Source organism: Cetorhinus maximus, chromosome 15 (genome assembly GCF_964194155.1).
Source record: "Cetorhinus maximus chromosome 15, sCetMax3.hap1.1, whole genome shotgun sequence".
In the NCBI taxonomy this organism is placed as follows: domain Eukaryota; kingdom Metazoa; phylum Chordata; class Chondrichthyes; order Lamniformes; family Cetorhinidae; genus Cetorhinus; species Cetorhinus maximus.
In genome coordinates, this window is record NC_135893.1 from 99375633 (window position 1) to 99497528 (window position 121896).

The window sequence follows — 121896 nt, forward strand, 5'->3', positions numbered from 1 at the left end:
AAAGGTGGGGGTTGAAAAAGGGTTAAAACAATTAAGAAAACAATGAGGATAAAACAAGGCCTGCGTATTGCTTCATACAACGTGAGCTAATAGCCTGCGATAAATTTAATCTGTTTCAAATGTTGTCTTCACCAGCCTTTGTGTGGTTTTCACACGTTCGTTTAGCGAATCCTTCAGCAGCAAGGCAGTGAAACTGAAAGATGAGACAGCTCCCAGGACAGAAACTATCAGCGGTGTGAAGTCAAACTTCACCTCGGCTATGGTACAGGCAATAGCAGTGATGCAGAGCAGTATTCGGACTAGCGCTCGGGATATTTTGCCTGGTGACTGAATTTCAGTCCGCAGAACTGTCAAGGGCTTACCGGCTGTGGCAGCCAGCACTTGCAAACACTTCTCCCGCGGATCCAAGTGATGCCAGAGGTACACCAGCCCTGCAACGAGCAGCCCAGTGCCAGTGGCAAAGGACAAGCCGGGAACGGGTACTGCTCCGACCGCCCCGGCAAGTGCCGCCGTCAGCCAAATCCTTCTCTCCAACATCTTCTTTTTCTCTTCTATAACCCGGGAGGTGATGTTCGGGAGGGAGAGCAGGAAGGCGATCTTCTTTATATGTCGCAGGCCGTTGGCGAGGGTGACCTTTAGAGCAGGGAAATCAAACTTGTCTTGGTGGAAACCTGAAATGAGGAAAACAGAGGGGCCTGTTATCCCCCTCTCCTCTAAGTTTGTGACACAGTCCACCCTGAGCTTTTGCAATTCTTCGTTGAAAGCCGCACTCTCCATTCCCCCGGCGGGGAGCTGTCTGTCAGTTTTAGACTGGACCAACAAGAACGGCTTGCCCTCCTGTTGAATCGCTTCAGCAAGCCCCCCGTCATCTCCTTTGAACCGACAGTCTGACACAACGATAAACATGTCGTACCCTTCAGCGTCTGCCATTTTTAGGTAATCGCTTAGTCGCAGGTCAGAAGAGTCCATCCCTGGAAGTTCCCAGAATTTAACATTGGGCAGAATAGGGTGCGGATATACCGTCGCCTCTCTATTGGCTTCATCACCACTGACTCTTCCCTCCTCACTTACCTCCAGGCCTAGCAGAGCGGTGATAAAGGTAGATTTCCCTGAGCCCACTTCCCCTGTAACGGCAATGTTAACTGGAGCACTATCCAGGTCATCTAATTTATGCTTTATCACTGGGATAACTGCTTCCAGTCCCCCAGTGTTGTAACTGGTCTTAAGTTGTTCAATTTCTTCCACGTTGAAGAAGGTAGAGGACACAATCATTGGATCTCTAAGGAGAAAAGAAACATTTATATAACACATGGCGCATCAAATTGCACAAGCTGTCTTACTGACTCTTCAGTAAATCTCGTTGAAGATGGCATAAACATAAATGGAACATATCCCACTATGTAACATGCAGGGAATGAACGCCCAGCAAAGGTCTATTAACATGGCCAAGTCTGCGCAGATGGATAAGTTCCCTGTCTTACCAATCAACATTGTAGTACATGCAATACTAACTCGGATGGAGGGGACATGCAATACTAACTCAGATGGAGGGGACATGCAATACTAACTCAGATGGAGGGGACATGCAATACTAACTCAGATGGAGGGGACTAGCTTTATGGGCAGGCGTCTAACAGGTACGGGGAGTGGCTCAGGAGTCCTGGGTGCTGAGTGAAAAGATGTTCAACTGGCACAGAAAATGGGATGAAGTGGAAGAACGTGAGGCGTTCCAGTTTCTTTCTGCCCTGCAATTCATAGAATCTTACAGCACAGAAGGAGGCCATTTGGCCCATCATACCTGTGCTGGACCTTTGAAAAAGTTGTCCAATTTAGCCCCACATCTCTTTTTTCCCCCACAGCCCTGCAAATTGGTCCTCTTCACACACATGAGAGAGGATCTCATAGAAGCCTATAAAATTCTAACAGGACTGGACAGGGTAGATGCAGGAAGGATGTTCCCGATGGTGGGGGAGACCAGAACCAGGGGTCACAGTCTGAGGATATGGGGTAGACCATTTAGGACTGAGGTGAGGAGAAATTTCTTCACCCAGAGAGTAGTGAGCCTGTGGAATTCACCACCACAGAAAGTAGTTGAGCCCAGAACATTGTATGTTTTCAAGAAGGAGTTAGATATAGCTCTTGGGGCGAAAGGGATCAAAGGATATGGGAAGAAAGTGGGAGCAGGCTACTGAGTTGGATGATCAGCCATGATCATAATGAATGGCGGAGCAGGCTTGAAGGGCCGAATGGCCTACTCCTGCTACTATTTTCTATGTTTCTTTGTCCGATTGCCTTTTAAAAGTTCCTATGGAATCTGCTTCCATCACTCTTTCAGAGTGTACCAGACCCTAACAACCCTCTGTGTGAAGACAATTCTCCTCACTTTCCCATTCTTATGCCAATTATTTTAAATCTATCTGGTTACCAACCCATTTACTAGAGAGAATAGTTTCTCCTTGTTTGCTAGCTATCCCCCTTAATTTTGAATATTTCTGTGAGGTCTCTCCTTAACTTTCTCTGCTCTAATGAGAACAATCTCAACTTCTCCAATCTTTCCACACAACAACAGAAATCCCTGTTCCTGGGATCATCCTGATAAAGTTCCTCTGTGCCTTCTCCAGGCCCTTGATATCCTTCCTGCAGTGTGCTACCCAGAATTGTAAACAGTATTCCAGGTGAGGCCTATATGGGATTTATAAAGGTCTAGCATAATTCCTTGTTTTGTATTCAGTTTGCCTCAATTTACAAAGTTAAACATCCCATATACTTGCTTAACGGCCTCCTCGACTTGTCCTGCCACCTTCATAGCTTTGTGAACATGTGTCTCTTTGTTCTTGCACCATTTAGATTATCCCGCCTCTCCATGTTGTTTCTCCCAATGTTTTTCAAACTTTAGTGAGCTAATGTGCCCGCTCCCATTTTATGCATGAAGGATGCCAGATTTAATGCACAAGTATAAATGAACACTTTGCACAATTCTACTGTATTTCAAAATAAAAACAGAAACAGAAATACCTGGAAAAACTCAGCAGGTCTGGCAGCATCGGTGGAGAAGAGCACAGTTGACGTTTCAAGTCCTCATGACCCTTCAATAGAACTAAGTAAAAACTTCTCCACCGATGCTGCCAGACCTGCTGAGTTTTTCCAGGTATTTCTGTTTCTGTTTTTGTTTTGGATTTCCAGCATCCGCAGTTTTTTGCTTTTATCTACTGTATTTCAGTTGAGTTTGCCTCCACCCCACTCTGTGCTAATGTGCAATGGAAGCCAGGAAACTTCTTTGGGTGCATGAGCCCTTCCTTAACATTCTTTTGACAAAGTTTACAGTTCAGTTTTAGTACAATACGAACATACAAACACACAAATTAGGAGCAGGAGTAGGCCACTCGGCCCCTCGAACCTGTCCCGCCATTCAATAAGATCACGGCTGATCCGATTGTAACCTCAACACCACATTCCTTCCTGCCCCCGATAACCTTTCACCCCCTTGCTTACCGAGAATCTATTTAGCCCCACCTTATAAATATTCAAAGTCTCTGCTTCCACCGCCTTTTGAGGAAGAGAGTTCCAAAAGACTCGCGACCCTCTGAGAGAAAAAAATTCTCCTCACTTCTGTCTTAAACGGACGACCCCTTATTTTTAAACATTATTTAACACAAACTTGAGTTTTGGGAAGCCGTTTTAACTCTTTAAACTTGGTTTTTAAAGTACCTCAAATATATTATTACATGAGGTACTGCACGGTGGGACAAGGCATGTCAGGGAGATTAGCGTACTCCAGGCCACTCTGTGGAAGGTGTCACAGCTACCTCCCAAGAATTGGGGAATACTCACCCACAAGACAGCAGTGCACCAACCATTCGAATGAGGAGAACTTTCTTCACACAGAGGGTTGTTAGGATCTGGAACGCACTGTCTGAAAGGCTAACGGAAGCAGATATTCCATAGGAGCTTTTAAAAGACAATTGGACATGTACGTGAAGAGGACCAGTTTGCAGGGTTATGAGGGAAAAAAAAAGAGGTGTGGGACTAAATTGGACAACTCTTTCAAAAGTCCAGCAGAGGTGTGATGGGCCAAATGGCCTCCCTCTGTGTTCAGTCTACTGCATGTCAGCAGGATGAAAATTTCCCATCTGCTGCAAGTTCACCTGCAGCCCACTTGTAACATAGGGACAGCAGCACCTTTGATCAGCACAGTCACCACTGCCTTGTATTGTTATATCTATAGCTCAACCCCAGCAGCACTTCAATATCTGTTCTTATATGGACCGGAAAGGTAACTGCTGCGTTGGTGAGAATGGTCAGTGTGTCCTTCATCATTTTCACTAAACCGTGTGACTTGGCTGTCCAATATTAACGCGCTCATGTGCTTCCCAAAGTACAGGAGATCACTATTGACTGCAAAACACCCAACTTCAAGCACTTAAAAGGTGCAAATGTGGTAATGTTTTGCATCTTGACATTGTGATCTGCCAAGATGTCCCTTACACATGAGATGCAATAAGGGAGGTGTAAAGATGCATGATGGCTTGGCACGGGTGAGCAGTAAGTATAGAACAAATCGCCAGGTTACGCTTTACAGCATGCACCATGGTAACATTGGACAATGTTTCCTTTCCAGATTTGCAATTCCCTCTCACAACTGTTTCCATGTTCTGCAGTGTTCAGATTGACCCTCACCCCGCCCACCTCCTTCTGATGCTGCTGTCTTATGGGGAGTGGGCCACTGAATTCCAAATATGGCAGTCCTCCTCACCTCCACAGCAGAATGTCCATTTCGCCAGCCAAAGACAGATTCTACTAATGCCACAGTCACGGGATCGATTCCCATCAGAAGTTTATTCCCCAATGCTCCTATCTAGCACTAGTGGGCGTTGTCTAAAAATAGATTCAGACCTTTCAGCAGTGAAATTAGGGAAAACTCCTACACACAAAGGGTGGCTTAGAAGTTTAGAATTCTCTTCTGCAAATGGCAATTGATGCAACATCAATTGTTAATTTAAAATCTGAGGTTCCTAGTTTTTTGTTAACCAAAGATATAAAAGGATATGGGTCAAAGGTGGTTTTACGGAATTAGGTCACAGATCTGCCATGATCTCAATGAATAGCTGAATAGGCCTGAAGGTTAACTGGCCTCCTCCTGTTCCTATGTTTCACTTTCCTTTTGCCTTAATTGGTCATTTCCACACCCCAACCCCACCTCACCATATAGGATCACGGCAAAGATTGAAAACATGAGTGAACCATCTCTAAACCTCTAAAAAGAAGCCAATAGTTTTATTCTCATACATGAGACTACTTACCTTTAAGCAGGGGGAGGGCAGCATTCTCCTGATATTTTGTTAGTAACCATGACAATGCACATGAAATGGAAGTGATGGGGAACCCAGCAGGAGATCTGTGAGGCACCATCAATAATTACGACAGGTTTATGACACCGGAAGGTACCAGTACATTGGAACCAGGCTAATGTGGTGCCCATGTTCAAAAAGGGGGATGAAACATATAGAGGCAACAGCATGACCAACAGTCTTACATCCATTCCATGTAAAATAATTGGAATCAATTATCAGGAGTAAATCTGACAGTCATCTGTCCAAAAATAACCAAGTTAAAGCATTCAGCATCAATTCACAAAAGCCTCCCTACCAAACTCCATAATGTAATTGTGGACTTGGTGTTGTAGGACCTCCACAGGATTTTAGAAAGGCTATTAAGTAAACTCAGAAATGTGGGGATTCAGGGCAAACGTTGGGAATGGGTAAGAAGTTGTGCGAGGGGTAGAAAACAATGAATACTCCTTCGAGGAGTCATGTCAGAGTAGGGAAGGGAAGCAAGAACTTACTGGGGTTCCTCAGGGTTGGAACTGTGACGATTTCATCTTTACTCAAATGATCTGGATTGAGATTTGTAGGTGAAAGCAAACTAGGAGCGGCAGGACGATCAGAAGAGGCAGTTGACAGGCCACACTCTATGAAAGCTGCATTAATCAAAATGGGGTGCTTGCTGTATTAATGCAGCAATACATGCCTAATTAATCCAGGTATTATGTGTTATACTATAGTTCACTCGAATCAGTGATGAGGGCCAGTGTTACAAAGTTGCTCACTGAATCACAGAATTGTTACAGCGCAGGAGGCCATTCAGCCCATTTTGTCTGCACCAGCTCTCCGAATGAGCAACTCACTTAGTGCCATTCTCTCAGCTTTTCCCTGTAACCCTGAACATTCTTCCTTTTCAGATAAGTCTAAATCCCTTTTGAATGCTTCAATTGAACCTGCCTCCACCACACTCTCAGGCAGTGCATCCCAGACCTTAACCACTCGCTGCATGGCAAATTGCATGTTGGCTTTTATTGCCATGGGACTGGAGTACAAGAATAAATAAGTCTTGCTACAGTTGTACAGGGCTTTGATGAGACTGCATCTGGAAGACTGTGTGCATTTTTGGTCTCCACATTTGAGGAAGGATATACTTGCATTTGAGGCGGTACAGTGAAGGTTCACTAATTTGGTCCCTGGGATGAGGGGGTTGTCCTATGATGAGAGACTGAGTAAATTGGGTCTATTTTCTCTGGAGTTTAGAAGACTGAGAGGCGATCTCATTGAAACCTACAGTGTTCTGAAGGGGCTTGATAGGGTGGACACAGAGATTGTTTCTATTGGTTGGGGGAATCTAAAACATGGGAGCACAGTCTCAAGATAAGGGAGTGATCATTTAGGACTGAGATGAAGAGAAGTTACTTCATTCAAAGGGTTGTGAATCTTTGGAATTCTCTACCTCAGAGGGTTGTGGATGCCCCATCGTTGAATACATTTAAGGCTGGGATAGTCAGGTTTTTGATCCCTCAGGGAATCATGGGATTTGGGGAGCGGGTGGAAAAATAGAGTTAAAGACCAAGATCAGCCATGATTATGTTGAATGGTGGAGCAGCCTTGATGGGCCATGTGCTCTACCCCTGCTCCTATTTCTTATGTTTTTATGCATGACAATTTGTTTCCTCGTATCACTTTTGCTCTTTTTGCCAATTACTTTAAATCTGTGTCGTTCTCTAACCTCGAACCTTTCACTAGTGGGAACACTTTCTCTCTAACTACTCTGTCCAGACCCCTCATGATTTTGAATACCTTTATCAGATCTCCTCTCAACCTTCTTTTCTCCAAGGAAAACAGTCCTAACTTCTCCAATCTACCTTCACAGAATCACACAGTGCAGAAGAGGCCCTTCGGCCCATCGAGTCTGCACCAACACGTGAGAAACACCTGGCCTACCTACCTAATCCCATTTACCAGCACTTGGCCCATAGTCTTGAATGTTATGACAGAACCGAACTGAAGTTCCTCGTCCTAGGAACCTCTGGAATCTTCTGCACTCTCTCCAATGCCTTCACATCTTTCCCAAAGTGCCGCACCCAGAACTCTACACAATACTCCAGTTGAGGCCAAACTAGTGTCTTATACAAGTTGAACATAACCTCCTTGCTCATGTACTCTATGTCCCTATTAATAAAGTCTAGGATACTGCAGCATTTATTAACTGCGTTCTCAACCTGTCCTGCCGTCTTCAAAGGCTTATGCACAGATACACCCAGGTCCCCTCTGCTCCTGCACCTCCGTTAGAATTGTGCCCTGTATTTCATATCGTCTCTCCATGTTCTTCCCACCAAAATGAGCGTATTATAGAACATTGATCAAAATGAATTGACTGCAGAACATGAATTTGCCGCAAACATGCTCATCTGTGCCAGCGCTTTAACTGAGATCTAATAACCAACTGGTTTCAAATACATTGCATTTCCCCAATGTTGTCCCTCTCCTCCCCCCCCACCCCCTTTCAAACCACATAGTTTATTTTAAAGATTCACGATTAATTCCCATCCTCACCCCGATTGCCTAAGACGACATTGCAGCATTCTGACTTGCTTCTGTTAACCCGCAGTGTCGAGTCTCAGCTCCAGACTGCGGCTGTTGCAACGGCTCCAGAATCAACGTGGAAACTGGTGTGCAAAACACTAACAATGGGAGAAAAACCCCATTCGCAGGTTTGCTGATAACACTGAAAGCTGCACGTGTTGTTATATTAATTCTAGTTCCAAGTCCTGAGCGACCCGGACCATTGCCTACCCGCCTGCTCACCAGCCCGCAGAGAGAGTGGGGAGAGGGGTGATAACAACTCGTGTTCAACATACGACAAATGCCCATTATGAGAACTCGCAAGGGCAGCCTTGAAGGAGAGACAAAGGCAATTACACCCCTTAGCTGCACAATCCCTCTCTCCTGACTCTAAATGCTTTGGTGCACACAACTCTTTCTAAAGAGACAGGGCTCTGGGAAACAAGGCTGACAGAAATTGGGTTCAGAGCTAAAGCAACTCTCAAGCAAGCATAAACTGGACAGGTCTTGCGTTTAAGATGGGAAATTGCCCACTGTACCATTGTTAGACGCAGGAGGGGGGTCGGGTGCATGTCCAGCACAGACTGAGGATGAAAAATGTAATTATCGACATTAAAGCGTTGGAAGACAGACTATGTAATAACAACAGGAATGTTATACAGTCAGTTAACACATTTTGATGAAGGGAAACTCTCTTCACAGATGCTGCCATGACCCGCTCTCTCCAGCATTTTCCGGCACCATTCTGCCACAATGAGCTGTTGTTCACTTTAAAAGGGACCAGCCGCTTTAAAGGGCAAAAAAAAGTTGGCTGTAAATTTTGTGACAAAGGAAAGGTGGATTGCTGCTGGTGGAAGGGATTTGCAGGTTGGCGTGTGCATCTGTATTTCTGTCTCCAGATCAGAACAAACACGCTTTTTTACTTCACAAAAACAGAAAATGCTGGGGAAACCTCAGCAGGTCTAACAGCACATGTGGAGAGAAAGACAAGAGTTTTTCTTTTCTGTTTTTCTCTCTCCACAGATGCTGTCAGACCTGCTGAGTTTTTCCAGGTATTTCTGTTTTTGTTCCAGCATCCGCAGTATTTGGCTTTCACGCTTTCTTGTTCTATACTTTTGACACTTAAATGCCATTCCTTAATTGTGATGAGAATGTTAACTGAAAGACCGAGGGGGGGTAATGCTGACTTTGTTTGACAACGTCCCAGTCTTAAAATCTTCATTCTTGCTTGCAAATCGCACCATGGTTTTGTCCATCTATATCTCCATCACCTTCTCTAGACCCACAAGCCTTCAGAATATCTGCCCTCCTCCAATTCCCGTCCCAAATTTTAATCACTCCACTATTTATTTGGTGGTGTGCTTTCAACTGACTTGGTCCAAAGCTCTGAAATTTCTCACACCTCTACCTCATTATTCTGTTAATACACTGCTTAAACAACTCCACTTTGACCAAGCTTCTAGAGGTGTTAGCTGTGGCTCAGTTCATAGCACCCTCGTCTTTGAATCAGAGGGTTGTGGGTTCATGTCCCACTCCCGGAAACCAAGAACTGTGATTGTACTCGAAAGAGTTGCAGTCTGTGACTGTTGATAACTCGAAAGAGTTTGACCAAGCTTCTGACCATCTGTCCTGATATCTCTACCTGTGGCACAGTGTCAAATCTTGTTGGATAACACTCTAGTTAAGCAACTTGGGGTGTTTTGTTATGTTAAAGGTGCTGTATAAATGCAAGTTGTTGTTGTTTGTGCAATGATGTAAAATGGGTGATAGCACCATTAAAATCACCCCCATTTACACCAACCAAAGATCAGATAGGCATTCTATTAGGTCAAGCATGCTATAAGGCATATTTTGTAACACTGTTAATTGAAGCTGCATATTATGAAGCCATGCTTTATAAAAAAAACAACTCTATGACCATACTGTCCGGAAACAACAAATTGAACATTCAAAAAGACTTAAACCATATTCCAGTGATTTGGAATCACAGTCAAAGATGGCTGAACATTTGCATCACTGTACCTTCTACATTCCAAAGCCATTGAAATGGAGACAACATGTTAGTAAAGCCTCATCAGGAACAATTGCCTTGAAGGAATATGAATGGGGGCCATCTCCTACCCCATTAGCAAAGCATGTAGGCAATCACTTGGTGAAAGGGTTAAAAGATTTTAGTTAGAAGTGTCTTTTGTAAAAATAAAATATGAGCAGAAAACAGCAGAACTGAAGATTAGCAGATGTACTCTAAACAGGTTAAAAAAAAGAGGGAGAAAATAAACTTTGAGGGTAAACTAGCAAGAAGTATAAAATGGACAGTAAGAGCTTCTTTAAATATATAAAAAGGAAGAGAGAGGCCAAAGTCAATATAGGCCCCTTAGAGAATGAGGCTGGGGGAATAATAATGGGGAACTAGGAAATGGCAGAGTTGAATAAATACTTTGTATCAGTCATCACGGTAGAAAACACTAATAGCATTCCAAAAATACTAAATAATCATGGGGCACAAGTGGGGGAGGAAATAAATACAATAACTATCAGTAGAGAAAAAGTACTAGGGAAACTAATGGGGCTAAAAGCTGATAAGTCACATGTACCTGATGGATTGTATCCTAGGATGTTAAAGGAAATCGCTGCAGAGATAGTGGATGCACTGGTAGTAATCTTCCAAGAATCCTTAGATTCTGGAAAACTCCCTGAGGATTGGAAAATTGCCAATGTAACGCCCTTATTCAAAAAGAGAGGGAGGCAAAAACCAGGTAACTATTGGCCAGTTAGCTTAACAACTGTCATTAGGAAAATGTTGGAGTCTATTATAAAGGATGTAATAGCAGAACACTTAGAAATGCATAATCTAATCAAGCAGAATCAGCATGGCTTCATGAAGGGGAAATCATGCCTGATAACTTTATTAGAATTCTTTGTGGGGGTAACAAGTAGGATGTATAAAGGGGAACCAGTAGATGTAATATATTTGGATTTCCAAAAGGCATTCAATAAGGTACCACATATAAGCTACTTAATAAGATAAATGCCCATGGTGTTGGGGATAGTATAGTAGCATGGATAGAGGACTGGCTAACTAATAGAAGACAGAGAGTTGGGATATGCGGGGAATTTTCAGGATGGCAACCTGTAACTAGTGGAGTGCCACAGGGATCAGTGCTGGGGCCACAATTATTTACAATATAGGTTAATGACTTGGATGAGGAAAATGAGTGTACTATTGCCAAGTTTGTGGATGACACAAAAATAGGTGGGAAGGCAAGCGGTGAGGATGACACAAAGAGTCTATAGCTGGATATAGACAGGTTAAGTGAATGGGCAAAAACATGGCAGATGGAATATAATGTGGGAAACTGTGAGGTTATGCACTTTGGCAGGAAGAATAGAGGAGCTGAATGTTACTTAAATGGGGAAAGACTGCAGAAAGCTGCAGCACAGAGGGATTTGAGGGCCCTCATGCATGAATCCCAAAAAGCTAACATACAAGGTCAGCAGATAATAGGTAAGGCAAATGGAATGTTGGCCTTTATTTCAAAAGCAATGGAATATAAAAATAGTGAAGTCTTGCTAAAACTATACAAGGCGCTAGTTAGGCCACATTTAGAATACTGTGAATAGTTTTGGTCCCCTTATCTAAGGAAAGATATACTGGCATTGGAGGCTGTCCAGAGAAGGTTCACTAGGTTGATCCCGGGTATGGAGGAATTTCCTTATGAGGAGAGGTTGAGTAGGTTGGGCCTGTACTCATTGGAGTTTAGAAGAATGAGAGGCGACCTTATTGAAACATATAAGATTCTTAGGGGGTATTCGGGGGAAATTAAAAATGCAAAAAGAGAATACAGTAAAAATTTACTGAAAAACCCCTAAAATCTCTAGACAGACATGGCTGCTAAACATATTAAGAGTTGAAGATTACCAGATGAACATTGCATGTCAGACTGGAAACTAAAGTATGACATAGATTAGATTAAGTGCACTCCCCTTTCATATAAGGAAGGAGCAGATGGTTTTAGCTTAGATATGGGAAGATGAACAATGGACAAAGAGGGGGGTTTGATGAAACACAAACAGTCTTGAGTTGTGAGAACCAAGGTCTTTGCATACGTGTTTTAATTTTGATTGGATAATATAATTATGTATACATCCTTTAGAATAATTGGTTCGTAAAATCACATGTTTATGTACTCATTAGGATTGAGATAATGGAACTGGTGTGTCGGTTACCGATTGGATGTATTCAAATGTACTCAAATGTGTTATGATAAGAAAAAGTACAAAAGTAGTGAAATGTAATCAATCAGGGAGCTAGGACTTCACTCTTAGAAATGATTGCGGCTCCCTTGCATATGCTTGAATAAAACCAGTTAAAAGGAAGCCTGAGTCTCGTGTGGTCGTTGCGGGATCGGAGAGTGTAACATCTCCTCTTCAGGGGGCTTGACAGGGTAGATGCTGAGCAGTTGTTTCCCCTTGTGGGAGAGTCTAGGGCCAGAGGGCATAATCTCAGAGTAAGGGGTCACCACTTAAAACAGAGATGGGGAGGAACTTCTTCTCTCAGAGGGTAGTCAATCTGTGGAATTCTCTAATGCAGAGGGCTGTAGAGGCTGGGTCGTTAAGTATATTCAAGGCTGAGATAGACAGATTTTTAATCAGTAAGGGAACCAAGGATTATGGGGAAATGGCAGGAAAGTGGAGTTGAGGATTATTGGATCAGCCATGATCTCATTGAATGGCGGAGCAGACTCGATGAGCCGATTGGCCTACTTCTGCTCCTATGTCTTATGGTCTTATGTATAAGGAATGAACAAACAAGCTACTAGGACAAAGGGTAAGGCCAGGGAGTGGGTGTTGAGTCCGGGATGTGACCCTAGACTGCACAATCAGCAAGATATGGGAGGCCTTGCATGGATGAGAACAATGCCTAGTATATGTACGCACAGGAAAGGGACATCTGTTTAGCATGTGATTGTATGTATACATGATTAACTGTGTATAAAAAAGGTGATTTCGCTGTAATCTGTAGAGTTCAGCCTTGGACTGCCCAAGACTGACACTCCCTGTGTACGCTTGAATAAACGATCAAAGCCTGTTCCTGAGTCTCCTTGCGTTTATTGAGTAGCATCACAACAACTGGGCACTCAACTGGGTGGTGTAAACCATTAGACACAATCACTTAGACAATGGGACTCTGGCTATGAAAGGAATATGCCTTTCATAGATACAATCTAATCATGTAAGACGGACAACTGGAATTCACTAGCCGTGACCATATTTGGGTCACTGGGCAGTTGGAGAGAGGGTCATGTGAGGAGCCGACTAACCCTTTATGTGTTTAAGCACCTGTTTTCTCTCCAGACAAGAACACAAGCAAATGAGATGTTGAGGAAGCAAGACCCTAAGTGGGCTCCCTCTCTTTGTCGCCATCTAACTTGCAAGTTTTGAACCCTGTCTGTTGATTTTGATTATCCATGCACCACAGGTAGAGATCTTATGAAAGAACTCAACCCAACAGCTGCTGTCTCAAGAAGAACAGATAAATTGTCCATCTACATCTTTAAACTGCCTCAATGCTAAACCCGGAAGGACCACTGAGTTCAGCCTGAAACAAGCCAGGTCACCAACCTTCAAGAGCCATATACCCTTTAACTTTACTCGACTTTAAATTGCTTAATTTATCTTCCTATTCTGTGATCTATTTGTGTGTGTGTGTGTGTGAAAGTTGGAGCATTTTTATTATTTTTCTCAGACTGGGTTAAGTACAATAAAAACAATTCTCCTTCTTTTAAAACATTCTCAAGGAAACCTGTCAGTTTGTTTCCTTTCTTGTCACAGAATGTAAACAGTTTCCTCATCGAATTGACAAGCACATCCTTTTTAACAAAAAAACCTGTTGCGGTCAAACAAGGAGTGGGACGTCTTTATTGTCCCTTCAGAGCAAATTGGTCTAATATTTACAATTCATTAATCAAACAGCATGTCCGTTTGGCTGTTCGCATTAGGTGGAACGCTGACCGTACTCAACCAGGTTATGCTGGCAAAACTCAGAACATATTGTGATGAAGAGTCATACGGATTCGAAACATTAACTGTGTTCCTCTCTGCAGATGCTGTCAGACCTGCTGAGATTTTCCAGGTATTTATATTTTTATTTTTGTTTTTGTTTCAGATATCCAGCATCCGCCGTATTTTGCTTTCATCAAAACATATTGTCTCCTGTTAGATGTGATTCCACAAGTGGACAGCATTTGTTGAAAAATCCCAAGTGTTCTAAGAATTACACTAACAGCCAATTTAAGATTATTAGTCAAGCTCGCAATGTGGCTCACTTGTACTTGCCAGAAGCTACTTATATTCACACGGACTGTCCTTTCCCGTCATTGCGCCTTTTTTGAATTAAACTAAAGTCTGAGGGACAATAGTTCCCTGGTGCATGCTCCATGGCAACACCTCAACCAATCAGAGTCAACTTGCCAACCAAGCATCAGCTTTTTCTCGTGCTGTATAAATTACTGTTCCCTCTGAAATTTGATATTCTTGCATCTGTCCTGATGAGTGCAAGAGGAAAGCCTCGATAGTACGTCATCTTTCTCAGCAATTTCATTCATGGTTTAGGTGTAGGCAAAGTTATCTGCAAGTGGAGGGTGCTACCAAGATGTATTAGAACTGTAGAGGATGCACAACTACTGCAAACAAATCTTTACTTGTTGGCAGAAAAGGCCAATAATGCTTAATTTAGAAATGTGTAGCACAGTGCAAGTGGGCAGATCAAAGGCTGAATAATCCTACATCCTACATAGACTCAAATTAAAGCCAGTGACGAATGAAAGAAACCTGGGTCTTTTATTGAATAACTAAAGGTTCATGACTAATGCTGTGAAGCGACAGTTAAAGCAAACAGAGTTCAAAGTTGCATTCACCAGGCAATTCACCATAAAACACAACAAGCCATTTTGCCCTTGGTAAGGCCTCAGTTAGAATACAGTGAGTTTTGGTCTTGTCACATATTGAGGCTCTGAAAAGAGTTCAGAGGAGAGCTACAAGATTAATTAAATGTTGAAAACATCACAATAACCCACAGAGTCTTAAAGAACTGGAGCTGTATTCTTTAGAGGATCATAGATTCTAAGGTGATTTGATCAAGTTTTATACAATTGTGAAGTGAGCAGGTTACATTCATGTGGGCCAATAATTTCAACTGAACAGGAGGAACAACATAGCACAGAAGGAGACCATTCAAAGGAGCAGTGAACAGGCTTAAAAGTTATATCTAGGTAGAACTAAGTTGGGTGTCAAGCTGTGAATGTAGATTTGCTGCATTCTTTCAAGCAGGAGCTGGTCATCTTTCAGGCCGGGGGCAGAGATCAGCTCATACCTGTAATAGAAATCCCGGGTCTGGACTGCTTCTGATTGCCTTAAGGGGTGAGAGCAGAACTTTTCAGATTTTATTCCCCTGGGCCACAATTTTTATCTGGTTTATTGCCTCTCCCGGGAGATCATAGCTCTAGGCAGGTGGGAAGTGGTTATATCGTGGAACTGTACAGAACAGTCTGACAATTTTGTATGCATGTGGATTCCAGCTCTTCAGCCGGCATTAAAATTCACCAGTAACTCTGGGACAGAGGCTTGTAGGCGGCTGCCAGCTCGGCAATCACACCGCACAGGACTTGATTAAAAAATATCAGTATATTAATGGCTATTTCTAGCTAAGGAGAGATTATCAGGAATAGAAGTGAACTGATAAAGATTTGCAAACATTCACTTCCTCCACCACCGACGCATAGTGGTAGCAGTGTGTACCATCAACAAGGCTCCTTGGACAGCACCTTCCAATCCCACACTGTTACCACCTAGAAGGTCAGGGGCGGCACATGTGCGGGCACACCGCCACCTGGAAGTTCCCCTCCACGCCACTCACCACCCTGACTTGGAATATATCACTGTTCCTTCGCTGTTGCTGGGTCAAAACCATGGAACTCCCTCCCTAACAGCACCTACACCACATGGACTGCAGCATTTCAAGAAGGCGGCTCACCACTACCTTCTCAAGGGCAATTAGGGGTAAGCAATAAATGCTGGCCTAGCCAGCAACGCCCACATCCCATGAATGAAGAAAAAGAGCAACAGAGAAATATGAATCTACGTAAAATAAATGGTCATATGGTACTGCAATTCACAAGAAATATCAATGTCAGGGGAAACAATATATTTATACTACATAAGAAGACATTGTTGATTGGTTGGCAAGTGAACTTTGATTGGTAGAGGCATTGCATGGAGAATGCACCAGTGGACAGTGACTGACAGTTAACTGCCAAGCATTGTTTGAAATTTAAATCAGGCAGCTTGACTCTGATTGGGCAAGACATTGCCCTGGGGAATGAACCAGTGAGCGGTTGTCACTTGTTTTGTTTAGCTGAAACCGGCACAATGTGTGTCCAGGCAGATGAATTGAGGGGGCGTTGATTAACACATGGGAATATGATATTGTTGCTATCACAGAGACATGGTTGAGGGAAGGGCAAGGCTGGCAGCTCAATATTCCAGGGTATAGAATCTTCAGGTGTGGCAGGGGGGTGTGTGAAAGAGGTGGCATTGCACTATTGATCAAGGAGTCAATTATTGCAATAAGGAGGGATGGAATCTTAGAAGGTTCCTCAAATGAAGCCATATGGGTAGAACATAAAAACAAAAAGGGGGCAATCACTTTATTGGGCGTGTACTACAGACCGCCAAATAGTCAGGGGGAAATAGAGGAGCAGATATGTAGGCAAATCTCAGAAAAGTGTAAAAATAATAGGGTGATAATAGTAGGGGATTTCAACTTCCCCAATATTAACTGGGATAGTCTTAGTGTGAAAGGCTTAGAGGGGGCAGAATTCTTAAAGTGCACCCAGGAGAGCTTTTTGAGCCAGCACGTAGAAAGTCCTACAGGAGAAGGGGCAGTACTGGACTTAATCTTTGGGAATGAAGCCAGGCAAGTGGTAGAAGTGTCAGTGGGGGGAGCAAATTGGGGATAGTGACCATAACTCTGTGAGATTTAAGGTAGTTATGGAAAAGGATAACGATGGACCGGAAATATAGGTCCTGAACTGGGGGAAGGCCGATTTCAATATGATAAGACAGGATCTGGCCAAAGTGGACTGGGAGCAGCTACTTTGGTAAAGTCTATATCAGAGCAGTGGGTGTCATTCAAAAAGGAAATAGTGAGAGTTCAGGGCCAACGTGTTCCCAAACAGGTGAAGGGTAAGACCAACAAGTCCAGGAAACCCTGGATGTCAAGGGGTACAGAGGATTGGATAAGCAAAAAAAAGGAGGCTTATGGCAGATACAGAGGGCTGAAAACAGTGGAAGCCCTAGAGGAGTATAGAGTGGTACGTAAAGAAGTAATTAGGAGAGTGAAGAAGAGGCATGAAAAGTCACTGGCGGGCAAGATAAAGGAAATTTTTAAGGCATTTTATAAATATATTAAGGGCAAGAGGATAACCAGGGAAAAAGTGGGGCCCATTAGGAACCAAAGTGGCAATCTGTGCGTGGAGCCGGAGGATGTAGGTGAGGTTTTAAATGATTACTTTTCATCTGTGTTCACTTTGGAGAAGGACACTGTAGGTATAGAAATCAGGGAGGGGGACTGTGATATACTTGAACAAATTAGCATTGAAAGGGAGGAGGTATTAGTGGTTTTAGTGGGCTTAAAAGTGGATAAATCCCCAGGCCCAGATGAGATGTATTCCAGGCTGCTCTGTGAGGTAAGGGAGGAAATTGCAGGGACTCTGACACTAATTTTCAAATCTTCTCTGGCCACAGGAGAGGTGCCAGAGGACTGGAGGACAACGGATGTGGTACCATTATTCAAGATGGGTTGTAGGGATAAATCAGGTAATTTACAGGCCAGTGAGTCTAACATTAGTGGTAGGGAAACTATTGGAAAAAATTCTGAGGGACAGGATTAATCTCCACTTAGAGAGGCAGGGATAGTCAGCATGGCTTTATAAGGGGGAGATCATGACTAACAAATTTGATTGAATTTTTCAAGGAGGTGACTAGTTGTGTAGATGAGGGTAGTGCAGTTGATGTAGTCCACATGGACGTCAGTAAGGCTTTTGACAAGGTCCCATATTGGGAGAATGGTCAAGAAGGTAAGAGATTGGTGCTGGGACCCCTGCTGTTTGTAGTGTACATTAATGATTTTGACATGAATATAGGAGGTATTATACAGTAAGTTCACAGATAACATGAAAATTGGTGGTGTCGTAAATAGTGAGAGGAAAGCCTTAGATTACAGGACAATATAGATGGGCTGGTAAGATGGGCAGAACAGCGGCAAATGGAATTTCATCCTGAGAAGTGTGAGGTGATGCATTTTGGGAGGACTAACATGGCAAGGGAATACACAACGAATGGTAGGACCCTAGGAAGTACAGAGAATCAGAGGAACCTTGGTGTACATGTCCACAGATCCCTGAAGGTAGCGGCACAGGTAGATAAGGTGCTTAAGAAGGCACATGGGATACTTGCCTTTATTAGCTGAGGCATTGAATATAAGAGCAGGGAGGTTATGTTGGAACTGTGTAAAATGCTAGTTAGGCCACAGCTGGAGCTGTGTGCAGTTCTGGTCGCCACACTATAGGAAGGATGTGATTTTACTGGAGAGGGTGCAGAGGAGATTCACCAGGATGTTGCCTGGGCTGGAACATTTCAGCTATGAAGAGAGACTGGTTAGGCTAGGGTTGTATTCCTTGGAGCAGAGAAGGCTGAGGGGGGGACCTGATAGAGGTATACAAAATTATGAAAGGCATAGATATAGGGTAGATAGGAAGAAACTTTTCCCCTTAGCGGAGGTGTCAATAAGCAGAGGTCATCGATTTAAGGTAAGGAGCAGGAGGTTTAGAGGGGATTTGAGGAAACATTTTTTTCACCCAGAGGGTGGTTGGAATCTGGAACACACTGTCTGAGGGCGTGGTAGAGGCAGGAGCCCTCACAATATTTAAGAAGTATTTAGATGAGCACTTGAAACACCATAGCATACAGGGCTACGGGCCAAGTGCTGGAAAATGGGATTAGAACAGATAGGTGCTTGATGTCTGGCATGGACATGATGGACCGAAGGGCCTGTTTCTTTATGTATAACTTTATGACTCTATGACTCTATGTTCCTTCTGTCTGCAAAGATAGGGCCCTGTGTATTAATAGATGTAGCTTCCAGTACATGCAAATGCTTCACACTGTGAGCCTGACTGACAATCTTAAATTGGTTGTCAGCTTAATTCTTAGCACACTAAGGATTATTTAGCAAATGTCCAATCGCAGAATCACATCGAATGTTGGACACTGTGTTTAAGTTTTGCAAGCACAGGCTGGTCAGGTACGGTCTGTACCTTGCCCATTGCGAACAGAGGAAGGGATGTACTGTTTGATATGATCCGCCAGTCTTTGGGACGTAGAAATGATGTGGCCAACACATTTTCTTAGAGCTCTCAAAATTTGGCACTACAACCCTGGATAAAACAAACCTTTTGTCAATAGAAACAAAACACAACCTTTTGTCAATAGATTTCGTTTCTTAAAGCTTCAAAGGGTCTGGATTATATTCTGTGAGGAAGTTGCTTAGATATCAATCACTTGCCAGATGATCAGTTTGCTGATTACAGGCAGTTTTTAGCTACTCAGCAGCTAGTAGCCAGATGCAGTCAGTTCAAGACTTGCAGCCAACAACTATAGAACTGTATGTTTTTAAATTCATTGCCAATCCACAACAGCTTGCATTTATATTGCTTCAATGTCCCAAGGCATTTGACAGGATTATTATCAAACAAAATTTGGCACTGAGCCCTGTAAGGAAATATTAGGACAGGTAATCAAAAGCTTGGTCAAAGAGGTAGGCTTTAATTAACCTTTTAAAGGAGGAGAAATAGAGATGAAGAGAAGTTATGGGAGGGAATTGAAGGGCTTAGGGCCTAGGCATGGCTGACAATGGTGCAGCAACAAAATAGTGGATGCTCAAGAATGTACATCCATGCACAAGAGACCAGAATTGGAGCAGAGATCTCAGGGGGCTGGAAAAAGTTGCAGAGGGTGGGGTAAAATCATGTAGAGATTTGAAAACAAGAATGAGTATTTTAAAATGGAGGCATGGCCAATATAGGTCAATAAGCGCAGGGGAGATGGGTGAACAGAACTTGGTGCAAATGAGCGAGAGAAACTCGACTGGATTGAAACTGTGGCAAGTAAACCTCTGTTTATAAGGATAGTGAGTGACTTTTTTTTTGTATTGATGGCAGTGACATATATTTGATTGTGGTTATAGTGTTTGCTGTTAATTCATGTGACTTCCTGTAAGCGATATTCCAGTGTATCACACAAGGGTTTTTTGTTAAACGATCCCCATGTTTGCTACCATTCACCTAGATGCTGAACAGGAAATGGTGCACTTCAGATTATAGAGGATGCAAGTTCTGTTTATGTGAGTGTTTGATGCTGAACCTGCAAATATATCTAATGTCAAATTACGTTCTTGTGTTCTGAAGTACATTTGTCTCCTAATACAACAGTAGATGATTCCTCTCTTGAACATTTTCTGTTCATTATTTTCTACCGTACATTCAGCCTGTGACCTTTGATTTACTATTTCCTACATTATAACAAGGGGCACTTTGATCGTGGGACCAGGTGAGGGCTACTCATGACCAATTTAGCAAAGAGGGGTGAGTGGGTGTTTGCTTGTGGGGGGGCGGGGGTGTTAAACAACCAAAACTTATCTCTCAGCTGGCCCAACTCACAGACTTACAGTCTCACTCAAATCACAACTGAGAATCCTAGGCTCCCACTAACTGTCCTAGAAAGTACAGGACAAAAGGCATCCTTTAAGGGATGGAGGGCAGTCAAAAAAGGGACAATCCCTTAAAACAGGGGACTGTGAGTCACACTGAGATGACTTGGAGGGCTACAGATCTGCAGAAAGGTGGGATTAGGCTGTCTCGTTCTTCATCGACCAGCAGGGACACAATAAACCCAATGGCCACTTTGTGTTGCAACCTTTTGCTATGATTTTAGTAACTAGATGAATGAGTGAGCTTCCTGCAACCATAATAAGCTGGATATTGCAACCTCTTGCTTTCTGTAAACTCATTACTTTGAGTAAAACGTGTTATTCCCAACATTGTCTCCACCACCAACCTATACCTAAAGCCCATTGTAACTAGCTGCAACTCTAACGCATGCGCACTCCCCCACCCCGCCCATTGTCGACGTCACGGACCATGGAACACAGTGCTGGGCGCGGATTGGCTGCGCCATTTCCATAGTTACCGAAGCCGGGGCTTCGGGGGGGGAGGGGGCTGTTCATGTGACCCGTGTTTATATCACGTGGGCAAACCTGCCGCGGGGCATCGCGGGAGTTGTAGTTTCGACTGAAGCCGAAGCGGTTTTACCCTTGGGGTGAGGTGAATCTTTCTTCTTCTCGCACAGAGCGCGAATCGCCGGGATTTTGCGGCTTGAGCCTCCCGACCTGGGTGAGGGAAGCCCGGCGGAGGAAGACGTCTTTTACCGGGGCGGCGGCGTTAGGCTGGGAACGATCTCACCTCAGGGCGGAACGTTTGTGCGGGTCGTTGGCGGCCGGGGGGGGGGGGTCGGAAGCGGTAAGGTGACGGTTTCCGGTGCATGGCGGCGGGGAGAAGGTGAGGGGTTTTGTTCTTTCTGGAGTTTGGGTTTTGGGGCTGAAAGAGGAAAGTTTTTCGGATAAAGAGTGAGGGGATGGGCGAAGGGGGGTTTGAAACAGCCCCGTGGCGTTGTAGGATTGTGAGTTTTTATTTTCTCTCTGTGGTAATTTTGGGGCTTGAAGCTGTTGCCAGGGAGGGAGAGGCAGTGAGATCTGCTCCTCGTGCTATTGTAATGTTCTGTTGGAGTTCAAAAGGACACTTGGAGCTGGTTCTGGACCCGGCAACAAACCTGCTTTGACCTGGCTGGGTGGGGGAGGATACTTGGCACGAAAGGTCACACAAACACTTCTTTCCTGGGCTTACCTCCCCCCCACCACCCCCATCCCCATAGGCTTGCAAGAGAACTAATCCAGTTCTGAAGAAGAGTCATATGCGAAACGTTAACTCTGTTTAGACCTGCTGAGCTTTTCCAGCGCTTTTGTTTCCACAGAATCTCAGAATCTTTACAGCCCAGAAGGAGGTCATTCGACCCATCATGTCTGCAGCAGCTCCCTGAATGATTAATTCATCCAGTGTGATTCTCCTGGCTTCTCCACGTCACCCTGCACATTCTTCCTTTTCACATAGCATCCAATCTCGTTTTGAATGCTTCGATTGAACCTGCTTCCACCACACTCCCAGGCAGTGCATTCCCGACCTTAACCGCTCGCTGCATGAAAAAGCTTTTCCTCATGTTGCCTTTGCTGCTTTTGTCAGTTACTTTAAACTTGTGCCCTCTCGTTCTTGATCCTTTCACAAGTGGGAACTATTTCTCTCTGTCCAGACCCGTATAATTTTGAATACCTCTATCAAATCCCCCCTCATCCTTATCTTCTCCAAGGAAAACAGTTTTTATTTCAGATTTCCAACATCTGCAGCGTTTTGCATTTATTTCAGATAACTAATGTACTAAATGAGGCATTAAATGGGCCCCATTTTAACTCTCTGTGAATGAACTTTAGATGGGATTAAATATCAGCTGTTACACTGTACAATTACAGAATTAATCTTGGCTATGCTTTTGAAACATAATTAATATTGTCTTACACCATTTTTTTGAAATATTTTAAAACCAAGATTTTAAAGCAAAACAAATCTTGTAAAAATATTCAAGGTTGTTTGTCCTCAATTCAACTAATCTTACTTTCCCACTGATTTCACAGTACTGAGGTGTAAAAATAAAGTTGTTTTCCCAGTATATATTCCGATCAGAATTTTTCTGTCTCCTGCTTTGGTGCCTTGTGTTATGATCCCCGAAGAGCTCAATAACTTTTAAAAAGAAATTCAATTTCCAGTTAATAGCTGAAAGAATGACGCAACAAGATTTTGTATTTTAAGACTTTTACTGTAACCATCAGACTAAAAACACTATTAGCTAAAAAATATTGTTTTAAGCAAATCATACTTTAAACTTCAGAACAGAACTTTTCCCTTTCAGTTTTAACACAGCTAAAGAAGTCACTTCACAGATATACTTACACTGTCCCTTAAGTAGTCGTTTGATTTTCTAGGATCTACTTCAAAGGTATTCTTAGCTCCCAAGTGTTTACTTCCGATCTTTTCCTTTCTCAGTCTGGTGACTTTTAACCCCAGAACTGTCTTTCATGGTGAGAATTTTTTCTTGCGATTCTCCCTGTAGCGCAAGCTAGAGGAATCTTCTGGCCTTTTTTCAAATCCTCATGAATTTGGTCATTTTATCTGAACGCGACTCCCATCTGCATTCCTGTGTGGTGAACCCCTTCCTGAATCCTGGCAGACTAACTTGTCTGAGAGTTTTTGGGATATCTTAGAAACTCTTCCCCACTCGTAGTCCATCTCCATGACAACATGAATCACATGGGCCTTATATCCAGGTACAAATGCTGATTAGCAATTCTTTAGACTCCAATTCTATTCTATCTTGGAATTAAATGGCCAATTTAAAGCATAACTGTTTGCAACCTGACATTCTCAACACCCTCCTGGGACTTTGGAGACTACCAATCCAGCAATGTAAACACAGATGCTACTGCCATTATCTGCATGAGTGAACACTTTGTACGTTCTTCCTAACAAAATAATCTGGGCCTCCCTTAAATCTTTAATAGCCCCCACCCCCACCCAGGGGTCAAGCAGACTTCAGAATAGTCACATGCCTCCCTTCATTTTACCCTCAATTAAAGAGACAGTCCCAAAGCATAACAGTTTTCTGAACCTCATAATTGTAACGCATGTTGTTGCGACCAATAACTAACTTTTAAATTTTGGATTTACCATGAAGTGATAGTATTCGCTTTTATAATTGCAGTTATAGTCTGGACAATTCTTAATGTAAAATTGCCTCAATTCTTCTCACTAGATTCAGTGTAAATTTCTCTACATCAATACCCATCCATTTCAGCTCTTTCCCTTTCTGCATTTGAATCGCTAACAAAGATCTGAGTAGTTTGGAAAGTGCAGTCATATTTCTTTCATCAAACTTGTGTAATTTTTGTTTACAGGGTCCCTGTTTTTTCATGTGTTGAAGTTATTATCACAGGATTTCCACAATTACTTGATCTTTGATGTGACCCCAGTCCTGTGGGAGGAAGCATGACCTGCGAACGTACATTGTTTAACCGTGTTTGTTCCAAGTTTTTGTGGATCGGAAAAGGGTTGTGTAATTGTGAATTGGCTGATTTTTATGCCATGTGATGGCAAAATAAAATTGTGGCTTATTGTATAAGAAATTATGATCTCAAATTAGTGTTGTGTATCTCTGCACAATAACCATCAGTATATCTTACATTATACAGTGTGTCTTATTTTTCAATGTACATCTGTCTATTCGGGAGAGGTGGTGCTGCAGGTGCATAATTAGTATATAATAGTAATAAAACATTGTTAACTACACGTGTCAAAATAATAGGTAGCAGTATTGTTGCCTTTTTAAAAGGAAATTTTCAGTTATGACGAACTAAATCATATTGGCGTTGTAAACGTGGATAGATTTTCACTTTCTGTATGGCTGCTCTTTCAGCCTAATTGACAATTGCTCTAATAAAGATTTTTCACCAAGTGGCGAGATAAGATTATATAGCGTTAAAATGTATCTAAAGAATATTTTGAATTTTGTTTTAGATTATGTGCATTTTTATAAGAATGACAGAAAATAAATAATATAGCCTTGTGACATTATCCATCTACCCACCCAAGAAAATTTGGAAGCCTGCAACATGTCTTTAGGTGATTAAAGAGGTCAAATTATTTTTATTTCCAAGCGGATTTACTAATTGATGATTAAATCTTAATTCCTGTCCTCTTTAATTTCAGGTTTTTAACCAAACTGATGTGAATTTTGGGTTTTGCCAGTCCTGGACTCTGGCACTATCACGCATTTCATACATTCCATTGACGGGTGATGAATAAAATCTGTATTTGAGTGAAATGCCTTAAATTTAAGGAGTATAGTCCAATGTGACTGTTCGTATCACGAGAACAATGCCAGTTCGCATTCTTCAAGATCTGTCATCATCTGCACTGATGTAAATTACCAGATAAGCTGACTTGTGAAAAAAGGACCAGTTGGAAACTGTTTAAAACGTGAAACTACAATATTCTTTTCAGACTGGCAAGACTGAAGTAATTGATAACGGCTGCTCTCATTTCCTAACTGGCAGCTTTGCCAGAAATTCCTTGTGTTGACGATGGAGAAGATGGCACGAGTGACTACAGCCCTGAGTGGCACAACCATCACAGGGCGAACCATGTTCTGCCACCTTGACGCACCTGCCAACGCCATTAGCGTATGTAGGGATGCTGCCCAGGTGGCAGTGGTTGGTCGCAACATCTTTAAAATCTACTCCATAGAGGAGGAACAGTTTGTGGAAAAGTTAAACCTGCGGGTAGGGCGCAAGATCTCTCTGAACTTAAGCTGTGCTGACGTGGTGTGGCATCAGATTGATGATAACCTGATGGCGACAGCAGCCACAAACGGAGCCGTGATTACGTGGAATCTCGGCAAACCATCTCGGAATAAACAGGATCAGCTTTTCACCGAGCACAAACGCACAGTCAATAAGGTGTGCTTCCATCCCAACGAAGTGCACATGTTGCTGAGTGGCTCCCAGGATGGCTACATGAAGTGCTTTGATCTGCGGAAAAGACAATCTGTGAGCACCTTCTCTGGTAAAGGATATTTTTATTTTATGTTCCTGTAAAGTCAAAGTGATTGGTTCATTTGTGAAACTGTATTCCTTTATTAGCAATTCATATTAAAATTTTTGTTGCACAGTTTCTCACGCACGGTTACTCGTGTTTTAGAAAACCTTCCGCTAAAATGAAAATATTTTACAAATGAATTTCCTGTCTGTTAGTGAGTTTTAGAAATATTAGCAGTGATGGCTAACAGGTTAAAAGCTTCCCCAGTGTTTACTTCATTAATGGCATGTCTCTCTGAAATATTATAGCTAATATGGATAAGCCTAAAGTTGGCCCATTCTCTGTTTGAATACTACCTGCTTCACCATCTAAATGGTGAAGAACAGCATTAGTTGTCTGATGAAGTAGTAACATTAAGGCCTGAGTTTCCTCAGCTTGAGGCAGCCGCCATCCTGTGGGCAGTGTCAAAGTTAATTAAAGCAGCCGCTACCATTTATGGTAACTGTTTATGAGCTAATTATGTGTGAAGGAGGTGATTCAAAGCATTGTGCTTATCCATTCAGAAAGGCTTCCACTGTTCTATCCAGGAGTCCATGCCACGCATCGATCACTTTTACATGAAGAGATCTCCTGATATCAGTCCATATTTGCCTTTTGTCGGTTAGGAATTGTCCGACTGTTTCGTTTGAGACTTTAAAATATTTAATTTTTACTGTTGATGAATTTGGGACTTTGGAAGTCACGATGGTTGTGTGGGAAGGAGTGGAGCTTTAATTGACTAGAAGGTTGGTTTCTGTTAAGTGTTACCTAGTTAACTGCTCTGTGGATTAGATGCCTCCTGACCCCCTCACACTGCTCCAACAGTGAGCCTTAACCCACTCTAAAAAGCATTAAATTGGTACTTTCTGTATCTTGCACCAGCTGTCCTCATGATGTTTCTGACTAAGATTGATACTTAACTGCAGGTAGCTCTAGGTCGTTGGGCTAGCAGTAGGAACTGTTCAAATTTATGTAATGCAGGATACTTAGATGTCATACAGAGAAGATATTCATCTCATTAACTTAAGATTTGTGTTCCGATACATCCTGCCTGATGTTAACTGCCATTACTATTTTGGTAATCTTGCAAGTGGAACTTTATCTTCTGTAGGTCAGTCAGAAAGTGTCCGGGATGTCCAGTTCAGTGTAAGAGACTATTTCACATTTGCTGCTTCTTTTGAAAATGGTAATGTTCAGCTCTGGGACATAAGACGGCCAGATAGATATGAGCGCATGTTTACAGCACATAATGGACCTGTCTTCTGCTGTGATTGGCACCCAGATGATAGGTGAGTACAGTGAGGCTCTTGCAACCTTCAGTAATTACATTTAGAGTCTTGATAAGACTTTTTTTTCACTACTTTTGCCAAACTGAAGTATGTTAAGATCTTTGGGTGAGCTTCAGTATAACTTGGCTCATGCAAAATGGTAAACAGACATCAATGGGTATTTAGTAATCTACATACTAGAGGGAGCATCACGCTCAAAGGTCCAGTTACTAGTCTGAACACTCACATTTAATTCAAGGGCATTGAGCCATTCCTCGTGAAGACTTGATGCCAAATTATTGCCTCGCCAAACTTAACCAATGTCATTTTTGCATCAGACAAAAATTGGGATATAGCAATTCACTGTCAAAATTTTACAAAAGCTGCAATATTAAGTAATAAATTTTATTTTTGAAAACTGCCAGCTAATTGTGGAATATTTTTAACTTGAGCCCTGATTTCAGTCAAATTTCCAACAAATAAATAAAACCCAAGGTACCTCCAAGCTTTTTTTTGTTGGAACTGACATGAATAACCCACACTGTTGAAATTATTTTCCACTTTTTCCTCACCGTTTTCTTCTGTCTTATGCAGTGCTCTGCCTTGGCTGAGCTTCTGGCCAGGCAGCCTGCTCCAGCTTTTGACAAGGTTACTGCGGTGTGTCTGATCGCTTCCTGCCTTCATTCATATTTGCTTTCTGTGGAAAGTTGCCCAGCCTATACTCAACACCTGCTTAACTTGCAGTTAAGGTTGAGAACTCACCATATGGGGAATCACAGGCAACAGCCAGCGGGACAGCTTCATACCCAGTTGCTGCCTGTCTAATCTGTTAGGACCTAAAGGGAAGGTGAGAAGAAGCTGCATCCCTAAAGAGACGGTGGGGAAATTGGCACACACCCGACACTTCAATGGGGTCTGGCAGCAATTTGCAGCTTCTCACAAAACAGGGGGGGTCTCTGAGGCGAGGAAAGTTTTTAAAGAAGATTGGGGCTATCGGACGGAATAAATAAATGGGCAAAAGGAGGAGAAATTGTGATAATACTTAGCTGCAACATTGTGACAGTGCCCTACTAGGTAGCAGCATATTGGAGCTTCAACACTCTGTGCCAGCTTGTAGTACACAACTTTTAGAGCTGAACTAACAGACTGTAGAGGATCCACAGAAATCAAACTGGTGCTCTGCAGATGGGCTGAATTAGATGCTACACCAGAGTTCAATGCTCTTGAACTGCACCATTAAAGTTTAGTGAAATATACTTATTTATAACTAAGGCTTAGGTGATAGCTCAAGCTGTTTTGAATGAGCATTTTATATTGTTTTTGCACCTAATTTGACTGCAAATCACGATGCAGTTTTTTAATTTTAGTTTTTGTTGTTTACCTTGAGCTTTTTCAAAAAATTAGGAAACAATTTGTATGTGTACTTTAAATAGTTGTTTATAAAGGAACAGAAATGAGAGCTCAGCAGGCTATTTGTTCCATCTTACTAGTACTGGTGTCTGTTCTCTAGCTGGAGAGACTATTCCAAATCCTATTTCCCTGTCCTTTCTCCATTTGCCTTTTTATCTAATTTCAAAAACATATCCAGCTCCTTTATAAATTGTTATTGTCTCTGCCTCAGTAGCCATTGTGGTAAGGCATTCCATGTTATAACCTCTGTGTCAAAACCTCATCTTAAGCGTAAACAGAATTAGATCAGAGGTCTAATGCACAGAAAAAGGCCTTTCGGCCCATCGAGTCTACGCCAGTCAAACAAGTACCTAACTATTCTAATCCCATTTTCCAGCACTAGGCCCATAGCCTTGTATGCCATGGCATCACAAGTGCACATCCAAATACTTCTTAAATGTTATGAGGGTTTCCGCCTCTACCACCCTTTCAGGCAGTGAGTTCCAGATTCCCACCACCCTCTGGGTGAAAAAATTCATTCTCGCATCCCCTCTAAACCTCCTGCCCTTTACCTTAAATCTATGCCCCCTGGTTATTGATCCCTTTACCAAGGGGAAAAGTTCCTTCCTGTCTACCCTATCTATGCTCCTCATAATTTTATACACCTCAATCATGTCCCCTCTCAATCTCCTCTGCTCCAGGGAAAATAGCCTTAGTCTATCCAATCTCTTCTCATAACTAAAACGCTCCAGCCCAGGCAACGTCCTGGTAAATCTCCTCTGCACTCTCTCTAGTGCAATCACATCCTTCCTATAATGCGGATTCCAGAACTGCATACAATACTCTAGCTGCGGCCTAACCAGTGTTTTATACAGTTCCAGCATAACCTCCCTGCTCTTATATTCTATGCCTCAGCTAATAAAAGCAAGTATCCCATATGCCTTCTTAACCACCTTATCTACCTGTCCCGCTACCTTAAGGGACCGGTGGACATGCACACCAAGGTCCCTCTGATCCTCGGTACTTCCGAGGGTCCTACCATTCATCATGTATCCACGTGCCTTGTTTGTCCTGCCCAAGTGCATCACCTCTCACTTATCTGGATTAAATTGTATTTGCCACTAATCAGCCCATCTGACCAGCCCGTCTATATCCTCCTGTAATCTAAGGCTATCGTCCTCACTATTTACCACCTCATCAATTATCATGTCATCCGCAAACTTACTGATCAACCCTCCTACATTCAAGTCTAAATCGTTTATATATACCACAAACAGCAAGGGGCCCAACACCGATCCCTGTGAAACCCCACTGTACACAGGCAACCAGTCTCAAAAACACCCCTCGACCATCACCCTCTGCTTCCTGCCACTCAGCCAATTCTGGATCCAATTTGCCAAATTGCCTTGGATCCCATGGGCTCTTACGTCCGTTACCAGTCTCCCATGCGGAACCTTATCAAAAGCTTTGCTGAAGTCCAAGTAGACTACGTCAAATGCATTGCCCTCATCTACACACCTGGTCACCTCTTCGAAAAATTCAATCAAATTGGTCAGACATGACCTCCCATTAACAAAACCATGCTGACTGTCCTTGATTAATCCCTGCCTCTCCAAGTGTAGATTAATTCTGTCCCTCCGAATTGCTTCCAACAGTTACCCCTGGTTGCTGGTATTTCTAAGCAGTGGAATAAATTTTTACCAACTATTCTCTCAAAATCTTTTATGATTTTGAGCACCTCTTGAATTCTGGGGGAATCCACCCACTGTAAACAGCACCAATCGTTCAAGCCTATCCTTATAATTATCATCAGTGGCAACTGTAATGAACCATTTTTGTATCCTTTATCCCTTTTATATAACTGGGTGTTCAGAACTGCACGCACTACAGTGTGGCACACGCAGTGTCTATACAAATTTAACATTATCTCAGTGACGCTGTATATAAAAATCATCCCATTTAGCTTTTTTTCATGCTTTTTCAACTATATGCCCTCTTTTATTATCACTTTGTTCTTCAACTCTAGTAAGGTATTCTGCTGTTCGCTTTTCTAACTCTTTTACATCTGCCAGCTATCCACCCAACTTGCTAACCTGTCCATAATCCTCCTCAAATCCCCAGAATTGTTCCTCATAATTGTCCGTTCCCTCCTAGCATAAGTGGCATAAGTAAACTTCATCATCCCTCTTGTGCCTCTGTGCGAAACGTTCACCTAAGTTGAAGAAGAGATTCTAGCACAGCTCCTTCTACTCTGCTTTCTGTTTGCCAGTCACCTTGTCCTTTGAATCTTTGCATTCCCTTTGATGTAATGTCCCTTGATTTAAAAAAAGGGTCATGTAACACACTGCTCACATGGACTGTGCATCACTCCAGCCTTTTTGTTGAACTAATCTGGTCTGTGCATTTGATTTGATTTTGTTTTTTTTTGTAGAGGAAATTTCCTCGCAGGTTGAACAGTGGTGTGTAGATCTTAAAGTCACCAAGAGTAAGTAATAAATGCAATATAATGCGTGCTTTTTTTTTGTTCCTTTTTCAGAGGATGGTTAGCGACTGGAGGACGGGATAAAATGGTGAAAGTATGGGACATTTCGGCAACCAGGACCAAGGAGATCTATTGTGTCCAGAATATTGCCTCGGTAGCACGTGTGAAGTGGCGGCCAGAAATGAAGTACCATCTAGCAACCTGCTCCATGATGGTAGACCACAACATTTATGTCTGGGACATTCGGCGCCCATACATTCCATTTGGAATATTTGAGGAGCACAAGGACGTTGCCACGGGAATTGCGTGGCGTCATATTCATGATCCTTATTACCTCCTTTCTGGATCAAAAGACAGCACTTTGTACCAGCACATGTTTAAAGATGCCAGCCGGCCTGTCGACCGTGCCAATCCTGAAGGATTGTGCTACGGGCTATTTGGAGACTTGGCTTTTGCAGGAAAAGATAGCATGTTTGCTGCTGACTCAAATCGGAAAACCTATGGCGGAGAGAGGCGTTACCCCATTTTTTTCTTCAAGAAGCCGGATTTATCGGAGCAATTTTCAAACGTATCCAGCGCTCTTAATGTGTTTGAAACTGAGCTGGGCAGCAACTCCATGGACTGGTTTGTCAACATGGCACAACAGTACGTTCTGACTGGCCGGTCGCTGGCTGAGCTCTGTGATCACAATGCCAAAATTGCTAAAGAATTATATCGTTATCAGGTACTGTGATTACTTGGGTCAAAAATGGAAAAAGTAGCTCTTCACACTCCTCCCATCAATCGACAGAAATGTAAGGGAAAGGTGTTTCCTCTGTTCTCTCGCCATGACTTCAGCAGGAATCTAGGAGAATTGGTGTAAACAGTAGTTTAATGACCCCTAACTAGAAAGTACATGTGCCACCAGTTGAGGCAAGAGTGGGGTCAGCTGTGGTTTCCACCACAGTAAATTCGCCCGCTGGTCCGTCATTAGTTACCCCTGAAGAATAATCCCTTGGGCACCATATCAGGGAGCTGCTGGCAGATATAAAATTACACCCCAAAATAAATGCTCATTTTCAGAGGGGATAGGGAGAAAGTTTTGTTCACCTGATAATGTGTAGATTTTGCAGCTTTCTGGAAAGTAAGTGTGCCCCGATTGCAGGTCATGACTGAAAGATGCCATGTGACACATGAATGGTAAATATGACTTGTTATCCCCTCCCTAGGTGGTGCTTTGATAACTAATGAATGACAAGGCTCAAGTGAATTGTTGTCAGCCCATAGGAATGGGTTTAATAAATGGTTTTATAACAGCTCCTAGTCATGTATTCTAATCTTATAAACATCAAGCACAAATATTGAAATTTGTTCTCTATTTATATGCAGTGACTAAGGAACAGATAACATTATTGCGGACCTTGTTTTCACTGCTTGATAGAGTCCGTCCTTTAATTACATTTTACATTCACTGTTGTAAACATTGGGTTGGAAAAATGTAGCTGAAATTGGGGGTGGATTGAATCTGTGGATTGAATGCTTTCAGCATCCCTGATGCACTACACCACTGGTATAATCAAGATTTAACTTTGCTCCACTCTGTCTGTAGGTGGCTCAGACATGGACAATGCTGAGGATTGTCTACTGCAACCCAGGTGCTATTTCATCTGTGAACTTGAATCAAAGTATTGGCAAGAGTGGAGGCTTGCCTCTTATGAACAGGTAAGAGAAGCAGAGGCAGCTTAACTTTTTAAAAAAAAAGTCTTAAAATACTGTGGTAAGACTACATTTATGGCTTAGAACTTATAAGTTGGCCTATCAGCAGTAAACCATTTGGTCTTGGCTTTCTATCCTTTTGTTTTGTACTTGTTTGGCATAACTCACTTGTACTTAGGTTGAAAATATGTTAGCTTACCTACTGTATGTATGGGCTTTTCTTAATTTATTACAGTTTCCATGTTCAAAACTCCCCTCCCTTCAATTTTTGTCTGATTTGGTGAACTTTTTAAGGAGTGCAGTTTCTTTCCATTTAATACAGTGGGTAATGTAATGGATTCATGTTTAATTTTTCTTCCCAGTCTCAAGGAGCTCTCTGCAGCACTAGGCAATGAGACTAGGTTGGAGCGAGGAAAGGCTGAAAATCGGCCGGAGATTAATCATTTAGATTCCTCAAATCCTTTGATCTCTGCAAATGAAGGTACAGTATTTGATTTTTGGCATGTTACTGTATCAGTATTTTTGTACATGTACTGGGAACTCCAGTTAAACTGCTTAAAGTTTATCCAATTAAAGTTATTAATGAGACATGATACTACAGTGTCAATGCTAGTGCAACATGGCTAATGATTTATCAGAGTGGTAAAGGTTCTGACACTGTTAATCATTTTTAAAAATCAATGCTGTAAGTGGATTATACACTTATAAAAGAACAAAGCGTATCCATCAGTACACCACCCATTTTTCAACGATTGTGGTAGATAACGAAATAATTTAAGGAAGTTGTCTGTCTTTGTCACCAACCTCCACTGTTACAAAAATGTTATTTTTCAGTAGTAGTTTTCTTTCTCCTTGTACAGTGTGTTAGTGCTACGATAATTGTGAATTTTTTTAAGCGATGGTTTAAATGATTTCATTGTGAGTAAAATGCTCATCTGTTAGTGTACAATCTAATCTGACTGATATTTTTCTCTGCCCTGTCACAGAGAACGAGGAAACAGAAGGTAGTGACGTGCCTGCTGAATATTTATTTGGGGATGTGGAAGGAGATGAAGACGACCTTTACATGGTGGACCATGAAAATGCTCCGGGTGAGCATTTTATTCATATTATTGTTAAGAGAAATTGCTGCTGTCGTCAGTTGCGTAGTGAAAACTGACTGTGTTCAAGTCTCCTAACCACACGGGAGCTCTTCTGGTGTAGATGGAAATCCATCATTCAACAACTGTGCAAACAATGTTTCGGCGCATTCAAGATGCTCTAAGGCGATTGAAGAAAACTGATCGTAGCTAAAACTAGGCGCTGATGAGGGACTTGAACTAAGTCTCTGACTTGACCTAAGTTTTATTTATCTTGGGAATCTTGAGACAGATGTTCAGAAAATGGTATTTTTCTTGACCTGTTACAGTGAGCATTATCTACTGGATTTGTCAGGAGCTGTTCTCTGCCAAGGAGACGTGACACATCTGATCCTCAGTAGCAACATAATACTGACCAGTGTTAAACCTAATGCTTTTTCTCATTGATGTAGGATTTTATTTTAAGCTGGGTGTGGAGTGTATACTACCCTTGAAGCGCTCCCACACCAACCCCCACTATCTCCCTTCTGATAATTTCTGATAAAATTAATGATGGAAATAGTGACTCATGGAATTTGCATATTGCGATGCTTTTGCATAGTCCCCCACATTAGTTATTTGCATAAAAAACTCTTTAAGAGTTTGTGTATGACCTTGTATCCAAGCCAATAATGCTGTGTATGTAAACTTGTGCATTGAGCTTCCAGCTCATACTGTACACTGGTCAGAATGATAGACTGTACCCATGTTCCAAATGCCATTGAATAGCCTCCTATAGGTGCATCTGAGTAAGCATGGCCATTATTTGATCTCTATGCATGAGATTACATGTAGCCAACTTTTGAAAACTATTCTGAAAATCCTTTCCCTCTTAACATTACTGCTACATGTTTGAGACCTTTTTTAATTGACAGTTCTCACCCCTGACATCCTTTCTTGAAGGTGTTTACTGCTTACTGGAGTAAGGTTCCAGTCAGTCTCAAGTGATGGTGAATGTTCGGGGACTATCAAATCATGTAAATATCACAACCATGTCTAATTCTGTCCTTTGCAGTTTACACAAAAAAACTTCCATCAGGGATTGTTGCGCAGCAATCAGGAATGAGAATCTCATAGTTACCCTAAGGCCCTGAGGCCAATTGCACTACCTCTATCACCATGTCACCCTACTGCCATCCTCTTGTTCCCTGCTGGTGGGCATCAGAATTTGGGGTGCCATTTTCAGACTGTTAAAATGAACGGTCATAAAATCACAACAAGTAATATATGATTTGTGCTGCTGGTGAGTCGGTGTGGAATCATGTAATTACTGATAGTATGTCTGTACATGTAAAAGTACTGTTCTAGAACAGGATCCATGTTCAATTGTCTTGTTTCTTTTAAGTGGCAAAGTCACTAAATTCCTTTACATATATATTGCCTTCCTATTTGTTAGCAGAGGAACATGAATACATTTTGCCTCAAGAAGCGTTTCAACTGCGTCACGAAATTGTAGATAACCCTTCTGCTCCTGACCATCTTCAGGACAAAATGGAATCTCCACACGTCAGTGGAAATGAAGCGGAGACTGTATGTTTGACTCCAATTGAATCCTTCTCCCTCATGTCGATCTCTCAGCCTCTCTATGATGCCTACCTGCCTGCTGATTACTTCAATTCCCTTGTTAAAGACATGCTCCACTACTATGCAGAGCAGGGAGATGTGCAGATGGCCGTATCAGTCCTCATTGTACTGGGGGACCGTATACGGAAAGAAATAGATGAACAAACACAGGTTAGAGTATGTTCTAATAAACTGTATTTTCTGCCAATTTCAAAGTTAAGCAACAAGGGAGGATGAAGGGAAAATGGTCTCGGACCATGGGGGTGTCTGAGTTTGTACTTAAATATGTTAAGATTTGGAAAAAGACTCCACGTTAGTCACTTCATTTCTGATGGGCCTGGGACAGCCATCAGGGAGTATATTTGTCTCATTTTATCAAGAGTATTGAAACTAGATTTGTGCTGCCCCTGTCAAATAAAAAAATTGGATTTGCTTCAATGGAGTGATTTCCATTTCCTCCTCCTCTTAACATTTCATACAAAAACATTTGTATGCAATTGTTTTGCTCTTTGTTTTGAAATCTGTGGATTTCTGAAGAATATCCAAATTCCTGAAAGTATAATTACTGAACTTTTAAAGGGCAGGTTAAATCTTCTTTCTTTAACTAAGATTACACAAATAGTGTGAATCTATTGGGAGGATGTTTCATTTGCATTCTTAATTAAATCAAGTCCAGAAGATAAAGTAATAAAATATTGGTTTCCACTGTTCAAATATTGGATAATTTTATTTCTTCAGTGATGATCTTTACCATGGGGACAACTTATAATTTAAAATATCCAACATCCTAAATTGCCCTTTGTGCCATCTCTCTCTGCCATTGGTCATTCAAGGATTTTTAAGATGAACAGTAGACCATTTGGCTCTGCCATTCGATTATCATCCACTTTCCTGCCTGTCTCCCATAATCCTTGACTCCCTTGTCAATCAAAAATCTGCCTAACTCAGCTTCCACTGCTCACTCGAAGAGAATTTCAAAGACGAACGACCCTCTGAGGAGAAATCCCTCTTCATCTTCAGATGGGAGATCCACCCTACATAAACTCCATTCATCCCAAAATCTGCCACTTGCACACTACAATCTTATCCTCCCTGGCTCCATATCCTATGATGCATTCAGTTCAGAAACTTTACTTTAGCTCATATAACTGTGGCCTTACCACACCCTACTATCATCTCCTCTAGCTCATTGGAAGAACATTGTCTTAAGACAATCGTCCAACTCTGACCTTATCACATTCTTGTCCCTACTTTGGTGACAGCCTTTAGCCATATTGACCGTACTCTTTGAAACTCCTTCCTGAACCTTTGTCGTCAACTTTTAAAAATACTCAACCTATCCTTTCTACCATGCTTTTGATTCTCTCTCCAAACTGTCATTGTTTAGTGTTGCTCTATTCGATGTAGTATTTTTTGGAGGGATTTTTTTTTTTAAATAAAAAGATATTGACTAAACCTCTCTAGGAAATATTTGACCATTACATTGAATATTTGAAGTTTTACTTTTATCCTTTGTTGTCAGGAGCACTGGTACACGTCGTACATTGACCTGCTGCAGCGTTTCAAACTGTGGAATGTCTCTAATGAGGTGATCAAGCTGAGCACGTGCAGCTCCATCAATTGCTCTAACCAGGCATCAACTACGCTTCACATCAACTGCACCGAATGTAAACGACCAATGTGCAGCAAGGGCTGGATCTGTGAAAGGTGGGCTGTGTCTGTAATAACTGCTATTGGAGGGAAAGCTAGAAGAGTGCAGTATCTCTCTCTGTCAGTTATATGGATAAAACCCTAATGGTTAAATTCTAGTGGGGGCAAGCTGAAAATATTTGAACTTAATACTTATACAGAATTCCTTTTTGACTGAAACTTATTTCTGTTGCTGAAACGGAAAAGTTACTTTTTGTCCATTCTTCAACTTTGCTATTCTTTGTCCTGTTCCAGCATCTTGAGGCCTACTGCAGTTCATTTTACGAGATGCAAGTCACTGATGCAGCTTTACAGTTTATTGAGAAGCCTCGATTAAAGGTTCAGACTGTGAAACACCAGTAACCTTGGTCGGGGGTGGGTGGGAAGAAAATAGGCGAGAACGAGAAAAGTTGAGCACCTTCAACAGGGCTGAAAGTAGTGTTCTTATTTATGATTTGTTCTAATAGTACAGCGCAGGCAACCAGTGACTGTCCTAATATACCAAAAATCACTCGAGACTAACTCTTTGCATGCCACCTTGCAGGGAGGGCCTGATCACGTGATCCCTCTCCCTTCACTTTGGGCAACTAGGAAAAGTTGGAATATACCATGTAACAAGATCCCAAGTCCATAATTGATGAGGTAGCAGCAGGACAACAACAATGGCTTCTAGATCATCATTTGAAAATCCAACTCATTCCCTGCTCAATCTGGTCTCCGTGACTCCAGTCTCACGCTATATGGGGATTAATTTCCTCTGAAATGATCCAGTAAGTTGTAAGCAACTGTTACGAAGTGGCCCACCTCCTTGGGGTAACTAGCAATTGCCCATAAATGCAATTTTGCTGCTGTCACCCATGTCCTGAGCAATGATTAAAATAATAGCCCTTAAAGGTAAATTATTCCTTGACCCTAAATTACATGAACTAGGTACATACAGACTGAAATATTAGAAGCAGGAGCTGGATCCACACATTACCTATCTTTAGCACAAGGAGCTTAATTGGGCAGAGATCTATCTTAGGTGAGAATAGAGCCCTGCAAACAGGAGGTCACGTGGATCTATTTAAGATGACATTGCTTTTGCTTGAATGAACAAGATGCATTTGATTTTACTTTTTCGGGCTGCATATCAACCTTTTCTAATGTGGAGTTAAGTACATTCCATTAAATAGTAAAAGAAATACATTTAAGATCTGGAAACATTGTTGTTACAGTAAACATTGGCCTTGAAATTCTTTATGCATCTTTTGGAGTTCCACTGCTATCTTGCCAGTTACAGTGGGAGAATGGGACCATATCTGAAATTTCGTGGAAAAGTAATGTATTTAATGTAACTGCCAGTATTATTTACTCTCTAACCTGTTGCATGTTTTTGTGTTTCAGATGCCACCAGAGTCCTAGCCTGTGTGCTGTGTGCCACCAAGTTGTTAAAGGGCTGTTTGTTTGGTGCCAGGGATGTAGTCACGGTGGGCACTTGCAGCACATCATGAACTGGCTAAGGACTAGTTCGCATTGCCCAGCTGGATGTGGCCACCTCTGTGAATATACCTGAGAAAGCAGTGCTGAAAAACTCAATGCGGCCTCCAGTTTGCAACAGCTGACTTTCTAATTAACTGTAGTTCATTCGGCTGTGGACACCACTAACTTCTTAAAACCATTTTAGAATGTATGCTGCAGATACAAAGAAATCGACTCATTCACCATGAAAAGCTCTAGCTGAATTCAAACCGGGAAAAATGTTAACTGAAGTAATTAGCTGTGAAGTTTTTTTTTTCATGTTACGCTTATTTTTTTTGAAGTGGTACTGGCAAGAACAAATTTCCAAATGGGATTTGCTGTGAATACATCTTATTGCGTAAAGCATGCAGTGTTGGCTTGCTTTCCAGTTAAGTACTGAAATGTGTCTCGCAAAGCAACAAACTAATGTAGAAAGATGCTTTGTAAAGCAATTGGAACAGTTCCCATATTGGTATCAGTTAAGCGGGTGTGATACCAAATTATCACAGGAAAACATTTTTGTACTTCATGACTAACACATATTCAGGATCTGGATATTTGCGCACACATGGATTATTAGCACAACTGAAGCTGTTCCAAACTTACACCAAAGCTTAAACAAAATGCCTACTTTTTTGGTAGGTGTTTGGATAGTCAGTATCATTGACGAAAGAATACCCATTTAGATACCAGTCAGGAATGGGTTATTCACTGCCTTCTGTATAGCATGTTAATCTGTCAGTAGGTTAACACTTTGGAATTTTTTTTGGTCAAAGGGGCAAGAGCAGCTAGGAAATTTATTTAGGATGACTCTAATTCATATTGAGATGTTTAGGACCTAGGGTGGATCACGTGATAAGGTAATAGATAATCAATCACCACTCTGGAAGCTTGCAAAGAATGCTGTGAATTTAAGAATGCTCTGCTCTCCAGTTAATATACAATGTGAAGATCAGACATACAGTACACTATGGAGTTGTAAAGCACCCATCAGTTAATTTTCTGAAAGGTGCATTCCAGTAACCCACTTCAACCAATGGAATATCCTAGACCTAATGTGGGGGTAAATATGCAAAATGAATTCAGCAATATTGTATCCATCCTCAAATGAGACATTTGCAGTATACCTCCCCAAACTGCCTCATTTATTTTTGAGTTTATTGCATTCAAGATAAGTTTGCAGTGTAGATAAAGTACGTCTCATTTTTGTTCATTATCTGCTATTGAACTGGGATGAAATGGATTTTTTTCACAAAAGGAAACTCATTTCTGGCCACATTGACATTTAGCAGAAAAAATATTCTAACCTCAGTTACATAAAACCTTGTTGGTTTTCCACTAATTTTGTTTTAAGTTTTGTTAAGAATGTTTCATAGAACATTGCTGTGTTTGAGTTACATTCCACATGTAAGGAAGATCCTCATGATCCATGGCTGGATGTACATTTTTTGATATTGTAATAAAGACCTTATTTAACGTTAAACTCTCCTGCATGTTATTGGATAGAGTTTGAAATATTAACTGACTAAAGGTTCATAAAATGAATTTAGTCTTCCTTACACTTGTATTATAAACATTTATATTTGTTATATATCTTAAGACTAGAGTACTTTTAAAACTGAGTTTATTTTACATTAAATTCTGAATCCTTCTATAAGTAACTATTAGTATACTGCTGCAAAAATGCTTTAAATAAATAGTGGTTGCTGTAATTTCTCATTGCATTTAATTCATTCTCCAGCAAATCAAAAGCTGATTTTCCTCTAATATATTGCAATAGCTGAGAATTTTGTTATCGCCCTCTCGGCTGCAGATTTGTAAATAAAATTGTTCAATAATGGTTGCCTGCTGACAGTCCACATGCTAATCTCTGTAATATAGAACAGAAAGATGACTAGGCTAGGGTAGAATTTTTTTTTTTACATTTAATTTGAGAAATTGAGGACTGAAGAACATTGTGACATCTTTGGAACTTGATTGAGGAAGTTTGAGCGATTCGAAATGTGTGCGCGCGCGCATTATATTCGGGTACATGGGGTCATTTTTTTCAATTACATGTTACGCTTGACTCAAAGTAAGACTTCAGTGCCAATGGGTGAATTCGACCCTAACACAGGTGTAGGGGAATTACAAGTGAAGATTATGCATTTAGCTGAAAGCAAATTTGGAGATGCAGATAAAATAAATGTTTTCTCCATCATGATGGGGTGTCTCACCAGTGTTGCCTGTGACATCCAGCATTATGTACTATTTTTAAATTACTGAGATTCTGGACTCATTATGACACATCTAAGAATGAGAGTTGCATTCTGTGAAGGGAAGCAGTTGCCAAGTGAGATTATTGCAGATTACATTACCAAATAAAAGAAACTCTCACCACTGTGGGTATGGCATGAACTTAGAAATCAACCTTGGAGACATGTTCATGGTAGACTGAAAGAACAATAAAAGCTTTTGAACAAAAGCAATAAGCTGATGTGGAAGGAGGCCTGACATAAGGCCACAGCCATGGAAATGGCAGGGATAGTTGCAGATTGCAAGGGAGGTCTCCTGACCATGGCACCAAGATCATAGGCAACAGTAGCATCTAAATTTCTGACTTGAGAATGAGACTCCAGACCCACAGCAATGTGGTTGACTCTTAATTGTCCTCTGACATGACATTCAATTGCCAACAGTTTCTCTAAGGAAATTAGGGATGGTCAAATGCTGACCTTATCTCATCAGGCCAAACTACCAGCATCCACTTTAGAGTTGGCTGCATCAGGTTGGGTATGTTGTAATCTTAACACAAGTGTAAAGATTAGCCCCTGATAGATACATGTCTACCTTTCTCCATTTTCAAGTTTTCTCCACATGCGTTAGCTCAACCTTACAAATGGCAAACAGCTCTAACCAACTGCAGCTCAACAATGATCTATCCACGATGACAGCAGCACAGGGACTGTTACACTGCTCTATCATAACATGGCCCTTCTTCACCCATTACTGCTCTGTATTTCAGTCACTTCAAAAGGAACGAGTACATTTCCACTTGGTCCAAAATTGGCCCAACTTTGAGATCACTTTTAAGGTCACTGGCAAATCAATTCGGCTGCATACAACATTACTCTTGGGCACCTTGCAACCTCCTAAGACCTCAAAATGGTAGGGGTTGCACACATCCGCCACACTGGGTAAGGGCACAAAAAAAGAGGTGGCTTTTATCCAGGCCTGAAGTAGGCGTTCGACAATATCTGTATGCAAACATGGGGCCAATATCTTTCTCTGGTCCCCACTGCAACACTAGGTAGTAATGCCAGCTGCCTCAAGAGAAAACCAACGCAAAAATTGCATAAATAAATAAAAAGAAACATTACTTGCCACAATCACCATTCCATTCACACCTCCGATTTCCCCAGACCCTGGATCTCACCCCATCCCAATCTCTGATTTCAGCCTTCTGACCCGATGACTTCCTTTAAGGCCCCCAATGTCTGTCAAACCCCTGATCATTACCTCTCCTAATCACCGGATCCCTCCGCCTGACAGCCAGTTGCCTGTGAACTGCTGTTTCGAATTGGAGCACTTACCAGTGTGGCCTCCACCAGCAGTGCCATCTTTGTTGTAATCAGGTCTGAGGCCAAACATATGGGACTCCTTGGGACTCGTCATTTGTACGCAGGGTATTGATTGTGTGTGGGGGAAGTGGGAGCCCAAAATAGGTGTTCCTGAATTCAACCCCCAATATACCTACTTCCCATATGGAAAAACAGATGGAACAATATCACTTTTGCTGTATTTAAAATGTGTTTATCAGCAAGAATAAAAAAACAGCTCTACAGGTTAAACAAAGAACCCAACATGGAAGTTTAACAGCTTTGCATATTAAATAACCACAAAAACTCTTAAAATCATACAGAATAAATAGTCAAAAATAATTTACACATTTGGTACAAAGATCAGGGAAGGGCAGTTTATGATCTGTTTTTAAAAGTTTTCACATCTCAAAAGGGGATGAAAACCTTTACAACTGATATGGCTTTTTATCGAAACAACTCTATGAACAATCTTTTTCTGCTTCTGTACAACATTTACATCATAAAAGCCATTCAGAACCTGCTCCAAAGCCAAAGAAAAACCTTCTGTTGTAGTGCATCAATCAGAACTTCATAGAGTCTCCCCATCAGCACCTTTTCTAAAACCATTATACAGAATTAGGATGTGTTTTCTTCTGTACTTCTGCTTTTGTTTAAACAATGGATGCTAATGACATAATCTAACCATCCATAAGTGCAGAGGATTGCTGTAGGTTGGGTTGGAATTACTGAGCTCAATAATGCAAGGAGAGTGAATATACATGACTTAAACACAATTGTGGATGCACACACGGTCTGTCTGCTAACGTTAATTCAGTTCTGTCATGTTGCCACGTTCAGTAATTCCTTCTAGTCAGTTCCTCGAATTAGGTCTCAGCACCCAATGTTTAAAAAAAAATCTCCCAACAAGGATTTTAAAGATGTTAAGGATTAATGATAATTTTTAATTTATCCACTTCTTTTTGAAAAGCTCTGATGGGGAATTCTCTCTCTAATACATAACACTCACCCAACATTTTCAAAATGATCTGAAACAAAAAAAGATGTCAAGATTCAAAGCTTCAGTCACAAAGCAGACTCTCTCCAGAGGCATAGGTTGAGGACTGGTCACTTATACTGGGACAGCAGGATGACAGCTGCACCTAGCTGTAAAAGTACAACAACTGAATGGCCTACTCCTGTTCCTATGAATACAAAGTAATACTGCTAGATGTATACTGTAAAGAATTTAACTGCAATTGATTGCACTTTTGAACTGTTGAGCGACAGTAAATATCAATTACTCACTAAGCACAGCCCAGGACAACATGCAAACTTAACAGCACTTTCAGAACAGAAAGAATGCCACAATATTGTGATGAGTTACCAATGTGCTTTTAGTTGTGAGAAATGCTTTTGCAGTTCATTATAAGTCTGTCATATGCATAAAAGAACATTGGTAACATATGATAGTGTGAGTCAAATATCCAGCCTCACTGGTGGCATTAGTCAGTTAAGGGACTATGGAATCATTGGAGGAAGAATTTTAAAAATGCTAATTTGTTATAGTTGCATGAATAACATACAAGTTTAAGTTCATATTTGAAATATATATATATATATACACCTTTCAATGCAAGTTTAATAAAAACTGTTGAAAGGCAATTAAATTAGAACTATTGCATGTAAAATGAAAACGTTACCCTGTGCAAAAATTTTTTTTAAATTGTTGCAAATTAAATTTAATAGATACATACTATCAATAATTCACACAATCACACAAATACAAACTACTCTAAAAGACTGAAGGAGCTGTAAACCAAAACCAGTGCCTGAAATAATTGGCTCAAATATAAAAAGGCCATCTGGCATCGTGGGGTCTTCAGATTCGGTGTCTAAAAACTCAGCACAGCTCCTAACAAGGCTATTACAAATTAGGAAGCTTTCTCAGTGAAGGCTGTCAATCCACCCACTTCACTAATGCAGTGTATGTTTAACACAATTACTGCAAGGGTTATGTCAAGCTTAATTGGTGGGAATTTGGATATGTACATTAATTTAGGATGAACACAGCTGTACATACATATGAGCACTGATGCTAAACCCCAACTTTGGGACCAAATCACAATATTTTCAGAGCTGTCAGGATTATGTCATGCAATGGAATGAATGCCACAACTATGGCACACTATATATACTTTCTTTTTTGGACAACAAATAAATTGCCGTTCTTTAAGAGGTACTCACCCCACTGATGGGATTTTAGCTATAGTTCACTCGCTACCAAATTAAAGGCAGTCTGATCTATGTTCGGCCACTGCGTTGTCTAACTGAATGCTAACCACACTGGTCTTCTGAGAGCTGAATTCAGTTTTGGTCCGGTCAGGTTTTACATGTCAGATTTGGTTTCTATTTGGAACAACCTATTTGAATGTTGAAGGAGCAGCCACTTACCAGTTAGCTGACTATAGGGTTGTGTAAAGGCACCACGTGGTTGTGCAACACTAAATTCTAACAGCAATAAAGACATATTCACACTTATCCCAACTGGGCTAGTTGATTTGGTAGGAGGCAAGTTAAGATGGAGATTGAATCCCAACTTCATCCACTGTTAACATTTGCAATCAGCCACGTTACCACAGATAGCTTATAGAATGTGAAAATATCAAATCATACACCTTTCACGGTCCTATGAACTCTAGATTCTTCAATTATAACAATGATTTTATTAGAAAAATGGAAGAGATATCTTCCTTGCAGCCACTAACTGTTAAAACACTCCCTTACACCTGCAACACTTAACAGCCATCAGTGAAGAAACTGTACCTTTAGTTTCATAATCTTGGATGAGAACCAAAACTCAACCGAAGGGAATTAATGAAAAAAGGAAATATAAAAACTGCAGCTGTACACACAGCAGCAGAAAGAGGAGGAAAGGTTACACTTGGGTACATGCTGAAATAGCAATGAATTTAAAACCAGAAAATCTGGAGTGATTTCTGGGACTAGCCAATAACAAGCACTGAAGCTTTGAATTCTGACAAACATTTCACTCTGCATTCAGAACTTTCCCAATGCGAGTTTCGAATCTGGAGGAACAAGAAGTGGAGTCTTGAGTTTGGACTTGTTTGAAAAATAATCTAACTTTGTTTTACAAAAAAAAACGCAGTAAGTTCTTCCTTTTTAATTGATGCAGAGAATAGACTTAAGAATTGTACAAACCAGTAGGTAGACACTATAACACACCCAATGAACAGTCCCTAATTCCCTAGCACTGGGCACTGTTTGGGGCCAACGAACACAAATCACAACCATTCACAACATTAATTGAATCAAATATAAATAGAAAAATCAAAGAAAGACAGATGGAATATTGTTAACAAAAGGAACAGAGTTCCCATAAATCGACTGGTCTTTTACGCAAATTGTTTTTGCAATTATGTTGGAACAATGCGGAAAAACTAGAGAAAACTACCAAATGAGCACTATTCCCAGCTGGAAAAAAGCTGCTGAGTGTACAATTACTGTCGTCTCTTTACTGCAGCACAAACTAGGTACACCAAACTAAAAATATAAAAAGTAGATATTTTCTTCATTACTCAACAAATGTACAAATTACTTCTCCAATTCCAAATGTCGCTCTAATTCAAAATTACAGGAATTGTTAAAATCATATTTAAGATGCTTGCATTTTAAGCAAATTTCTTTAATAAAACACTGAAAATTTGCTGAATCTTGATGTCTCACACCAAATTAATGGGATAAAATGCTGCCAGATGCCGACATTTTATGTGTGAATTTGCTTTGGTCTGAACTAAAGTAGAAAATACAAAAAAACGTGGATGCAAAATGTAGACTGGTAGCAGATTCACAGAAGAGTTTTACAGTTTTAAAAAAATAATTCAAGATAAGAGTACTATAGATTGTGAACTGCCTGTGTCAGAAGCAGTTTATTTTTCCATAATCCTCAAATCAATCTGCATATCTGGGTATACCATTGGCTACACTCCTTAAGCTATCATTTCTGATGTGTTGAATAAACCTGGGGCACAAGTACTGCACTGTAACATGCACTGGTGGTCCAAGTATAATGGCCCATTGTTGTGCGATTCAGCTTTCCTCACTCCTGGGGGACCTAAGGATGCAATCATTGGTCCACAGCTAACGGGTAACAATTGTAAACAGTTGGACAGTACAGTGTTGCAAGATAATCTTTCAATCTACTCCGGGGTCAGTACTGTTCGCTGGTCTAATTGTTTTAACAGTTGTTTGGATTAGAAATAAAGTGCCAGTCTTCTTCTGCGGTACATAACAATGCTTACAGATACAGACTGTGCATCTGTAGAAGTCGGGTTAGATTTTTTTTTTTAAAAAACACAAAATCCTTCTGAAAATCTTACCTGTACATTGTAATGCTCAACCAGCAGACCAGAGTTACACTGCTAACTGCTCCTTGCACTAAGCTCACTGGCAGCAGTTCTGTACACATGTGCTTGGATACAGAGCTCCGCTCCTAAAGTTCTGAGGGAGCAGAAGGAGCTTCTATAATAACGTTAAAAAGTCAAGAGCGTGTTTGTAATGTTCAACAGTGGCTCAGTGGATCCCAAGGACCTGGGATCAAGTCCAAGCACTGTTCTTAAAGGTAAGGCATACAACTGTTGTTTTAGTGCGCTAGGGTGTCAGCATCTGTAATTGTTTCATGCTAACAGGAAATGCTACCATATCCCAAACCTAAAGCACAACCGGTTGGACATAATCTAAAAGACAACTAAAACCAGGAGAGTTACACTTAGGATGGAAAATCTTTAAACTTTATACGTAATTAGAGTGCTATACATCTAAAGGGGTAAAAATAAGTCCTGCCCCATGTGCCCAAAGATCTGTGGGTTGAGAATCAGTCTGTTCAGTCGCATGAAGACCCATGGCAGAAGCTCACGACATTGAGTAACGTCATCCTCGAATCGATGGACAGCTGCCATCGAGGTCAGTGGGTCATACACAAAAAACAAAATGATTTTTAAAATCAACAGCACGAAGGCAAATTGAGGTGCATCTAGGATCTTGATTTTGGGTGAAGTGATTACATAATACTATACTAAGCATCAATCTTCAGGTTTGTTTCTGACAGATACGAAAGAAAAAGGACAAGAGGCTGCAATCCAGTAACGGGCTTAGTCAGACCAAACAACTTGTTTCCATGTTATAAAATGTGGATCATCCAAGCATTTAGGGAGAACACCAAAATGGCATCATAGGTCACAGTCCAACACATACTAGAAGGGGCCATTCAAGCTGATTTAGCAGCTCAGGACAAAAAACAGAAGATGGGGCTGCTGGGGGGGGAATGAGAGGTCCACTGATGCCATAATTATAGAACCACAAACTAGAAATACGGAAAGGGCCAGAGTGAATAGGAAATCTAGTATGGCGTGTGAACAAAGGAGGCAATATCATTTCACCAAGAAAATGAAAATCCCAATGAACATATAGCCATTACAAATAAACTAGCACCTAAAAGCACATGTGCAGATTAAGAAATGGATTTAATTCTTAGTGACCATCTGAGACTTGATTTTAACTGTCTAGTTCTTCAGTTCATAAGTGCACATTATGTGTACACTTTCTAAGCATGCTCTGCATCAGCACCATGCAGCTCAAATAGAATTCTCAAAAGTACCCACCTGTACGTTAGGCAGACTTTTAAGGGCATACTGCTACAATGGGGACCAAATGCACTAAGCGTAAGCTACCGTTAGCATAAGTTATCATTTTAATGATCTCCTTGTACCATAATCAGTCTCACACCAACAGAATAATCACATCAACCATGTGAGCCATGTATCTTAACACATTCGTCCAGATTGAATACAGTCTCTAATGTTTTACATCCCCAATAGGATTACTACTGCTTTGCTTTTAGTGGAAAGCACAAATGGGTGTGTTATATATAACAAAAGGTTTGTATAACTCTCTCAGAACATTCTTTATCAATCCAGCAATAATTTGGTACAAACCATAAGAACATCACCAGATCTGCAACAAAACCCCAAGTTCTTGCAAATGGTTTTGTTTCCGTGCCTAACTCAAGCACTGCATTTCAGTTTCAGACATTGGAAGAGAATTTCCCTCTAGTGTTCAGTCCCATCGCAGGATCCTTTTGGCCTCTTCTGTTTTGTAGCTTCACACAATGTCACTGACTGCCAGTTTAATGTTATCATAAATCTAATACTGATTCACGGGAAGTACTGTGAAGCTTATTGCACATTTTTCAAAACTCTCAGTGTCATTTACAAATGGATCCTCCAGTAGTCAATGCCCGTTATGGGCAGCTTAATTGGCAAGGTGCTGAGAAATAGGGGGCTCTAAATGTACCCCTTTGTTCGGTTCATGACCTTACTGTGAGAGGTCACCAATTGGAGGGCCACTGTCAAAAAGCATCTCCTTCCTTGAAGCTTCAGACCCCGAGAGCTCTTGGGCGAGGTCATTAAAACGGGCAATGTAATCCACACTGCTTTCATTCATCATGCACACCAGCTGAGAGTCGACCTGGACAATAAAGACAACAAGCCTGAAAATGAGTTCATGATCTAACATAAAGCACAGATTCTTTAAATGAAAATTTAAGTTCTCCTTTCTTTTCTGCCTTTTTGATCCAGTTGTTCTCTGTTACTGCCTGCCTGGCGCATATGGTCATTTTTTTTGTTTTACTTCCTTTGTTTTTTGATGGTGGGGATAATAGGGTGAGGGAGGAATGAAATAGATATGCTTTCCTCAGATGAACACTGTGGCGCCAATATGCCAGCTATGAAATAAAAATGCTTCAAAGTGGCTTCACAGTTCAGCAGGCCAACAACATAGGTGTCATTCCATATTTTTTTTTCCCAAAGGGATTCTAAATCTTCCCTTGAATTAGCCTTTGACTGAAAGTTTAGTTACATATTTGAAATGCTGCATCACTGCTTTTTTGATATGTAGGGGTGACTTGAATATTGGAATACAGAGTAAAATTTTAAAATTTGCCAATTATCCCAAACATGGAGCTGTGGCAAACAATGAGGATGATACCAATGGACAGCAACAGGGCATAATAAGCTAGCAGAGTGAGCAGAATAGTGGCAGATGGAATTTAATAGAGAGAAGTATGAGGTGATTTGTTTTGGCAGAAGGGATAGGGAGAGGCAATATAGATTTAATGACACAGTTCTAGAGTGAGATTGGGATTCATGTGCATAGATCTTTGAAGGTAACAGAGCATATTGAGAGAGGAGTTAGTAAAGCACATGGGATCGTGGGCTTCATAAATAGAGGAATCGAGTACAAAAGCAAGGAAGTTAAATTGAATTTTTATAAAGCTCTGGTTAGGCCACAACTAGAGTATTGCGTCCAGTTCTGGTCAACACACTTTAGGAAGAATGTGATGATCCTCGAGAGGGTGCAGAGGAGATTTACCAGAATGGTTCCAGGGATGAGGGATTTTAGCTCCAAGGCAAGGTTGGAGAAGCTGGGGTTGCTCTCCTTGGAGCAAAGGAGTTTGAGGGGAAATTTGATAGAGGTGTACAAGATTGTGACACGTTTAGATAAGGCAGACAAAGAAAAGCTGTTTCCATTAGCTCATGGTACAAGGACTAGTACAAGTGCATGAGTTGTAGGGGTGACATGAAGAACAGCTTTTTTACGCAGCTGGTGGTAATGTTCTCAAACTTGCAGCCCATGCGAGTGTTGGAAGCAGAGGTGGGCACTCGAGGGAAATAAACACGCAGGGCTATGGGGGTTGAGTAGGGCTGATTGGATTGCTGTACAGAGAGCTGGCAGGGATTCGGCAGACTAAGTGGCCCACTTTTGAGCTGTTAGGACTATGACTCACGGCCAATTCAGAATTAAAGCTATATTATACTAATGCATACTGAAGAGTACATTTTTGTAAACTTAGAAGTAGGCCGCAGAAAGAATGGGAATGTTGGATAATAGGAGCTTCACACACTTTTGGAGCGATTAGACTTACCAGTGTTTAGAAACTTAAAAAGGTACCAGGTTGTTGAAATTATTTTTGTACAAGAACAATATTATCATTTCCCAGCAGGACCTTTGATCTCTGAATAAAAATGGTAATAAAAGCTGCAAAGTTCCACGCCACTTGATTATAGAGAATTCTGCTGACTGCTCTATTAAATTTAGCAGCTGGGAAAATATTAATGATCACTCGACAACAACTTACACCAAATATTTCAGACCAATATTAATTAGGGACTCATCCACTAAAATATGTAATTAGCTAAAGCTGCTGATCACAAAGCATATTTTTCTCCCTGTACACCACCAAGATTGAAATTGTAAGGTACTGAAATATGTTGGAATATTTAAGGTCAAATGGGTGTCAACTAAGTTTAATTCCACTGATGAATTCTGCCAACTGAAAGATCAATAGTTGCAGCATTCACTCAATATGTTCCCATAGCAACTAAGTTAGTTTTACAAGGACCTCAATGTCTTGAAATCTGTGGGTAAATCATCTTCTGTTACTTTGCCAAGAATATTCAACTTGGAAAGCTCTATTAGCCAATTGCGGAACTTAATATTCATACACTAAAAAAAAACCGTGGTAGCTTAGACTTGAGCCGTAAATACTCGATCACATGCTCGATTTTTTTTTAAAAAGGTACTTTGAATTTTCTTATTAAAGCATTGCTTAGGTCACTTGTCAAATGGAGGCCATCTTCCTACCTCCGAGACGTCTACTAGTGAGCGGGACACAAAAGAATCCCTGGAGTTTCCATCCAATAGGCTTGTTCCAAGCAGAGAGTTGCTATTGCTATTGCAGTTGCCAGTTGTTAGCATCTTCCGCCCTTTTTCAGGTGATATTAGGCTTGCTGCAAACAACCCAAAACATCCTGAATGAATACACTGCATTTCTTTTAAAGAGTACATATGCCATAAGCACTAAATAGTAACACAGATCCCTTCAAGGTCAGGATTCAACCTCATCACTTTTTTAGTGTCAGCTTGGCTCAGATGATAGAACACCTTTCTCCAAGTTGGAAGGTTCTGGGTTATAGGCCAACTCCAGGACTGGAGCACATAAGTTACATTAACGCTTTTGTAGTACTCTGAAGGAGTACTACATTGCGGAGATTTCATCCTTTGGATGAGATGATGATGAAGTAGAAGAACTTGTGCCAAGGATCCGTCTTGGCACTAGCTACTTTAATTCTATCAAAATACATAGGGAGGAAACGAAGTTCCACTCTCAGCTCAGCTTTAGTTGATAAATTGTCACAATGACTATTCAACTAGTTTCTAGGCGGTAGGCTTGAGGGAAGGAGACAAGTCACTTCATTTTAAATATAAACATGTGATTTGTTTATCCATTTCCAATTTGCAGCCATTAACAATTAATGAGCAATTCATTAAATTTGCAAAGCATCCCCACCCAAGTTTTGAGATATTTATCAGCCCACACTTTGAGTTTCATCTGGGACTTTCAAACAGGGGCTTACAAGAATTGAAGGGAATTAGATAAACCAGATTAACTTCTGTAGTTAGTGAAAAAAGGATTAAAGAGGACCGCTACATTAAAAACTAATTGCAAGTTAGTTTGGGGCAAACTATTATTTTCTAACATATGAGAAGCTTAAACAAAGTTTAAGTACTGAAAAAATTTTGCTACAGAATTCATCTGTTCTATTTTTAAAATTGCCACATAAGACCTAAACAAAGTCTAGTGTAATGTTATTCTACTGCCTTCTAAACACAAGCAGAATCCTGTGGAGGCATTGGATACATTTAATGGCTGAAGGGTTCAATGTGCTGAACACATCAGAACATTTTAACGAGCCATCAGGACAATTAAAAATATTATTCGGGATGTGGGAGGTTACAACTCACCAACAGTAATTTGAAATACAGAAGCTAAAATATCTAGAGTAAGCAGTATAAAAATTCAAAAAACAGACATTAAATCGAGGCCCTATTTGCTTGTTCAGATGGGCATTAAATATCCCATAACCCTTGCTGAAGAAAAGCAGCAAGTGCTTCCAGAACCCTTGCCAACATTCCACTCTGAACTAACATCAAAAACAGGTTACCTGCTTTCACCTCACTGTTGTTTTTGGAATTTTGCCTTGCACCAAATGACTACCAGGTTTTCCTCTATAACAGCCAATATAATTCAAAGTCATTCATTGAAACGCTCTGGGATGTTTCTGAGATACAGAAGATAAATAAAAGCTTTTCTTTCTAGAACTTGGAGTCACTGTTTCAAAATAAAGGGTCACCCATTTAGGGCAGAGATGAGGAAAACATTTTTTCCGAGGGTTGAGACACTTTGGAATTCTTGTACTCAAAAGGTGGGTGAGGCAGAGTCCTTGAACATCTTTAAGACAGAGGTAGATAAATTCTTGAGGAGCGGGGGGTGAAAGGTTATCGGGGGTAGGCAGGAATGTGAAGTTGAGGTTAAAAATCAGACCAGTCATGGTCTTGTTGAATGGCAGAACAGGCTAGAGTGGTCTACTCCTGCTCCTAATTCGTATGTTCTTAAAATTTTGCCTGCAATATAAAAATCTTTTAACCTGGATGGTAATGATGGTGACACATAGTTATGGCTCATATCCAATCCCAATATTACTAACCAACAAAAACAGTGGATGAAGAACATGACATGTAATAATATCAGATTTGGAATTAGTGGGATGTGTCAAACAAAATATAGATTATACCAAACTTCCTAGCACTCCTCATGGGATTAATTTAATAGATCTCCCCCATTCTCCAAATAAACATTACTTCAAATCAACATTAGATGCTTCTTTACCCTTTTTCTCTGTACTAAACATCCTTTAACTTCTGGTGTGGAACTCATGGTGGTGTGTCGTCCTGGCTCATGACAGAGCGCTGTCCTGAGGTCCTTGCTGATGCTACCTTCTGACCAGCCAGTAATGGGATTATTATTATTGTATTTCACACTATATGTGCATTTCCACAGACACACACACCTTAAAAAAGCTTCACTCGTGAGAAAAGTTTAAGTGACAAAAGACATGGGATGGGTAAGATAGATATGTTGTGTATTTATGATATCCAGAGAACCACAATACAAAAACATTTTTAAAATGTACAGCATTAAGCTTTTGACGAGTTAGTCACATTGAATCTCTCACTGACTGTGGAAATGGGAAGAGGCTGAATGGGAACAGAGAAACAAGTCACTGTCTCATGATGAATCTAGAGATTTAAAATGGGATTGAGACTTTGCAAGGTATGTTGGTATGCTTAAGGAATGTAAGCCATGATGGGGTGTAACACACCTCCTGGAGGATAATAAATTATAAAACACTTACACAGCAGACTACCCAATGACGAGTCACCAGAATCATTTGGATACCACTGTGGATCGTGCGTGGGAGAAGGAATCCAGTTACGTTGAGGACTGGCTGAGGGAGATGGGAGACTCTTTGAGCTGTCACTACCATTCAACTTTGTCGGAGAAAGAGAAGCACCATCACCTGTTAAAACAGAAGAAGTGATATAGGTCAGAAGCTGGTGCTGTGAGTAAATTACATTATACCAGTGACTACACTTCAAAATACTTCATTAGCTATAAAGCACTTTGGGACATCCTGGAGTTTTTTGAAGAGGTAACAGAGATGGTTGATGAAGGCAAGGCTGTTGATGTGGTGTATTTGGGCTTTCAAAAGGCATTCGATATAATGCCACACAACAGACTTGCGCGGAAAGTTATAGCTCATGGAATGAAAGGGGCAGTAGCAACATGGATACAAAATTGGCTGAGGGATAGGAAACTGAGAGTAAAATGGTTAATGGGTATTTTTCGGGCTGGAAGGTGGTTTGTAGTGGAATGCCCCAGAGGTCGGTGTTGGGACCCTTGTTTTTCCTGATATACATATAAATGATCTAGATCTTACTGTGCAGGGGGACAATTACAAAGTTTGCAGATGACACCAAACTTGGGAAAATTGTAAACTGCGTAGGACAGTGTAGAACTTCAAAAGGGCATTGACACATTGGTGGAGTGGGTAGATAAAGTTCAATGTGGAGAAGTGTGAGGTGATATACTTTGATACAAAGAACAAGGGGAGACAGCATAAAGTAAAGGATACTATTCTAAAGGGCGTGCAGGAGCAGAGATACCTGGGTGTATATGTACATAAGTCATTAAAGGTGGCGGGACAGGTAGAGAGAGCTGTATCTAAAGCATACAGTATTCTAGGCTTCATTAATAAGGGCATAGAGTACAAGCAGGGAGGTTATGAACTTACATAAGACACTGGTTAGACCTCAGCTGGAGTACTGTGTACAGTTCTGTGCACCGCACTATTGGAAGGATATGAACGCAATGGAGGGAGTGCAGAAGAAGTTTACGAGAATGGTTCCAGAATGAGACACTTCACTTATGAGGAAAGATTAGAGAGGTTACGACTGTTTTCCTTGGAGAGGAGACTTGATAGAAGTTTTCAAAATCATGAGGGGCCTGGGCAGAGTAGATAGGGAGAAACTGTTCCCGCTCATAAATGGATCGAGAACCAGAGGGCACAGTTTTAACGTGTTTTGCAAAAGAAGCAAATGCGAGGTGAGAAAAAACTTTTTCACACGCGAGTAGTTAGGGTTTGGAATGCGCTGCCTGGAAGTGTGGTGGAGGCAGGTTCAATTGAGGCATTCAAGAAGGCATTGGATGATTATTTAAATATAAACAATGTGCAGAGTTACGGGGAAAAGGCAGGAGATCGGCACTAAGTTAAAATGCTCAGAGCCGATGCAGACACGATGGGCCGAATGACCTCCTTCTACACTAACAATTCTGTGATCCTGAGTTCATAAGAATCAATACATAAATGCAAGATTTTTCTTTAAGAGCAGGTTACACACCTAATTGTCCTGTGACAAGTCACAGGCTATCAAATGAGGAACGACAATACAATGGTACAAATCAATATTCATGTGGAAATAAAACATACATGTGTAAAAATAAGTGACTCCCAGCCATAGAGTGCTGTAAACACAGCTAACTTCTCCACTTATTATTCTAATGTTAACTTTGAAGACATGTTTCAACACAGATTATTACTACTTTAAACTATTAGTTTTCTCAACAGATGAGTTTCCTACTTTTATTCTACCATTGACATTGCTATAACAGTGCTTTATCAGAGACACCTTTACTATTTCCTATTTTTCAAATTAGCCAATAGTGCAAGCTACGGTACACCACACACCAGTCGAAAATAAATTCTTCCACTTACCACCAACATACTGAGTAGAGTTAATAGCAAGCTCAATGATGGAGTCGCTGATTTGACTGTGGGGTCCACCCTGGGACAATGTATCCTCTGGAGGTCCTGGCAATGATATATCCAGGAGCGCTGAGACATTTGGAGGAGAAGTGAACAATGTGTTGGGAGTTTCGCTTGATGGAGAAGGCAGGCCATTCTGAAGTGTATGTTTTTCGAGATCCCTCTGTGCAGAAAACAAATACACATTAGAGGTTAAAGTTGAGTCATTTAACCCACAGAGAACATAGCTAAAAGCTGCAGGAAGAACCCCCTCAGTCAAGACAATCAAATTCATTCTCCAGGCGAAGCAAGTGTATAAAAGCAGGGTTTAAAAAAAGCAACATATCCCATGGAAAGGAACATTTTCAAGAAAAGTTCTGATGGATTTCACAGCTGCATGTGACCGTTTAAATGCCATTTGTACTTTCAATTTTTATATATTTTTATACACAGGTTAATATATTTTGTATAAATTGGATATACACTAACGTACAGTAGAACACTTAAGTGCTTTCCACCACTTTCCACTAAAGTCACAAGATAGCTGAGTTTGCTGTATATCAACTTGCTATAGTGAGGGTATCTTTCAATCGTCCAATAAACTTGTATTCAATTATTCTTTGTGAAATGACCTCTCAAGACTAATATTATTTCTGATAGCTCATCAACTGAAGAAATTGAGCTGTACAAATTAGACCTCTAACTAATAGTGTAGCCGGGTGCCGTGGACATCTTTGGGACCCAATGTGCATATTTAAAGAATCATAGAATCAAAGACTGTTTATGGCACACAAAGAGACCACTTGGCCCTTCATAGAAGGGCTCTCTTTTGTTCCTGTGGGCCTCCCATTCACCTGCTCAAAAGAACAGGTTAATATCAAGACAGTGGATAGGCAACAGGATCAGAGGGGGCAAGTGGCTGCCTCATATTAATTGCCTTTTTATTTTTATGCACAATAGTATTAAGAAAATGAGGGCCACCAACCCTAGATCGTGACTAGATGACAACAGTGAGCATATTTAAATCCATCCTGCATCTTTCCCTCTAGTCCAGCCTCTTAAAAAGAATTTCTATTTTCTTTAAAATTTAAGTATATGAAATAAGAATATTTCTACAATTTAACATGATGGTTTTTAGGCCCTTTGAACCTTTACAATGTTACATTTAGCACTGCAGGCTGAGGCTGCAGGGCACCATAGACACAGGGCAGAATTTTCCCCCCGTCTGGTGGGGTAGGGGGGGTGATTTCCTGAGCCGAGGGTGTGGTCTTTCACGCATGCGTACGAGACACCGCACTCATCTCCCTGAGGCTAAGTGCTGTCTCAGGGAGATTACTGACAGTGCTAAAGACTTTAAAAATAGAAAAATTTAAATATTATTAACATGTCCCCCTCATGTGACAATGTCACACGAGATGGGACATGTTAATAAAAAGGACATAAATGTTATTATACTTTTTAAAAATGGACATGAAACTTCACCCCGCCAGTGGATGAGGTTTCATGTTTTATCAGAAGCCCGCTGGGGCTCCGGGCCTGCCCGCCAGCCTTAAGGTTGGACGGGCAGGTCCATTAATTAGTTTAATGACTTTGTCAATGGCCTCAATTGGTCATTGACAGGTCGGCGGGCACATAGCTGATTCCGCAGAGCCCCCGTCTACTTGAAAATTGAAATGGGGCAAGGTGACGTCGGGAGTTCCGCGAGTGGGCACCACCCCCACCCCCGGAAATCCTGGCCATAAGCTAGTGACTCCCACCTTGCAGCTATGGTTCTCAATTACAAGAAAGCTTGATACAATGAAAGTGCTACCCTTTCTGAGCATTTTTACAGCATAGGAGAACAGAATTGCTCACTTAGGACTGTGGGTGCTAAGGAGTCCCCCCCACCGCCACCAGCCCACCCCTTCCAATCATAATCAGTAACTCAATAGAGTAACATATGTACAATACCATGATTGTGTTTTAGCTGCTTGGATCAACAATGGTGAAACGCATAATAATCACACGCTAGGCCCAAGCAATTAGTGAGCAAAATTATTCGAGGTAACTACATTAAATAGAGGCATGCAGTAGACTTAGAATTTAACTCAGATAAACACCAGAGCTTGGAGTACCACATTCAGAAGGAATGACACAAAGACACAGCTTACCGAACAGTAAGTGCTAATGGCCAATGACACTCACCCCTGTCGAGGCTGCTGCTGTACAGCTGCCATTCTGATGGACTGAGGATAACTCTTGGTCTGAGGTCACTATAGAAACTCCTTCTGTTGACAAAGAGGTCAAATCTTGCGATCCTTCTGCATCAAGGGTCTGGACTGGGCTGCCTGGAATTATGCCTGCTGATTTAGCTGCCATGTCGATTGCACCTGGTGGAAAAGAAACTGTTTGACCAATTTACCCCACTTACATCACATTTGTTTCAGGAACATATTTAAAAAAAGCCTCTGCTGCAATTTGGAAATCGACAAGTACATCTTAGCATGATAAGACACCACAGTAGTGAAATGAGCAGAATGTTCCTCTAAACAGGTCTGCTTAGGTAAAGTTTATGAGAGAAAGCTTTCGCAAAGTATTGTTAACAGATAATGATGTATCATAAGAAAATGATAACTCAAATAAACAGGAACAGAATTATTTAACAACAGTGAATTAACCATATAAAAAGAAATCTGATTGGAATACCACAAAATATGCTCTAACAACAGGATGGGATCTGAAACTCAGAAGTAATTGACCAATGGAGCTATAACAAGAGTAGAGTTTTTACAATGAGGGTGAGATGTATAATCAAGGTAGTGTTACAACTAATAGCTGGGAATATAAGAGCCATGGTTACTTGTAAAACAAAAGCAGAATTGCTGTTTGCTATCACAAAACCCAGAGGAATAATGTTAAATTTTTCTACCATAAAGTATCTGCAAGTTATGTTCTGTAAATTACTGAGGCAATAGCAGGTAATTGAGCATGATATTCCTTGAAAAATGACAGCTTTTGGCATAACTTTTAGAACGTAGCTGCAACAGATGATTATGCACCTAGATGTGCTTTCTTGGCTAGTTCCTAGATCTTCTCAATAAAGATAGATTGCTTACAGCTCTTCGCAGTCTACAAATCAAGAGGGCCAAAAAGTAAAGCGGAAAACGGAAAAAAGTGAAAGGCACACAAAATTTAAAGCAACACATTTGCAGTTCTTTAAAACAGATAACTTTTGAAACATTTGCAACTTACTGGAGAGCTGGCTGGTAGATGATGGAATGGCTTTTGGAACAATAGGACGAGCTAAAGATGCTTTGGAAAGTGATGATTGAAGAGGACGGAACGAGCCTGTACCTAAAACATAGAAAAGCATAAGAGTTCACAACAGAGTCAATGGGGGCTGGGCAGGGGGGCGGTGGGGAAAGAGGGGAATTGGGGGAGTTGTCAGTGCTTTTACTGGACAGTAACTATAGCATTGCTACAAAGAAGAGCAACATTGTCAAAGATGGATTTTCAGCAGGGTTTTACAGGAAAGAGGGAGAAGGGCAGGAGTGGGAATTCCAGCGTGTTTGGCCCTGACTGCTGAAGGCATAGTCACCAACTGTAGGGTGAAAGGAGAGGTGGATGCACAAGGCCAAAGTCAGAGGAACAAAGCATTCTGGAGTAGTTGAGGTTGCGGGGCTGGAATAGGTTATAGCAACAGAAGTGTGAGAATTTAAAATTTGAGGCATTGGGGACCGGGAACAAATAATGGTTAGAAGAGTTAGACTTATGGGTGAGAAAGATTTGGTGTGCGATAGGATATGGGCAGGTTTTTGAATAAGCTGAAGTTAACAGAGGGTGAAGGATGAGATGTCAGCCAGGATAGCATTGAAATAGCTGAGGCTGGAGGTGACAAGGGCATGGATGCAGCAGATGGACTGAAGCAAGAGCAGAGGGAGACTTGATAGGCCGTACTCTGCTGCATTAATCTATGATCCTAGGCAGAAGGAGGCAGCCTTAGAAACTTGACTCAGGGTTGAATAAGTTTGCAAACAGTCTGGTTCAGCCTGAGACAGCAGGGGGACGGGGATGAAATCGATGGCAAAGGCAGAGATTTGTGGCAGGGGCCCAAATCATTGGGCTTTCCCTCCACAACATTTAAGTGGAGGAAATTATAGCTTATCCATGGCTGATATTCGACAAGTGGTCCAAAACACAGGGGCAAGGGAGGGATCAAGGCATATTGTAGGCAGGTATTGTTAGGTATACTGGTGCCAGTAGAGCACTTGAATTTGTCCTCGATGTCCCTGGATTAACGCGGTTGCTGCCATTAATCAAAACCTTCAGTTCAAATTTGAAACTTAAGGAACATTCCAAAATGACATGTTATTATGCTTATTCTGTATTCGTGTTTAATTCACTGACACTTCTCTTCTAGGGATGCCCAGCTTGAAGATGTTCTGCTCATCTCTCTAACTGGAGTTCCATTTGCCTTGTTCACCTTCATTTTTGTCCCGTCTAATCAATCAGTCTCTTTACTTGTCCTATTATCACCCCAATTTGTTTTGTACCCACCAAACCACTCATCATTCAGTCTCGCCTGCCTTCTACCTCATCATGGATCTTCGTTTTTGTTCTTAACTCCCCTCTCTCCTTGCCCTGCCCCTGCACTTGCTCAATATCTGTCGTATCTCTAACTTTTTCCAGTTCAGATGAAATGCTGGACAGGATGTGCTCGCAAGCTTCAGGGTTAAATGGGGACCCGAGCCAGCACTTAATGGCAGCATGACTGGCACAGCGATATTCCTAACTGGCATACTAAGGAAGGTGTGCGGGCTTCCCATGCTAAGGCAGGTAGGAGACCTCGAGAGTACCTCAAAATGGAGGCACTACTGAAGGGGTTAAATTAAATATATTAGTCATAGAGGCCTACAGCACAGAAAAAGGCCCTTCGTTCCATCAAGTCTGCACCGGTCAAACAAGTACCTAACTATTCTAATCCCATTTTCCAGCACTAGGCCCATAGCCTTGTATGCCATGGCATCGCAAGTGCACATCCAAATACTTCTTAAATGTTATGAAGGTTTCCGCCTCTCCCACCCTTTCAGGCAGTGAGTTCCAGATTCTCACCACCCTCTGGGTGAAAAAATTCATCCTCACATCCCCTCTAAACCTCCTGCCCCTTACCTTAAATCTATGCCCCTTCGTTATCGATCCCTCCACCAAGGGGAAAAGTCTCTTCCTGTCTACCCTATCCATGCCCCTCATAATTTTATACACCTCAATCATGTCCCCCGTCAATCTCCTCTGCTCCAAGGAAAATAACCCCAGTCTCCTCATAACGAAAACTCTCAAGGAGTCAGAAGGAGGGAGCAGACAAACTCCTCAGATTAGGGGCAAAACCCCTCTTCTTGGTGGTTTCCTGGGGTCCCTTTGGGGAATAGAGCTTCTGGCTCTGAAGGCCCTCCTGGACTGCCGCAGAGAGGTCACCGCTGGTAGCCTCCATGAGGTGGGGGCTGCTCTGCCACCAGCAAAATGCTGGCCAGCCAGTGAAATCACCCTAATTGGAGGCTTAATTATACAAACTAGTCGACTGCCTCTGTGGTGCAAGCACCAATCCGCTTGCCTGCTTGCCCCTGGGTACATTGCCTCTGGGAATGTTCCCCAGTGGCTGGAATACATCAGGGAGCCACCCTGATGCGACACACAACTACTTTCTTGCCCTCCTCTGCCAGTCTCAAAGCCCCATCTCTAAACCTGCCACCCCAGGGTCATGGAAGTTCAGCCCGTTAGCTCTGGTTTTCTCTCCACAGATGCTGCCTAACCTGCCGAGTATGTCCAACATTTTCTGTTTATATTATTCTGCTGATCTGTTTGAGTGATTATAGATACCTGTGGCAGAATTGGACAAGATAGAAAAGGAACAAACATGTTGAGAGGAATTTCCAGTTGGTCGTGGTAACAGAGTTCTCTGTAAAAAGATTAGAAAAACAAGAATGTTTTACTCAGCAAGAAGCAAAACAGAAACTTCAGTTTAAACAGAATATGGTTTATTATTAACCAAATGAATATTTTGCTCTTTATGATGAGAAGAATTTATACATATTTAGCTGAGAAATGTTAGTTGATAAACTACTATTTGGCAACATTCAAATGAACTTTAAATGTGTCCATTCTTTGAGATGGGAGTTAATATTTTTGCCCATTTGAATGTTTCCCAAGTAAAACGTACCAAAATATGACAGGAGTAGAAATATAAATCCAACTAATGCAATTCTTTGTATGATAGTTACCCCTCTAATTTTTCTCTAGTTTCCTTTCAACCTATTTCCCATATTCTCTCTGCTTGCTTGCCTTGCCCACAGACCTACTGCAACCAAAGGCCAGACGAACTGGTCTCACGTCTCCATCTAGCTGATCAAGCTAGCCTGCGGCACGATGCGGTTCTGTGATTCTTCCTCTCCATGAGGAAGCACACAACTTCTATTTTGCAACTCCTCGCTGTAACCATGTTGAGAACAAGATCTCAATGGAATGAGCATGGAGCCAATATTCCATTAGTTCCACAGATAGCAATGAGATAAATGACCAGATAATCTGTACATTTGGTATAATCTGTAAATTTGGTAGTACTGGCTAAGGGGGTAAAATTGGTCAGCACACTGGTAAAAACTCAATATTATTCAAAGAATAGAGCTATGGGTTCTTTTACATCTGCTTGAACCACTAAACAGTTATGCCTCTCGTTTGATGGTCAGTACATCCAATGATGCAGCACTCCCTCATTACTGCATTGGAAGGTTAAACACACAATTTATTTGACCTAGAAGCAAGAGTGCTACCAGCTGAGTCAAAGTGACACAAATCATTGTTTGTCAAGCCTATTTATATTGCAGCTAGAAATACAAATACATGCCTCTATTTACTATAATATACGTAATGGGGTGGAAACAATACACATTTACACTCAATACGTCAATCAATTTGGACAAAATTGAGCAATTATGTATGCAGAATGTGAAATTATCACATTCATCGGACAGATTTTGTGGTGAAAAGAACATCAAGGGCTCAAAACTTTACTTCTCAAACATGTAAACAATTTTTTACCTGAACCACCAGTGGCTTGCGTGGACGATTATTTCGTAACTTCCTTTGCTTGGGTAAGTAAATGTCTGGTGGTCTCTGAAATAGCAACAGTGTTATCAAAAAAAGCACAGATACTCAAGCCCACTGATGAACATCACGATCACTAATAAGTACTCTCCTTTTAAGTTTTCTAGAAGCCTTTAGCTGGTTCTCAATGCAAAGTGGGTCATGGATGTAATAGCAGAGCATTTAGAAATACATAATCTAAATCAAGCAGAGTCAGCATGGCTTCATGAAGAGGAAATCATGCCTGACAAATTTATTAGAATTCCTTGTGGTAACAAGCAGGATAGATAAAGGGGAACCAGTGGATGTAACATATTTGGATTTCCAAAAGGCGTTCAATAACGTACCACACATAAGGCTCCTTAATAAGATGGTGTTGGGTGTAGTATATTAGCTTCGATAGAGGATTGGCTAACCAATAGAAGACAGAGATTTGGGATAAGGGGGCCATTTTCGGGATAGAGTGCCACAGGGATCAGTGATGGGGCCTCAATTATTTACAATATATATCAATGACTTTGATGAGGGAACTGAATGTACTATTGCCAAGTTTGCGGATGACACAAAAATAGGTGAGAAGGCAAGTGGTGAGGATGATACAAGGATACAGACAGGTTAAGTGAGTGGGCAAAAACAAGGCAGGTGGAATATAATGTGGGAAAATGTGAGGTTTTGCACATTGGCAGGAAGAATAGAGGAGCTGAATATTATTTAAATGGAGAAAGACTGCAGAAGGCTGCAGCACAGAGGGATTTGGGAGTCTTTGTGCATGAATCCCAAAAAGCTAACATACAAGTTCAACAGGTAATAGGGAAGGCAAATCAAATGTTGGCCTTTTTTTCAAAGAGAATGGAGTATAAAAGTAGGGAAGTCTTGCTAAAACTACATAAGGCACTAGTTAGACCACACCCAGAATACTGCGAACAATTTTGGTCCCCTTATCTAGGGAAAGATATACTGGCATTGGAGGCAGTCCAGAGAAGGTTCACTAGGTTGATCCCGGGTATGGAAGGATTTTCTTATGAGGAGAGGTTGAGTAGGTTGGGCCTGTACTCAGCGGAGTTTAGAAGAATGAGAGGCGACCTTATTGAAACATATAAGATTCCTCAGGGGCTTGACAGGGTAGATGCTGAGAGGTTGTTTCCCCTTGTGGGAGAGTCTAGGACCAGAGGGCATAATCTCAGAGTAAGGGGGCACCCATTTAAAACAGAGATGAGGAGGAATGTTTTCTCTCAGAGGGTAGTCATTCTGTGGAATTCTTTACCGCAGAAAGCTGTAGAGGCTGGTTTGTTAAGTATATTCAAGTCTGAGACAGACAGATTGTTAATCTGTAAGGGAATCAAGGGTTATGGGGAAAAGGCAGGAAAGTGGAGTTGAGGATTATCAGATCAGCCATGATCTCATTGAATGGCAGAGCAGATGCGATGGTCCTAATGGCCTATTTCTGCTCCTATGTCTTATGGGTCATTGTTAGAGCTAGGATTGTCAAAATGTAATCTCATTCAGACTCTTAAATCAGTTTTACAGTTAGTGAAAGGAGCAATAGTTGACACAGGAATGATTTCCTGCTTCTCGTGCTTTAGCAATGTTGAGAGATTGACATAATACAGAAAAAAACCTGCATCTATAATAGTACCTTTCTTCTGGTCAGGATGTGTCAAAACACTTCATAATCAATGAATTACTTTGTAAATGTAGTCACAGTAGTTATGTAGGTGAGTATAGCAAATGTCAATTTGTACAGAACATGGTCTCACAAACACCAATGAAATAAATGACCAGCTAATCTGTTTGGTGACAAGAGTTGAATGGTGTACACAGAATTAACTGCCAGTTGTTTCTAATCATAGCCTACCACCAAGAGGAAGATTAACATAAATAACCTATAAAACAAGATTTATCTCCAACATCAATCTCACTGTTAAACACTGCACGGAGAACCAACACACACCAATGCAAAACTCTTGCAATCCACAAGGTCTGTGAAAATATATAGTGGAATGCACCCACTAGTGCAGAATTGAGAGGAGGAGGAATCTAAATGAAGTAGTATCCAGTTTTTGACAGAGTTTGAGAAGGATAAGTAATGAAAAACTCAATCAATTACTTTGAATATTTCTTGACAGAGCCAATCTCGATCTTTGAAATGGAATTAAATAAACAGAGAAAAAAATATTAAAAGGTTACAGAGAAAGAGCAGGAAAATGGGATAAGTAGTTTATTGTGCCAAATGGCTTCCCTTTAGGTTGAAACTACACTGATTCTAAACCATAAACTCTGGTGCACTACACCAAAAAGAAAATTGTATCCCCACTAATCTCAGGTCATACTATTCAGAATAATGATGTATTCAATTGTCATCGAGGCAATATTCACAGATCAAACTTCAGCAGTTTGTAACTGTAAATTGAATACTGAATTAAGCTTGTTCTTGTCTAATTTCTATCTTTTATTAATTTTCTGTTATACAGAGAAGGTGAAATTGAGCTCAAAGTGATGCATATCAGTGCTAGGGAAAGGGATCATTTCATACTTTTGGCACCAAATCAGCAAACATGCTGCAGTAAAATATTAATACGGACAAACAGAGGATAAAGCTCTCTTCTTTAATTCCAGCATCAGGAAGGATAATTAACATTCCTGATCTGTAATCAGATCCACATTTAACGGTTACTAAAGTAATTATTCAATCATTACACGTTTAACACAATAATTAATATCTTTGTGCACACAAAGTACTAAATTGTACTAAAATTATTGAGTCACCAGAAAAAGAACAAAACTCCTTAAGTAGTCTTGCTGTTATTGTGCTGCCATTAAATGCAGGCACTACCAAAAAGTTCAATCACCAACTGGCTCAATAGCAATACAATTAAATCAGATCTGTTGATGAGAAGAGAAAGGATAAAATAATCAGCACAGTCCAACTTAACTCATCAATGAAAGCAATTCTTTGGATTCCAGAAGAATCAGAACCAGCAAAAAAGGTGCTGCTGTTTGTAGTCTCAAATGTAGTAATTTTAAAAATTCATTCACGGGATGTGGGCTTCGCTGGCTGGGCCAGCATTTATTGCCCATCCCTAGTTTCCCTTGAGGTGGTGGTGGTGAGCTGCCTTCTTGAACCCCTGCAGTCCATGTGGTGTAGGTACACACACAGTGCTGTTAGGAAGGGAGTTTCAGGGTTTTGACCCAGTGACAGTGAAGGAATCTGTAGAATAATGTGTCTTTTCTTTAGTTGTTCTTGGGGGTGTGGGAATTGCTAGCAAAGCCGCCATTTTTTGCCAATCCCCAATTGTCCTTGAAAAGTTAGTGGTGAGCCACCTTCTTGAACCAGACCCAGCCTGACTGGTGAACTATTGCAATCCCATCTATTAATACATTCCCCCATAATTAACCAACCACAGTAAAAAGCACACTTGCTCTGTTCCCTAGTCTCATTCACAGGAGAATGTTCAACTCACACTGAAAGAATCCAGTCGTTGCCTGAATGCCAGATCAGTCTCCTTGTTGGGTGAATATATCTTGTTATGCCTACTGTTGGGCGGCAGAATTGTAGGAACAGCAAATACCCCACTGTCTGCATCACTGCTTGAATTTCCTGAGCTACCAGATGAGCATGGCACCACCAATGTCTTCTGTACATTACGCATGCCTGAAAATAATACAATCACTAATTAAATATTCAATAAATAAATATTTTTTATTCTCATTTATGACATCCAAACATATTTTCCAATTGGGTACTAGACAAGCACTGCAGTTTCAGCACTCACTAAGCTGTAATACTCAGCAGGTCAGATAGCATCTATGAAGAGAAACAGAGCTAACATTTCAGGCTGAGATGACCTTTTATTAGGGCCCTTCAGGTCATTTCACTATCTTTGAATTCTGCTGGTCTTCAAAATCACTGTTTTACACATCATGGTTTAACTCTTTTATTGCAGAAGCAATAAAACCCAAACTGAGTAGAACAGATCACAGTATACGTCTAGTTTCTCAGATAAATCACCATTCCTTAGACTTGCTGGTCAGTGCACTAACCTGAAGCAGTGGTGGGAGTAACTGTTTTGTTAGATCGAACAGCTGCAGTATTTCGGACACAGCCAGGACTACGTGCAAGGGTGATCACCTTCCCTGGAGGTGTGTGCATCTGATCTTCATGGTTTGACTTCATTGGAGATGTCGCCACAGAGCTAGATTCTGGACTCTATACGTTATAAAAGAGCTGCATGAGAGAGTAGCACTGAAGTCCTCTATGCATTCCTCAAGTCTCCAAATCTCTACTGGTCTTCTAAGGCACATTTAATAAGATGCCAGTGGTAGCGTGATTGGTCCAATACCATTGGAATGCTTTCACTGAGCAATCTTTGCTCCTTGCTCCATGTTCTAACATGGAGTTTCACACATAGGCTTTTACAAACTGCCATTAACACATATTTAGTCATAAGATTTATTTTTTATTATGCTGTTAATCACTGCTATAGTAGCTAACGATTTCTATTAATTTCAAGCCTAGTGTCTAATGCCTAATGAATTTTAGTAAGGGAGCATGAATCAATACATGTTAACATTTTGGAATCTCTTCCATACACACAAAAATGTAGCTTAACCCCAATGGTTTCCAATCTTAAAATGAGCATTGCCCATTGTAGATCCTAACAAGTTGTAGGATTCTTTAGAAGAGAACAAATCACAGAGTAAAATGCAAGTTTAAACCCTAAAAAACCCACAAATGTTGAAATAACAAACATATTAAGTGCTAATTTCTTCATTGCAGAGGCCCAGAAATAAATAAAAGATTTTTTTTATGTGCAAAATTAATCCTAACCTTCTAGGCCCTGCTGACACAACACGAACTTTACCACTGCCTGCACTCTGTGAAAATAGCATTTGTATTCTCTCAGATTGCTGGAATGAGAAGCATATTCATACACGCCATTAGCAATGTTTTCAAAATATCAGAATTAACATTTTATGAAGCAACTTTTTTATAAGCTGTCATCCATTTGGACCATTTATCAAGGCTCTCTACTGGCAGAGGAGCCCAATAATTTCTGCTCTGATAAATCATGCAGGGACCTGGTGATATAACTTTGGGTCATGATGTCTTACAAATCAACCCTTTTAACTGCTGAGAGACTTGGAAAAACTCTATTCAAACACCAATTAGTGATCCCAAATTTCCTCTGTACACTTTGAATTTATTTCCAAAGTGCAGGAAATAACCAGGGAAAATATTTTCACAAGGATAAAGTCGTCAGCTGCAATGAAGTAATTGGTATTGTCCATTTTAAGAACGAGGGAAGTCTACCGTTGAGTACAATACTAAACTATCATGTGTACGTACCAATAAATCAATTCCTTTGGTTTTCTTCTACTTTGCTTTTTAATAAGTTTTGATCTTTCTTTATTCTTTCATAGGATGTAGGCATCACTGGCTAGGCCAGTATTTGTATTGCCCATCCTTAATTGTCCTTGAGAAGGTGGTGGTGAGCCATCTTGTTGAACCACCGCAGTCTATGTGGGGTAGGTACAGCTACAGTGCTGTTTGGGAAGGAGTTCCAAGATTATGACCCAGCAACACTGAAGGAATGGCAATATAGTTCCAAGTCAGAATGGTGTATGGCTTGGAGGGGAACATGCAAGTGGTGGCAATCCATGAATCTGTTGCCCTTGTCCTTCTAAGTGGTAGAGATTACAGGTTTGGAAGGTGCTGTCTAAGGAGCCTTGGTGAGTTGCTGCAGTGCATATTGCAGACGGTACACATAGTTGCTACTATGCGTTGGTGGTGGAGAGAGTGGATGTTGGAGGTGATGGATGGGGTGCCAATCAAGTGGGCTGCTTTTCCCTAGATGGAGTCGAGCTTCTTGAGTGTTGATGGAGCTGCACTCATCCAAGCAAGTGTAGAGTATTCCATCACATTCCTGACTTGTGCCTTGTAGATGTGGACAGGCTTTCAGGAGTCAGGATGTGAGTTACCCATCCTAGAATTTCCAGCCTCTGACCTGCTCTTGTAGCCACAGTATTTAAATGGCTGGTTGATTCAGTTTCTGATTTGTTGCCCAACCCTAATTGCCCTTAAACCAAGTGGCTTGCTAGACCATTTCAGAAGGCAGTTAAGAGTTAAGCACATTGTTGTGGGCCTGGAGTCACACTAGGCTAGACTGGGTAAGGACAGCAGATATACTTCCCTGAAGTCTAGTAAACAGTAGTAAACAAATGGGTCTTTACAACAATCGATGATACAGTAGTTATCATGGTCACCATTACTGAGACTGGCTTTATATTCCAGATTAATTAATTGGATTTAAATTCCACCAGTTATTATGGTGGGATTTGAACCTATGTCCCCAGAGCATTAACTCTGGGCCTCTAGATTAATAGTCCAGTGACATTACCCCTACACCATCATCTGCCCTAAAAGAAAGGGCTTCAAGAAAATGACACAAGATGGTAGTCGCCTTAAGTGTTGACTTGTGACTGGTGTCCAGAGATGTTGAATGCATGAATATAAGTGATCATGAACAGACACGTTGCAATCAGAGCTGCCCAGTTTAAGCCCCTCCAGTGCTTTGCAGCAGCATGTGCTACCTGCAATGGAATGACAGCATGTTTTTCTGTGCTGTGCCGTAAATGGTAATATTTTAGAAACAAACTTCTTGCCCTTTAAAGTAAACAAGAGTAAAACTGGTCTGTAGACAGGTACTGACCACAGTTATCTTCTAACATTCTTTAGTTTCTGGGGGTTTTTTTTTTACAGTACAAACCAAAATATAAAATGATATTAAAAGTTTCTTTATTCTCCATGCCTTTAAAATACCATTTGCGTTTAAGCCATTTTAGCAGAAACTCACTGTTATTCTCACCCATCGATCCAGTATACTCACAGGTTTAGGATTCACTTCAGTGGTGATAATTTGCAGCAAGCACTTCAGTAACCTCTGACTTGCACCCCTTGTTCTCTCAGTCTCCTCTGCGTTATTCCGCTGGGTCTGTACCCAGTCATACTCAAGCTGTAGTTTGCTGGGTTTCCCCAGCATGAGGTACAATTCAGCCAACGTCAGATTCTCAGAGGTACTCGGGCTCCAGCCATCCTCCTGCATCTGCTGGGTAAAGTGGGTAGTATCCTCTTTTGGTGGCTTTGGAACAATGCTGGCACTATTAGGTTGTCCCTGAGGGGGCGAAGCAATTATCAAGGCCTGCCTCATAAGGCAGTCAGTATCAGACACCTCTTGGGTACATGACACTGACTGTTCACGAGTGCAAATAGAAGGTAGGGTCCTATTATCACCATCATCTAATGTAGTTGAACTGGATGACTTTAAAGTAATATCATTGGCCAACTGTGGCCCTGAAACTGCAAGTTGTTCAGTGTTGAGTTCCAGCATTTCTACATTTCCCGAATGCACAGCACTGGGATCAACAGAAAATCCATTTATGCCTGAAGCAGAAACATCTTTTTCGGAGGATTTGTCCTTACACATACACCTTTCTGGAACTACTAAGTTCTGACAAGACTTCATGTAACGAGGGAATGGGTCCAAGAGGGATGCCTCATCAGCGTTCATAGTCCCCCCACAAACACAGAGTTCAGCAGTGGTAGCTGCTTCCGGGGACTCCATTAGAGCTGCTTCATTACCATTGCATTCTTCAGTGGAAACATCGGAATTAGCTTTGGGGGAATTAAATAGATTTTCTCCATTTTCCCCTGACTCTTGTTGTGCCACATCAAAAAACTCCTCTGCTTTTGGACTCTCCTGGTGGGCAGCTGTCTCTTCAGCAGCGATACCTTCCAAAGAAGGAATTCCCTCTTCAGTGCTTTGTGGTCCTTCTCCAGTCAACAACCCAGTCATTTTGCTACCAGTTCTCCCGTCTGTTGTGGCCCGTATTTGTTTAATATGTCCCTTCATTGGGCCCTGTGCTCCCTGGTTGACAGGAACAGTCGGATCCTTTGTAATAGAGGCCCTAGCTAGGATTTGTGCTGGTGGGAGCAAATGAGTGTCCTTTACGTTCTGTCTGCACCTCCCTGTTTCCTGCCAGTGCACTGTACAGCAGGCTTTTGAGTGAACCACCTTTGCCACTCCAGGCAGTGCAGTTAAGGTACAGTTCTCTGCAGGATAGAGATGGAGTTCTGTCTTTTCTTCAAGTCCCACAACCCTCGATTCATTATCTCCAGAGTCCTGCTGGCGTTCTTCTAATGATTTACGCTGAAGAACAAAGTCAAGGCAAAACTTGAGGCAAGACATTTGTAGAATCCTGCTTTCATGAATTAAAATTAGTGTACAGTATCTAAGGTCAGCTTAGTTTAATTGTGGCGCTCTAACTACCTTCAGACAGTATCGGACTTACTGCTAGTAGCGAAAGAGGAAAAGAAAGCAAAGAGGAAAAAGAAAAGAAAGAAGTTGCAGTCACAGTGCACCTTTCATAACCTCAGGATGTTGTGAAGTTATTCACAGCCCATACTTGCTTTTGAAGTGTATTCACTGTTGTATTGTAGGGAAGCACAGCAGCCAATTTTGCGCACAAGGAACCCAACCAACCACGCGATAAATTTCCAAATAATCTGTTTTAGCTGCATTGGTTGAGGGTTAGCCGTTAGCTATGACACCAGAAGTTCCCTGCTTCTTTTCCAATAACACCTTGGGATCTTTTTAACCTATCTTAGAATGCAGGCAGGGCCTGCAGTTTAATGGCACCTCCTACAGTGCAACACTTTCTCAGGACTGCACCAGTGTCAGTTCAAGTCTTTGGACTGAACCTTGAGCCTACCATCCTTCTGTTTCAGGTGAGAGTGTGACCACTGAGTCACAGCTGGCATTTATTACAACAAACTAAGCTGCAGCACGAGGGTTTAATGCCTTCCGCATGTAGTTTGGTCAAACCTACAGAAGTTAATGCGCATTAAACACTAACAGGTAACTGGTGTGGTAAAGGTTAGAAATGTAGCCATTCAAACTGAGGCAGGCTGCAATTAACAGACATGGGTAAGGGGTATACATTTTTATTTATTTATAATGCCATTCAGACATGTACAAAATAAATTTATTTATATTAAGTCATGGTAGCTATTCTACCTTTTTTTAAGCAGTTATAGACAAAATGGTGGATTTAAAAAAAAAATTGTTTTGCGCAACTCACAGAATCATGCATTAATATATATTTTATGGCACTGGCAAAGACTGTGGCAAAGGTCTCCATCTGCCTTCAACAGAATAGCACAAGTTATACAGGAGGGCAAGCTACAGTGGAGAGACAAATAAAAGTAGAGGAACAAAAGAGAAAAGTATATCCAAGTATTAGGGGCTGACTTTCACTGTTGCACACGGGGGGGGGGGGGGGGGTGCGCAAATAGGGCAGCAAGACTCTGAAAACTATGATGTGAATTTCCTCCCTCCTCTTCCCATAGCTGTCCTGCAAATGGGTAGACCCCTCATTAAGGCACGCAGATAATGTCCAATGACATTTTCCCCCCCAGGTACCAGTGAGCAGAGTATAGTTCGTCCACTGGTACTACATGTAAAGTAGCCTAACCAGTGTCATGTCCAGTACAGGCATGTCATTAAGAACTCTCAGTCAATACTTTTAAAAATTGGACACAAACAAGCTGTTAAGAGGGCTACAGCAAATAATGTGACTTTTGGCATTCGGACTACAGGCGGTATCAAGTCTCCTGTGAATACCTAATTAAATATGGACATAGGTGATGGCACCTCAAAGCCATTTGTGAATTTCACACATTCATTGCTTAAGGATAGGCCAATGCCCAAAGAGTATGGAATTTCCAGACTGCCTGTCTCCATGTTTCATCTGGACAAAAGAGAGGATCGAAACTCAATGGCCACTATCAACTTCCCATTCTATCACAATGGCCTCCCCCATCCAAATTAGATTGGGTGGCCCTCGGAAGTGTTAATCTAGTGGTCATGTGATTGAAATTGGTTTCCGGGACTGCACCATTACTACCCCAGGATCCAGCAGAGCCGTCAATCATCAGCCAGTCTGAGGACCAGACTTTGAAACGAGCTGCAAATTATCAAGCAGCCAAAGCGCTTAACCTGCTCCAGTTTCAAGGTTCACCTGAGAACCGACCTCCTCAATATCTGACTACAATAAACCTCGCAACCTGCTGTGAATCTTTCGTTTTAACTTTAAATTATTGAATCCATTCAGGAGACCACAGGCCTGCTATATGAGAGACCGGAAATCATAAATCAGAAACTGAATGAACTGTAATCTGTAAAAGTGAACTAACTTTATCTGTATTTAATTTGTGTCTGTGTGCCTGTCTGTCTCTGCGCACAAGCATGTGTATACATGCACATGTGTGTGTTTGTGTGTGTGCATGGGTGAGGGTGTGCATGTGCGTGAGACTGAGTATATAACTTTGTTTATTCGGGGAGTGTGAGAGAATAAATAACTTTAGTTTAAACTCATAACAGCTTGCTGCTGAATTACTTAATTGGAATACACACTCTAAGGGTAAGGAAAGACACACCTCTTTCCACACAAAACATACCGATTACGGGCAGTTAGAATGCAGACGCATTGTGTCTGTGATACCAGCGATTTTTAAAGGGATTCCTGCAGGCCACTTCCTAAAGCAGCAACAGTAAGGCATTTTGTGAACAGGAAGAATGTGAGGGTTCCTTCTAACCCCCCAAAAAATCTTCCCACCCACTGCTGGTTCCTCCATACTCTTTGCCACTTCCCCACTTTAAGGTTGGCTCCAGGGCCGTCTATGCGTTGCTCCTGCCCCGGATGATTGAGCGGCTGTGGGCACTGGTTCAGTTCTTCCAGCTTGGCAATCAGAAGCAATTGAGGCCCTACCATTTAAATTGCTTGGACCTCTTACCAAAGACATCAAGCAGCAGTATGATTGCTTCACTGACTGGCCATCTGGTATTTGTTGATAAATCAGCCAAGGATTTCTTTGTTTGCTATTGGTTGAAAAAGGATACAATTCTGAATTCCTGTAAAGCCCATTTATTTTTGAGGAATTCAATGAGACTAGAAACTTTCCGGTGCAGCTCCACCATCATCCTGCAAGGAAATAAAACCTGGTCCATCAAAGAATGATTTGCTAATAACAGTATCACACTGCATATTGTAACTCAGTTTAAAGTAAAGGACTAAAAACGCAGCATGCTGTCATTCAACATACAAATGCAATTGATAGCTCCCAAGAGGGAAATTTCAGAATTATCTTCAAAACTCTTAAATATGAAATTACAAAGCATACAAAAGTTCCAACGTATTGTTTCATAAAGTAGATGAATGTGAATTTACATCCAACATTCTATACACATGGAGAGTTCTTGATCTGCCAATAACACAGGGAGTCATGGAATTGGGGGTTGAGCATTCCAAAGCAGATCGACTGGCTGACAATTGGAGGCCTGCCCACTTTATTTATCTATGGGTATAGGGGATGGACAGATGAGGAGAATACAAGTAAAATCAAGTTTACCATTGGTCACTGATAAAGGAATACTCTAGGGTGATTGATACAATTCAACTAAATTGAACTTTCGGTGATGTTAGCAAGTCTGATAAGTGCCCCATAGTTTTAATATTTTCTTTGCTGTTGATTTTTTTTGTGGTAATTCATGTGTAAACTGTTTACAGTCTATACCACCATTAAGTATGCTTTGTCTCAAGTAGCTTGTTAAAAATAGCTACTAACTAAAAATCAGTTCCCCTCCAAGTGACACATTTGTTAACATTACTCTCAAATACTCCTCTGCTAAATGTTAATGAAATGCTGGAGTGTATAACTTACACAGGACTTTCGTTTAATTATGTAAAAGTTTGACATTCAGAAACTGAAGACTCAAGTTGTGCTACAAAAAGACAACACAACACACTAAGCTCTCTATCTGATTATCAGCAAAACAAAGGAGTGAATCTATCATAGATAAACAGATTGGATATTCAGCCTCTACCTTAGTCGAGGATTCTGTGCCAAACTCTGAACTCTTGCCCAGGTGTAGTTACTGCGTGGCAGCAGTTCAAGTAGCACTTTGAGAGGAAGTCGGACGGGTTTTTGGTCTTCTTCATCACTAATCCCTAAGAATGTTAAAAAAGACAGTCAAAAGATAGTTTAGGAGGAGATAGCAGGAGAAAAGGAAGAGACAACATGTTGAACGTGAGGGAGCCTCTGTCTTCTAGCCATTCACTCACAGGAAAAGAGCTGGTGGAGTCAGGTGGGTTCTGGGGAAGATGGGTGAGATGAGGGATAGCAAAACAAAAAGGAGGGGAAGTTACAAAGTTAAGCACATAATTTGAAGAGGACGAGGTAAAGGAACTGATGGGAGTGAGGGGTTAGCAGGAAATAAAAGTGGGATAATAATGAGGGGAGGCAGTGGTGTAGTGGTATTGTCATTGGACTGTTAATCCAGAGACCCAGGGTAATGCTCTGGGGACCGGGGTTCAAATCCCACCATGGCAAATGGTAGAATTTGAATTCAATAAAAATCTGGAATTAAAGGTCTAAAGATGACCACGAAACCACTGCCGATTGTCATAAAAACCCATCTGGTTCACTAACGCTCTTCAGAGAAGAAAATCTGGCCTACATGTGACTCCAGACCCACAGCAATAGTGGTTGACTCTTAAGCCACTGACACCCACATCCCACAAAAGAATTTTAAAAAAGATATAGGATATGAGGAGAGTTGCTGAGGGCTATATTTTCCTCATAACCCCACCTCAAATTCAGACTGCAGCCTTGGTAGTTTCTTTTGTCATCCAACACCTGTTGTCAAAAGGGAAAGAAGAAAAAGAGAGCAGCAAAGAGGAATGAGAGTAATAGAAGAGCAGAAAGGAAAGAAGAGAAGAGAGAGGGGCAGATGCATAAGCAAGACAAAGAAAATCACCAAAAGGCAGACAGGTTAAGAGAGTGACAGCATTCTCCAGCTTACCATGTGAAACGCTAGTTATATGTGACCATTTTTGCATAAACTAGAAGGCTGACTTTATACAAGCCAAGCCAATACTAAATTCAGATGCATGAATTTGTAATGGTTTAAGTTAACAGAAAAAAAGTGTGACAAAAACTAGACAACAAGAAGTCAAATGGCACAGCCAAGAGGTGAACACAGAGGCAAGAGTTTTGCTATATTATGGATAGAGAAGCAAATATACATACAAACACTAATAGGCCGTTTGTGGTGTGGCACACAGAGATTTAAGACCAAGTGTCGTATTCAGGTGAAAAGGGGTTCATGGGCATAAGGTAATTTAATCAGTACGCATAAATGTAATTCAGTCATTCTGTCAATATTCTTATATGACCATTGTGTAATAAACTGCCTATATAAACTTGCCATGCTGTAATTATACCTCCTGCCAATGGTGGAGGTACAATGCCTCCACTTGCAGAATAAAATGACAAGTTTTCATTACAAATGTGAACACAGGAAATTACAATGCAAACAAACATGATACACGGAAATGAATATTGTGTATACAATTCTAATTTAAATCCTCACTTCTGGATTTTCAGGTCATGGTTCAGGCTTTTTTAGCCATCAAAGTTTCTGGCACGTACAAAAATCCATTCCATGTTCAATTGTTTCCAACCAAACCAGTGAAAAATCTATATGTATGGTATTTTTATTGTAATACAAAGCATAATATTTGTGTGATTAAGGGCACATCCCACTTGTCTCGGTCCAAAGAACTGAGAGGTGGGCAAAAATCAAAGCCAGGCATGCTAATAACGTTCGACCAGCAAAAAACCAAGCAGCTTACCAACACAGGGCACTGGTAAGCTTCCTGCTGCTTAGTTACTTGTGGCCACCCTACTCATTAGGGTGTTGGTTTGCAGGGTTGCTTCTGGCAGACAGCAAAGAATCCCTACCCCACTGAAAACTCCTCTAAATTCCATCAATGAACCATTCAGGCTGGTCTTGTCAATAAAAACCTTGCAACATATGAACTGGTATCCACCATCTCAGTTCAAGTATGCAGGAACTGCAAAGGCACAGCATGAAATATTACTATCAAGGAATACCTTCCAATGTAAAGGATTTTTTTTGTCTACATTAGCATAGTTTCAAGAAAAAAAACCACTTTCATATTTGCAAGGAGGGGGTACAGTATATATATTGCCTTGATTAATAGATTTGAGAATGGTTACCTGACAGAGTTGATCTCAGGATATCAATACAGATTGAGAATGAGAAAGCAATAGCAGGAAGTTGTTACGCCATATTTACTGTTTCATAATCAGTTGGAAATCCCCTTGAGATAAAATTTGAAAACCTAGTCAGGGAATCTGAGAAATTACCAGTTTTATATTCGCTCATTGGATCCCTCCAGCTCTTCATCAGATTTGAAAACTTATTTGTTCCAACTGTAAGCCACTAGATGCAGTCACAAACCTTCCCTTTATATACCCTTCCTTATACCCGTTGGTTGTTGGTGATATCTTCTTAAAACAGTTCCTCAGGAATTTAATTTTACTCGATTTCAAACATCACTTCATAGAACTTACCCTCAGGATCGCAGATTTTTTTCAAAGCCCGGCACATCGGTGTCTTTATACGCAAATTGCGGCCTTTGTATCGCACCGTGGTGGCCCTGACATCACAAAAATCATAATTACTTTTAATGGAGAAGAAAGACAAGATCATCCTACAACCTTAGCGTTCACCTGACAAATTATGAAACAACTGTTCTCTGCATCTAACTCCAGTAAAGATCTGGCTACCCATCTGAAGTCACTATGGCAAAGAGCTTTCGCCATGTGCTCCTACTTTTCTAAACTGGAGATATCTTGCATTAGCAAGTCTTCAAAGCAGTTAGTTTGGCCAGATCACAAAATCTAGCAAGGACCACAGCACAGAACATTATTACAAGTAGAGGAAGACCATCTGTACCCATCTAGCTAACACAACTTTACAATCTCTCCATAAATGCATCCAAATGTCTTTTGAACGAAGTGTGGTTTTGCCTTCTTCCTGTAAGACCACTCCAAATATTAGTAATTCTGCACAAAGGTGTGTTTTCTGACAACAATCCTGAACTTGCCTTTTACAAGTTTTTATTATGTCTCCTTATCCCGCAGTTGCAGTTGTATTTGAAATTATGTTTAGGATTAACCTTTTCAAGTCCACCTCCTATATTGTACACCTTTGTAAAATCCTCTCTCATTCCTTTGCTTTCAAGGCACATTTTTGTAATCCTTCCTCATAACTCTGCCCTCAGATTTGAGAAATTCATCTTGTGGTCATATTCTACACCAATTCCAAGGCTTGGAAAGCTCCTTTTGCCTTGATGGCCAGTGAAGCAATATTCAAGGTGTGCCTGAACAAAGCAATATACAGCTTCAGCACGATGGCCTCAGGCTTAGACCCTAATTTGACAATATTACATTGCTATGTTAATTGAAATCAAGAAATCATTGTACATGGTCAGTAAAATAAAAAAGGAAATAACAGGAAATCTGAAATAAAAATTAAAAATTCTAGGAATAAGTAAGTCATCATCTGTAAAAAGAAAATAAAACTGTTGAGCTTGCTATCACCCCCATATCTTTCAGTCTCTAACTTAATTCAATACCATTAACTACATGCCCCAGTTTCCTTACAACCCACTTATTATTGCACTTAACTGTAATAACTCTCACTGGCCATAGTTCCGTCCACTTACAAATATTGTCTAGATCTTTCTATAATTTTTCAGATGCTTCATCAATTTTTCTACTGCTCCCCACACAACCCAGTAGTTTGACCAACTTAATTTGTGTTCTGAAGTCAGGTCACCTAGGCCGATCAGAAGGAAGAAGCTTCTGCATCAGTTTCTAGAGCAATCCATCTATCCAGCACAACATCACTCCCATAATGATGACCTATTGTGGCCTCTCTTTTATTGAATTCTTTAACCACCTCCAAACTTTACCAATTATATTAAGCTTATGTAAATGCATTTAAGGTGGAATTTTATTAAAGAATTTTTGGAAGTCTAGGTGCATTATGTCACAAGGCTTTCCCATTATCTTGAAAAGGTCATTTTTTCAAAAAGTTACGGTGGTTAATTAGGCAGGAAAATCACTGACTCGAAAGTAAAGTGAATGTACAGTGAGCATACTTAATAGGATTCAGCATTCTAACATATTTTGGTGGGGTTGCTGTATATTCCTCTGTTATCATTAGAGACTGTGACATGTTCTCATAACCATATTAAGCCAGCAAAATAAGGCTCTAAATTCAAACCATCAATTTATATCAGATTGCCATATAGTACTTATAAATTTTGAAAAGAATGTTGATTTTCAGTCTAAGGACACACATGATGGTCAGTTACACTAAATCATTGTCCGATGGTTCTAGGTACAGACTCGAAACATTAACTCTATTTCTCTCCCCACAGATGATGCCAGACCTGCTGAGCTTTTCCAGCATTTTCTGTTTTTATATAAAATATGAAGGTCACTTACCCAGCTTGAATTAATTCATTGAGTTTAGCTGCATTTTTGTCATCCATGCCTATGAAATAAATGCATTAGCAAAGCATTAAATTAGTATGAAATCTCTATTTTTAGAATAATTGCTTGCTCCAGGCTATTCTGTCCTTCTTCAGAATGTCTTTACTGTAAAACCCACCTGAATAGATTCACTAAGCATTTATCAGAAGAGATAGATGAGCTGGTGTCTAGTAACACGAGGAGAAATTTTTAAATAATTAAAACCGAACAACCATATGTCTTGATACACATCAGTACATCTAACTCAAATACAATCTTGTTCAGATTCAGCGCTTCTAATTCATGGAATGGAATATAACAGAAGGTGGAACTTTTCAAGGTAATGTACTTCACATTAAACAAGTAGCTTACCAGAAAACCATGGGCATTTTGCTTGCATTATTCCATCCCATCAACATTAATGGGAGTAATATGAGCAATGCACTCACAATTTTCCATTAAACCACCTGGTTCCAAGGGGCCCCAAAACTGTAGCACAGAAAAGGGCCATTTGAGCCATCAAATCTGCATTGATAGTTTTCTCTGTGAGCCACCTAATCTAGAAAAAAAAGTTGCTTACTCTCGAAAAGTTCCTTATTTAGATGTATTTGATGGCCAATTAAATGTAACAAGGTCCCATAAAAAGTAAATGAGATGCATGACTAGTTAGTCTGCTTTTGGTGGTGGTAGTACAAGGAGGACTTGACGAGAATTCCCTTTTCTTCAAATCGTCTCACTGGATCCTTTACACCCATCCACGCAGGCAGATGAGGCCTCAGTTTAACATCCCCATAAAAAAAATGACACCTGACAATGTAGCCTAAACATGAAAATATTTTCAAGTATCCACCATATGAAGCAACACATGGAATAAATGTTATCAATTGATAGCCCAATTAACACAATGCATTTATTCATGGTGAAGGTAGCTACTTAAGACATGCTCCAAGAAGTGTTAAAAGTATTCAAAGGCTAAACTGACGTAATATATGAGGTATTTACATGTCAGGTAAATTGGAATTCAGAAACCATACAAACAAAAACACTACAATTTTCATCCAGCAAAACAGGGGCTTTAGTGATGGGGTTCATAGAAGCCAATATAATGGCAATTATTAATTATTAAGAAACAAAATTAAGGCTATCAACAGTTGCTTACAATGTCCACAAAGCAGAAACTGGAAACCAAAGGACTAATTCCAATTACAACAGGCTTCCTTCTCACCAAATCCCATCAAAATACTCACATCCACCAATTTTTTTGCGTAGTTCTCCATAACATATTAGCCCATATAGCTCCTGGGATGATTTCTTCAGTCCTCGGGAGAACACTACAACAAAAATACAGTTCATAATTTTTTTCAATGGATTGTCAGTGTTCTCTGGAAATCTGGAACAACAACAGAAAATGCTTGAAATACTCAGCAAGCCTGGTAGCATCTGGGGAGAGAGGAAGAATTCAAGTTTCTGGACAATGACATTTCATCAGAATCAGCCAGTTCTGATGAAAGGTCATCGACCTGAAACATTAACTCTGTTTCTCTCTCCGCGTATGCTGCCAGACCAGCTGAGTACTTCCAGTATTTTCTGTTTTTATTTCAACCAATGGCTTAGTTGGTAAAAACAGCAGGTTGCTGCGCAATATGGACCAGAAGACCCCAGGTTTGATTCCAAACCTATGCTGGAATTGCTGATCTCAACCAGTTTACCAGCAAGGTCAACCTCTTCACTCCTATTCCTGGAAGAAGAAAATCAACTAGGATTTGCCATTCTTGGTCACTATCCACAGATCTCTGCTAGAAGTTACACTGAGGAGAAGAATGAGGTCAGATTTAATTGCTTCTGAGATTGTAGCCCATTACCACTCTGTCCAGGCTTGCACGTTAAGAAAGACTACCGAGATAGGGTATTTGAGAACAACCAATACCCAAAACAGACAATAACTAAAAGAATAAAGACAAATTGATTAAATCACACCTATTTAATCTACCTACTGTTTAAAAAAAGAAACCGTTTCAGCATTTGTCATATCCTAGTTAACTTAGAAGGATATGGGCAGGCTATTCATTTAAATTTATTTCGGACCTGTGCTTTTATTTTAAATGTTTGAATTTTGTCAATGTTTGCTAAGTTATAAGCCCGATTGGTCTGTTATTTTGCTTTCCTGAAACAATAAAAACCACATCCAGTGCCGAAGAACTAGTTATAAGAACCCTAGAGGTGAAATTCTGTGTTAGAGCAAAATGGGTAATATTTAACCAGCAGCACGTTTTACACCCCACTGAGAAAATGAAATAAAATAGCAGTCAGTCAATCGTAAATACCTTCCAACCACTGAAGGGATAACACGCAGGATGACTAGACTGCTGGAGAAACAAATCATAGAAAATCATGAACATTTAATAACTATCCCAAGTCATAATTTCCAGAATGAAAATGTTATCCCAACAGCCCGAATTCTTCAGACTGAGTTTTAATAAATTTCACCACATCCAGAAATCACTTTGCCCTGTGCACTCGGCCACCTTGGAGTTAACTAGATTATTCAGGGCTATCACAGAAAAATTAATTTGTACTACTGGTATGGATGATTACAGGTCTATTTTTGTCAGTCAAGTTTGCCCATGTCGGACAGAATGAGGTCAATTGCAGGTATAAGGATCACTGCAACTTGCCTTATTTAAGTGATTTCAGCCAGAAGAAAAACTACTTTCTTTACAGGTAATTACAATTCAAATACTTATCCTTACACCACTGTTTCTCTTCACTAAATTTTGGTGACTGGGCATAACTTATCTTGTAAAGTATAAATCAGGTCAATTGGAAAAATTGACTCATAGCTCAAATGCCTGATTAGAGCAATGTGGCTTTTTATAAAATACAAAAAATAGGTTTTGAGTGTGCCATTAGGGCAGTTTGATCACCAACACTTCTTTTAAAGATACTGACAAGAATATATAAGATATCAACATAGTGAAAAATGTCGGTCCACAATTGCAGTCATACCTGGTTCTTCTGGATGAAAAAAATAAGGAATTTCCCATTCTCAATAAATGTAATTGAACATTAACTATGGTATTGCATAGTAAATAATTAAATTTTGTGCCACATATGCAGCAAACCAAGCTGAAAGAGGACAAGTATCCAAATGAACATCATGAGATAAACATAAACAGTAAACAGCAGAGCAAGAATGCAATAATTTTTCTGGAATTCTGTATTCACCATTAGTGAAATCGATGTCTTTGGAGATCTTGTGCCAAGTACGGTAGTAGAAGTGCCGAACCTGCTCCTTATTTTTCACCATACTTGCTGGCTTCCCTTTCTTCTTGTACTTTAGAGCTATGTTATTCTGTATTGCTTCAAAATCCTTCCCATGCTACAAAATAAATAAGAAGCATGTTAATACTACTGTGCAAATAAATAGAAATATTTGAGTGAAACAAAATGAGCTTTTTAGCATTCAGTTTGCGCAAGCGCCCTGAAATCAATGGTCCCTGAGGAACAGAGCTTCCTTGGGAGATGAATCAGATGGCTTCAATCTTGTTAACGTTGAGTTGAAGAAAGTGCTAGTTCACTCAAAATGCAATATCAGACAGGTAGTTAGATGGCATGATGATTGTCTTGGAGAACAGGGGATTGGCAGAGGCATGTGTTGTCAGCATGCATACAAAAGCTTCCTCCATGCTTGTGAATGATGCCTCTGAGGTAGCATATGATTAAGGAATAGTGAAAGTCAAGGATGAAACCTTGGGGTTTGTTGGAGCTGATTGTGTAGGGACAGAACGAAAAGCAGAAACTGGCCTTCCTTGAGTGATGCCATTAAAGGAGACCACAAAACAAAAGCAGTGGCGGTAGATGGATCAACAAAAGTTAAGATGGAAAATATTAATACACGTTGTAACCTCTCAGAAAATATATTTTAGTAGTTAGATGGAAATGGATAAACTTCGAAAACTCTGACTTACGCTCCACTTAATTGTTAACTGCACATACATATAACTTATTAGCTTTGGCTGCGGATTAGGAAAGAATAACATGGTGGAATGTCATGAAAGTGAGAGACTTATAGAATATTTTTAATTAATTTGTTATTGTAATGTACTTCTTGCACTTCTTTCAAGCAGCTTGAAACCAATTACAAAAGAACTTAGCCCCTAATAATCACATATAGCATTCTGTATGGAGAATTAATGCGATCACTAGCTAGTATTACTACATGAATAGCCATCAACTTTCTCCAGGGCAAATTCAAATAAAGGGCAGATCTTTATAAAGCCTTGCAACAATCAGGTAAAAGTTTTTCCATATCAGTTGGCATTCCTGTAAAACTACAATTTGTAAAACAAGACACACAACTTGCTGACATCTCGAACCAATGGGCTACAGCACTGTTGGTGTGTCAGCCTGTAACCTTTTTTTTTACAGTCGCTGTTATGGGGTACATTTATTATAAGGGGTTGTTGATGGGGTGGGGAGGTAGAGCAATGATGCTGTGGGAAGGCACTGAAATTTAAGCATTTATCCTATTAGAACATCTTGTAACTCAAAGCAATAGCTAAGTTTAACTAAGAAAAAGCGAAATACCACGGATGCTGGAAATTTGAATTAATAACAGAAAATGCTGGAAAAACTCAGCAGGTCTGACGGCATCTGAGGAGAGGGAAACAGAGTTAACGTTTCGAGTCTGTATGAAGAAGAGTCATACTGACTCAAAATGTTAACTCTGTTTCTCTGCACAGACGCTGTCAGGCCTGCTGAGTTTTTCCAGCACTTTCTGTTTTTATCATAGCTGAGTTTAACTGTTAATCATATTTTAAATCTATGTATTAGAGAACCATGCATTTCCTCTTAGCACCAATATATCAGACATCAAATTAACATACAGCAATTTTAACCCTGGAAACTACTTGTACCTCATACAGGCCTTCAAAAAATGAGTTTTTATCCTCTGTACTCCAGGATTCCCACTGTCTACGGACTTTTTTCTTGTTTCCTTCCTCCTTTTCTCCAGAGATAGAAGATAAATTCTTTGCTGTGGTTTTGCTGCTTCCACCAGTGCTGCCAGCAGCAATGCCAGATGCATAACCAGAGGCAGCAGCTCCCCCTTCAGGGCCTGCAGAAAGAACAAAAAAAGTTAATAAGTCAAAGACTTCAGAAACAAAAGTGTGATCTAGGCCACCGAAACAATTCTTCTCCCCACTGCACGGATTTCAAAATATAAAGATTGTACAGTGCAACTTGCAATACTTGCATCATTGTAAACTAATAAATATCTCCATTCATAACAACCCTAGTCAACAGAAAAATATAGACATTTTAACAATTCAATGAATGTCCACACAGTTAGCAATCCCAGTCCCGTGTTAAGCAAATCTGATGTAGGTAATTGGGCTTCCTAGATTACTGAGTCATAAAGAACAGGAAGACACCAAGTTTGATCTTGAGTCAATGGCGTTGGTTGAGCTCAGTCAGGAGGGCGCTGCAAATAGAATGCACAGAGATCAATGCAGTACATTGCTTACACAACTCGATTATTATTTTGACTCCCAAGTTTGCAATTCCTTTACATTACAATCCTGCAAAATAACTTTGTGGGCGAGGAAGGTGAAAAGATGTTTAAAAATGATTAAATAAGATATCAAGAACGAAGGAGCAGCTGAGGAAAGGAATAAAATAACTACCTATATTGTTCATCCCACGGAATAACTTACCTTAGCATTTTACTGATGTGCTTTAGCCCAGATGCAGCCATGTTAAAACAAACTATTTCTATTTAATTGGCACAATGCCGAAAACTGTGCAGTAAACAAACTTTTCCTTAGCAACTACAATGCCCTCCATATAACACAAAAACGCGAGACCCATATTAACCAATAAAAATGAGCCTCTGTAACAAAATCTATACAGACAATAAAAACTGTGTCACTCAAGACTACTTAAAAGATCTTGGTACATTCCAAAAAAAGTCATGTCACAGCACACTGCTGCTTGAAGCTACTCCTGTCATGGTACGCCTCACTTGTCTGTCTTGCACCATCCTCACACATCCACAAAATAATCTGTAACCGCTCTGTGACATCCGTCATCCAACTATGCCTAGGTTGACCCCTCTTTCTGCTGCCCTCCACTTATCCCTCTAGAAGAGATCTCTTTAGCTTTTCAGCTCTGATCAAACGGCCAAAATACTGACGTTTCTTTCCTGAATGTCACTTTTTAAAGAGTGTTTTTATTCTTTGCAATTTCAAGCACCTCTTTGTTTGTCTTATGGGTTTTTTTTAGCATACATCTTAGCATCCACATTTCAAAGGCATCTATTTTCTTCCACAGAACTTTATTCACTATCCAGGTTTCTGAGGCTTACAGGAAAGCGGATAGAAAGTAGTACCTTGAGTTTTTTTCCTTCTAAAAGCTTGAGTTTTCTTGTTATTAACACATCCTTCATCTTTACAAAATTACTTCTGGTTATCTCTAGCCTTCTTCTAATTTCTGCATCACATCTGCCATCTTCTATTATCGTTTGTCCTAAATAGACAAACTTATCTACTTGTTCCAGTGTGACACCATCCACCACTCTAGTTTCTACTAACGTATTCCTTCCAACTGCCATTTTTTATGTTTTTTTGAGTGTTCATACTCAATCCATGTTCTAAGGTTCTAGATTTTACTTGATCTACGATATCTTGTAGGGCCTCTTCCGAATCTGCTAGTAGCACTGTGTCATCAGCGTTCCGCAAGCTTGTTATGTTCTTACCCTCAATTTTTACCCCTGGAATACATCTAAATCTCTGAATATTTGTTCTGTGTATAGATTGAATAATGCTGAAGACAGTACACAGCCTTGTCATACTCCTCTCTTCGCTTGAAATATGTCTGATTATCCATCTTCTAGCCTGATGCTTGCTATTTGGTCCCAAGATCTGGATAAATCTCACATCTTTACTGTCAATGCCACAGTTCAGCAACGTGTCTATTAACTTTTGGTGATGCGCACAGCACACTGCATCAGAAATAATATTCTGAAGCCAAATAACTATCACGTTCATTTTTACTTGGAGCATAAAACAGATAACACAGAAGGAACTTGTGGGGTGCAATATATATCTAATTGTCGGACCCAATATAGTACTACACTTTTGAGCATGGTGCTAATGCACTGTCAGTCCACACACTGGATACTATCACATCCAATGGCTCACCATATTGTGCCTACTACAAATGAATTAAAAGTAAATAATGGTGGAAGATTCCACAATTCATGCGGGTACTTTTCAGTAGTTATTTGGCCTATTACCCTCAAGAAAGATATAATTTCATGCTGTCATTCAGAGCTTTGAGATGAATCAAAAGGTACATGAAATAGCTCAATTTATTTTGAAGTGAATTTTAAAAGGTTAAAACAAGTATTGGGGCATACAACAGCAGCTGTACCAGGTCTACAGGAGACATGTACAGCACTGAAACAAGGTGGCCAAATGAATGTGAAAAATGACAGCATGAAATTATATCTTTCTTGAGGGTAATAGGCCAAATAACTACTGAAAAGTACCTGCATGAATTGTGGAATCTTCCACCATTTCACTACAGAAGGCAAATCAGGTATTGGGTCAGAGTGTCAGCTTGTTGTTTTGCAAGGAAAACAACTGCTGATGTTAGCAACAAAGGAAAACAAAACAAGCCATAATTCTTCATTCTGCTTTTCTCTTGTTTGGCCCTACCACTTTTTCAGTATCAGCCAACTTCCATTCAAATAGGCTACAACTGCGATCATCTCTGGGTGCAACAGATTTAATTAATAAATTTAATTAATAAATACGTAAGTGGTTTGAAAAATCAATTTTAAAACCACACTTCAAAAGAAAAGCAATGAGTCTCATCATTGCATTTCCTTAAAACAGTAAATTCTGTACATAAGTAGTGCTGGAAAAACTCAGCAGGTCTGGCAGCATCTGTGGATAGAGAAACAGAGTTAATATTGAGTTCCATATACATTTTCTTGAAGAGTCAGATTGGACTCGAAACAGCAACTCTGTTTCTCTCTCCACAGATGCTGCCAGACCTGCTGAGTTTTTCCAGAATTTTTTGTTTCAGATCTCCAGTATCCACAGCATTTCACTCTTAAAGCTGTAAATACACCTTTACTGTTTCCAGTAGCTGTTTCTGTTTTCCTGATCTTTAAAAGTTTATGTACTAGCACATATTTAAAAACTAATATTTGATCCCATGTGTCAGGGAAAGAATGAATTGTGGCTGAGTAGCTTAGAGCAAAGATTTCCAAATTACAGCTCATGGGTAAATGAAGCCCTGGCGATCCTGGCCACAAAGCGCAAGCAACTTGGTTCCATTTATGCTCATACTTCCCAATCTATCCTGTTTGAATTTTGCAGCCTTGGAAGTTTATAAAGGACTGGTCTTCAGTTATGTCTCAGCGCTGGATAAATCCTGAATCAGCACGCCAGGGGTCTGTAATTATCTGCAGCCTGACATAAAAAGGTGGAAATTACAGAACCGTTTAAACTTCATGTGTCTCACGAAACACCTCACGTTCCTAAATGATCAAAAAAGACAATAAACCTGTGTACTCAGTGCTTTACAACACTTGTAGAACATTCGGAGGGATCCAATGGAGCCAATACAAAATTGCACTAAGTATCACAGGCACAATCTTTACCAGCTGTTTCAGCTTGCTGGGCTAAATGGGTTACATAGTGGATTATGGAAGTAAAGGCAGATAGATCAAGATCTTACAATGGAGGTCTCAAACTGCCATATCAAGACAGTTCAAGTAGAGCCACTGGCAGCAGCAGCTGACAAAATCACTAACAAAATAAAACTGAAAAAAGGAATAGAAAAAAAAAGGAAACTCACAGATCAGCCAATTCTGTGGAGAAAGAGAGTTACGTTTCAGGTTGATGACCTTTCATGGTCCTGAAACTTCAACTCTCCTTTCACTCTCTACAGATGCTGCCTGGTCTGTTGCATGTTTCCAGCACTTTCTGGTTTCATTCGAGATTTCCAGCATTTGAAGTATCTTATATGTGTTATAAAAATGGTCCTACTGTAGCTGACAGTGACGTTAATGAAAGTCAGTTTGCAAACAGTCTAAAGGGTCCCAATTCCATAAAGACAATGCAGTGAGTCTGCATTGGGCCATTTGCACCTGCTCTGTTCAGATCAAACCAGTCACACTCCCACAAATCACAACATGCTAGCCTCAAGAAGGTTAGCACTGATTTTAAATTCTGATCATCGGTACTGTTTTCAGTGCTGCTGATCAATCTAAAAGGCATACATGAGAAACAAAATAAGGTACCACGTGAATCTGAAATGAGCAAAAGATTAGTCCTACACTATTTCAAATCATTAGTGATTTGGAAAATATCACAGCTTGAATATCAAACAGGGTAACAGTTTGACCTCGCGGCTAACGGAAGGGATTAATTTAGCAGAGGCAGCTGGTCTCCATCTTAGTGACAAAGAAGATGAGCCCTTGGTCAGGTTAAGGGTGGAGAAGACAGGGGTTTAAGAAGATGGGTTTGCAATACAGAAAATAAACTGAGGGTTATGTTTGCATTCCAGGATGAGCAAATGAGAGCAGGATCCAACTGTGGTCCAGCCTGATCTGCTGGCAGATGGCTAAAACCAGTTGTTCGCCATATCCTTTTAAGTGTGTATTCCTTGGACTTCTTTAATTATTTATATGCTTTACACTAAATGTCACAATATATATCCTGTACATCAGCAATAGTTACAAATCCTTTAGCCTCATAATAGAAACCCAGTAACCAACAACACTGCAGAAACATCATATATTGAACATGTCCTTTTAGCTTTAACCAAATACATCAAAAGTATATATCAGGGATTTACTTTGTTCATTATCAGGATGTGGGCCTCACTGGCATGGCCAATTTTTCATATCCATCCCTAATTGCCCTCGAGAAGATGGTGATGACCAACTTTCTTGTACGACTGTAAGCGTAGTGGTTTGGTACAAATAAGTGGCTTGCTTGGCCAGCTCAGAGGGCTGTCGAAAGTCAACCATATTGCTATGATCTGGAATCACAAAGTCTAGACCAGGAAGGATAACAGATATCCTTCCACAAAAGGACATCAGTGAACTAATTTTTTTTTAAAAAAAAGACAATCCAGCAGTTTCATAGTCACCATTGCTGACGCTAGCTTTTTATTCCAGACTGTATTTAATTAACTGACTTCAAATTAACCATGGAGGAGCTTGAAATCATGTCTCCACATCATTAGTTCAGGCCTCTGGCTAACTAATCCAGTAACATGAACAATATGCTACTGTACCTGCATTGAATGCATTGTTATAGTGGTCTGTAACCCATATATCATACAAATATAAAATGCATGTAGTATTTTGCAATAAGCAGTATTACGATATTTTCACACCAAAAGGTTGTCATACAAGAGACCAACAAAAAGGCAATTACAACTGCAGCAGGAAAACAGCTTTTATCAAGACCAAAGCAAGCCTTCTTGCCAAGACTAAGTCACTGCAAAAATGTGTGATGAATGTGTGACTGTGGAGTGACATTTCAGAATCGGCTGCATTTTTGAACTGAAACCCAAAACAGATAATTATGGTGGCAAACAACAACAACAACTTGTATTTATATTGCACCTTGAATGGAGTAAAACATTCTAAGGCACTTTGCAGAAATATTAGCAAGCAATACAGTTGAGAAACATTTAATGGATACTGAAGAAATATACTTCTAGATTCTTTTGTGTGTGGTAGTGATTAGCATATTATTCTTTCATCTTTGGGACATGGCCTAGGTAAAGATGCAAAAGTCTCCCTTCAACATAGCTGTTAAGGTGCCAAGGGAAATGATTTTGAATGGCCTCAACCCAGTTCCTGGGAGCACATAGCCATAGTAGACCATAAGACATAGGAGCAGAAGTTAGGCCATTCGGCCCATCAAGTCTGCTCCGCCATTCAATCATGGCTGATAAGTTTCTCAACCCCATTCTCCCGCCTTCTCCCCGTAACCTTTGATCCCCTCACCAATCAAGAGCCTATCTATCTCGGTCTTAAATACACTCAATGACCTGGCCTCCACAGCCTTCTGTGGCAATGAATTCCATAGATTCACCACTCTCTGGCTAAAGAAGTTTCTCCTCATCTCTGTTCTAAAAGGTCTTCCCTTTACTCTGAGGCTGTGCCCTCGGGTCCTAGTCTCTCCTACTAATGGAAACATCTTCCCCACGCCTACTCTATCCAGGCCTTTCAGTATTCTGTAAGTTTCAATCAGATCCCCCCTCATCCTTCTAAACTCCATCGAGTATAGACCCAGAGTCATCAAACGTTCCTCATATGTTAGTACACAAACAGGCATTAAATTGGGAGTCTTACTAAGAGAAGCCATAAGAATGGCTAGTGGGAAGAAGTGGAAACATTCACACTGGTGCAGTACAAAGTACTCCTTTGAGATTAAAGTAGATTATTGTAGCAGATTAGAAAAGGCTTACTCTGCTTCAATCCTTGTAACACTTTAACCAAGGGTGTTTGATGCCAATATGGATATGAAAAGCAAATGCTATCCAGCACTATCACTCACTGTAATAAACAAAGATGCTCAGACTGAAATCAACAACAATAAAAATATAGGCCAGTTTTAGGACTGCAAAGGTGTCTTCCCTTCAGAGTAGGAACTGCTGATGGGTCCTTTTCAAGGCTGAGCCTTTCCGAACTCTCTAAAGGCTCTTAAATTATTTTTCCTTAGTTCTGATGAAGAGTCATACGGACTCGAAACGTTAACTGTATTCCTCTCCGCAGATGCTGTCAGGCCTGCTGAGTTTTTCCAGCTATTTTTGTTTTTGTCTCTTAAATTAAAGATTGCATGCAATATACAAAAACTGAAAGTGGTGTAGCCTAGAAAGTAAAACATAAAATTGAGAGAGATTAATAAAAAAGGAAAACATTTTGAATGGAATATGCATCTAACCTGCATCAGCGTTTACATTCCATCATGTAATTGCCTGCAACATGCTAAGTAACATTGATTTTTAGACACAGTGAACACTGAGTTACACCCATGTGTTTGTGCCCACATACGGTTTGCAGACCATGTATTCCTGCCATAAATAAAGATATAAATTACAGATTAGTACATCGCTGAATGTATGTTGTCAGACGTGAGAAATAAAATCAGTTAAAATGAATGTTGGTTTTTAATTATGAATGCTTAAAATAGAGGCAGTTTCTTTTCAATTAGTATATATAGTCGTATAGGTAGGGGCTCAAGAAGCTTGACTGACTGCAAAACTAAAAAAAGAACTCTAGCACCAATATTTCCCGTATAATGATGTAGTTGTGCATGGCTAGCTTTCACAATGTGCAATGTACTTTTGTTTTTTGTGCGCGGCTGCAGAACAAGGTCTGTATGGCACCTCTGAGCCTGCTGCAGGGCCATGCATGTGCCCAATTGAGCAGGAACACTGCCTAGCACTAGGATATACTAATAATTTCTTTTAGCAGAGAAAATTATTTTGAATGATCAAATAACTTGAACTGAGGAATAAATAATAGGAGTGTGTATCCAATAATTATGAAATTTAACTATCAGATAATTTTAGTTAAGGGTTTCCAAATTTAAAAAAAAAAGAGTGCACCGTATTAATCATGGAGGTCCCCCAAAGAGTGATCGCACTCAGGACCATTCATGTATGCAAGCTGTCCATCAGTGGGTTTTCTTCTAAAGTTACAGGAACCAAGGAATGAAGAACAGCTCATAGCAATAGAAGCACAAACTAGCAAGCTCACTTTCACCTGACTATTTGAGCAGCTTCATAACAAATGCCAAAGATTCTTCAGCTCTAGTTTATTTATCAGAACGAACAGCACCATGGAAGGATCTAACAGCTTTTAATACACAAAACTATGACTTTATAGCTGAAACATCTTTAATTCCTATTGCCTTACACATATATTTATTTTTGAAACAATTACTGTCTGATTCCATTAGGTTGGCTGCATTACAAATGGCTATAACAAATGTTTCAGCATGTCTAGTGCTGGAAGGAGAAAGGAGCTGATTAAAATATGAACACAGTTAAGTCAACGTCTGGTAATATAATTGGACAATCAAATGTACTCATTTTAATTTTAAACTACTGAGCTACAACAGCAGTATGAACAATAATGCATGTGCTTACACATATTGTTTGCTCCTTTGTTCAATTAAATGAGGGTTCTACTGTACTAATAAGATCAAGTCTCCAACAATGAGAGGAGTTGCCAAAAAACTGAATGTGTGACAATGGCTTTAGGATATATCCTATACTGAGGATTTAATTCACTTTGACTGAAAGTGGATGACTACTCTATATTTTGTAAGTGTAAAGTGGCATGCATATCTGTGGATGTCACAATAACTTAAATCAGTTTCTAAATGAGAAGGGGGGGAAATGAGAGCAAAAACAAACATGAAAACACAAAACCAGAAATAAAACTGTAATTAAGAAACTAAATGAGCTAGGGCAGCAAAGAGTTCTGGGGTTACAGGTGCATAATCACTCAGAGTAGCAACACAAGTTGTTTAGGCCATAAAGAGTATTGGCATTCATTTTTAAAGAAGCAGCAAGAAAGTAATGTTAAATTTATATAAAGCATGGTTAAATCATGTGGAGTAATGTATGTAGTTCTGATCTTCACAATACAAAAATGATTTACAAGGACGTCACCAGAACTGGGAGGATACAACAATCAGGAAAGATTGAACAGTTTGGGGTTCTTTTCTTTGGAAAAGAAAAAAACACGATAGAGGTCTTCAGTGTTGTGAAGGGATTTGACAGGGAGAATGTGAAGAACCTGTATTCACTTGTTAGTGAGCCCAGTACAAGCTGCTGCCTTTTAAGAGCCAGAACAAAGGATCGTAAATATAAGATAAGCACTAACAGATCAGAGTGTGGCAAGATATGGACCTCACTGAAACATGGAGCAGTTGAAACAGATGACATTGATTCACTTAAAGGGAAGCTCGGTGCATGTATGACGTAGAAGGGAATAGAGAAATATTGGAGCAGGATTGGAAAAGATAATTAGAATGGGAGGAAGCTTGTGTGGAGCATAATCAATAATGTAGACCAGTTGGGCAGAATGATCAGTTTCTGTGTTATAGATTCTATGCAATATCCGCGAGTAACTGCTAGTGATGAGCTACAAATGCTCACAGTCAGTGACCCAACTACATGTCACATAAGTAACTGCTGTAATGGTGACAACGCCAGTGCCAAAGTGCTGACATTTCTCAGAGGATGAATGATTGATTTCACAGGAGAGGTTTGGTTTATCTTGCTATAAGTCACAAGTTGCTTTTTATTCTTCAAATCTATACTACACATTAACGTTTGTCCCTTTGTTGCTTTGTCAATTCAACTTCAAAAGTGCATGATCGCCAAGTCAATCTAGTCTCCAGAAAAGGACCATCATTAAATCATTGGTCTTCTAAATCACAGAACAGAATAACCAATTCCTGAAATACCCGAATATGTAAAAACATTGGCAATTGAGTTAATTGTCCCTATTTCCAACACACAACTTACTTTTAAGCTATTATATCAAATTCATGTTTCCCTAAAAAGTGATGTGCTTTAGAACTACATCTATTCCATGATGTGAATGATGTAAAATGAATGAATACAAGTAAGCAATTGCAAGGTAGTAATTTATGTTACATAATCACTGTGAAGTTGAGTAAGATAATATAGATGATCACTCTGGAAAAAATAGGCAATCAAGCAAGTCCTTCCTGTCTTCAGCAGTTACTACTGCTCTGTATTCACTACTTTGGATTCTCATTGGGTGCATTAATATTCAACACAGTTGATGAGGATCCAATGCAGTATCCTGAAACACCCTGAAGAAAGTAAACTTCAGCAAAGACAATGAAATTGTAAATAATCATCTTGGGATGCTTCAGGTGTTCAAACTCTGATGAATGAAGACAATGCAACAACTCAACCCATCACTTAAGGCTGCTGTATACACTCACTTCCTCTTCAGTTAAACGGCTAAGCATTGTTCTATTTGGAATGACAAGTTGCTACACTTGAGTTATATTGCAATTCATTTCAGAACAAGAAACAATTGTTCTTAAATTAAATAATCCCAAATTAGCTGTGATATTCTACACTACAGCATATAAATCCCTGAAGTTGCAAATGAAGTAATATGGAAATCAACTTAATAAACTATATCTGAATAATTTGTGCATTTGATGAAAGACTACTACGGATAGTTTAGCCAATGGTCAGCAGTCAATTAGAAAGTAAATTACATGTGAATAATTTCACGGATCTGAAAAAAAAGGCTTGAACTGTATACAGGTTAGTGGAATGGGCGGACAAGTGGCAGATGAAATTTAATGCAGACAAGAGTGAAGTGATCCATTTTGGTAGGGAGAACACAGACAAAATAAAGGGTACAATTCTAAAGGGGGTGCAGGAGCAAACTGGCAGGACAGGTTGAGTGAGTGGTTAATAAAGCATACAATATTCTAAATTTTATCAACAGGGGCATAGAGTACAAAAGCAAAGAAGATGCATTAAACCTATATAAAAACACTGGTTCACCCTCAGCTGGAGTTCTGGGCACCACAATTTAGGAAGGATTTGAAGGCATTAGAGGGTGCAGAAAAGATTCACGAGAATGATTCCAGGGGTGAGGAACTTCAGTTCCCTAGATAGGCTAGAGAAGTTGGGACTGTTTTCCTTGGAGAAGGTTGAGAGGAGATTTGATAGAGGTGTTCAAATTCATGAGGGTTCTGGACAAAGTAAATAGGGAGAAACTGTTCCCATTGATGGAAGGATCGAGAACAAGAGGGCACAAATTCCAGGTAATTAGCAAAAGAAGCATTGGCTTTATGAGGAAAAGCTTTTTCACACAGCGAGTGGTTAGGATCTGAAATGCACTACCTGAGAGTGTGGTGGAGGCAGGGTCAATTGAGGCTTTCAAAAGGGAATTGAATCATTATCTAAAATGGAAAAATTTGCAGAGGAGTGGCACCAGGTGACTCGCTCCTTTAGAAAGCCAGCACAATGTGTCAAATAGCCTTCTGTGCTGTAACTGTTCTATGATTGTGTAAAAAATCCTTATGATTTACTTGCAGCCATTAGTTACTCTGCATAATCAATTTTTATATCTTTTAAAAGTTAAATAACCAGTATGCCTTGGATGGTAAAAAATGTCCTGCGTACGAAATGAATATGGAATGAAAAAAACTAAAAGTTATAGTATTACAATGAACAGTTTTGTTAACAAAATACAGTGAAATAATTTCCATTACTTATGTGCAATATCCTTTGATTCATTAGCTCATGGTATGATACAGTATGCACTTCAAGGCTGCACTTGCGAATGGCATCCAGATTTGTGACACTGCTCTGAATGGAGATAATGTGAAAAATCACCACTATGGAACAGTAGGTCAAATAAAAATTACAGTGAGTGTCACCAGTGTCCTGGTGTCTACTGTTCATAGGTCAGCCTCTTGTTCACATTACACTTTAGATTTGGTCCACTGTTCACTAGAAAAGCAAGCGATGTGCTGTGATGCACTACTACTTTGTAAACTTCAACTATAAAGAATATGTATACATGTGGATTATATTGTTGGGAACTAAAGTATACACATAAACTAGAATATAGCTGTCCTAGTGAAAAGGATTAAATGTTATGCCTGAAGTGGCTTCCAGTGCAAGGCAGTGAGCTAAGGGAAGGTTACAATAACTGCTGATCACATATTCACACATATTGTATGAATTAATATCTACTGAAAACTACTTTCAATCTTTAAAAAAATCTTTGGAATATTATACAAAAGTAAGGGAATTGTTTGAAACAGTCAGGCACATACCTGTTTCACCCACACAGGATTGTAATGTGTTTGATGCTGCCAAACCTTAATAGCAAGAGCCATCATTTTACCTTTTCCTTTATTGTTCTGGAAGCCACTGGAGCCATTCGAAGTAGATGAATCTTTCCTTAACCTCTTGCTGGGAGGCCTGACACTGGATCTTAAGAAATGGTGTTGGTCTGGGCTTGTGGCAACTGCTGTTGGATCTTCTCTCTTTGTGTTGTGTTGAGAGCTGCTGCCTCCTTCTTCACTCTCCCCATCTCCTTCAGCACTCTCCTCTTCCCCAGACCGTTTACACAATCTCCTCAGCCCTTCATCGCTGCTCCCCTCCGCACATTTCGCCGTCATTCTGGGGGACACAAAACAAGGCAAAAATCAGTCAACACACATACTTAGAAAGCACATTTATTTCCACATTTCTGAACCCTCACAACTTGCAGCTGTAAACATTTTTTTCCAACATGGCCGCCGTTGTTTTTCTCCTGATCCCCCTGATCGCTGTCCCGCAACCACCCGCTGAAAATCTGCTTCTTCTCGGCCAGCTCGGGGGTCCTGAAGCTGGATCCCTGGACCAGCCGGGGGATGAGGGGTTTTTTTTGGTCGACTCTGGGGGGGGGGGCTGCTGCTGGGTTTGAAAGAGCCGGGGTTGGCGGCAGTGTTAATGTCTTCCTCCTTCGCCTTGGAGCTTCACTCCAGAGCCGCGACATGTCGGCCGGGAGCTGCTGAAACCTCCCCACTCTCCGCTCCGGCTAGGGAGAGAGACGGCTTTCCCCTTCTTCTCCTACCCATTCTGGCGGTCCTCGGCAGCCGAGACTGTCTTCTTCCTCCTCACCATGGGCACGGCCTGTTCGTGCGGGGTCTCAGCGGCCAAAGGTTCATATTTCCAGCTGCACAAAGTGGGCTGTTATTTTTTTTTTGCTCTCTCTCTCTCTCTTTCTCTCACTCCCCTTCTTCTTCTTCTTCTTCTCCTCCTGCTCCTTCTCGGGCTTCTCCACTCCTCTCGCCGCAAGGAAATCAGCAACACAGAGAGATATAGACGGGCAACTCCAGACTTCTCAAACACATGCCATCTTCCAAGGCCACCAGGAGCGGGCAAAGACACGCTGCCTCCCTCTCGCCAGCCACCCCGACAGTTTTTAATCCAGAGCACAAATGTCACCAACTCCACTCTCCTCTCCTCTCCCTCTCTCTGAACTTTGCTCGCTACGTCACCACAGCTGTTCCCCAAACTTCAGCACAAACTGCCTTGGATGGAAACACATAATAGCTGCTGTTGACAACACTGATATGTATATTTATCTAATAATGTATCTTGAGGGAGAGTTTATTAAAACACACACCCGCTTAAAATAAAAATCTTCCCCATCAGAACAAACAGAAAGCTCCTCTCAACGTGGACTGAGTTGATCTCAGACATGAAAAACCTCTTATGGAGGTCGCCCTTTGGTTAGGAAATGTAACTATTCCTAGCAGTGTTTTATGGATTATACAGAAGTTGGTTCATAAAATATGTTTTTACTAACAACTGTTTTTATTTGGAACAAGCAAACATCGAGGTCCATTTGCACGATATTCTGGACTGTTTCTGCTGCTCACTTTCAACATAAAAATTTTGGTGCTCAATATGAAAATGATAATTCCAGTAAACAAACAAAGTGCAATTAAATAAAAAAACACAAAATGTCAATGTAAAAAAATATACACTTTTATCCTTTTATTTAACGTGTACAACAACTAGATTTCATTTAACATCCAAACAAGTCAAGAAACAGTGCTCCATAAAGTAAATAAAATTCTACAGACAAAAACAGCCCATCAAGAAATGTTTCATCAGCAAAAGTAACTACTCAAATTGTATATAAAATTTTATTGTTGCTAGATATATTTTAGATTGCACAAAATGTTCATCTTATTATAAATCAAGCTTATTATAAAGTAGGTTGTTAATTGATGCATTTAGCAGAGTATTGTTGGCTTAAAATATAAATTAATACAACATTCCTCTGCATAAAAACTTACTACTGCAATTGTAAATTACTGAATTTTAAAAAGTTCATAAATTCCACTACAATCTATGATCTGATCATAACATTTTATTTTAATAAACATTTTATTACTGCAATGTTTGCACACCTCTCAAATAGTTATATGCATATTAGAGCATCATGACCAAACTGGCTAAACTGATAGTGGCTTACGAAATTATGTTTAAACAATAGTTTGTACCATTTTACACAATTTTTCACTCCAAAGATCCACATCTTGAAATGGTGACAAAAAGATCAATCCTGGTGCAACATAATTTGCTCTGAACATTTGTTCAGACAGTAAAGGGAGACTATCAAAATGTTCTACCAGCACAATCCTTGTTCTATGTTTGGAAAATCTCTACAACAAAATGCCGAATAACTCACAAGCTACCATACAGAGGCTACAGGCAAGTTTTTTTCTCACCCCCAGACAAAACATTCAGTGACATCTGTGGCCATCCCAATCAATGTGTTGTTCCTTCTTCAGGTTGACACCACGTCCTTTCCCAAGTTGACACACGGTCACTCCAGGTTTAAATCATGCTGTCAAGTCAGTCCTGGCTACAAAATGCTCCTGAACTCAGCTGACCCTTAGGTGCCTACTCAGATCACAGTTCCTCTCATCTGTAAGGCACTCACACCTCATTTATAATAGCATATCCTCACCAACCAAGCACAAGCTACCATGTTTCCCAGTTAGTATCTTGACTTCCCGGGTTACATTTCTACCATCCTAGATCATTCTCATAGCGGAGATACAAGATAAGAGACACCACACAACTCAACATACCATGTGGAATGCTTGAAGAATTAATAAGTCGGTATTCATTACCATTACAGTATCAATAGTATGTGATGTTTGTTATCTATAAATAGAGGCCAACCCTCAATTGCGTTGAAGATAGTAAACCTCAAATCATAACAAAAACTTATGTTTTAATAATATCACATAGATACACAATGATTGCAGTCTCATCATTATAACATACAAACATTTCATACCACTTGATCTTGCAGAGTTTGCTGTGCTGTAAGTTGCTAGGTGACGTACAAAGATATACATATGTCATTATTCTTAAGACTGGCTCAAATTCCTATTGTGATCCTATCTACATTATACATACAACTCCTCATGGCTGGGATCACCTTATGGTGTCTTTCTGAACTCGGACAACATACACACGGGATACCACTCTCCTCATCAACAAAATGGATCTGAATACTACTGCTAATCAGGTACAGTTTCAGAGATACCAGTCCATCACACGAAGCTGTGGCCTGGGCAAGCTTCACAGGCAAATAAGATAAACCCATCAATGAATGAATACAAGTCATCCAAAAGCTTGTTGGTACACACGGCAAACTAGGGAGTGAGATCCGTGACAACAACACATCCTTGGGTTAAGTTAACGCAGAATCATTCCAACCAGTGGATACAGTATTCCTGAGAGGGGGAAAGGGGAGCAGCCCAGAGAGAGGAGAGGGGACAAGGCGAGTTGCCCAAGGAAGGTGGGGGGGGGGGGGGGGCGGCGGGGAGATGTCCGGTGAGGTGGAGGATGCCCGGAGGGGAGCGGGAAGAAGGGGAGAATCCCGGGGGAAGGGAGCAGCTTCCGGAGAGGGAGACGGGAGAGGGGGGTAATGTCCGAGATGGGGGGGGGGGTAATGTCCGGGAATTGGGGGGGGGGGGGGTAATGTCAGGGGAATGGGGGGGGGGGGGTAATGTCAGGGGTGGGGGGGGGGTAATGTCCGTGAATCGGGGGGGGGGGGTAATGTCCGGAATGGGAGGGGGGGGGGGGGGTAATGTCCGGGATGGGGAAGTTGCTGGAGGCCAGTCCACCAGTGATAGAGCGGCCGGGCCTGTCTCCCTCATCCCCACTCCCGTCCGTCCCGCTCTGTCTTCTCCCGGAGCAGGCCCACCCCGGTTACCGCTAGCTGTCTGTCTGTCTCTCTACCCCCCTCCTGCCCGCCCGCAGTTCCTTACCCTGCTGCCGCCAGGGCTGCTCTCCCCCTCTCCCCTTCACATCCTCCGCCACACATCCAGTCGCAGAGCCGCGTCGCTCAGCGCCCAGCGCGCGCCAGGCCACAGCCGCTCGCCATTGGCCGCCTGGCGGGGGCCACGTGATGTCAACAGCGCCCCGGCAACGGCTGACGGCTCAGGGCCAATCAGAGACTGGCTACCCCACCTCGGCTTCCGGGTCAGGAGGTCGCAGCGGCTGACGGACAGGGGCAGCGGCCAGTCAGAGGGCGGGGCCCCGCCCACAGGCGGTTGAAGGCTGAGCGAAAGTTCAGTGACCCAGGGCAGGCAGTGAAGGGAGGCGGTGGAGCTCCTCCAGCTGATTACTGAAGGTACTTCTGTCATTCGCATCTGGCTCAACCTCTCACAGCTTCCCAAAACATTCTAGTCAGTCTTTTTGTTGAAGGTATTAAGCGATTTCTCTTCTGTTTTTACACAACTTAAATTCCACGATAATGTAATATTAAAGGGCACAATTCGTAAGAAATAGGAGCAGGAGTAGACCATTCGGCCCCTCAAGCCTGCTCCACCATTCAATAAGATCATGGCTGATCTTCTTGTGTTTCGATTTCCACATTGCAATCTAACCCCAATACCCTTTGATTCCCTTACCTAACAAGAATCTATCTACCTCTGCCTTCAATGACTCCACCTCCACCACCTTCTGAGGCAGGGAGTTCCAAAGTCACACGACCCTCAGAGAAAAAAAATTCTCCTCATCTCTGTTCTAAAAAGGCGACCCTTAATTTTAAAACAGTGCCCCCTAGTTCTGGACTCACCCACAAGAGGAAACATCCTTTCGACGTCCACCTTGTCAAGGCCGTTCAGGATCTTGTATACTTCAATCAAATCATCCCTGACTCTTCTAAACTCCAGTGGAAATAAGCCCAGTCTGTCCAACCTTTCCTCATAAGACAACTCACTCATTCCAGATATCAATCTAGTAAACTTCCTTTGAACCACCTCCAATGCATTTACATCCTTCTTTAAATAAGGAGACCAAAACTGCAAACGGTATTCAAGGTGCGGACTCACCAATGCCCTGTATAACTGAAGCATAACATTGTTACTTTTATGTTCAATCCCTCTTGTAATAAAGGATAGCATTCCATTAGCCTCCTTAATTTAAAAAAATTGAGGTCTCAGCACAGATCCCTGTGGGACTCCATTCGTCACATCCTGCCAATCAGAAAAACACCCATTTATGCATACTGTCTGCTTTCTGCCAGCCAGCTAATCTTCTAACCATGCTAATATGTTAGCCCCTACACCATGTGTTTTTATTTTCTGTAATAATCTTTGATGTGACACCTTATCAAATGCCTTCTGGAAATCCAAGTACAGTACATCTACAGGCTCCCTGTTATCCACTGCACATGTTACTCCTTCAAAAAACTCCAATAAATTGGTTAAACTTGATTTTTGTTTCACAAAACCATGCTGACTCTTTCCAATTGCCTGGAACTCTTCTAAGTACTCAGCTATAACCTCTTTAATGATCGATTCTAACAACTTGACCAAGATAGACGTCAAGCTAACTGGCCTATAGTTTCCTGTTTTCTGCCTCCCTCCCTTCTTGAATAGAGGAGTTATATGTGCTACTTTCCAATCTGATGGAACCTTTCCAGAATATAGAGAATTTGGAAAATTAAGACCAGCGCATCGACTGCCTTATTAGCCACCTCTTTTAAGACCCTAGAGGATATAATCCATCGGGACCTGGAGACTTGCCAGCCCGCAGCTCCATCAATTTGCTCAGTACTGTTTCCCTAGTGATTTCAATTTCACCAAGTTCCTCTCTCCCTTGCACCTCTTGATTTGCAGTTTTTACTGGAATGTTTTTTTGTATCCTCTATAGTAAACACAGAAGCAAAATATTTGCTAATTTCTTCTGCCATTTCCTTATTATCTAATATTGACTCCCCACTGTCACACTCTAGAGGACCAACACTCACTTTACTTACTCTTTTCCTTTTTCTCTGCTGTTCTTTATATTCTGTCCAAACATCTGTCCTGCCACTCATCTTTGCGGAGTTGGATGCCTTTTCCTAAAGTTTGATGCTTTCCTTAACTTCTTTAGTTAACCATGGATGGTGGGTCCTTCCCTTTGAATTTTTCTTTATAATAGGAAAAACCTATTCTGAATACTCTGAAATATCCCCTAAAATGTTTGCCAGTGCTTCTCTATTGATCTATTCTCTAGCCTAGTTTCCCAGTTCACTTCAGCTAACTCAGTTTTCATCCCCACATAGTTGCCCTTATTTATGTTTAAGATACTAGTCTTAGACCTATTCTTCTCCCTTTCAAACTGTATGTAATATTCAATCATATTGAGGTCGCTGCTACCTAGGGGGGTGTCTTTACTCTGAGGTCATTAATTAATCCTGTCACGTTACACAATACCAAGTCAAATATAACCTGCTGTCTTGTTGGTTCCAGAAAATGCTTCTCAAAAAACTATCTCAAAAGCATTCTAAGAACTCCTCATTCAGGATACTACTGCCAATCTGATTTTTCCAGTTTATGTGTAGATTAAAATCACCCATGATTATTGTCATCCTTATATCACAAGCACACAATATTTTCTCTTGAATACTTTGTCCTACACCATGGCTACTGTTAGGGGGCCTGTAGACTTCTCCCACTCATGATTTTTTTCCCCCTACTATTCATCATCTCTACCCAAACTGATTCTGCATCCTGATCTCCTGAACCAAGGTCATCTTTAACTATTGCACCAATGCCCTCTTTGATTAACAGTGCTGCCCCTCCACCTTTACCTAGCTTCCTATTCTTCTTGAATGTCTTGAATATTAAGGACCCAATCTTTGTCATCTTGCAGCCACGTCTCTGTAATTGCTATCAGATCATATTTATTTACTCCAATGTGGGCCATTAATTCATTTACTTTGTTATGAATGCTAAGCTCATTCAGATAGCGAATCTTCAGTTTTGTCTTTTTGTTACCTTTGTAACATCTAGTCTTGACTGTTGATGTGTTCTTAGGTTTTTCTCTCTGTCCCTTCCTGCCATTCTCTGACCCTCATTTGTCATATTACTATTTTGCTCTCCTGTCTTGACTCTACACCTTGCATTGCTATCTTGACCCCTCACCCCTCTTGTTTAGTTTAAAGCCCCCTTTACTTCCCTAGTTATGCGATTTGCGAGGACACTCGTTCCAGTACGGTTCAGGTGTAAACCGTCCCAAAGGTACAGCCCCCACTTTCCCCAGTACTGATGCCAGTGCCCCGCAAACCAGAACCCACTTCTCCCACACCAGTCTTTGAGCCACGCATTTATCTCTTATATTATTTGCCCTATGCCAGTTTGCACGTGGCTCAGGTAATAATCCAGAGATTATTACCTTTGAGGTTCAGTCTTAATTTGGTACCTAACTCCTCATACGGACTTTGCAGAACCTCTTTCCTAGTTCTGCCTATGTTATTGGTACTTACATGTACCACGACAACTGGATCCTCCACCTCCTGCTGCAAGTTCCTTTCCATAAAACAAATTAAAGCATCTCCTTATCTATAAACAAGTTCCCCAATTTTTCTGCTGAACCTCCATCCCCTTTTACATCATACCTAGGGTTGCTAACTGTGACTAAGTGTATTCCTAGAGGTTTCATCCCATCACTTGTTCCCATGCTCCAGCCATTAGTCAGCCAACGCATCCATCCTTGTGACGCACGGCCTTCCTATGCCAACTGGAAAACAAAGAGACTTATTACCCAATTGGATGATGCTTGACTGTCAGCCAAACAACCTTCTTTCCCTATTTTCAATATTTTTATATCTGGTAAAGGATGTTCAAAGAAAATGATTTAAAAAAATCTTTCTCCAGGGTTACACATAACAATGTCCTGGAGATTGATCTTCAATTCCTGGAGACTCCAAGCCAATCCTGGAGCGTTGGCAACACTACTCTTACCTCATTCCCATTTCTCTCTTTCTAAGTAACAGTGTGGCAATTTTAACCTAATGCCAAAGGGAAACGCTGCTGGAAATCTAAAATTAAAAACCGAAAATGCTGGGTATAATCAGCAGATCGGGCAGCACCCATGGAGAAAGGAACAGAACTGGTGGCTGAACTTTCAATTGCATCTGGTGATGAGCAAGCCCGCAATTCCGCAATTTCCCGTTACTGACCAGTGTGCCGGTCTGCTGCCAAGGTTCTGTCTCTAGACAATTTTCTTTGAGGATGGATTGGAGGGTGGGTGGTGGGGGTTATGGCCACCCAGCTGTCACGTCTCAGGCTGAAACAACGAGACTGAAAGTCACAGATTTAACTGCAAGAAAAACATCATTTAACCTGCCTTGGTGGCTAACTCCCTAACATGTGCTCTTTGACCTTCAACCCCAAGTCAGGTGACCCCATATGTAGTACAGAGTGTACCTTACAGTATCTTATCCGAGTACTGCATAGCATCTAATACTCAAGTCCATACACACAATCAGCTATTACCATGACACCAGCCGCCAGTGTTGGGTAGCCAATTAAACTGCCCATCAAAGGCACTTGTCCGGAGCCATTTGGAATCAGGACGCTCAATGAGGCTGAAGCCCAACTAATGAATTGGGGTGACCTCCCTGTGGCGGACTCATTGAATTTAACGCCCTCCCCCAGCTGCAATTACCTCCTATTCCCTTCAGGCCTCAGGAGCTTGCTTTTCATCCTTAATTGAACAGGGCTTCCGGAGGTGGCCACTCAATTGGCCACCTCCTCGAAAATCAGCCTCTGGGTCCTGGTGTTGGCACTTACGGGTTCCTGACTCACATTTCTTCCCGATGGTGGGATTGGCGAATGGGAATGAAAATTCAGCCCAACACTTTATGTTGAATACCTCTCATCAGATCTGGAAAATGTTAAGAGGTTTAACAGGTTTTAAGCAAGTACAGAGACAGGGAAAGTTGGAGGTGTAGAAAAAAATGAAAGCTCTGATATAGGGTGGAAAGCAACAGAAATTAAATGACAAAAGGGATGATGGTGCAAGGCAAAAGGAGATGACAAGCAAAGAAACAAAAAAATGGGTCCAGAGGAGGTGCAATTGAGATTAGCAGAATCATCACCAACAGCTGCCTACCAAAAATTAGGGTGCAGAGGTTTTGATCTAAAATTGTTGAACTCAGTGTTGAGTCAGAAGGCTGGAAAGTACCTAATTTAACTTAATCTATTTCGCAGGAAAGGACTGGGTCTTGAGTCCATCATCGCTTTTACACTCTTCCCAATTTTGTGTTCCATTAAAGTCAACATGTAAAATAGGTGGATAACAGGTATGGGGCAGGTAAGGTTAAAATTACTCTTAGTATTTTTGTGTAGAACAAGAAGATTTTGGGTTTTTTTGGCTTACATAGCACATTGCTCAAGAGTAAAATTTGCATAGTGCCAGCTCGACACCACCGAATAATCTTGAACATAAAAGAATATTTGTGATCACCATTTTCTCAGTAAGCAAAATAGTTTGTTTGCTAGTGCACAATTAGAACATAAGAAATAGGAGCTGGAGTTGGCCATTTGGCCCTCCGAGCCTGCTCCGCCATTCAATACGATCATGGCTGAACTTCTACTTCAGCTCTGCCTTGCCAAACTATCCCCACATCCCTTGACTCCCTTAGTTTCCAAAAAACTATAAAATCTCTGTTTTGAATATACTCAACTGAGCACCCACTGCCCTCTGTGGTAGAGAATTTCAAAATTAGTGGAATATCAGATTGACCACATGGAGTTTCAACCACAAATCAGCCCCTATGTTCAAAATATATTTGATTTTAATGTAAGTGAAGAAAATCCCATTTCACACTATTATGTAGAGGCAAAGTGGACAAATATTTGAACGACTCTTTGATACAACACAGTGAATGCTTTTTGGATTGAAAATCAAATTTTGATCAACTCCTCACCAATAGTTCTAATTAAGGCAGAATACCAAACTGCTTGGTTGGCACATTCAGTGCCATATGCACGTCATCAAGGTATTCCCTGGGGAATGTAAGCTCTCCTGTAGTAGTTCCTGATTCTATCCCTCTGCTGTCGAGGGGCAGGTGATGCCCAAGTGTGGGGTTATTTGGCTGCTTTATAAAAGTTAAGAAATATACAAGCCTTGGCAGCTCTCTACAGTAAAGTAAGTTGCAAGTGTCAGTGAGTAAAAATGTAAAGGAATGGGTTAAAAGAAGTCGCTCGGAAGCCTGCAGCCAGTAAGTGAAGTTGGTGCCCTTTTCTGCTTCCCAATTCCTCACTGACACTGCTCTGAAATTATAGAGGGAAGTAGTTTGACCATTTCTTTTTTTATGTAACTTACAGGGAGTACGAGAACAGAATTAGTAACTGAACAGTGTAAGTCTGCAAATGAGCCCTGAGAGGCTTTGATGGGCACAAGATTTGCACAGTTAAAAACATCAAGGAAACATGTTTAATACAGTAAAGGTGTAAATCTGTAAAAATGCAAATTATCATGATCATTTTAGTACAATAATGGTGTATAGCATAAATGCTGAAGATAGTGAGCAACCTGTCCCTGTTTTTACTCATTGCTACACCCCTTCACCCCTTTAGGTTAAAGTACAGATTCATCATAGTCTCCTACTATAACTCATTTTTTTCCAGGACCTCCGAACTATGGAACTCTATCTCTCCCACTGATTTTCTCCCCCATTCCACTCTCGCTGTTACCTAATCACTACTTCTTCATTAAGCTTGTGTTCCATCCCATTCTTTTGAGGTTTGATATTCTCCACTAAAATCTTAATCCTTCACATATATTTCTTCAAAAATAAATGCTTTTTTATGTTGTGTCAAGAAATTATATATGAACATTTTTTCTCCAATTTGTTTACTAATTATGTAAAAGTATATAGTTGTAAATCAAATTCAAATTCAACACAGGGTGTAATAACTCATCCGGCATGCCTTTTGATTAGTTAACAATATTAAAATGCAGGGTAGCTCATCTGCTCAGGTGGAATATTTAGCAATCACACCCACGCTATTTTCAAAAGGAGAGCAAAGCAGTAGCATCAGCTGCCTCCGTGACTGAGTCATAAAATAATTATCAAACTAAATAAGTAAAATCAAAATGCTCAATGAAATAACTGAACATGTTAGAATAAAATTAAAAAGGTGGAATTTCACTATGTCTCTCTGCTATTTTCTCTCTCTTTCCCTCCCTCTCTCTTCTTATTATACTTCTTTTTCGCAATCTCTGGTTTCCCTTTTCCAGTTCCTCTCGCTGTCGCTCACGCTTGCAAATCTCCACCAGGAGGCAATTCAGTGAAGAACATATTTGCTGTTCTCAATTCTTAAAGTTAGTCGCTGTCTTCAGTTGCAAAACAATGCATCTGTCAGTGTCTTATTAATGACATGAACAGCTTATTATGGCCACATAATCTAATGTTGTGAAAAAGGCAAGAATAAAACTAATTTTAAATTTCTTTTATTGAGAAATGAGAAACCAAAGTGAAGGATGCTGCAGCGCATTAACAGGAAAGGACGAGATGAAGCAAATCAAGAAGCAGCAAATGCCAAGCTTAGGTTTAATAAACCGAAAGAGCGTAGGAGGCAGAATAGACTAAAGGGTGTATTAGTAGTGGGTTGTGGGAAAGGATGAGTAAGAATAAGAATATGTGCAATGAGATTTGATTTCAGCACGGTGTGTATTGGAATGAGGGAGGGATGAAGGACATGTAGGAATGCACAGTTGCAGATTAGAAGCAATAAGAGAGCAAAGCCCATTAATGTGCTTGACGACTGTCGTATCAAAAACTTATCCCTGTGGAAACCAACAAACCAAAATAACTGAATTTACTGAATGACCCCAACGAGAAGACCAAAGGACAAGATTTCATTTTTTATAACTTATACTTTAAAAATCAAACCAAAATCAACATAAGGAAAATTGTGGTCAATATAAACTACAAATACAACAAAGTTAGAACTCTCTTATGACCCTTGACCTGACCTCCAAGTTTTTGGTAAGATTCGGTTAGGGACCAATAATATTTTGTTTTAAGGAGGCAAAAAGTTTGACATTCAAGACACATGCTCAGTGAATAAAGCCACAAGATTCCATGAGAATTGAACAAGCGAAGATAAACTACTATACAAGGTCAGAAAGATAATACAATTTGCAATATCTGTCTTATACTCTAACATTCGGGATTAATATGAGGTACATTTGAATTAACAGGCAAACTATCGTCGAACATACCACATTGCACATTAAATAGCAAATATGACCAAGGCAAAGTCCACGGATTTCTCAACAACCCATCAGACCTCAGTAACGCTGAGTCAATCAATCTCACTGAAACTCCGTCTCTCACGTGGATTCCAGTCTTCACTTTCGAAGATCTAACCTTGGAATTCTCTTCAAAAGTCGCTCCAACTTGGATGGCGTCAACGACAGCCCATCCCACAAGGTTTTAATCTCATCTGCTGAGATTCCGTTCCCCTAGATTCCCGAATCTGCACTTAAACGCTAACTCACAAACACAACCTCAGCTCTTTGGCTGCACTGAGCAGAACACGACTGCTCCAAAGCAGTACCTTTGTCCCAATAGACCACAGCATGGAGTCACCAACCTTCTGCCTTTTTGGATCTTCAGGGCTTCCCTGATAACTGAGACCTCTTTCTGTCCTCTCTCCCTGCCTGGGTCACTAACCTGCAATGGCTCCAGCTCACTTGAGTTTTCATGCCTTTTTTCTTTATGCACAGGCACTCTGGGCCTAAGGAACTCAAAAAGGCAGAACTGCACATGTGCAGCCCACTCCCGGTCTGTGCATGCACGGAAGCTCCGTGTTGAGACTTGGACTTTCCAACCTCCAGTTCTCCGACGAGGTAAGTGTAGCTTTCATAACTGCTCACAAATTTAGCAGGCAGCCCCCTCAGCATATATGGCACTAATTTCAGCCTTCAAAGCTCTGAATTTCCTCAATTCGAATTCTAGCTCCTTTCCTTCCAGGATTTAGTCATTACTTCTCATCCGACAGCAGCTCCCAAACAACCCGAGTTCCACGGGCATGATCTTTACCAAAATGTCAGAATTCTGCAGAACCTCACCAGCTCTGTTCATGACAGTCTTGATGGCATGGATCCACCCAAAACACCTTTATCCAAACCCTCAGTAACAACAACCCTGTGCGCTGTATGGCCAATGCTGGTTAATCAGTTCCTTTAAAATAACTGAAGTAGTGGCGGTAACCTTTTTTTCTTCTTTATCTCCACTCCCAGATCCAGCCTGCCTGTTCCTTCAACCTGACTGCTCAACAACACTCCTGAGCTCGAATGGCTCCATGTCTTTTATCTCATTTCAACCAATGTCAGTTTCCTGAAAAACCTGAAGTTTCAATTTCAGTTTTAGTTTTCTTAGAAACCTGAAAGTTCAATTTACTTTTGAATTAAGGTCTCATCAAAAAAATACAAGCTTTGAAATCACAGATTCCATCACAAAAAGGACAGACAAGAAAAGTTGTGAAAGAGGAAAAATAGGAACCATATTATTGATCAGATAATAAGCTTTCTCTTGTATCCAACGCAAGATTGTGGGGAGTACATTAGAAGACAATTACCAGATATGGGAGCAATATTCAAGTTTTGAACAGCCATAATTTTATATCGTGTTAAAAAAAAAGAAACTGAGCTTTTTGCGGGCAGTTTAACAGTTGGGGAGATGTGTGAGTTCTATTTAAGGTCAGAAGAGATGGTGTGACCAAGAGTATTGAAATAGAAAGAAGGCTAAGTGTGAACCAAAAACATAAAGAGGAAATAACTGTTGGACTTAGAATAGACTAGTAAAAGCTGTAAAGAATGAAAAGAAACAAGATTTTATTGCCTCATCAAAAGGAATGGAGAAGATCAAGGATTTTAGATTGCTGAGACATTCAGACTGCTACGGGGAGAGGTGGAACTGTACCAACCAGACGGGTTGCACTTCAACAGGACAGGGGTGAATACCCTGACAGGAGATTTTGCTAGTGCTGTTGGAGAAGGGGGATGGTAACTTGAGAGTGGATTCAGAAGGGACAAAAATAAAAGTAGAAAATGTACGGCAAGAAAAAATAGTAAGCGTGTTTGGAAGGCAGGGGAAACAAAGGTTACAAAAGACAACAAGGGAGTTTGGCAGTGCTAAATGGTATTTGCTTCAATCAATAAGTCTAGGAAATGAGGCCGATGAGCTGAGAGCACAGATTGACACGTGGGAGTATGATATTGTATCTGTTACTGAGACATGGATGAAAGAAGGTTAGGAGTGGCGGCTCAATATTCCTAGTTTGAGGATTTTCAAATGAGTTAGAGAGGGGGTTAAAAATGAGGGAGGGCCACATCATTAATTGAAAAAACAATAATAGCTATGAGAAGGGATAATATGGTAGAAGGATCATCAAATGAGGCCGTATGGGTAAACTGAAGAACAAAAAAGGGCCAATCTCACTACTTGGTATACCAGCCAACAAAGAGTCCAACCAGCCCAATCCTACTTTACAGCTGTTGGTCGCAGCCTTGTAGGTTACGGCACTTCAAGTGCACTTCCAAGTACTGTTTAAATGTTATGAGGGTTTCTGCCTCTACCACCCTTTCAGGCAGTGAGTTCCAGATCCCTACCACCTTCTAGGTGAAAAGATTTCCCCTTGAATCCCCTCTAAATGTCCTACCTCTAAATCTATGCCCCCCGATTATGGGCCCCTCAACCAAGGTGAATAGGGCCTTCCTATCCGCTCTATATAGACCTCGCATAATTTTATACACTTCAATTAGGTCTCTCCTCGGCCTCTTCTATTCCAAAGAAAACAACCCTAGCCTGTCCACTCTTTCCTCATAGCTAAAATTCTGCAGGCAACATCCTCATAAGTCTCCTCTGTATCCTCTCTAGTGTAATCACATCTTTCCTTCAGTGTGGTGACCAGAACTGCACGCAGTCCTCCAACTGAAGCCTAACTAGTGTTTTTTTTAATTCATTCATGGGATGTGGGTGTTGCTGGCTAGGCCAGCATTTATTGCCCACCCTTAATTACCCTTGTTCAGAGGGCATTTAAGAATCAACCACATTGCTGATGATTTCCCTTTTGACAAGGGTTTTTCAGAGAGAGAGCAGGTTACAGAAATATGAGGGAAAAAACAGCTGGCTATCATTGTAGAATTACTGGAATCTTACACACACAGGAGAAAGAGGTTTTAGGCCTTTTCTCTTTTCAGGCTAGGAGCTTCTCTCTGCTGCACTGCTCTCTCACAAACCCTAGTCACCTGGTTAGGAGCCAATCAAATTGTTGTTGTTAGGCAGCTCTAGACTGGACTCCTCCTCAGCACCATCCTGTCTTTCATGGCACACTCTGTTCCAGGACAGCAACATTGTATATATACCTTACACTGTTCTAGCAGACATGTCTTTCAAACTGCAGCCATTGTAATTTTAATCCACAGTCCAGCAGAAATAAAAAGATATGTTCTTTACGTGCCTCCACCCTTAAAAGAGATGAAACGCTATTTCAAAAATGCGTTTCATCACAAGGTATGTGATACATGGACAACAAAATACGAGACTTACTTCCATTCATCCTTCCTCCTCCTTATACAATCTTATACAATCTTCAGCATTTCTTACCCCTTTAATTTATTTCGGTATTTTACACCTGGGACAATGCATCCGCGATCACATTATCTTTGCTGGCAATGTGAACAATCTTTACATTGAATGGTTGAAACAATGGACTCCATCTAAACAGTCTCGCATTTCAAGTTTTAAACTTTTCAATGAACGCCAGCGGATTATGGTCAGTGTAGATTAGTGTTTCTTTGTTATCGTGTTGGGCATTAACTTCAAAGTGTTGAAGAGACAGCAACAACGCTAGATTTTCTTTTTCTACTGTAGAGATATTGATTTAGTTTCTTGAAAAAGTAACCCACCGGCTTCCCTATCCCTAATTTATCATGTAATAGGACTACCCCAAGTCCCTGGCATCAATTGCCATTTTAAAAGGTTTGGTAAAGTCAGGGGCAGCCAACACTGGTTCATTTATTAAGATTGCCTTCAGCTTTTCAAAGGCTGCTTGGCATTCTTCTGACCATACCACTTTTTGCATGTTTTCTTAACAAATTGGTGAGAGGTATGGGTATTGCACTGAAGTTAGGCACAAACTTCTGATAAAGCCCACACATTCCCAAAAATCTCATGATTTCTCATTTAGTTTTGGAAATGAGGAATTCTATTAGAGTGTTCACTTTTGCTATTCTTGGCAACACTTGCCCTTGTCCAATGATATGACCTAGGTAAGTTACCCTTGGTTTTGCAAATCAATTCACTTTTGGCCAGATTTATGACTAAGGCAGCCAACTGCAGTTGCTTAAACAGGTCCTCTAGTTGCTTTACATGTTCTTCCCATCTGTTACTATATATTACAACATCACCTAAACAAACTACACAGTTATGTACTTCAGCTACAACTTGATTCATAAGCCTCTGGAATGTAGCTGGAGCGTTTTTAAACCCAAATGGCATGACTCGACATTGATACAATCCACTTGGTGTAACAAAGGCGGATATTTCTTTAGCCCTTGATGTTCATGGCACTCGCCAGTACCCCTTCAATAGATCAGTTTTAGAAAGGAATGAAACACTACCAACCCTATCGATGCAAATTGGGTATGAATCTGTCCTCGTTACTGCATTCACTTTCCCGTAGTCTATACAAAATCTAGTTGATCCAAGTGGCTTAGGAACCAACAGTACCAGTGAACTCCAGCTGCTTTGGCTAGGCTCAACCAATTGAGTTTCCAGCATATATTTGATCTCTGTTTCTACCTGAGCTTGTTTCTCTGGGCTCAGCTAATAAGGATGTTGTTTTATGGTACTGAGTCTCCTACGTTTACATCATGTTTACATAGTACATCCAGGTGTATCCACACAACTTCTCTTATACTTCCTAAGTAACCTTATTAGATCTTCCTCTAAATATGTGAACACGGTGTCTAACTGTCCCAGTATTTTTGTATCAGCTAGTCGAATTGTAGGAGGTCCGCTCCGTGCGCTGTCTACTTCTCCTTCTACTTCACTTTTACTGTCTCTGTCATCCTCAATTACTCCTACCACCTGGCACACTCTCTCATGCTACTTTACATGCTCCTGTGAGTCTTTCTAGAAACATAGATACGTAATCCAGCAAGGAGGATTTGTCTTTCTGCTTTAGGAACTTTTCCTTAATCACTTTTATTGGACCTCTTATTTCATGACCATAGATCAATTCAAATGAACTAAATCTGGTAGATTCATTTGAAGAATCTCTGGGAAAAAAGTAAGAAATCTAATCTTTGTCCCAATCCTTTGGGTATTCATGGCAATAGGTCTTAATCATGGTTTTGAGAGTCTGATGGTATCTCTCTAAAGCTCCCTGTGTTTGTGGATGATAGACAGTAAACTTTAGTTGTTTGATACCCAAACTGCTGATTATGCCCTGGAAAATTTTAGACATGAAGTTAGAACCTTGGTCAGATCGGATTTCAATTGGTAGGCCATAATAAAAGTAAAGTGAAAAACTGAGTTAACTTTTCCACTACCACTTTAACTGTAATTGTCCTTAAAGGAATAGCTTCTGGAAATCAGGTTGTCATACCCATGATTGTAAGGATATACTGATGTCCTGATTTTCTTTTGGGTAATGGTCCTACACAATCTACAAATACCCGACCGAATGGTTCTTTAAAAGCTGGTATTGATATTAAAGGTGCTAGTTTGATTACATGTTGAGGTTTACCTACTACCTGACACGTATGAAACATTTTACAAAATTGCACTATGTCCTTATGAAGTCTCGGCCGTGTAAAATGTCTGTTTATCGATGCTTGGGTTTTCCATATTCCTAAATGTCACGCCACTCGCATTATCTCCTTACGATATTTGGGTGGTATGACCCGTCATTTGGAGGAATGACCGTCCATTCCTCATCCACAGGTCTGTAAGGGTGTCTCCACTTCCTCATCAGAACTCTGTTTTTAATGCAATAGCACTCCGGAACTCCTTCCACCTCAGCTTCAGTGTGGGCTGACTGTGCTAACTTGTTTAACTCTGGATCTGCTATTAATGAAGACATGCCAAATTATCCTCATCCTTAAAGAAGGTTTTGGCTATTCTAACATCTGCTCGTGGTAGTAACTTGACCTCTGGCGATGGACTTTGTTTAGCCATTGTTCTGGTCACCACACACAATGGAAAAATACCAGGAACTTGTTCTTGTAACTGCTCTGTCTCTTTAGCCTCTCTCAGACTTTTCGTAATTATGGGTGAAGTTATAACCTTCAGTCCTGCCAAATCATTCCCCAGGAGTAAATCAACTCTATCCACAGGTAATTTCTTAACCACTCCTACAATCACCGATGCAGACAACAAATCCAATCCAATTGCACTTTGTACAATGGAACCAGGATAATACTCTCCACTTGTCCTGTTTCCCAATATTTTAGCTTTCATTGAACTCTCTGGAGGGAAAACTAGGTCCTTCTCCAGCAGAAGAGTTTGAGTAGCTCCTGCGACCCTAAATATAGTTATGAGTTTAGCTGCATCATTTGATGAAAAAGGGATTATCTTTCCTTTAGACAAAAACCCATCTACCTTATTTACTTCACTTGCATTCACAGCAGTGATTACCTCCAGTCCTTTATTTGTGGTTAAAGTTACAATTTGACCTGTGGCATTTTCTTTTTGAGCTCTCTTTTCGGACTCACTCTTATGAACTCCAATAAGTCCCATGAGCTTCCCTCAACTTCCAGCATTCTGAATGAACATGTCCCATTTTATTACAATGGAAACACTTAGGCCTTTGAGTTTCACCTCCACCCTCAGTACCTTCCTTCTTGATCTGGGGAGGATATCTCAAGGTATTCCCAGCTATCTATTCTTTACCTTGGCTACTTGCTTTCCTTTTCACTCTACTACTTTCTATCCTTTTCAAATTTATGGGGCTGATGGAAAAAAGGTTTAGTTTTATGGATCAGCTCATAATCGTCAGCCATTACTGCTGCCTGTCTAGCAGTTGCAACCTTTAGGTCTTCAACATGGGTTCTTATTACAGAAGGTAGGGAGTTTCTAAATTCTTCCAAGAGAATGGTCTCTGAGAACTTCATAGGTAGTTTCAACTCCCAATGCTCGTATCCACCTGTAAAAACTACTTTGCTTAACCCTTTCAAATTGAACATAAGTTTGCCCAGGATGCTTCCTTAAATTTCAAAACTTTTGTCTGTGTGTTTCAGGGACCAACTCATATGCACTCAAAATGGCCTCTTTCACCACATCATAATCCCTAGAAACTTTCTTTGACAGTGAAACATAAATTTCCTGTGCTCTACCTGTCAATTTGCTCTGCATGGGCCATGTCCAGTTTTCCTTTGGCCAGTTCACCTGTTTAGCTATCTTCTCAAATGAAATAAAGAATGCTTCAACATCCCTTTCCTCGAACTTTGGAAGAGCTTGTACAAATTTAAACCTCTCCCCACTGGGTTCTGATGTGGAAATAAGTCCTGCCTCACCTACTGGTGTCTCTTTTTAACTGCCAGCATTCTAAGCTGGAATTCTCTGTCTCTCTCTTTTTCCCTTTCCTCCTTTTCTAACCTCGCCATTTCTAATTCCCTTTTCTGTTTTCTTTCTCCCTCCTGCCTTTCTGCCTGTTCCCTTTCTCTTTTCTTTTCTGCTGCCTCTAGTTCCAATTTTTTTATTTGCAACTGAATTTGAGCCCATTCCAATGAACCACCCCTTGGAGAACTCGATCTGTCAGGTATTCCTTCCAGTTTTAAATGTTGTGCTATCTCTTCGATTATCTCTGCCTTCCTAGCTTTGGCAGGCAATCCGACACTTAATTTACTTGCCAATTCGATTAACCTGGCTTTTGGGATCTCTTGTAAAATCATCAGGGACATCTCTTCTGCTTGCAGGAAAGCTTTAGTAGTTTCTAGTGCCATCTTATTTTTGGTAGTACAAACCTGGTGTTTCCTTTTAATTTTTATTACTTACTAAGTCTTCACCCAAATCGTCGTTTTTTGTTCCAAAATATCCTGGGAGGAGCCCCCAAACTTTGTCACGACTCACTGGGGATAGTGCGCAGCAAACTCAAGCCCCACTGCTCCCCGAGCTGTGACAAATGTGAGAAGTTGATCAACTCACCTAGTTGTTTAATTTAGGTTAACAGGATATGAGCGCCAGGCTTGTAAACTTAAGTAAATAACTATTTATTGAACAAATTGTCTTTAACCAGAGGCAAAAGAAAGAAATATGAACTGCTAATTTCTAACTCTATAACCTAAACTCTACTCTTTCCTGAATTCCTATACGCACACACGCAAACACGACATAAAACACACAAAACCATGGATTTTAAGGGTGGGATAAAACAGTTCAATAGCACCAATTCCGGAGTACAGGATCCGATGGGTTGATTTTGATCGGTGTCTTCCGCATTCCTTTCAGTTCTTTGTTGATGACACGAGTTGGTCTTCCCAGCACTTTCAGTCTTTAGTTCACTGGTTAAGCACTTGCTTTTCAATATCTCTAATGGTGATTTTCACTTTTGACAGGGGTTTTTCAGAGAGAGAGCAGGTTACAGAAATATGAGAAAAAAACAGCTGGCTATCATTGTAGAATTACTGGAACCTTAAACACACAGGAGAAAGAGGTTTTAGGTCTTTTCTCTTTTCGGGCTAGGAGCTTCTCTCTGCTGCACTGCTCTCTCACAAACCCTGGTCACCTGGTTAGGAGCCAATCAAAATGTTGTTGCCAGGCGGCTCCCTGCTAGACCGGACTCCTTCTCCCCACCATCCTGTCTTTCATGGCACACTCTGTTCCAGGACAGCAACATTGTGTATATATCCCTTACACTGTTCTAGTAGACATGTCTTTCAAACTGCAGCCATTGTAATTTTAATCCACAGTCCAACAGAAATAAAAAGATATGTTGTTTCCACGCCTCACTTGAAAGATAGCACCATCAATGGTGTAATTTTTAGTCATTTCTGCACTCGTAGTGTTAGCTTAGATTATGCACTTAGGCCCCCAAGAAGGGCTTGAGCCCATAAACTTCAGACTTATAGATACTACCAATCCAAGCAGGCACTGTAAGGTCAAGGGCATACATCTTTAGCATCATGGAAGAGATATCATCAGGGCAGAGTTATTTGTGGTTCTTTATTTAAAAAATTATCAAGATTAGAATCAGAGAAGAAAAATGATCCCAGCAGATTAACTTTGCTTTTAAGAGAGCTAGCAAGAGATTTTAAAAAAAAGATGAAATGGTGGATTCCATTTGGCATCATTGCTGAAGAGATAGGATGATTTTCAATAAAGTTGCCTCTGATAGCCCTAATAATTTACTTGGCAATATTACAAACAGAGATTAGGTTGGCTAGGTTATTTTAGACTTGAGGAGAATATTTACCAGAATCTGCAAAATTCACACACAACTGCACCAAATTACAGTACAAAAGAAGAAGAGTAATTATGTGACTTACCATGCTAGCTCTAGAATAAACCATTACCTCACTGGCACAGAAAGAAGGATCAGAAAAGTAAAAGCAGAAGTTGGACCAGAAAAAGCATCAATGAAGAGTGTGATTTGTTGATAGGTCTTCTGTAAGAAGCAGATATAACACAAGAGCTCAAAAGAACCTAGCCGTGAATAAATAGCTACAGTGTAAGAGTTAGAATTGAGGCGGTGAAAGCTCTTGGAGAACTGATAAATTGATGGAAAAAAATAATGATGAAATGGCTGGGGATAGAATTGGACAGCATCAAGACTCAAAGAAATGCCACACATGCTGCAGAGCCAACGAATACATTAAGAGGAAGTAGTAGATATTTCAGTGGTGAGATGTGAATTCCTCTGATCGTATTTGCATTGCAATTGACGTTTATGGCAGAAAGAAAAATCAAGGATAACTGGTGTCACTTCTACAGCAGGAGAGGAGACTGGCAGAACACAAAATTATGCACTTCTCTTCCCCTTGCTACTCACCTCCTTCATCCTCATCACCCACCCTCTCAATTCTTCTCTCTGAAATTTTGAGCTGCTGAAGCATGAGTTGGTTAAGGTCTAAGCATTAATTCAAAGGCAGCAATGTTATCTCTGAGTAGGAAGTTTGTGGTTTCAAGCTAAAGTCTCAGGACTTCAGCATACAATCCATACTGACACTTTATGCAGTGCTACAAGAGTGCTGCACTCTTGGATGAGATTGTTTTGGATCTCTTTTGGATAAAATGTTAAACCAAGGTCTCATCCAAATTATGGGGAATTTGAAGGTGAGCAGGGGTGCCCTCTGGGGGTCCTGGACAATATTTATCTCTGCATGAAGACAGATAATCTTGTCATTTATCTCATTGCTGTTTGTAGGACCCTGCTGTGTGGATATTGGCCGTTGTATTTTCCCACATTATGATGGTGACTTTACTTCAAAATGTACTTTATTGGACGTGAAGTGCTTTAGAATTTCTTGAGGTCTTGAAAACACTCATGTAAATGCAGTATTTCTTTATTTCTCTCTTGATCGCCCAGATGCAGTATGAGCCAGTGAAAATGAGTAAATGTTCTTCTTGTAACTGGCTATCCTCAGAGGAACCCACCTTAACATCCCTAAAGAATAGATGTGTGCCCTGACCACAAATTAAAAGAAATCCAATTATTTGTGTCAATAACTGATTTACATATCCTACACAGACAGAAAGACTAATGAAGAAGTGTTAGAAATGGCTGGAGAAGAGGAACTTACTGCATAACATCAAAGAGAGAAAGATACAATACTTCGGTCAATCATTAGAGCAGGTGGTAGGCAGAGACAGTTATTGGAGGGGAGGTTTGAGGAAAAACTTAGGAGAGGGAAGCAGAGGAGAAATGGATGATGGATGTAACGGACTGGATGCAGTTGCCTTATGCGGAATGTGTAGGGACAGTGCCGGACAGACAGGAGTGGAGATCCATAACAGTCAACCTTCTGGAAAGAAGATGATACAAACTGTTGAAGGAAAATGTACAGATTAGGGCATGTAGTAATTGTAATTCCACTTATAAATGTTTTTTGTGAACGTATTATGTCCCACTGACCGTCTTGGAGGTCTGAAAAGAAATAGCTGGGATTCAGATGTGGATCAAAGTCAGCCAAAGTTAGAATAACAATTTAGAACTGCAACTGCAGTTATGATACTCTCCAGCAGAGGAGGCTACTTCATTTAGAAAACAGAAAAAAATCAATTTGCACTTTAAGAGGAACTGTACTTCCACAAGGTCAGAACAGGTCATTCTCTTTAAAAATCAGGTGCCAGCTACAAACAATCCCTACACATTAGCAGACCCACTAGGTGAACATTTGGGCATATTCATAAGATCATTGCAGATAGCTGTCCTTGCACAAAATACTGCAGTGGATCGGCGGTTCTGGAATCACCAACCAGATACAGTATGCGTATACTTATGTAGGCATGGGGACAGAAACCCTTACAGGGAGTGTGTTGGCTACATTTTAAAAGACAGGACTGGAACTATATGAAGGCAGTGCCTTTGCATGGTGAACCTGAAAGGATAGGTGGCTGGGGTGGGTGGAGGACGTGGGTGACCATGTTGAAAACTGCAGTGAATTTAAGTAGGATGAGGAGGTCATTGTCACAGAGAATGCCACTGATGACTTTGACTAAGGCAGTCTCAGTACTGTGGGCTGGATGGAAAACAGACTGAAAGCATTGGGGAGAGAGGGGTGGGCACAGAGTGACAGGGACATGTTATGACCAACGGAATTTATAAAACAGTTGTTTTAAACTGTCCTTTTACATTTAAGTTGAAGCAGAATGCCCTGGAATTGGGGATGAGGGGTTGGGCGAGGGGTGTGGTGGGGTTGGGGTGGGGGGGTGGTGGCTGGTGGTGTTGGTGTTGGTGTGAACTTGTGCTGAACTCTGTGAACTCTGCCTGGTGATAAGCCGACGTGAGCTGTTGCCAAGGGGACAGGGGGTCCAGGTCGGAACTTATTCAAAGGCAAGTGCGAGCTTTAACACCTGGACACAAAGGAAAGGCAGTTCCATAAGGCGGCTCACCACCACCTTCTCTAGGGCAGTTAAGGATGGACTATAAAGGCTGGCCTAGCCAGCGATGCCCACATCCATGGACAAATAAAAAAAAAAGCTGCAAACTCACACACTGAGGCAGTCAGACTGAAAGCAGGTGCTGCTAGGCCAAGCAGAAGAAAAGGGCTGCTCTTGGGTTAACCACCCAGTGAAGGGCTGGTGAGGACAGAAGCCATATTCAAGGAAACAAGGATTGTGAAAAGTTAGAAACCACAGAATCACCAGAGGGAACCTTACAATGGGGAGTCCATTTGATTATACTCAAAGAGTTAAGTGAAGAGGTCTTTGTTTCAAAGGGCACTGGAAGATTCACCGAGGTGAAGTAGGGAGAAGAGATTCCTTTTAATGCTGGGAGGAGTTGGATTTTAAACTCAAAATTATGGCCTGAATTTTCATCCTCGGGGCAGGTAGGGGAAGTCGGGAAAATTCCCAACCCGGCCTGCCCACCTCGGGAGAAAGCGTTCTCAAAGGCGGGACCTTCATTGCTAGGGGCCGGGTGAAGGTTGGAGTTGGGCCAGCTGACCTGGAAAGAAGTGTGGATGCAGAGGCAGGCTGTTTACAAGGCCTGTCTTGGTGCTATTGGACTTTGTCCTGGTGAAAAAAAAACAGGCTCTCTAGCCCTCATCCCTCACACCCCGTTGACCCTACAAACACTCCCCATGCCTTATCCATGCTACCTCGTGCCCTCCACCCTCCCCCTCATGCCCCCATGCCAAGCTCTGCTCTTCCACTCACCGCCTCAGGCTCTTCATGCCCCCTAGGCCAAGTTTTGCCTTTCCATCACCCCCTCAGGCCCCTCATGCCCCATATGCCAAGCTCTGACACTTCCATGCCCATTGACCCACTGTACGTTTTATGGAACCAATGAATGCCATTGTGTATAGTGGCATATGTGAAAAGAAAGCTTTGAAAAAATGCAATCCATTGAGTCTCCTATGATTGAAAAAAAAGTCTGAACTGCAAGCTAATGTAAGAGTCAATCATCCAGGCCCTTTGATGTTTTGAAAAACACAAACCCTTGAAACCATAACTTTTGTTAACGAACATTTTGAACTTGACCATAGAGATCGCCTGAACTGTCAATCAAACAATGTTTCCTCTGGGGAGCAGCTGTCCTAGTATTACAGCTATTATGATATGCATTATCATTAAAATCGTTAGAATGTGAAATCTTGTTAAGAACATTAGAACATAAGAAATAGGAGGAGTAGACCACACGGCCCATCGAGCCTGTTCTGCTATTCAATACGATCATTCAACTCCATTTCCCCGCCTGCTCCCCAGATCCTTTAATTACCTGAGAGACCAAAAATCTGTCTATCCCATTATTAAATGTATCCAACAATGGAGCAGCCACAACCCTGTGGGGTAGGGAATTCCAAAGATTCACAACCTTTGAATGAAGATATTTTCTCCTTATCTCAGTCATAAATGATCATCCCCTTATCCTGAGACCGTGCGCCCATGTTTTAGATTCCCCAGCCAATGGAAAAAAACCTCCTAGCGTCCACCCTATCAAGCCCCTTCAGAATTTAGTAGGTTTCAATGAGATCACATCTCATTCTTCTAAATTCCAGAGAACATAAGCCCAATTTACTGAGCCTCTCATCCTAGGACAACCCTCTCAACCCAGGGACCAATTTAGTGAACCTTCGCTGTACCGCCTCCAATGTAAGTATATCCTTTCTTAAATGTGGAGACCAAAACTGTACACTACTCCAGATGCTGTCTCACCAAAACCCTGTATAACTGTAGCAAGACTTCTTTATTCTTGTACTTGAATCCACTTGCAATAAAGGCCAGAATGCAATTTGCCTTCCTAATTGCTTGTTGCATGCTAAATTCCTGCATTCCTTGTACCAGCACACCCAAGTGTCTTTGAATATCAAGGCTTACAAGTTTCTCATCTTTTAAAAAATATTCTGCTTTTTTATTCTTACAACCAAAGTGTATAATTTCACGTTTCCCTGTATTATACTCCATCTGCCATCTGTTGCCCACTCACCTAACCTGTCTATA

At 40.8% G+C, this 121896-nt stretch overlaps 3 protein-coding genes across 5 annotated transcripts; 1 reads left to right on the forward strand and 2 right to left on the reverse strand.

Moving 5' to 3' along the window:
- Positions 1-105: 105 nt before the first annotated feature.
- LOC144690314 (interferon-gamma-inducible GTPase 10-like) lies at positions 106-1272 on the reverse strand. The gene has a single exon (XM_078557668.1). The coding sequence runs from the start codon at positions 1270-1272 to the stop codon at positions 106-108; it is 1167 nt and encodes a 388-aa protein (XP_078413794.1).
- A 20251-nt stretch (positions 1273-21523) lies between these two features.
- On the forward strand, positions 21524-40157 carry wdr24 (WD repeat domain 24). 2 transcript variants are annotated; one of them, XM_078559053.1, is made up of 10 exons: positions 21524-21562; positions 24875-25729; positions 26853-27030; positions 30935-31604; positions 32469-32581; positions 32938-33056; positions 33562-33666; positions 35090-35427; positions 36779-36963; positions 38332-40157. In XM_078559053.1, the coding sequence occupies exons 2-10, from the start codon at positions 25249-25251 to the stop codon at positions 38498-38500; spliced, it is 2358 nt and encodes a 785-aa protein (XP_078415179.1). In that variant the 5' UTR covers positions 21524-21562; positions 24875-25248; the 3' UTR covers positions 38501-40157. The 2 variants fall into 2 exon arrangements, with proteins under 2 accessions (XP_078415179.1, XP_078415180.1); XM_078559054.1 differs by having other exon boundaries at positions 35093-35427.
- Positions 40158-47756: 7599 nt separating this feature from the next.
- On the reverse strand, positions 47757-99906 carry cramp1 (cramped chromatin regulator 1). 2 transcript variants are annotated; one of them, XM_078559055.1, is made up of 20 exons: positions 99767-99906; positions 95827-96104; positions 83786-83985; positions 82095-82248; positions 80117-80200; positions 78843-78891; positions 76899-76984; positions 74344-74467; positions 73360-73441; positions 69289-70608; positions 66443-66608; positions 65863-66053; positions 62357-62431; positions 61139-61217; positions 58517-58618; positions 57470-57654; positions 55256-55469; positions 53336-53500; positions 50724-50869; positions 47757-48548 (listed from the first exon to the last, which is right to left on the reverse strand). In XM_078559055.1, exons 1-20 carry the CDS (start codon positions 99820-99822, stop codon positions 48396-48398), a joined length of 3909 nt encoding a protein of 1302 aa, XP_078415181.1. In that variant the 5' UTR covers positions 99823-99906; the 3' UTR covers positions 47757-48395. The 2 variants fall into 2 exon arrangements, with proteins under 2 accessions (XP_078415181.1, XP_078415182.1); XM_078559056.1 differs by lacking the exon at positions 99767-99906 and adding an exon at positions 96541-96946.
- Positions 99907-121896: the final 21990 nt, after the last annotated feature.

Bases quoted from the DNA above. Each gene is read 5' to 3' on its own strand.
- LOC144690314 (XM_078557668.1), bottom strand. From the start codon at position 1,272: ATGATTGTGTCCTCTACCTTCTTCAACGTGGAAGAAATTGAACAACTT.
- wdr24 (XM_078559053.1), top strand. From the start codon at position 25,249: ATGGAGAAGATGGCACGAGTGACTACAGCCCTGAGTGGCACAACCATC. The intron at 32,582-32,937 runs GTAAGAGAAGCA...TTTTCTTCCCAG, and splicing joins GGCTTGCCTCTTATGAACAG to TCTCAAGGAGCTCTCTGCAG. The intron at 35,428-36,778 runs GTTAGAGTATGT...CTTTGTTGTCAG, and splicing joins AAATAGATGAACAAACACAG to GAGCACTGGTACACGTCGTA.
- cramp1 (XM_078559055.1), bottom strand. From the start codon at position 99,822: ATGTGTGGCGGAGGATGTGAAGGGGAGAGGGGGAGAGCAGCCCTGGCG. The intron at 96,105-99,766 runs GTAAGGAACTGC...TGTGTCCCCCAG, and splicing joins GCAGCCCTGGCGGCAGCAGG to AATGACGGCGAAATGTGCGG. The intron at 82,249-83,785 runs GTACAAGTAGTT...TTTATTTTGTAG, and splicing joins TTTTTGAAGGCCTGTATGAG to CATGGGAAGGATTTTGAAGC.